We start from the raw sequence: 139277 nt of genomic DNA, 5'->3' as shown, positions 1-139277 counted from the left end.
TCCGTGTTCCCATTTGCCAGATGAGGAAATAGCCATCACTATTTCCAGATGAGGAAATACCCTTCCCTCCCAGGGGGGTCTAGGTGAGCTGCTGTACCACCCAAAAGTGGCAGAGTCCTTTGTTTCAGGAGTCAGTGACTCCTGAAGTCACCTTGACCTGCCATCTCCTGCTCCTCCCTACAAGATGAGGGGCTGTGGGGGACTTAGGGGTGCTGACCCCCATGCCCCAGGCTGCCCATCCCTCCAGCCTCATTTGGACGTGGGATTTCCACTCCAGAGAAACTGGAAGCCCCGCTCCCCATGCCCTCTGCCTTAGACCGGGGGTGGGGGGGCGTCTCTCTGAAGGAGTCAAACTTAGAATCTCCCTCCCATCCTACCCCAGCCCTGACTCTTTCACAAGAGCCCCATCAGGTTGAGTCATACTTGACTTGTGGTCAACTGTGACCACAACATCTTCATTGCACCCACCCCCCACCCCCAAGGAAGAGACTTAGAAACTCAATTTCAACTTGATCTATGGGGACTTGGGAGCCAGAGAGAGGTGGGTACTCATGACACAGAGCCGGAGGCAGCCTCATCCCGACTGTACTTCGTTCATTCCTTCGCTCTCTCAACAAGCTTCTATCCACCAGCTCCTACATCCTCCGTCACAGGCTGTTCACTTCCACTAAATGCTCTTGGGGTCACCAGCTGCCTTTTCCTGGGGCATCCAGCACACCCCTCCTCTGCACTGGCTCTCAGAACCGAGGGAGGGGAATTATTATGGAATCCATTTTACAGATGGGAAAACGGAGGCTTGGAGAAGTCAAGTGGCCTCCCCGGGGTCACACAGTCAGTTAACTATCAAGCAAGGCCTCACACCCAACCGGTCCCAAGCCAAAACTCTTGACTGTCTTTTCACGCACTGTACTCACTTGAGCAAAACCTCTCCCTCTACTGCAAACAACCCATGGTTTTTGGCCTCACAGGGGGCTAGGAGTGGATCTGGAGGTTCCAATGCCCAGGGGCAGGACATGGAGAGAGAGAATGGCTCAGGCTGCAAGAGACAGAAGGCCACTCAGCTGGCTGGGGAGAAGGAACAGACAAGGAAGAGGAACCAAGTCCTTGGGGCCAAGAGACCAGCCAGACACAGCCAGCATCAGGGCCTCTGACCTCACAGAAAGGAAGTGGCCTTGAGCCTCGGCCGAGCTTGAGGGGCCCAGGAGCGTAGAGTCCAAGTCGACCCACTGGGAAAACTCTGGACAGATCCAGTCTTGTCCCTGCCCCATCTTCCTCTGCTCTGAACCCAAGCCCAGCCACCTCTGACCCGGACCAGGCAGAGGGCGACAGTCTCTACCGTCCTGTCTCCCAGATCCTCCTTTCGTGCTGTGTGACCTTGGGGAAGACAGCTAACTTCTCTGTGCTATAGTTTTCTCTTCCACAAAGTGGACCTAGTCATAGTACTGGTCTCAGTATGTTTGGTAAGGTCATTCTCGGAAGAAGCCTAGACCGCAGCGTGGCACGGGTAAGTGCCAGTGGGGTGCTAACTATTGTTATGATTGCAGTTGGTTACCATAGTTAACACCTGAGGCCCCACCCCTCAGAGGTCTTCAGAGGGAGGATCCACTTCCTGTCACCCCCATAAGCCTCCCTGTCCCCCCACCCACCCACTTCCCCACTGACCTTTGGCTCAGAGCAAGAGCAGAGCCTCCCCCTGCCCCGCCACCACCTACAACACCAGTCCATGAATGATACCCCTTTGCTCCCAGATTTCATCCTCTCTTCTCCCCAACACACTCTGGTCTCCCCATCCTGAACACAGGAAGCCTGCTCCCTGACCCCTCGTCTCCCCACAGCATCTTTCCCTCTTCCCCTTCTCAGCCAGGTGGTCTGAAAGCCATCCTCACTCCCCATCTGTCTACACCTCCTGATCTCCCAATCTGACTTCTGAATGAGGTCGCCAGTGCCTTCCATGGGGGCCCCTCTGAGCCTCCGGCAAGCTGGACACACTTCGGTAGCTCGGGGGACCGACCCACAGCTCCTTGCTTCTGCCAACCCGGCCTTGTCATCTCCGGGTTTCACTGTCCCACCTGCCTCCAACCTCCCAGCTGACTCCCTGCTCAGCCTCTACCACAGGCGTCCTCTCCAACCTCTGCACGATGTGGCTCCCGCAGCTTTGTCCTCCCAACCATCCTCCCCCACCCGCATCCCAGGGGTTCTTCGCACCCAGCACCCCCTTCCTATAACAGACCCCTTGGCCGGCCCCTTGAATCCCCAAATTGCAATTCACAGACAGTGAAACAACGCATAGCCTCCCAAAATAATTTCAAAATTCAAAAATAATTCATGTGGCCTCCTGTGATACGGAAGAGAAAGCCACTTGGAATAAAATATGCACAGAAAGATGAAAGTGCTCCGGCCAGTGGCCCACGAACTCCCCCTGGAGCCCCCAGGTGCTCACACCGGGACAGGTGTACCTCTCGCTGACAGCGTGAGCAGCGTGGGCTTCTGAAATGCTGATCAAATCTTGGGGAAATCTGAATAAAACCAGCATCTCCCTTGATACAGGGTAGCCTGGAACATGTGGTGGGAGTCGGCCATGCAAAGCAAACATCGATTTTTCTGTGTGGACAAAAAACAGAAGTTGATTCTAGGTTCCAGTGATTACAAACACTTTTGTCACTTAAACGAGCATCTGCTGGGATGGAGGGGGCGCTGCGGTCGGGATGACGATTTGGCATCCGCAGCCCGCTTAAAATGCCAGCCTCCTCCAAAATGCTCCCACAATTCTTTTTTTTCTTTAAGATTTTATTTATTTATTCATGAGAGACACACACACAGAGAGAGAGACAGAGAGAGAGAGGCTGAGACACAGGCAGAGGGAGAAGCAGGCTCCATGCAGGGAGCCTGACGCAGGACTCGATCCCAGGTCCCCAGGATCATGCCCTGGGCCGAAGGCAGCGCTAAACCGCTGAGCCACCCGGGCTGCCCTGCTCCCACAATTCTTAAAGTGTCCCCAGGAGCAGTACGGGCCCGGCTGAGAACTCTCCAAGCTGCTGACAATCGAGCCTGAGTTCCCTTGCTCGGCATTCAAGGCCCTTCGGGACCTGGCCCCTGGTTGACCTCCCCTCCATTCTTTTGCCCGCTCTCCCACTCTCCCACTGGTTCATTCAAACGAGCCCTGAGACCACGTGCCACCTGGCATCGCCCAAGCCCCCCATCCCTGGGGCTTGCACAGCAGAAGGCGCAGCCCGCGTGCACGATGTCCAGGATGTGTGCAGGGCCGCAGTGAGGAGGCCCCGGGGGCTGCAGGGATCCAGCTGGCCTGGGGCAGGGAAGGCTTCTCACAGGAGGTGACACCTGAGCCGAATGCGAAGGCCGGACTGGCACGGCCCAGGCAGGAAGGGTGTTCTGAGCGGAGGTCTGAGCATCAGCAAAGCTCGGAGGTGCCCAGGGTAGGGACTGAGAGGTTTTCCCTGCGGTGGCGGACGGGGGGTGCCGGGGGTCCCACCACATGGTAGGTGCCTCAGAATATTTTATGGATGGGAGAGTGACGGGACCCCACAGACGGCTTCTCAGCCCCAGAGCGAGGAGACCCTACGAGAAACTCTGACTTGCTCAGGCCGGAAGCAGCTGGGGTCCGAGCCCTCGCCCCCCGGCATACGCTCCCTCCTCTGCTCTCGGCTCCTGCTTCGGCACCTTTGCTGGGCAAGGTCCACACTGCCTGGGGCACCTTTCCTCGCAGCTCCTGGCCAAAGTCCAGCCCAAACACACCCGTGGGGCCCGGGCCGCTTGTGGGTGTACACGCAAGAGCCCGGCCTTTGCTGTCAGACAGATCCAGACTCGAATCCCACACCCTTGGAAACAATTTAGCTGTGTCCGTAGTCAAGTGTCAAATACCTCTCAAGCCTCAGTTTCCATCCCTAGACCCCACCCCCACCCCAAGCTGCTGTGAGGACTTCACCCCTGGCCTCCCCGCATCAAGCACGACCTAAGGGCTGGGTGCCCTGGGCCCATCCTCACAACTCCCTGGGCCGGAGAGGAGCGCCTGCCCCTCACCCTGGTTTGGATTTTGCACCCCCAGAGCAGTTACTCCATCGCGTGAACCCTGGGAAGTGAGGCTGCTTCTCCCATTTTACAGACGAGGCCACTGAGGCTCAGAGCAGCGTCGGATCACCTGGATTAGAACCCAGATCTACCCCCACACCAAAACCTGTGGGCAATCCTCAGTGGCCCTGCCCCGGCTGTCAGGGTGTCCAGAATCTGAACGTGCACCTCCCCTGCTCAGGAATCCCCCAGGGTCCCCACGAGAGACTGGCCTCTCCCCCACCTCTGCCCTACACTGCCCCTCCTGCTTCACCCCTGCCTGTATCCTCTCTGCCCGGCCCACCATCTCCCTTCCCTGGAATCGGCGTGACAAACACTGGTCATCCTTGAAGACTCGACTTTGATTCCCAGCATCCTTCACTCTAAGGGTTTTCCTCTGAAGCTGGGGCTGCTTTCTTTGCCCTAACTCCTCGTTCATCCTTCAGGTCATCCCTTCTAGAGCTGAGAAAGCACTGAGAGCCAGGCCCCGCCCTCCAAGAGCTCCCGGGTTGAGAATGAGGGGCTTCCCCGAGGGGCGACATCCTGTCCAGGCATGAGCACGCCTGCGAGGGCAGCTCCAGGCCGCTGACACCCACCTGTCTGCCGGACTCCTCCACGGCAGGGGTGTGAGGATCAGAGTGCATCTGAGCCAGGATGCGTCAGGTGTCCAAGGCACTGGATGAGCTCGGCAGGCTGAAGAGGGAAAACATTCCAGGCAGGCTTCCTGGAGGAGGGGTCTTGGGGGGAGCTGGTGTCTGAGTCTCCTCCCTGGGGCTTAAGGAAAGTCTCCCCTGATTTAAAACAAAACAAAACAAGAACAAGAACAACGACAAAAAAAAAGGGAGGAAATGAGAAGGCAAAGCTGTGGGGGCACAGAGGACAGAGGTCACAGACAGATCTGCTAGGATGTGTGACCACGAGAGAGGAGAGGAGGAAGGAGGCCATCTAGAGGTGGAAGGCTGGGCGGCAGGTCAAACGCCACAGAGAAGTCGGGGGCTCAGCCCGGGCCTAGGGCAGGGAGAGCCAGCTGAGGAAGTGGGCGGAGGGAGTCTGAAGGAGAAGTGAGAAGGAGGGTGAGTCAATCCCCCCAACAAGTCACCCGCCAACTCCGTCCCCCTCCCACAGCCCCCCCAAGCACACCCTGCCACCCTCCCCCAAGGGCCTGGCATCACCGTCTCCTCCATGACAGTGGGACGCAGAGTGGAGGGATGGGAGGACAGAGCCCCCCTCTTTGAGGTGGGGAGCCTGGACTCAACCTCGCCCACCTCCCCTGGTGTCCCCAGATTGGGGCAGGAGGCCGGCAGGTGGCCCAGGGGAGGCAGAACCAGAAGGAGGTGAGGCATCAGCGCCACCACCACCACCACCACCACCACCACCACCACCCCGCCGCCCTGCCCCCTGCGGGGGCTCACTCCCATCTGGCCACCCCCCTCCCCACGCAGGGCAGCAAGGAGCGCTTCCACTGGCAGAGCCACAACGTGAAGCAGAGCGGTGTGGACGACATGGTGCTGCTGCCCCAGATCACCGAGGACGCCATCGTGGGCAACCTCCGCAAGCGCTTCATGGACGACTATATCTTTGTACCCCGGGCCGTGGGCAGGGACAGGCAGATGATGGGGACAGGGACAGGAGGGTGACTGACCAGTGGGTGGAGGGACGGCAGGTGGATGACCGCAGGGAAGTGTGGCAGCGGGACTGCAGCACAGAAGGGACACACAGAGGCCTGAGCAAATGAACAGAGGGAGGGATGAGCAGTGAGAGCACGGGGGCGGGGGGGGGGGGGGAGATGCAGTGACAGCAGGGCTTTGCTTGGGGACGGCTGTCGTCCTCACTACTCCCTCAGGCCTGGGCTGCTCAGCCACAGTGCCTTTCATCTCTCCTTCTGAGACCCAGCCCTGTTTCTTCCCTAAGTGACCCAGAGCACATCCGAGCATCTCCACCTGAGCAACGGGGCCCCAGAGGCCCCCGGGGCATTAGGATTAGGAGACAGGGGCCCATAAGGAACAAAAGCCAGAACACCGCAAAGCCCTTAACCGCACCCCAGACCTACATCGGCTCTGTGCTCATCTCCGTAAACCCCTTCAAGCAGATGCCTTACTTCACTGACCGGGAGATCGACCTCTACCAGGGCGCGGTGAGCCTGGGGCCAAGTGGGAGGCATAGCCCCAGGACCCCCAGGACCCCCAGCCCCTGGCCCTGGGCTGAGACCTGATCTTCTCCCCAGGCCCAGTACGAGAATCCCCCACACATCTACGCCCTCACAGACAACATGTACCGGAACATGCTCATCGACTGTGAGAACCAGTGTGTCATCATCAGGTACAGAGTGGGGGGGCCCCACACGCTCCTGCCCAGGCCCCCAGGACAGCCTCACCGCCCTAGGGAGGCTCGCTCAGAACTCCTGAGCTGCACAGAACCTTACTGTCCCTCTCTGCCCTTGGCCCTGCTTTACTTTCCTTGTCACCACATGGCCCATGATACGTTTATTTATTCATTCTGTAACTGTCCATCTGTCCATTCTAAATACCAGCTCTGAGACGGCAGGGATTTTTGTCTTGTTCGCTACTGTCTCCCCAGAGGCTGGTATGGTGCCTGGCACACACTAGAGAATAAATGAATGAATGAATGAATGAATGAATGAATGATCAGGCACTAGAAAAGGTATTTACCCCTCCCAACACCCCCCTCCCTACTGGCTGCTGATCATTCTCTCCTTCACCCACCCCCAGTGGAGAGAGTGGAGCTGGGAAGACAGTGGCAGCCAAATACATCATGGGCTACATCTCCAAGGTGTCTGGTGGAGGCGAGAAAGTCCAGGTGAGGGGAGAACAGAAGGACAGGTTGGGTCCCCCCCCCCAGCTGCACAGTAGTTAACCCCCACGATCACCTACCTCGTCCTGACCTCTTGCCACCTCCACCTGCCTCTGCCCCCAGCACGTGAAGGATATCATCCTGCAATCAAACCCACTGCTAGGAGGCCTTCGGCAATGCCAAGACCGTGCGCAACAACAATTCCAGCCGCTTTGTGAGTCTGCAGCCCCCCCTTTGGAGTAACTACTCCCTCCATACTGACAGGCATGCACACCTGTGTTCCCACTAACAGAGAAACTAGCTGCTCCTCGATGGGAGACTCACTTCCTGCTTATGGGAGACTCACTTCCTGCTTATGGTCCGTCTTAAAAAGACTCCCCGACTAGCCGAACGGTATAGAAGCCTTGACTGGCCTGTTGTTAACATTCTTAAATATTTCCCTGGCTGCAATCATGCTACATCCTTTCCTATTCACAGCTCAGTTCCCAATTTATTCTCTCATTCATTCTTTCTTTCAACAAATTGTTCTCGGGCTCCTTCTTTGTGTCGGGTGTTAGTGCTGAACCAAATGGAAGACAGACTAGATCCACAGGTCTGGATTTATGGTCTGATTCTGACACTATTTAGATTTGCGGCTTGGCCAAAAAAAAAAAAATGTTTCAGCAGCTTAAGCCTCCTAAAGCTCTCAATGTGGGATTCGATCCCGGGTCTCCAGGATCGCGCCCTGGGCCAAAGGCAGGCGCCAAACCGCTGCGCCACCCAGGGATCCCAAGCTCCTGTTCTCTCATCCATAAAATGGGGATGATGTTAATATCCATCTCACAGACCTCAGTAACTCCAGTACAACACCTACACGTGAAAATGATTTAACAAATTCCATACAGTAGTAAGGTCTTTATTCCCCTAAATATTATTAATGATATTTTTATTTTCTAACGTATTTATCATGTAATTATATTTTAAGTACTTTCCTCAATGTTTTATTATTAAAAATTTTAATGGGGTACCTGGGTGGCTCAGTCAGTTGAGCATCCAACTCTTGCTTTCAGGGTCCTGAGTTTGGTACTGCATTGGGCTCCACACTGTAGGCGTGGTGCTTACTTTTTTAAAAAATTAACACAGAGATCTCTGGGTGGCTTAGCGGTTTGGCACCTGCCTTCGGCCCAGGGTGTGATCCTGGAGTCCCGGGTCGAGTCCCACATCGAGCTCCCTGCATGGGGCCTGCTTCTCCCTCTGCCTGTGTGTGTCTGCCTCTCTCTCTCTCTCTCTCTCTCTGTCTCTCGTGAATCAATAAATAAAATATTTTTTAAATAAGATAAATAAAAATAAAAAAATTAACACAGAAAAATTGGGAGATTAGCATAATGAACACCTGCTGCCCACCTCCTAGATTCTATCATTAACATCTTGCTATACTTGCTTTATCAAATCTCCATCTGTTCATTTTTTTTCTAAGTAAGCTCCACACCCAGTGTGTGGCCTGAACTCACAACTCTGACATTAAGAGTCACATGCTCCACCAACTGAGCCAGCCAGGTGCCCCTTTCCATCTTTTTATTTTGGGGGGTACACTAGAGAGTAGACGGCAGACACCATACTTTGTGCTCCACCAACACTTCAGTATGCAGATCATTAATTATAATCCAATATAAATTTCTTTTTATTTCTTTCATTTCCTTTAAAGTAAAATTTGCATATAGAAAACACATCAATCTAAAGTGGACTGTTCACCGAGTTTGGAAAAATGCATGCATCTGTGCAACCAAAACCCTATCAACATGCAAAGTATCACCATCACTCCAGAAAGTTCCCCCTGCCTTTCACCTTTACGGTCAATCTCTATTCCCACCTCACCCCAGAAGCAACCTTCCTCTGGGTTTATTTTTTCCCACCTTAGATTAGTTTCAGCTGTTCTAGAACCTTATATAAATGGAATCATGCAGTATATGTTTTCAAGCTACTGATACACACAAAAACGTGGACGAACTACCAAAACATAATTATATTTTTTTATTATTTTATTGTACAGAATAGGTATATGTCCTGTATTACAGATGTCTGTGTAATGGGATGATGTCATGTGTATCGTCATTGCCTGGAAGGGAAAAGTAAGGGGGCTTCTCTGCCCTCCAACCTCTGGCCAAAGTAGAACCAGACATTGTCAGAGACCAAGGAAGGGGCATGTGGGGCCCTCACTCTGGGCTCAGGGACACCCAGGATCCCTGACACCCGCAACAGCCTGCAGAGACATGGAGGCCTCTGTGTTGTGGTGGGAGGACTGGGAAACTGGTCAATAAAATGGGGTACTTCTATGTGCCAGGCACAGGCCTGGATGCCCTGATGAGGGCTGGAGTCCTTAGAGGAGCAGCTTAAATGCTGGAGGGAAAGAGCTGATGCAGAGAGTGAACGTCCCTAAGTGGGAGGTGGAGAGAGAAAAGTTAGGTCACACGGGCAAGAGAGGGACAGTCCCCCACCTGCACCCCCCCAGGGAGGGGGTACCCTGGGCATCTAACATGGCTCTCTCGGCTTCAGGGCAAGTACTTTGAGATCCAGTTCAGCCGCGGCGGGGAGCCAGATGGGGGCAAGATCTCCAACTTCCTGCTGGAGAAATCCCGAGTGGTCATGCAGAATGAAAACGAGAGGAACTTCCACATCTACTATCAGGTGCAAGGAAAGGGGCCGTGAGGCTGGGGCAGAGGGAGGGCCTGAGGGGAGACAGCAGGAGGGTCAGGGTCCAGGAGCCCATGGCAGTGAGGACTGCGGGGGTCACAGGGCTGCACCAGTCCATGTCAGATGCATGAGCATCGCTCGTCCTCCAGCTGCTGGAAGGAGCCTCCCAGGAGCAGCGGCAGAACCTGGGGCTCATGACCCCCGACTACTATTACTACCTCCAATCGGACACCTACAAGGTGGATGGCACGGATGACCAGAGCGACTTCAGCGAGACTTTGGTGAGTGGTGACCACCAGTCTAGAAAACCGAGGCCCAGAGAGGGGCAAGGACTTGCCTAAGGTCACACAGCAAGTGGAGGAAATGGGCAGGACAGGGATCCAGGTGCCCTGACCCCTGTGTCCGTGCCCTGGCCCCAGAAGCCTAACCCAGGAGGGCGGGGTGGAGGTGGTGATTGGCGGTACAGGTTCTGTCCCGTTGTGCCTGCAGAACGCCATGCAGGTCATCGGGATCCCCCCCAACGTCCAGCAGCTGGTCCTGCAGCTTGTGGCGGGAATCCTGCACTTGGGAAACATCAGCTTCTGCGAAGATGGGAATTACGCCCGGGTGGAGAGTGTGGACCGTGAGTGTGGGTGCTGGGGAGGGCCAGGGGGCACGTCTGTGTGTGAGAACCACTTCCTCCTGGTTCACCCCCAGGGGGTAAGGACCCACGAGGACAGTATCTGTGTCACTGGGCAAAATGGGGAGAGACGGGGACCCCAGAGGAGGCCCAAGAGCCAAAGTGGCTGCCCCGTGTCCCCCACCCTGGCAGTGCTGGCCTTCCCCGCCTACCTGCTGGGCATCGACAGCACACGGCTGCAGGAGAAGCTCACCAGCCGCAAGATGGACAGTCGCTGGGGCGGACGCAGTGAGTCCATCGATGTGACCCTCAACGTGGAACAGGCGGCCTACACCCGCGATGCCCTGGCCAAGGGGCTCTACGCCCGTCTCTTTGACTTTCTCGTGGAGGTGAGGGGGGCCAGGGCGTGGGAGAGGCCCTGCCCCCAGACCGCCTTGGGCTCAGACTGCCAAGTGGGGAAGGCAGGCTTGACTGTCACCTCACCAATTCCTGGCAATGGGGAGCACCGCGCAGGGGCAGGAGGTGATCAGATGGAAGATGTAGGGAGAGGCTCCATCTGGCTGTGGCATGGAGCGCAGGAGGGAGGCGGCTGCTGGAACCATCCAGGCCTGGACCTGGGGGCTGTGCGGGTGGAGACATGTGGGTGCATTTGAGAGCCACGAGGGGGGCTGTCAGGAGGACAGTGGACAGGAGCAGAAGGGAACGGGACGTGTCATGCCAAGGATGATGACGATCCCGTCATAGTCAACCTTACGTAACACCTAGTCTACACCAGCGACTGTCCTAAGTGCTGTTACATGTGTCGATTTAACTCCTTAATGAGGCGCTACAGAGTAGCTGCCATTATTACCCCCATTTTGAAGTTGAGAAACTAGAGGCTCAGAATGGTTAACAGGGAAGTGAGCTTCCAAGGTAGGAACCCGGATGTTTTAACTGGGGGCGGGGGCCTAGAGCTGGAGAAGGCTGGAGAGAAAGTGCCGTGAGAGGACGTAGCCTGTGACTGGGGCTAAATCACCCCAAGAGAGTGGCAAGCTGGCCCTGACCCGCTGTCCCCACCCACCCACGTTGCAGGCCATCAACCGCGCCATGCAGAAGCCCCAGGAGGAGTACAGTATTGGTGTGCTTGACATTTATGGCTTCGAGATCTTCCAGGTACAACCACTGCTCCCCAGCCCGCCCCGGTCTCTCCCTCAGCCTCCTGGGGTGGCCTAGTGGCCCCAGGAGCTTCCGGCATCACCCCACTGATGGTGGCACCCTTTGCCTCCCTTGGCAGAAAAACGGTTTTGAGCAGTTCTGTATCAACTTTGTCAACGAGAAGCTGCAGCAGATCTTCATCGAGCTCACCCTGAAAGCTGAGCAGGTGGGCAGGGGCAACCAGGTGGCCAGGAGCCAGAGGACGCTGGGGGTGGGGGGCAGGACCATGATGGTTGCTAAGCAACCAGGAGACACCCCCACACGCACAACCAGCCACCCATTCCAAACCTCTCTTTGCTGACCTGTCCAGGCCCCACCATGAAATCTCCTATGGAAGGGGTCTCCTTCCTCTAAAGCTTTACAAGGGCTGGGGCATAGCCTCCTTGTTCATTCCTCCAATGAGCACCTGCTGTGTGCCAGGCACTGTTTGCAGTGCTGGGGACACTGCTGTGCAAGAGATGAACAAAAAATTCCGGCTGTTTTCATCCTACCCATCCCTCAGAAGCAGAGCCTGAGACAAGGATTCAGGACAAATATCAGAAGAGTGAGGAAGGGGGGAGACAATTTTTTTTAAAGAGGGGTGGGGGGCGCCTGGGTGGCTCAGTCAGTTAAGCGTCCAACTCTTGATTTTTTTAAAGATTTTATTTATTTATTTGACAAAGTGAGAGAGCGTGCAAAAACAAGGGGGAGGGACAGAGGGAGAGGGAGAAGCAGGCTCCCCACTGAGCAGGGAGCCCAATGTGGGACTCGATCCCAGGACCCTGGGATCATGACCTAAGCTGAAGGCAGACACTTAACCAACTGAGCCACCCAGGCACCCATGTCCAACTCTTGATTTTGGCTCAGGTCATGATCTCAGGGTCCTAGGATCAAGCCCCACATCAGGCTCCCTGGTCAGTGAGAAGTCTGCTTGCGATTCTCTCTCCTTCTCCCCTTCCCATTTGAACTCTCTCTCTCTCTTCTAAAACAAATACTTTTTAAAAAAATCCAGAATAGGGTGTATTAATGAGTAGGTTACATGGCAAGCAATTGGGACCAATTTCTGCTAAGCCCTGGGGACACTTCATAGCACGGAACTCAGAGGTGACCCACCCCAGAATCGATGGAGCCAGGATATTTATCCACCAGCTCCTGTCTGTCTGTGTCAAGGGATGTCAGGGGCGACAGTTCCGGGATGCCCCACACAGGGCAACAGGCTTTGTTACTGGAGACAGTCCTAAGTGATGAAATGGGGAGATATGGGAAGACACCTTCCACACCTCCTTCACCACTCTTGAGAAGCATGCATTCTAGAAACATACAGAGACCCACCCCATTCCTGTCCTCTTTGCTGCCCCCAGGAGGAGTATGTACAGGAGGGCATCCGCTGGACCCCCATCCAGTACTTCAACAACAAAATCGTCTGTGACCTCATTGAAAACAAGCTGGTGAGGACTGAGCCAGCTCTGTGGGTCTCGCTGGGCCCAGAGCAGGGCCTGGGAGAGGAGGAGAGGGTTAGGGCCCTTTCTCTGTTCCTGCCCCCTCCTGGGGTGCAGAAGGAGCACACTGTAATATCCCATCAGCCACCTCAACCACTCACTCTGCCCGCCGCTTGTATCGTTCACTCAACAAACCTTCCCCAGGGCAGCCCACTCAGGGGCAGAGGGGCTAACCCTGATAGGACCCCCACCAGGACATCCCAACCTGGGAAAGGTAAGAGGCATGGATCCTTATGGGGTTCCTCACCCTGCCCCCCAGGAGCTTCCACAGCAGTCCCCGCACCACCACCACCCCACTTTTATTCTTGTATTTGGAAACCCCACCATCTCCTCCACTCCCTCCCTGTTCCAGGGAACAGGATGGGGGACACTGATCTGGCACCCGCTTCCCCCACCCGCAGAGCCCCCCAGGTATCATGAGCGTCCTGGATGATGTGTGTGCCACCATGCATGCCACGGGTGGCGGCGCTGACCAGACCCTGCTGCAGAAGCTGCAGGCGGCAGTGGGCACCCATGAGCACTTCAACAGCTGGAGCTCCGGCTTTGTCATCCACCACTACGCTGGCAAGGTGACCCCCTCCCAACTGACCCCCAGGAACTAGTCTGGCTCCCACCATGTTCCCTCAGCTAGAGCTGCAGAAACCCTCACTGGCCCTGGACCAAGGTCTCAGCTCTTCTCACTAACAGGACAGCTCTGCCTAACAGGAGAAAAACTCCCTACCATTGAGCCACATTGGGCATCAGACTCTCACACCCCAATATGAGCTGCAAACCCCACTAACCCCCTGATCCAGGACATAGCCTTCTGACCCAAACTCAAAAACCCCAGGCCCAAGATGTAAGCCATCACGCTCCAAAATGAGCCAGAGCACCCCTACCCAAGACTATAGAAATCTGCTGGCCTCTGACCCTGGCCACAATCCTCCTCCCCAGCTGACAGGACTACAGACCCCTCCCATTGACCTTAAGTGGGTGACCTTAAGACACCCCCCAGGGATCTTCTGGTCATCCTGCAGCCCACTGATCCCCAAACTGAGCTAGAGCTCCTGTGTTCTCTCAACCAGGACAATGGAGAACCCCCCACCTTGGATGGCAGACCTAGCCCACAAGCCTGACTGAACCCCCCTCCCCTGCCATAGATCCCCAGCCAGTGCTGGAACCCTCCTGAGATGAACCCCAAGCCCTCAATTGACCACACACTGATACTCAATCTGACCTCTCCACTTCAGATCAAACAGCAGACCCCCAGGAACCCTCTACCCGGGCAGTAGCACCTCATCCCCAATCCGGGCTAGAACTGGCACCTCCTCCTGCCTCTGACCCAGGCTGCAGCCCCAACCTTCCAATCTCAACTTGAACATGAGACCCCCTGGAAACCCAAACCCATGCTGCAGCCCCCTGCCCCTTATCGTGAATCATAAGTACCCCCCCATCCTGTCAGCATAGGGTGGGTTCCTATGGGACCCCTGACCCCCTGGGCTGTAAGCATCCCCCAAAACTCAACAGCCTCTCACTCCCCCCAACACTGTCTCCCTCCAGGTCTCCTACGACGTTAACGGATTCTGTGAGAGGAACCGGGACGTTCTCTTCTCTGATCTCATAGAGCTGATGCAGACCAGTGAGCAGTGAGTGGCCTCCGGGCCCCAATCCACTTCAGGATGGGGGGGCTCCATCTTCCTGAGAGCTCCCATCATGCCACAGACTCTGTGGGGGTGGCTGTCTGCAGAGACAGTGTTTCCAGTGACTGGCTCTGATTAAACAGCAGCCTGGGATCCCACAGGAAGAAGTAAGGACAGCGCTAGGGGCCGTGCCTTATGGCCCATGCAATGCGTGTAAGCCCAGTCCATGCAGGGTGTGGACGGTGTCCCCTGACACACTGTGAAAACACATCACACCCTGCATTTTTCCGTATTGACACGTATGGATCCATCTCCCTGGCCACAACTGCATACCAGGTTTCCTTTTTTGCCTTTTTAACCTCCAAAATTTATCCAAGCTCCACTGTGTTCCAAGTACCATGTATTTGAACCTGTGGGGGATGGAGCCCGATCAGGTCAGGGAACACGGCTGCTCTCATTGAGAGGAGAGCCAAGTGGGGAGAGAGGTATTGAACTAGAAAAAAAAAAGGCAAATAGAACACAGCATTGCATGAAAGTCATAAGACTCACCCATAAAATATAAATTTATTAAAAGAAAATAAAGTCATAAGACAGTGGTCCATAAGAGGCTGAAATTATGGCTCCCAGACCAGCAACACGAGCATCCCCGGAGCTGGGTACAAATGCGGAATTTCTCTCACGCTCCACCCTAGACCTACTAAATCAGAATATGCATTGTAACAAGTTGCCCCTGATGCCTCCTCGAGAACCACGTGCACATTTGAGTTTGAAATTCCGTGATCTAGAGCAGCGCTGTTACATCCCGGTCCATGTAGAATCCAAGCTTTAAAGTCACATCATAAACACACACACACACACACACACACACAAATAATAATAAAAATAAATAAATAAAGTCACATCATGACTTTAAAACAACCTTCTTGGGGCCCTTGGGTGGCTCAATCGGTCAAGCATCTGCCTTCAGCTTCAGGTCATGATCTCAGGGTCCTGGGATCGAGTCCTGCCTCGAGCTCGCTGCTCGGCGGGGAGTCAGATTCTCCCTCTCCCTCTGCCCCTCATCCAGCTAGCGCTCTCAAATAAATAAAATCTTTAAAAATAAATAAATAAAATAAAACTATTGTACCTTCTTCAGGTACAATATGCATGCCATGAAATGTGCCCAACTTCAGAACTGATTTTTAGGAAATGTATCGAGCTGAGCAACCATGACCACTACCTAGTTGGGAACATTTGCATTACACCCGAGAGATCCCCTCATGCCAAATTGCAGTAGACCCCTATTCCCATTACATGCATAATTTTAAATTTCCTAATAAGCACAGTTAAAAAGTAAGAAGGTGAGAGGCACGTGGCTGGCTTGGTCAGAAGGGCATGCAACTCTTCATCTCCGGGTCGTGAGTTCGAGCCCCACCTTAGAGAAGGGCAGAGATTACTTAAATAGATAAACAAACTTAAAAAAAAAAAAGTAAAAAGGTGAATAGGTGACATTATACCCAATAGACCCAAAATACCACTTTGACATGCCAGGCATATAAAAATGACTAATGAATGACTATGAATGAATTATGAATGAATGAACTGCATTCTCGTCCCCCACACTGTGGTACTCCTTGAAACCTGGTACGCATTTTAACGCTCACAGCCCATCATGATTTGGCCAGGCCAAGTCTCAAGGGCCCCAATAACCACCTGTGACCAGGGGCTGCTGATACTGGAAAGCACAAAGGCTTGGTTCTCAAAGTAGGGTTCCTGGACCAGCGGCAGCGCTATCACCCAGGAACTCGTTAGAAATGACTGGGTCCCAGCCCGGATGTGTGAATGAGAAACTCCAGAGGGGCCAGGTGGGCACCCAGTCAGCCGTCCGTGCTTCCACAAGCTCTCCTGGCGATACTGGTGTCCACTGGGGCAAGCCCTGGACAGGAAAACGAAGTTGATAAAGGGCTAGAGAGGGTGGTGGGCATCACTCATTTTTTTACTTTCTTTTAATTGTGTTGAGATACGGAAAACATAAAGTCTACCTTTTCACCATGTTGGATGGTACAGTTCTGTGGCATTAAGCACCGTCACAATGCTGTGCAGCCACCCCTGCTCTCTCCTTCCAGAACTTTCTCATCCTCCGGGGTATGTAGGGATTGAGCAGCGCACTCATTCTGTGTCACGGTGGTCAGGGAAGATCTCACTGAGGAGATAAGAGAGGGAATCGGGAGCGGACCAAATGCTTGTGTCTGAGCAACTCCCTGTTGGTGGCCAATTAGACGGGGACTATCTATGGCTGTCACCAGCCAGGGCTACCACAGAAAGCACCCTTGTCTGTATCTCCTTGCACGCGCACACACAAACACACACACACACACACACACACACACGAGCCTGAGCATGTGGGATCGTTCCTCCAAGGGGACCCTGCCCCTGTCACCCGAGATGCTGCACCACTCAAGAAATGCTCCTGCGGAGCTGAACTTGGTTCTATTTTTCTTGCAACCCAAGTCATGCTTGGAGACGGAGGCAGAAGCAACAGAGTCAATCGATCAAGGATCCAAAAGGACAAAACCAACTCCCCGCTTCTCACCATTAGCCCCCCAATCAGGGAGAGCCCTACTTTGCAGTGTGCCCTCTAGGTCTCACCCCACCCCCACCCCGGGCAGCCCCACCCCTGGGCAAGGGCACCCAAGGTTCGGCTGCACGTCTGACTCCTCCTGTCCTGTCTAGGGCCTTCCTCCGGATGCTCTTCCCTGAGAAGCTGGATGTAGACAAGAAGGGCCGCCCCAGCACTGCTGGCTCCAAGATCAAAGTAGGCCCGGGGCAGGGGAGGAGCGCTGGGCATGGGCAGGGCTGTGTGTGTCTCTCCTCGCCCCTCCATCCATCTCTCGCACGTCCTGGGGCCTCCGCCCCCTTCTCTGGCACCCTCTGTGCTGCACAGGGGTCTTCTCTAAGCTCTGGGACTTGGCAGGTTGGACCAGTTTCCTTGAACTCCCCCCTAACTCTCTAAACGCAAAAATGAACCATCATCTTAATAATTTTTTGGTCTTTTGGTTGCCACCATTTAAATTGTGGTAAAATATACATAAAACGTACCATCCTAACCACTGTTGAACGCACAGCTCTGGGACAGGAAGCACATTCCCATCGTGCACCCACCCCCACCATCCATCTCCAGAACCTTCCATCTCCCCACAGAGAGACCCTGTCCCCCACCCTCTGCCCCACCCCTGGCTCCCACCATCTCCTCTCTCTGTGGACAGGCCTCCTCTGGGGAACCCCTGGGAGTGGAATCACAAAGGATGCGTCTTTTTGTGACTGGCTTACCTCACTCCACATAATGTCATCAAAGTTTGTCCAGGTGGTGGCAGGTGTCAGGATGTCCTTCCTTCTTAAGGCTGAATAATCTTCCAGTGTGTGGACGGACCACATTTTTCTATCCATTCCTCCGTGGGTGGACACCTGGGTTGTTTTCATCTCTTACCTATAGTGAATAGCGCTGCTATCAGCTGGGTGTCCCATCCTAAGAATGTTTTGATAACCAGGCATTGAGCACTGGTCAGTGCTGGCGGCAAACGTGGGACACTTTACATATATGGGACCTAGTTCCACCTGGGGGATGGGGAGACCAAGGCTCAGAGAAGCATAGTCACTGCCCCAGATTACACAGCAGAGCCACAGTCCACATCAAGGTCTCTCATGCCACTGTCTCCAGTATCCCCTCCACCTGGAACAATTTCCTTTCTAGTCTCTTCCAAGAGGCTAAAATGTACCATCAAAGATATACACACACACATATGATTCTTTACTTCCAAAGCAGTGGTTCCCTGAAGACAGGCAGGAACGTCCTGTGCAACAGGTACTTCTGCGTGCTCAGGTACTCCATCAGCAAACGTTTGCTGAGCACTTACTATGCGTCCGATTAAGTGGTGAGTGCCGCAGATGTGAGAGCTCCTAGTCTGAGGTTCCAGGATCAGGGTGACATACAATACCAAGTCCCCGTGCTGTGTGCTAATGGAAGTATGCAGAGACCAGGGACACCTGACCCCATGGCTCACCAGGAGCCAGCCCCCCACCCCACTCAACGGGTCTCTGTCTCTTGGGCCTGTATCCAGGGTGGGAGGAGAGAGGGTCCAAGGGTCTCCTCATGTGCACCACCCCCTGCCTTCTCCTCCACCTCAGAAACAAGCCAATGACCTGGTGGCCACGCTGAAGAGATGTACACCCCACTATATCCGCTGCATCAAACCCAATGAGACCAAGAAGCCCCGTGACTGGGAAGAGAGCAGGTAACTGCCCCCTGGACCAATCCACACAGCCTCTCCCCTAGACTGACCCGCCTCCCAGAACCCACCCGGAGTCATGTGTGACCCATCCCAAGACTGATGGAGGCTGACCCCCAGGACCAGCGCAGAACTCCCAGGGTCCTAGCGCTGACCAAGACCCTCCGGACTGTAGGGATGACCTGAGTGCAGGTTGGCCTGAGTGCAGGGATGACCTGAGGGCGGGATGACCTGAGTGCAGGATGACCCAAGGGCAGGGATGATGTGAGTGCAGGATGACCTGAGGGCAGGATGATCTGAATGCAGGAATGAGCTGAGGGCGGGATGTCCCGAGTTCAGGATGACCCAAGGGCAGGGATGATCTGAGTACAGGGATGACCTAAGTGCAGGGATGAGCTGAGTATGGGATGACCTGAGGGTGAGATGACCTGAGGGCGGGATGACCTGAGTGTGGGATGACCAGAGTGCAGGATGACCCGAGTGCAGGGATGATCCGAGTGCGGGGATGACCCGAGTGCGGGATGACCAGAGTGCAGGATGACCCGAGTGCAGGGATGACCCGAGTGCGGGATGACCCGAGTGCAGGGATGACCTGAGTGCAGGGATGACCTGAGTGCAGGACAATGCAGGAACGAGCACAGTGCCCTTGTCCCAGACCTGAGGACACATCCCCTAGAATTAACCCTGGAACTGACCACAGAACTAACAGAGCCCTCCCCCCACACACAGAACTGACTGCCAGGCTGACCCCTGGCACCGGCACTAAAGTCACCCCCCAAACTGCCCCCAGCATGAATCCAGACCCAGCAAGCCTCCCATCTGCCCTTTCAGCCCTGCCCAGCAGCACCCACCCACTCCCGGGACTAGGGAATACCCCCCCAGGGGACTCACTGCCTTTCCCCCTTAGGGTCAAGCACCAGGTAGAGTATCTGGGCCTCAAGGAAAACATCAGGGTGCGCCGCGCTGGCTTCGCCTACCGCCGCCAGTTCTCCAAGTTCCTGCAGAGGTGAGGCACCCCCGCCCCGGCCCTGGGCCCTCACTGGCAGGGACCTGTCCCCCCAACCCTCCCATGTCCTCCGCCTCCAGGTACGCCATCCTGACCCCTGAGACGTGGCCACAGTGGCGAGGGGACGAGCGCCAGGGGGTCCAGCACCTGCTTCGGGCAGTCAACATGGATCCAGACCAGTACCAGATGGGGAGCACCAAGGTCTTTGTCAAGAACCCCGAGTCAGTAAGTGTGAGAGAGGGGCAGACACCTGCCTCGCCGCCAGGGCTCCGGTCCTGCTCGTCGGCGCCACTTTAGGCCTCAGGCATGTTTCCTTCCCACCCCGCGAGTCTCAGTTTCTCCATCTGGAAAGTGGGGAGAGTAGTGGGCACCCTGCCGGACTGGGGTCAGGATCAGACAAAACGGGAAGCACCCTGTGCAGTGGGTGGACGTGGCAAGTGCTCAGAAGAACCCCAATCCGCTGGGTAGTCCATGGTGGCCAGCAGTCAGGTGGAGACACACATGGCCACCTGCGGGGACAAGCCACCTGCGAGGGATAAGAACCCACAGCTTATCCAGAACGGCTTTTGTCCCTCGTTTCCTTCTTTCCATCCTTCTCTTTCCTCCTGCTTCCTTTTTCACCACCTTCTTTCCATACTTTCTCCTCCTTTCTCTTACCTCCTCCTGTTCCTTCATTCCTGAACACATTAGGTCCCCAGGCCTGAGACTCAGGTCCGTCCAAGTGATGGTTTGCTTATCCCCAAACCTGCCCCAGGCCCTCATCCATCAAAGACAAGCCTCCTTCCGCATCCTCCAAGGCACAAGTAATATCTCCGGCACGTTATGGTCAGCTCTCAGCCTTCTACCAAAGGCTGGGGGCACCACCACACTATGCTGCCTCTGCCTCCAGGTGGAAAAAAAGTCTAAGTAACAAGGACAAGTCTGTTCTGGGGACGCAACCCACAGCTCGGTGACCAGAGTTAACAATGCTCGGAACCTGCTGAGAGTAGATCGTCCCTGTTCTCCCCCCGACACACACACACAAGAAACGGTAGCTACGTTCAGGGTGGGGTGCTAGCTAGCCCATGGGGGTCATCATCCTGCAATACGCACATGGATCAAACCAACTCATGCCACACCTTAAACTTGCACAAGGTCATACCTCAATTATATCTCAATAAACCTGGGTTTGTTGAGAAAAGCAACAGTCACAAAGACAGCAAAGAGCAGGGCCAAGGGAGACGCTGGGCTGGCTGTCGGCAGAACATGCAACTCTTTTTTTTTTTTAAATTTTGTAATTTAAATTCAATTTGCCAACGTATAGTGTAACACCCAGCGCTCAGTCCATAAGTAGGGCGTGCAACTCTTGACCTCGGGGTTGGAAGCTTGAGCCCGTTGGGTCTAGTAGAGATTACTTAAACGTTAAATCTTTCCAAAATAAATAAATAAAAAGGCAGGGAAGGGCCTGCCTGGCCACCTGCTGCCACGCGAGGATTGGGCAGTACATGGGGAGCGGGCCCGTCGGCGTGAGCTGGGCTGGTTCACCACACTCCCGGGCCAATCTTCCGCTCCCCAGCCTGGGCCAAGCCGGAGCACCGAGGAAAGGTCTGCCGCCTGCCCAGGGCCCGGTTAGGTGCCTCGTCACCTGCGTGATATGGCACCTGCCCTACTGGCACCTCAGGGACTCGAAGACAACTAGGAGCTTGTCAAGATGGTTCCCTTGATGTTACTATAACCTACCAGGAACTGACTTCTCACCAAACCAAACACATGACACAGTGGGGTGGAGACTCTGGAGATGTCATAGGTACAAAAACAGTCTGTCAAGGCAGGGGGCGGGGGGCGGGGGTAGGGGGGCTCCAGGCTGGCTCAGTCAGTTAAGCATCCAACTCTTGATTTCGACTCAGGTCATGATCTCAGGGTCATGTGATCGAGCCCTGCATGGGGGGCTCCACGCTCAGCGGGGAGTCTGCTTGGGACTCTCTCTCCCTCTCCCTCTGCACCCTCCTCCCCAGATCATGTGGGTGCTCGCTCACTCTCACTCTAAAAAAAAAAAAAAAAGAAAAAGAAAAAGAAAAGAAACCCAAAAAACCCCAGTCTGGAATTGCATTCAAAGCAAATAGCTCGGGGATCCCTGGGTGGCTCAGTGGTTTAGCGCCTGCCTTTGGCCCAGGGCGCGATCCTGGAGTCCCGGGATCGAGTCCCATGTCGGGCTCCCTGCATGGAGCCTGCTTCTCCCTCCTCCTGTGTCTCTGCCTCTCTTTCTCTCTCTCTATGTCTATCATAAATAAATAAATAAATAAATATTAAAAAAAAAAAGCAGATAGCATCACAAACCAAAACTGCCTATCACTAAAACTGCACCTGGAATGATTCGGTTTGTAACAGTTGAGAAAGAAAGGAGGGAGGCAGGGTTAGAAAAAGAGGATGGGAGGGACAGAGAATCCACCTTGCCAAATCCGACTCGGAAAGAAACATGTAAAAATTGACCCTGAAGGGGCACCTGGGTGGCACAGTCCATTGAGCATCCGAATCTTGGTTTTTGGCTCAGGCCGTGCTCTTGGGGTTGTGAGATCAAGTCCCGCAGTCTGCTGAAGACTCTCTCTTCCTCTCCCCTCTGCCTCTCCTCGCCCCCGCTCTCTCCCTCTCTCTAATAAATAAATCATTTTAAAAAAATTTTTAAAGTAAAAAAAAAATTTTTTTTTAAGTGACACTGGAGGGATCCCTGGGTGGCGCAGTGGTTTAGCGCCTGCCTTTGGCCCAGGGCGTGATCCTGGAGACCCGGGATCAAGTCCCACGTCGGGCTCCCGGTGCATGGAGCCTGCTTCTCCCTCTGCCTGTGTCTCTGCCTGTCTCTCTCACTGTGTGCCTATCATAAAAAAAAAAAATTAAAAAAAATTTTTTTAAAGTGACACTGGAAAAAAAACAAATAGACAAAGCTAGCACTGGCTAAGACTATATAAGGTAAAATCAAATTCTGACAAAGAAATGCAGTCTGCACATTTTGAGGTGAAGATAAACTGGCTGAAAATAATGAAATTCACAAAGAAAAATTTGGTGGAAAAGAATTTGTAAGAAAAAAAAACTGAAAATTTGCACTAGACAAAACTGATTTTGATGATAATCATTTTAAATTTTTTACCTTTTTTTTTTAAGACTTCATTCATTTACTTGAGAGAGAGAGAGAGCATGAGCAGGGAGGAGAGAGAGAGAGAGAAGCAGGCTCCTTGCCGAGCAGGGAGCCTGAAACGGGGCTTGATCCCAGGACCCCGGGATCATGACCCAAACTGAAGGCAGGTGCTCAACCAACTGAGCCACCTGGGTGCCCGAGAATCATTTTAGCAAAATGAAAACAGAAGAAACTAACAAACATGGGAACGGTTTTATGACTGTTTACAACTGTGCCATATCAAAGATCCAAGAATTAAAACAAAAAAACAAAAAAACAAAAAAAACAAAGATCCAGGAATTAAGTTACCCTAATGGAGTTGGCGACTTTCTCAACCAAAAATGCACTTAACATTGGGATGATTCGGACTTGGATTCTTTTTCTTGTAAACATGGACTCAAAATATCCTTGATGTTTTACACACCTGCTGGCTGTCACTGCCCATCATGCTTGGTGTGTTCACTTCCTGTGGCTGCTGTAACAGAATACTACGAACTGAATGACTTGACCCAACAAATTCATTTTCTCATGTTTCTAAAGGCTAAAAATCCAAAATCAAGGTGTTAGCAGGGCCCTGCTCCCTCTAAAGGCTCCAGCGAAGATCCTTCCTCTCTAACTTCTGGTGGCTGCCAGCCATCCTTGCCCTTCCTGATCGCTCCAACCTCTGCCTCTGTCATCACATGGCCTTCATGTGTTTGGTTCCAAATGTCCCTCTTCCTAGAAGGACACTAGTCATATTGGATTGAGGGCCCACCCTACTCTAGCATGACCTCAAAGACCCTCTTTCCAGGAAAGGTCACAGTCACAGGTTCTGGGTGGACATTGCGGGGGAGCGTTATTCAAACCAGTACAGTAGGATAAGCTGAGATTTGGGGCCTATCTCACCCACTCAGGCACACACAGCCCTGCCCTCTGCACATGAAGGAGATGAATTTTATTTTATTTTTAAAAAGATTTTACTTGTTTGAGAGAGAGAGAGAGAGAGAGCATGAGGGGGAGAGGGGTCAAAGGATAGGGAGAAGCAGACTCCCCACCGAGCAGGGGAGCCCAATGTGGGGCTCGATCCCAAGACCCGGGGATCATGACCTGAGCCAAAGGCAGATGCTTATCTGACTGAGCCACCCAGGTCCCTTGAAGGAGATGAATTTTTTTTTAATATTTTATTTGTTTAAGAGAGAGAGGGTGCCACCTAGGCACCCCCAAGGAGACAGATTTTAAACTGTGTAGACAGGAAGATTCCTTTCCCAAATTGAAAACGAATCCCCTTCCCTTAGCAGAAATAATGAGGTTGCAGGACACTTGTCCCATCTGCCCTAAACAGCTAAGGGAAGAGAGAACTCCCGGTTGACTGGCTCGCCCCCAGTCCTGCAAGTGCTCTATTCATACCTGACATCCTCTCAGCAAACTCCAGAATGCACTCACGTGCCCTCCAGACACCCCATACAGGGAGGTGTTACTTGGATATGCTTTGCACACAGACCCACTGACCCCATAGGATATTGGCCTGAGAAACAGAGGAATATGGAAACTCCACTCTATTCCCTACAGGTCGTGAAACTGTAGTCTTGGTCGGGGGTTTTCCTTCCTGGTGAGAGGATCCCCACCTTTCGTGAACACTTATAAATATCTACAGCTTTATAAGTTCTCCAAGGGGATCCCTGGGTTTAGTGCCTGCCTTCAGCCCAGGGCCTGATCCTGGAGACCTGGGATCAAGTCCCACATCGGGCTTCCTGCATGGAGCCTGCTTCTCCCTCTGCCTGTGTCTCTGCCTCTCTCTCTGTATCTATCTCTCATGAATAAATAAGTAAAGTCTTTAAAAAATAAAAATAAAATAAGTAAAAGTTCGGGATCCCTGGGTGGCGCAGCGGTTTGGCGCCTGCCTTTGGCCCAGGGCAAGATCCTGGAGACCCGGGATCGAATCCCACGTCAGGCTCCCGGTGCATGGAGCCTGCCTCTCCCTCTGCCTGTGTCTCTGCCTCTCTCCCTTTCTCTCTCTGTGACTGTCACAAATAAATAAAAAAATAAAAAATAAAAAAATAAAAAAAAAATAAGTAAAAGTTCTCCAAGATATATAGATATATATTTTCTTTAAGATTTATCTATTTTAGAGAGAGGGCATGAGCAGGGGGAGGGGCAGAAGGAAAGGCAGGGAGAGAGAGACAGAGAGACTCCCCACTGAGCAGGGAGCCCCAGGAGGGGCTCGAACTCACAACCCTGAGATCATGACCGGAGCCGAAATCAAAAGCTGGACGCTCCACCAACTGAGCCACCCAGGCGCCCCTCCAGGATATATTTTCCCAAGTGCACTTGAACCAAGGATCTACAGAACTACTTCAGTAGTTTCTGGGAACCCTGGGGTTTCTGGGAATCATCAACCACCTTGGTCAGCAAAGCAGGCAGCCGGGCTTTTAGCAGTGATGTGACATTTGCATACTTGACAAATCTCTCTGGGTGAAGTGCTACTTATTTTTCTTAATACAGCCTCATTTTATTTTCAGTATTTCCCATTTTGGTATTTCCCCGATCGACACTGTCCCTTCTATCGCTAAATCTGAGTACAACATTCCCCAGCCATCTATCTTATTCCAATAGGTTGTTCTATTCTTTGCTCAGCACCCTGTTGTTCTTATTACTGTAGGTTTAGAACTTTTCACATCCAGTGGCCTCCCCTCCTTGATACGTTCACTGCTATTATTCTAAGTGAAGAGACATCCTTCGTGGCATTTCTACTCTGACTTGCTCCAATACAGTTTATTCCCCCAAGTGCCCTCTGGACTGAGACTCTTGAAACTCAAAAGTCTGCCCTCTGCAGGCGCTTCTTTTCCAAGGCTGGCACGTATGGCTGTGCAGGTTGTACACTCTACAACCTGCACAGTCTCCAAGTACATCACAATCCTATGCAGCAGATTGTCATATTTATGGTATTCTGGTGGTGCTCTAAGATGCACATTGGTCCACCTTTTTTAACATCTCTGAAATTGGGGTGTACCTCCCATGGGTGACATATGAGTGCATAACTTGACAGTGTGAGAAACTGTGATATTATACCATTTCTGGCAAGGCTACAGAGTCCGTAAGAGGCAGAGCTGGGATTCGAACCCCACAACACCAGCCTAGAGTTTAATTTAATGCAGGGGCTTATGCCCCATAGTGGGAGGGAACCCTGGGTTCAGTCATTTGGAGGAAGGAAAAGATTTTTTTGACCATAGTGTATGAGCACGTGTGCAGGTGCCCGTAAGCAAGAGCAAGTGGACGGGGTGGGATCGAGGAAAGACCCACTGCCACTCCCTCTGTCCCAGCTCTTCCTTCTGGAGGAGATGCGAGAGCGCAAGTTCGATGGCTTTGCCCGCACCATCCAGAAGGCCTGGAGGCGCCACGTGGCTGTCCGGAAGTATGAGGAGATGCGGGAGGAAGGTGAGAGGCTGCAGAGGGACGCTCAGGGTGGGGACAGATGGACTTGGAGGAGTCGAGCCACAACCGCTGCCTCCCTGCCCCCTGTCCCCACAGCTTCCAACATCCTGCTGAACAAGAAGGAGCGGAGACGCAACAGCATCAATCGGAACTTCGTCGGGGACTACCTGGGGCTGGAGGAGCGGCCAGAGCTGCGTCAGTTCCTGGGCAAGAGGGAACGCGTGGACTTCGCTGACTCGGTCACCAAGTACGACCGCCGCTTCAAGGTGAGGCACTAGTAGGTGGGCGCGTCTGGGACCCTGACCCCAGCCTGGCACCCCCACCACAGGTACACCCTCACACTGGCCCAGATACACCTGTCCACAGGTATATATTCACCTAGCCTGATACACCTGCCCCATCACAGGTATGCCCTCACTTGGCCCAGACACATCTGTCCACAGATATGCATTCAATTAGTGTAGATACATCTAGTTATTAAATATGTCTTCACAATAAATAAAATAAAATAAAATAAAATAAAATAAAATAAAATAAAATAAAATAAAATAAAATAAAATAAAAATAAATATGTCTTCACGTAGCCCAGACCAACCTGTCCATCACATACATCTGCACCTGGCCAGACACAGCTCTCCACAATTACACACTTGCTTCACCCAGAAGCCCTGACCACAGGGCCACCCACACTTGTCCTGGATACACCTATCCATTAGATATGCCCTCAGCCAGTCTACGTAGATTTGTCAATTAGACATATCCTCACCTGGCCCAGATACACCTGCACACAGGTACACTCTCATCTGACCTGGGCACCCATGTCCAGCAGGCATACCTCCACCTATTGTGTACCTGTTCACTGGCCCAGAAACTCCTCTCTAGCCAGTATACCCTTACTTAACCTCCTATTCTTTATGTAATGTAAGTCCTCATATACCTTCACATGGAGGAAAACCCTCAGCTGACCTGTCCCTCACCTGCCAGCACCACTCCCCTGCCTGGGGGTGATGCCCTGGAGCCAGGTTGCCCAGCTCTGGGCTCCAGCCACCAGCTCTGCTCCTGCATCCTCACAGCCCATCAAGAGGGACTTGATCCTGACGCCCAAGTGTGTGTATATGATCGGCCGGGAGAAGGTGAAGAAGGGACCAGAGAAGGGCCAGGTGCGTGAGATCCTGAAGAAGAAGCTGGAGATCCAGACCCTTCGGGGAGTTTCCCTCAGGTGAGGCCAGGCCCTGGCCTGCCCGCTTCTCACCCCATCTGTCACTCTGACCACCTAACCTACCGCTATACCTGGAAGCCTCTTGGCTCTACCTGTCACCTTCACCTGCCCCCACACTCCTGATCCCTATGAGCCAGCAGCACCTTGCCCCCTCACCCCACGCTTCTCTGTGACCGTCTTCCCCAGCTCCTTGCCACCGCTCCCCTTTGGCCCACCGGCGTCACCTCCCGCTTGCCTTCCCCCGACGCTCCCCGACGCATCTCACAGTCAGTCCTGCCACCCTCACTACCACCCTCACCTGCCTGCCTGCCTTCCCACCCCTCCCCCAGCACGCGGCAGGACGACTTCTTCATCCTCCAAGAAGACGCCGCCGACAGCTTCCTGGAGAGCATCTTCAAGACCGAGTTCATCAGCCTCCTGAGCAAGCGCTTCGAGGAGGTGGCGCGGAGGGCCCTGCCCCTCACCTTCAGCGACACGTACGCCCCCCGCCACCGTCCTCGGGCTGCGCGGGGCACAGAGCCCCCTCTCCCGCCCCGCGGCCCCGGCCCGCCTGGGAGTGGGCGTCCCCGCAGCTTCCTCCTCTCCCCACAGACTACAGTTCCGGGTGAAGAAGGAGGGCTGGGGCGGAGGCGGCACCCGCAGCGTCACTTTCTCCCGCGGCTCCGGCGACTTGGCGGTGCTCAAGGCGAGCGGCCGGGCGCTCACAGTCAGCGTGGGCGACGGGCTGCCCAAGAGCTCCAGTGAGTCTGCGCAGAACGCGGGGGGCGGAGCCAAAGAGGCGGGTCCTGTGAGGGCGGGGCCAGCACAGGGACCAATCAGGGCTGTGGGGGCGGAGCCAGTGGGGGCGGGCCGGGAGCCGGTGAGGGCCGTGGAGGGGTGGGCCTAGAGACACGCAGCCACGGAGAGGGCAGGATCAGCGACGTAGCCAATGAGTGGGAGGGAAATGTGGAGGGGGTGTGGCCAGAGAAATGACCGCCCCCCGGAAGTGGGCGGGCCCAGAGAGACCCAATGAGGTGGGTCGTTGGGGGAGGGGCCAATTGGGCAGAGCCGGTGTTCCAGCAACTATGGGGCGGTGCCTATGGACAGCCAATGAGAGCAGGGGGTGAGCCTGCTGTGGTCTGGTCCCCACTCAAATTCCCATCTCTTTTCCCCTTTCAGAGCCTACAAGGAAGGGAATGGCCCAGGGAAAACCTCGAAGATCAGCCCAGGTCCCTGCCCGGGCAGCCCCTGGACCTCCCAGAGGTGAGGAGCCGCGTCTGCCCGTGCCTCCTGTGTGCCCCATGACCAAAGCCATCTGTTGCCCGCTGCCAACAGATGGGGCTGACCACTCTGTTCTCTGCCCAGAACTCGCCGCGGCTCCCCGTCTTCCACAGAATACAGACGAAGCTTAGTTGGATATTCAAAGCCCTTCAGAAGCCAACCCTAGCCAACCACTGACTTCTTCTCTCCTCCCTTCTTATACTCTCCTGTCGCGCAAGCTACATCTTATTTTGCCAATTTAACAAATTCGTCCTTAACTTCCAAGGCTTTGCTTAGGCTCCTTGCTCCTCTGGTCTCCCAAATTCCCACTAAGCTTGAGCTCCTCTTCATCCTCCAAGAGCCACCCACAAAAGTCCTCCTACAGAAGAGGATGGAGGAAACTTTACCCCTACAGAGCCCCCTGGGCCAATCCTTAGCATGCTGGTTTGAGCATACGACTGGCTGCCTCCTCCCTCAGACTGGGAACTTGGAGCTAAGTGCTCCCCAAATCCTCCTACCATCACTCTGATAAATGCTCCCACCCTTGCTCCTGCCACAGGCCTGAACCACAATGGGGTGCCCCCTTCTGGCAGAAGGGGGCCCCTGCCCCTGGAGATCACATCTGGAGGGGGCTCCCAGCAGCCTCTCCGAGGCCCTCCATCCGGGGCCCTGAGGGCCAGCAGACGGCCCCGGGCACGGCCCCCCTCAGAGCACAACACAGAATTCCTCAACGTGCCTGACCAGGGTGTGGCCGGGTAAGTGGGGAGAGAGGGCAGCCCAGGAGGTGGGGGGTGGGAGTGGGTGGACACGGGAGCATCTGGCCTGTGACAAGCGCTTCCTGTGCCCACAGCATGCAGAGGAAGCGCAGCGTGGGGCAGCGACCGGTGCCAGGAGTGGGCCGACCCAAGCCCCAGCCCCGGACGCACGGCCCGCGGTGCCGGGCGCTGTACCAGTATGTGGGCCAAGATGTGGACGAGCTGAGCTTCAATGTGAACGAGGTCATCGAGATCATCTTGGAAGGTATGCGGGCCAGGGCAGAGGTGGGAGGAGTCAGAGCCCTGACACAGCCAGGCAACCGCCCCCCACCACCATTCCTGCACACCCTTCGGAGGAGAACAGAAGCCACCAGCCCCCACCAGAGATACCCTCTTCCAGGCCAGTGGCTGCAAAGGCTAGGAGGCCTTGGGTCCAGAGGGTTCCTCCTCAGCCACTCTGGGGGCCTCACAGCAGCATGCCCAATCCCCCCCTCCCCGGCCTCATTTTTCTCTCCTGTCAAGCACGGGGCTAATACCAGAACCTACTTCAAAGAGACCCCTTGTGAGTAAAAACTGTGTCATGTCTGGCTGGCCCAGGGCCACCTTCCTACCTCAGTCCCCTGGGCTGCCCTCCCCATCAGCAACACCCTCTGTGGGTAAACGGGGACCCCCAAAGGAATCATTCACTGGTCCATCATGGGGAGGAAGGGCAGGCACCTGTAGAAAGAGAGGATGAGGGATGAGCACGAGAGAATGGTCTAGAACATGGCAGAGTGTGAGGCAGCAGCAGGAGAAACCACGCATCCAGCCGCCCCTCCCTCCCTTCCATCTGTTGACGATTCTCTTTTCGGAGTCTGCCTTCTGCCATGCCAGTGGCGATGAATAAAACAGGCGCGGAGCCAGCACGAAGGCTTTCTCCTGCGTGGGCTGGATGCCGCCTCACGCTCCCTTCTCGCCCACAGATGCCTCGGGCTGGTGGAAAGGCCGGCTGCATGGCCAGGAGGGCCTCTTCCCAGGAAACTACGTGGAGAAGATCTGAGAGGGGGCCCGGGTTCGCCTCCTGCCTGCCTGCCTGTCAGGGAGCCAGGCCCTGCCAGCGGGGGCCTCATTCTCCTTGGCCGCATTAGCCAGAAGGTCCAGTCCTGTGGCCTCCAGCCCAGGCCCTGGGTCTGGGGGTCACCACCGCAGCCATCCCAGGGCCCTGGCCTCCCCCATGTCACATGCATTGCCTCCTGTGCCAAACAGGACTAACAGCAGGATCTACCTCCCAAGCTGCCTCATGAGTATAATTGAGTTGTGTCCTGTCCGCAAAGTGCCAAGCACAGTTGGGGGCACCTTAACAAGTGAGACCTCCCTCCTTCTGTCATCACTGAGGCAGTAAACCTTTGCCAGGCGAAAGCGTAAATTGATTTACTGAGCGCTAAGCAGGGAACTACCTTCTCACAACGCTCTGAGGGAGGAGCAGCAAATACCCCAACGCAGGTGAAAAACCGGGGGCTGCAGTTTTGTCACTTGCCCAAGATCCCACAGAGCCAAGCCTTGAACTCGTGTATACCCCCACCCCACCTGTCCCAAAGCTGGAGTTTGTCTCACCTGCCGGCTCACCCACTCTTGACCACTTGCGTCCCAGCCTTCCTTCCTGCAGAAAATAGTCTGGTGGGTCCTGTCAGCTTTGAATCTGCCATCCCCAGACCCATCTGGGACCTGGCTGGACCCTGAGGAAAGAGGCAGGTCCCACATGGGCCTTCACAATCCAGCCTGGGCCACCCCTGGCCCTTGTCCCCCACCCCACATCTGGGTCTTCTGGGCCCTCCCTCATCTGGGCTCAGGATCGGTTCTGATATTCAAGGGTCCTGGATTTCTGTACCTGTTTCATGGGTTTAGGGGGTCAGTCTGATGACTGGTCTCCCCAGATATTTCCAAGCCAGCGATGGAGTCTGAAGCTTTCATATACCCCTGCAAATGCAGCCAGAACTGCCAGGGGTTCTTGCCATGGTCTGAGCCTAAATATCCCGACTTTCCAAATGGATGCCCACTCTGTGCTCAGACCCTCAAAGAGCAGCAGGTCTGGGAGAGAGAGGGAGCCAGACCAGGGGTGGGCCAGAGAAGGACAAGGGGCTGGGGCAGGGGATGCAGAGAGAGAGTGGGCATTGCTAGAGGACACAAGAAGGAAGGAAAGGGGTGGGGTCAGCAGATCTCGAGGGCAAACAGCACATACAGCGAGCTAGGCCGTGACAGGAGGACTCCAGGCAGGGCAGCCCAGGTGGCGCAGCGGTTTGGCGCCACCTGCAGCCTGGGTGTGATCCTGGAGACCTGAGATCAAGTCCCTCATCGGGCTCCCTGCATGGAGCCTGCTTCTCCCTCTGCCTGTGTCTCTGCCTCTCTTTCTCTGTGTCTATGAATAAATAAATAAAATATTAAAAAAAAAAAAAGAACTCCAGGCAGAGGACACCTACCCAACTGGAGAATGGGAGAGGAGGTATAAGAGAGAGACTGGCCAGCAGAACTTTCTGCAGGATCTGAACCTTCTTCTGTACCTACCTTGGGAAGCGGAGCACGAGCACGGCCAGAAGGTAAAAAAAAAAATCCCAAGGTTGCATATGGGTCTCAACAGCTCTTTTATTAGCCAATCATTGTACAAAAGCATCTAACCAGTCCCTTGGATGTTCCTGGCTTCCTCCATCTCTGATTTTCACCCCTTGGTTGCCCAACCACCACTGTGTGTGTGTGTGTGTGTGTGTGTGTGTGTGTGTGTGTGTGTCCACAACACTTAGATGTTAGGACAGGCTGGGGAGGAAATGCGGGAACTACCAACCTCATCAGCTGGGCACTTCCCGGTCCTGAAGAGGAATCAGGGTTTCCACCTCCCTTCTCTGTCCCTGAACTCACCATGCAGGCTCCCTGCCCCCCCTGACATTTTGGGGTACAGCCCTGGGGCCCCACTGCTGTGGCGGTCACCCCATTTACAGGAAGTAGGGCCTTCTGGGCCTCACATCTAGGTTACAGCATCTTCAGACTGCAAACCTCAGAATCACCTTGGCCCTGCCCACTCCACCCCCCCCCCCCACATCCTGTTGACTTAGAGAATTTCTTAAGCAAGGCCCCTCCTCTCCCTTCCTTGGGTCCTGTCCTTCTGAAGCCTCCCCCTACACTTCCCCAGATTGCACCAACCTCCAGTCCTCACACAAACACACCTCTACCCTGAGTCAAATGACCTGGGCTTTTTTTTACATTAATGAGTTTTTAACTGTGTTGATGATAATCCAAAAAACTCCACATTTTTTAATACTCTAACAGCACAAAATACGAAAAGCCATCTCTCCCTCACTTGAAAATCTGTTCCCTTCCCCAGGTGTTTTTTTTTTTTTCTTTTTAAAAGATTTTGGGGAGCCAGAGTGGCCCACCGGTTTAGTGCCTGCCTTCGGCCCAGGGTGTGATCCTGGAGCCTCGGGATTGAGTCCCGCGTCAGGTGGGGCCTGCTTCTCCCTCTGCCTGTGTCTCTGCCTCTCTCTCCTCTCTGTGTATTCTCATGAATGAATAAATAAAATCTTTAAAAATAAAAAAAATAAAAGGTTTTATTTATTTGACAGAGAGAGCACAAGCAGGGGGAGCAGCAGGCAGAGGGAGAGGGAGAAGCAGGCTCTCTGGTGAGCAGGGAGCCTGATGCTGGGCTCAATCCCAGGACTCTGGGATCACAATCTGAGCTGAAGGCAGATCCTTAACCCACTGAGCCACCCAGATGCCCCCTCTTCCCGATTTTTTAACATTTCCTTCTAATGGGATTCTCTGCACATAAAGGCACATAAGTACATCTTCTGCACACAGATGGAAATACACTGCACATAAAGTCTATATTTGCCCAGAACTCAACAGATACCTCTTGAATGTTAAATAATGTATAGAGACCTGAGATCAAAGATTCCCTTTACCATCCCCCAACTGCCCATCCTCCAAACAACAGCCAGGAATCAGATGGTGGACCTCCCCCAGATAAAAATACATCAATGGTGGGGATCCCTGGGTGGTGCAGTGGTTTGGCGCCTGCCTTTGGCCCAGGGCTCCAACCTGGAGACCCGGGATCGAGTCCCACGTCGGGCTCCCAGTGCATGGAGCCTGCTTCTCCCTCTGCCTGTGTCTCTGCCTCTCTCTCTCTCTCTCTCTCTGACTATCGTAAATAAATAAAAATTAAAAAAAAATACATCAATGGTGAGAATAGAAACCACACTCCTTTCCATGGTTCACAAGGCCCTGTGTGACCTTCTCTGCATCAAGTTCTCTGATCCAACAGTGAGCTGATCCCCTCACTGGTCCCTAAGACAAGCTTGTCCCTCTTTACCTCAGGACATTTGCACAGCTATCCACTTCCCAGAGTCCCCTGACCTTTGATCTGCTCACTCCTTCCTGACCATCCGGTTACAGCTCAAAAGTCAACTCACAGAGACGCTTCTCTCCCTTCTCTGTTTTTTTTTTTTTTTCCTTTGTGGCACTTAATGTAACTAAGGCGGTTTTCTGCATTTGTTGATTCGTTGTCTATTTTCCCATTTTAAAATGTGAGCAGGCCCCTGAGGTCAAGGATGTCTGTCCTGTTCATCTCTGGGTCCCCAACGCCTAGTACACAGGTGACTCGTTCCACGCAGGTCCACCCAGGGGTCTTCATCCTTAGGCTACCCCTGTCCGGGGGACAGACAGCTTGCTTCCTGCCCCTGGCTATCACAAGGAGCCCATTCCAACTTCAGAACTAAGTGCATTGACAATTTTGACGGTCACTGCCGATTTCCCTCCGAAGATGCTGCCCAACCAACACGACCTCTTCAAAAAGAAGAGCGGCTGAGAGCTGGTGACCGGACGGGAGGGGACAAAGGTAACCATTTTGCAGACAGGATTCTAGGCCAGGATCTCCGAGCTCAGGGTTTTTCCAAGGCGCCCTCCGACAAGCCCGGCTCGCAGACCCAGCGCCGCCTGCGCAGCTCCCCACGAGCGCCCAGATCTCAGGCCCCGCCCCCCCGAGGGGCGCCGTGCGCAGGCCCCGCCCCCGCTCTCGCGAGAGCCGGGAGGCGGAAAATGGCGTCGACGTGAACGCGAGCCCGCGGCCGCCCAGGGAGTCGCCGCAGCCTCAGCGGGAGCCGCCGGAGCCGCAGGAAGAAGAGGAGGAGCCAGGGTCGAGGATGGTGAGCGCGGCGCCGGGGGTGCGGGCGCGGCGAACCAGCGGGAACTGGCGGGGCGGCCCTGTGGCACGCGCAGCCTCGGGCCGACCCCGCCCCCACATCCGGGCCCTCGCCCGTCGCTGGCTGTCACTTGGGGGACGCCCCACCCCCTGCTTCCTGGCGCGGCTGCGACTGGGCCACGCCCACCGGGCTGGGCTCCGCCCCTGGTCCTTCTGCATCCGGGGCCCTGGCACCTCCCGGTTTGACTGCGCAGCTCCGGGCGGGCGGGTGGGTAGACTTCGGCCCTCGGGTAGTGCGCTTGATCCCTTCTGGCCCCTCCAGCATGTTCTAGCGGTGCCCTGCTCAGGGCCCCATCTTCGTAGCCTTCGCCTCGCCCTCACCCTGTAGGCCACGCCCCTGCTGTGTCGGGGTGGGGGGCGGGCATCCCCCTGTCCCAAGTTAGGGACTAGGGACTGCTTCTTCCATAGGAGTAATTCCAGACAGTTACCCCTTATGCAACTGGGACCCCTCCCAGTGCCCTACCAGAGGATGGGAACACAGGAGGCTCAATCCACCCTTACCTCCGTCCTCCCCGATGGTGACTCCTTAGAATGGGGTCTGACCTGGTGATGTCTTGAGGGCATTCGCTGCTTCAGGAACGTTCAAAGGTCTGGGGGGGGGGGGGGTTCCCCTGGCTGGTCCAGGCCGACCTGGGCCCAGAGGGGTTCTCTCTGCCTTTTCCTTTCATTAGGAGGAGGAACCCTCGGGGCCCAGCCCGGACATGCCGGCCGCTGCAGAGCCCAGCTTCACTGAGACTGACAAGGAGGTGCTGTCTCCAGCTGTGGCCGCCGCGGCCACCTCGTCTTCCATGGGGGAGGAGACAGGCCCTGAACGGGCAGCCACACCCCCAGTGTGGGACCGCGGAGGGCCTGGGGGGACCCAGCAGGGTGGCCCCTCACCCCCAGACAGTGGTCAGCCTGGTCCTGGATCCAGCCTTGGCCCGGCCAGCACAGTCTCTGGGACCAGCGAGGACCTGAGGCCTCCCAGACGTCGCCAACAACCAGGTGATCTGTGATGGAGCCTTCTGGAGGGTCACAGGCCTTGGAACAATAGAGAGGAGTACAGAGTATCTCCAAACTTGGGCCCCATCTAGAGGGAGTCACCATTTCCTGAGCGAGCACCAAGTGTATGCCAGGCTGTGGCTAAAGTGATGAGCTAGGCCATCCCAGCCTCTGCCCTCCAGGAGCCCAGTCTGGTGGGGGAAGCAGATGGTAAAGGTGCTGGTAAGAAACCAGTAGGGTAGTTCCAGCCTCATCTGTGCCTCTCCGGGGCATAACTCTGGACAGCGTGGACGAGAGAACAGTGGGTGACACCTCCCCTTCTGTGCTTCCTGCAGGGAAGCAGATACCCTGCTCCAGCCCTGGCTGCTGCCTCAGTTTCCCCAGTGTTCGAGACCTGGCACAGCATCTGCGTACCCACTGCCCACCCACACAGTCCCTGGAAGGTAGGGCCAGAGTAGGCGGTGGGGAGGCAGTTTGGGGTAGGAGGCAGGCAGTGCCTCCAGGCCAGCCTCGGCCACCCGTCTCCACTCCTCTGTCCTTTATCCCTGTCCTGCCAGGCAAGCTCTTCCGCTGTTCTGCCCTGAGCTGCACCGAGACCTTCCCCAGCATGCAGGAACTCGTGGCACACGGCAAGCTGCACTACAAACCCAATCGCTACTTCAAGTGAGACCCCCCCCTATGCCGACTTCCACCGGTCCAGGCAGCTCCTCCCACCCCTGGTTTGATTGCCACTACCTGGGGTCCAGGCCTTTCTCTCCCTTCCTAGTCAACAGGGAGGTGGGTTGAGTCTGGTAGTGGGCGTGCCCTCGGGCAAGACCTGCCCTTACCGGCCCTGAAAGAGACCCTGGTTACGGGACCCTAGAGACCCGGGGGAGGAGCGAGGAGCTTGGGAAGGGCGGGGCATACGTGGTGTGTTTGCATTCAGTCTCTCCTGACCCCGCTAGAAGAAAAGTGGCCACCTAAGTCAAAATTGAGACTTCCTTCCTCGTTTTCCCAGGGCAAGGACCCAGAGGGGTCCGGAAAGGTCGCAGCCACACTGGGGGGCGCTTAGAGCAAGCTTCTCCCCCCGCAAATGGGGGATCTGTGATTTGGGCCTTAGGCTCCCTTACCTACGCCCGTCGCGCGGCAGCTCCCCAGGTAGCGTCGGATAGGCCCTACCCTCGTCCCGCAGGAGGCCCAGCCCAGCCCTGTGCCTGCCCCCAGGTGTGAGAACTGCCTCCTGCGCTTCCGCACGCACCGCTCGCTCTTCAAGCATCTGCATGTTTGCGCCGAGCATGCGCAGAGCCCAGCCCCGCCGCCACCCCCCGCCCTCGACAAGGAGCCGCCGGCGCCCGAGCGTCCCCCGGAGTCCGACGCCGCGTCGGCGCCGGGCCTGCCGTTCCCGCTGCTCGAGCCGTTCACGACCCCCGCCCCTGCCCCCACCGGGCCCTTCCTGCCCTACTTGAACCCCGCGCCCTTTGGCCTGAGTCCCCCACGCCTGCGCCCCTTCCTGGCCGCGGCGCCCGGGCCGCCCGCCTCCAGCGCCGCAGTCTGGAAGAAGAGCCAAGGTGAGTTGGGAACTGGGCCGCCTGAAGGGCGAGCCGGGGCGCCCCCGGGACTCCTGACCTTGACCCGCCCGTTTATCTCAGGTGCCGGCGGCAGCCCGCGAAGACCCCAGGGCGGCTCCGACACGCCCTCAGGTGCGTGCAGGTGACCACCGGGGGAGGGGAGGAGGGGATTGTTGTCTGCGCCCTGCGGGGCCCAGGGGACGCCGGGAGGCAGTGTTGCCCGCCCCTTCTCAGGGGGCTAGAACTGCCACCCCCGAAATACAAGAGCTTTGCCTTAAAAATACTGGCCCCGGAGCCTTCATCTGCGCCGGCGTTTCCGTGTAAAACCCGCTCCCGGTTCACCAGGCCTTCCCCTGCGGTGGTTCCAGGGATAGGAGTGGGGGATTCGGAGAAGCCCAGTTTAGTGCCCCCGATTACAGGAGGGAGCACGCCCGGGAGCACTTGGACCAGCCAGGCCAGACCAGCCAGGTGCCCGGGAGCCGCCGGGGAGGCGGGGAGAGGTCCGACCCGCGCTCGCCCGCGTCCGCCAGCCTTGGGGTGGACGGGTCCTCGGGCCGGGACTGACGGGGTCCCGCCTGCCCGCAGGGCACGCGGCCCCGAGCCGCATCGTGTGGGAGCACACGCGCGGCCGCTACTCGTGCATGCAGTGCGCCTTCTCCACGGCCTCGCGGCCCGCCATGACACTGCACCTGGAGGACCACCGCGCCGTCGCCCCCGCGGCCCCGGGGCCCGGGCAGCCGCGCCCCGACGCGCCCGCGGGTAAGGCGGAGGAGCGCGCGGGTGGGGAGGGCGGGGCCCCGGAGGCGAGGGGCGGGGCCGAGGCTCAGGCGCCCCCTCCTCTGCCCCACCCAGACCCGGCCCCGCTCGCACCCAAGGTGTCTCCGCTGCTGTCAGAGGGGGACTGTCCGGTGTTCTCGCCGTTCTGAACCCCGCCGCGCGGGGGGGGGGGGGGGGGGGGGGGGAGGGGGGCGCGGCTGGACTGTAGGGTGTGGGGAGTTTTGTGATTTTAACGGGGTTTAAGATGGAGAGGGTGGGGGGACAATAATAAAGGAGGCGCGATGAGCCAGCCTGTGCTGTGTCTGGGTCTCTTGCCCCTCTGATGCACAGCAGGCCAGTCCAGCCCAGCCCAGCAGTCCTGGGGTGCTCGTGTCTGGGGAGGGGACAGGCCTCCCCTCAGACTCACTCCTCCCGTCACCTTAACGCTGGGCCCCGGGTCTCCTGCTCAGTTTTACTCCATCCAGCTGTAGTTGGGACTGCCAGCTCCCGTGTCTTGCCCCACCATTTCCAGAAACCAGGTGGGAGAGAACATCACTTTTGAGAAGTCTCAAGGGTCAGTCAGTAGGACAGGCTGGGAGGCTGGTCCTGCTGGAGGCCACACCCACCTCCCCCATCCTGAGGCCAGTGTGGACTCCCAGGTGACAGGGTTGAGGTGGTGGTGCCAGGGCCTCTGGCTGCAGGCTTTGTCAAGGACAGGCTTTGTCACTGCCCTCCAGACCCTCAGGAGGAGAGCCGGTCAAAGCCTGACCCAGGGAGCCTGAGCTCCCTCCCCCTACCCCGTCCCCTGTCTCAGTCTTCCAGCCACTGCTATCTCCTCTTCCCTTCCTTTATGAGAAATCCGTCCTAGGTCAGGGGTTAGAACCTGGGGCCACACTGCTGTCCCAATGCTGTTGTCACCCCAACCCAATGGGCCAAGCCTACCAAATTGGAAGTCTTAGGAGCCTTGTTGGCAGCCGCCCTTCAGAGGCTCCTCCTGCGTCTTGCTCCCTTCCACCCCCCTGGTCCCCCAGCCTAGGTCCCTGACCCCCTTCCCCCTCCTCAGGCACCTGAAGCAAGCCTCCTGCCCTCTTCCCCAGTCTGAACACCACTGAAAACATGTGTCTCTTCTCCCTGCCTTCAGTGGCTCCCCACGGCTCTCTGGATGAAGACCTTGTTCTAATAGCCCACAAGGCTCCATCGTGAACCTCTCCCACGCCCCCATCCTCAGCCTCCTTGAGGTTGAAGAGCTCCAAGCTCCAGAGGCCGTTCTGCTTCTTCTGAAGGGGAGGTTGATCTGAGTGCCCTTAGGATGGGCACACCTGCATCTGGGGGCCTGACTGCCTGCACAGCCGCCAGAGCTCTCACAAGGGGCTTCAGGGCTGCCCTGTCACTGGTGGGGTTGTAGCCGAGACTCCGCTGGCTCAGGCCAGGGGTCTGCTCTGCCACCAACTCTGGGCCCACTGAGGTAGTATCACTCAGCACCTGCTGTGGGGCTAGCTGGGATATCAGGGGGCTTTGGGGCTCCAGGCCCCTGAGCTGCCCTCTTCTGAGCCAGAAGCCGTGGAACCAGGACTTTCTGACCCTGGAGAAGACTCAACCTCCCTGCATCTCACTTTGCTAGTCCTTAAATGGGTGTTACTCTGGAGTCCTTGTGAAGGTTCAAAGAGGGCCTGAGGAGAGAGGGTGGGGGCTTGGGAAATATTTGTGAGTGATTCACGTCACTCTAGCCACCAAGCCCATCCCCCCAGCAAAGAACACAGGAAAGAGGTGGGATGGGATCAAGGGGCCTATTTTACAGCCAGAGAAGGTGAGGCTAGGAGGGTAAGATCAATGAGCCGGTGTGGCTCCAGTTCAATCCCTGATTCCGTACCACCCTAGAAGCTGGGGATGGTTCCCAGCTATAGGAAAACCCAGGCAGTGAAGCCCAAAGGGCACCCTCCCCTTTTCCCACATCTCCAGTGCTGTCTATCCCCCGACACTGCAACCTGTCTCTGAGGTACCAGAGTCCCTTTCCCCATCAGGCCCCTCATTCAGCCACCCTCAGATCTAGGCAGTGCCACTTCCCAGTCTCTCCGGAGCTTCCCAGAGAGTCCCAGAGCCATCCTGGTCCAGGTACCCCACCCCACTCTACCCATGTAAATGCAACAGCCCCTCCCCCTAGCAACCTGAAACTGCCCAGAGGCCCAGGGACCTAGATCATGACCTGGCCTGGGAACCCTGCTCACTCCAAAAGCAACTGCCTACTGTCACCCCTTACCAACTCATGTCCAGCTTTCTCAGCTCCACTGGGAAGTCTGCTCCCAGCTTCCCTCCTGGGCTTCCGCAGCCCCTGCCCACCCTCAGGTCAAACTGGTCCCGTGGAGGGCTCCCCTCCCCCAACTATAAGATGCCTGATCCCTGAGTCTTCGGGCCCTGGCTCCGCCCAGCAGAGGGCGCCCAGGAGTGTCAGTCTTGAAGGGAGATGGAAGGACAGGCCAGCCTATCGGTGCCGTCGTCCACTTGGCGGGGCTGCCCCAGCGGGAGGCAGGCTGATGAGAGACCGGGTTTATGATGACCAGGCTGACCCTCTCCAGGTGGCTTACAGTCAGCTGAGTCCGGCCAGGTGCCCGCCCACCATCCTGCAGTTGTCCAGCACCAGCCTCATCACCGGACTGGGAGAGGGGAGATCAGGCTCCTGGGCACACATCCCAGAATGCTGCCTCTGACCTGGGCACACGTCCCATCCTGGCCTCCTGACTCCTCCGTGCACCCCTCGACCCCAGGATTGGCCGCTGCTACCGTATCTGTGCCCTGACCAAGACCAGGGCAGCCAGGTGCACGCCCCAGGCTCTTGTGCAAGGATCAAATGCGCCAGCTCTGGTTCCCCACTGCCAATGCCCTGTGAGCTCGGAACCCCAGGATCCCTCCATAGCCCTCCCTCCACATGCTCGCCCCAGTGAACACCTCCCCTGCCTACACCCCAGGGCAGACCCTGGCCTGCCCTACTTTGGGCTTCTGGTTCCTCAGCTCCATTTGTGGAGCCTCCTGTCCAAGTTCATGGCGGCACTTTGCAGACCAGCCCCCAGGAAAGCTCCAGACACAAAGGGGAGTGGGGAGAGGTGGTGGAAACACCTCCTGGGGGCTGTGGGGGAACAGGGCTTGCGAGGGTGGGACCCGCCAAACTGCGAGTTCCAGGCTGTAGTGTTTTCACATAGGGTGGCTAGCCCTGGAGCCTGGGAAGTCTAACTAGCTTGTCGCCAGCATCCAGTCCTTTAGCTGACCTTCATTGGGCACCCACTGTATGACTTTGGCCAATAATCACTTTCATTAGTTCATTTCCCTCATTCACCAAACACTGGGAGGGTCAGTCAGCCTGTGACCTGCCTATGCTGGCTGGTCCCAGAGACCCAGAGAGGACCCACTCCCACCATCCCTGGTCTCCCAGGACTCCTGTTGCAAGGGGGGGACCCTCATCTGAGAATGTGACCCAAGATCACTGCACCCTGCCAGTGCAGGGATGGGGTTGGGCAGGCACAAAGGCACTAGAATCCTCAAGCTGTACATCTTAGACACAAAAAGGCAGAGTCATTCCCAACTGTGTGGCCTGCGGCCTCCATGGGCAGGGAAGTAATGAACGGCTCCAGCTGGGAATGCAGGGTCCTCAGGACAGACCGGACCCTTCTGCACCCTCGCTACTGCTGGGCATCGCCTGGGACGTTTAGGAATCTGATGCTCCACCATGGATCTGAGGCAGATCCTTCACTTTAATTGGGGTCCCAGGGTGACTCATGGGCACATTATAATCACCTTGAGTGTTAAGAAGTCCCTAGCCTTAGGGCACCTAGCTGGCTCAGTCGGAGTGTGAGTCTTGATCTTGGGGTTGTGACTTCAAGCCCCAAGTTGGGTGTAGGGGTCACTTAAATAAACTTAAAAGAAATCTCCAGGCTCAGGCCAGGTCAGGATCTGGCCAGGATCTCCAGGAGCTTCTTTCCATCTTTTTGCAAACTCCTAAAGCTATTTACACATATACCTAAACTGGAGACTCAGGGCTCTGCACTCTCCTGAAGTCACTGACCTCCCACAGACCAAGCCCTGCACTTAGGGCTTGCCTCACATCCCCCGCAGCACAAGTCTTGCCTGCTCCCTTCACCCCCTCTCCACTGCTCTGCCCGCTGTCCCCATTTCCCTCCTGGCCCTCAGGCACCCTCCCCTGCCCCGCAGAGAGTGAGGCCTTAGCTACTGCCCCCCACCCCACCACCACATCTGCCATCCCAGCTGGGCCCTCTGCCTACCGTGGCTGTCCTCAACCCATGTGACATCTGCCCCTGTATGTAATAGGGAAGTCTTGCTCAGAGCTGAGAATCCAACAGTGGGGAAGTGTGGAAATGAGGCAGGCAGGTGAGGCAACAAGGGCCAGCAGAAGGGCCTCACCCATCATGCTCCCCCAACTCCCAAGCCTCCTGGCCCAGAGCTGACCATGCCCCTAACTCATAGAGCACTCCCCCTCCCAAGAAGGCCCTCAGGGCCTGGCACCAGGTCCTCTCTGGAGACCAGAAGTCAGCCAGCCCCCAGAACCACACAGAGTCAAGAAACTGGTCACCGTGTTGGGCATGTGCTGACAGCCGATGCACAAAGCACAGAAACCATGGAGACGGTAGCAGGCAGGACAGGAACTCGAGTGCCAGACAGGATCTAGGGACAGGCAAGGTCTGTCTCCGCCTCCTTTCCTTCCTCCTCTGCCCTCCCCACCCAGCCAGCATCCCCTACCCCCGTGGGGCCCGTGGAGCACAAGCCACAGTCACTTCCTGAAGGCAGCGGCCCAGCTTGGGTCCCACTTGCTCTGTGCCCCATCACCCGCCTGCAGCCATGGTGAGTGAACCCTCAACTGTAGGTGAGCCCCCCACCCCACCGGGGAACAGCAAGGACATCACAAAGGCCCAGAGGTGGGAAGCAGCCAGGATGCACCACTGGGTCAGCTGGGGCCCAGGCCGGGGCTTCGACTTGAAAAAGGGGGAACAGGCAGACAGTCCAGACGACTCTCCTCCCAGGTCAGCATGAACAGTACCCTGGTCACAGGAGGCCAGGGTGAGCATGGGGGCAGCTTCCTGTGGGTCACAAAGTGGGCCATGTACTCGCCGCCCACCCCCCACCCCAGCAGTCACCCAAGGCATGACCTGCTGACCTGGATTTCTCTGGTCCTCTGGGTTACCTGGGAATCCTTACCCCAACCCATCTGTTGGTGGACTTTCATAGGGGCATTTCCAGCCGTGGCTGGAATTGCTACCTTTACTCATTCTCTGGGTGGGGAAAGGAGGCACAGACAGGAGCAGTCTCCATAGTTCTGTCCTCCAACCCCGTCTCCTAGGCCCCAGCTGAAGCCAGGCTTGGGGGCCAGCAGCAGGGCCACCTGTGGTCCAAGCAGGTCCGGCCTACTTGTGCACCCGCCTGTATCCGTGACAGAGCACGGGGGCCGGCAGATGGTACCTGGGACGGACGAGGTGTGCCACAGGAGGCGCATGTGCCTGACCATGCCGCTGCCCAGGCCGGCCTGCCACTGCTCAGGGGACTGTGAGCACCCTGACCATCCACAAAGGGTGTCTGGGACTGGGAGACAGACCCTGAGCCCACAGCTGCCTCCAGGTCTGTGTCTCTTTATGTCTTTCTGTGTGAGTCTGTGATAACCGGACTGGACATGGCTGACTGTACACCCGTGTCCTGTGTATTTATGTCAGTAAATAACTGCACTTGTAGGACAGCAATGAGTGAGCCACGTCCTGACCTTCACAGGAGCTGGGGGTTGGCACAGAGAGAACAAAAACTAAAAAGTCAAGGCACATTTGTGAAATAATATGAAATAAACCGTCTGATACACAGGGAGTGGAGAGTACTGGGAAGAGAAAATCAATTTTTTTAATAGGGGTGGTCTGGGAGGGAGGCCTCCCTAAAAAGAAAATACCAGCAGAGAACTGGAGGCGCAAGAGGCAAGAAGCAGGCCATAGGGAGAACTGCCTGGGACTAGGGGCAGGAGAAAGAAGAGCTGGGGTGGGAGAGAGTGGGGGAGAGGAGACCAGCCCAAGGTGACTGGGTACAGGAGGCGGTTCGGTGATCTAGGGCCTTCATGAGGTCTTTAGCTTTTACCATGGGGAAATGAAGGAACGTTGCCAGATTTTGAGCAGAGGGGCTTCCTCTGGCTGCTGTGTGGGAGGGGCCTGGACAGAGATGGGGATGGGGGGTGGGGGGGACGACAACATGGGGGAGGAGCCTGAGTTCCTCCAGCCAGCATGACAGTGGTACAGGCAGTGAGAAGTGGTTGGATTCCAGATGTATTTTGAAATCAGAAGAGAAGGCACTAGGGATACGGAGCATGAAAGCACACGGTTATCTCAAGGACACTGAGAGGGAGGCTGTGGGAGCAGCAGCCTATGGGGGAGCAGCAGGAGCCCGGGTCCTAATGGGGGTGAGGCTGGGGCATATGCAGTGCCTAAGTGGTGAGGTCAGGACTCCAGGGAGCCTGGAAACAAATGTGAGGGTCCTCAGCCAAGGGCAAAGGCTGGCAACGAGGAGCTAGGAGAACCCTGCCTGACTGGCTCTATGTCCCTTAGGGGAGCCATCAGGACTTCCGGAGCCTTCAAGCAAAGTTCCAGGCCTCTCAGCTCGAGACCAGCGAACTCCCCAAAAAACCCCCAAAGCCTGAGTTCAACAAACTCCTAAAGAAGTTTCCACCACCCGAGCTAAGCGAGCACCCCAAGAAGCCCCCACAGCCAGAGTTCCACACAGTACCCAAGAAGCCCCCACAGCCCCCTTGCACCGATCTCCCCAGAAAGCCCTCCAAACCTGAGTTGAGTGAGCCCTCCAAAAAGTTCCCACAGTTCGAGACCCCTCAGAAACCCCCACGGCCTGAGCCTAGCAGGCCCCCACTGGAGCCCAAGCCCAGTGCCTTCCCTAAGAAGCTCCAGCAGCTGGAGCCCAATGGGACCACCCCAGAGCCTTCACAGCCCGACTTTAATACCCTTCCCAAGAAGCCCCCTCAGCCCGACCTCAGCGTGAACCCTAGAAAGGCCCTGCAGTCTGAGGTCAGTGGCCTCCCTAAGAAATCCCTGCCACAGCCTGAATTCAATGAGGTCCCTCAGACGCCCCCCTGGAAGTTAGAGTCCAATGAGCACCCGCCCCACTGCTCAGAGCCCGACTTCAGTACGTTTCCCAGAAAGATCCCAGCCCCTCAGCTGAGTGATCTCCCCAAGAAGCTCCTGCACCCTGATTTTGGTGACCTCACCAGGAGGTCCTCAGAGCCTGAAGTCAGTGTGTTTCCCAAGCGGCCACGGCAGTCTGAATTCAAAGCACCCTCCAAGAAGCTCCTGCAGCCTGAGCTGGGGGCCCTCACCAGGGTGTCCTCAGAGCCCGAGTTTGGCCTCCTCCCCAGGAAGTTCCTGCAGCCTGAATGCCAGCAGCCCCCTCGAAAGTTCTCACAGCCCGAGCCCAGTGCTCTGCCCAAGAAGCACCTGCACACGGAGTTCTTTGGTGATCTCCCTAAAAAGCCCCCACTCCCTGGCTCCGTCTCAGAGAGCTCACTCCCCGCTGCTGTGGCGGGCTCCCGCCCCAGGCTCCCATTCAGCCCTGGCTTTGGAGCCAGGGAGCAGAGATCAGGAGCTCGCTCTCACAGTGGAGGCTCGAGGCTGGGCCTCCAGCCTGGCCACCCACCCCGGCGGAGGCCTCTGCCCCCAGTAAACAGCCTAGGCCCCCCCCCAGCCAAGCCCCCACTGCCCCCTGGCCCCAGGGATGTCCAGAGCTTCCGAAGAGCCGCAGCCGCAGCCACAGGTAGGTCACAGCAGCCTCCGCAAAAAGCTGGGAAGGTAAAGGCAGGGCCTGCCTCCCTCCCGCTCTCCTCCTTCCACAGCTCTGAGGAGGACCCGTTCTTCTGCTGGGATCCACCTCCAAGCCCGACAGACTCAAGACATCCTGCAGTGAGTGTGGGGAGTTAGTGGGTCCTGGCGCAGGTTTAAGGCTGAAAGAGGCCCTCATCTCAGGTTCCTACAGGGACCCGGACGAGGCCTATGAGCTGTATGACGACGTGGAGCCCACGGACAACTCCAGCCCCAGTCCCATGGGCAGAGGTTTGTTGGTGGTGGGGCTGAGCCCTCAGCCAGAGCATCCTGCCCAGGCACCCGGGGACCATTCATTGCAAGGGCACATTCTTCCATGCTGTTGCGGCAAATCTGAGGGACAGTCCGTCTCCCTGGCAGTGCCAGGGGAGAAAGTGGAGGGCAGGAAGGGCCTTTTAGAAAGGCCATGCCAGCTCCTGACACAACAGTAGAGGTAGGGCAGCCCAGAGGCCAACACCAGTGAACGTACTGTGGCCACGGCAGGGGTGTGGCCCAGGGTGGTGGCAGGCGGCATTACAGAGCAGTGGAAGAATCAGAAAGAGGATTTGGTGGCATGTGATGCAGGGGCGAGAGGGAGCAAGTGAGCCCATGACACGGATGAGGCCCAAGTCAAGCTTGACACTTGGGTGCAGAGAGGAGGTATCCCTGAGTCGGGGACAAGGTGTCAGGTTCCATAGTAGACTTGTTGCACTGGAGGCGCTTGCTGGATGTCCAGGCAGGACTTGGGCCTCAACTGAGGCATGGGCTGTAGACGGAGACCCTGAGCCTGCAGTCCTAGACACTCTGTGCTCAGGTTCCTGAGGACCTTTCTTTCTCCCTTCTTCCAAGTCTCTGCTCCCAGAGAGCAGGATAATGGCAAAGCAGACCCGTCTCCAGCCCTGCTATAGGTTAATGCTTTCACCATTTTTTTTTGGGGGGGGGGGGGGGGGGAGTGACTTTCATGCAAGCCCTGTATGTGAACATCACTGAACATGTACAGCCACCCCCCACCCCCAAGGCAACAGCATGCCCTTTTACAGAGGTGGAAGCCTGAGAACCCCAGAAGCAACTTGCCCCAGTTCACACAGCCGGCAGACAGGAGCCCAGGCCCTGTGCTCTCAAGACTTCCCTGCCCTATCTTTGGAAGGGCTTCCTACAGGGCAACCTTTTATTAAGGGTGGTGCCTTTGGGATGCTCCGCGCCTCCCCCCACCCCCCCCACCCCACCCCCGCCCCGCTCAGCCCCAACACCAAGTCTGCTGCCTGTACTACTCTTTCCCAAGCCCCTTCTGCTTCTCCTGGGCTTTCCTCAGGGGCTGCTTACAAAACTGTCTTAGTAGAGCTTCCTGACAAGGCTCCTCCTGCTTCCGCTCTACTGAGGCTCTTGTGGCTGGGGTCTGGGGGGCCAGTCTTGGAGAGGGACGTGGGGAAAGAGGCAGTTAGCTTCCAGCAGCCTTGAAGGTATGCCCCCCCCCACTCTTCCCCAATCCCCAAACAGACCAAGAACATCCCGACTTCTGCTCACTGTCCCTGCCAGTGGAAAATCATCTCCCCATTCCATGCCAGTCATTCTGCAAGACTCCAACAAAATACACTTCTCAAATCTCTCCCTTCTTGAAATACTATGTGGGTCCTCACTGGTAATACGCTGTCCCAAAGGCTACTTTGTACTCTTCTAGTCCAACCTCCCACTCTGCCCTACTTGGGAATGGTAGCAGCCCGACCCCAGAGGTTCCTTCCACAGCTGGGAGCTCTCCTGGAAGGGGCTGGGGCCAGCACACGTAGCTCTTTCTCAGATCTCAATAGGTCACCCTTAGAACCTCCCTTACCTATGTGCCTGATTAGGGTCACACTGCCAGAAATTTGGGCTGCAGGTGTGCCAGGTCTGTCCTGTGCCACAGTGCACAGGGGCATGCTCTACCCCGTGGTGGGTTATAGGGGTCCTGGGGTGCCTCTGGGAGAAGCAGGAGCAGTTGGAGGGAATATCCTGGATGAAACTGGAGATGGCATCATCATCTGAGCACCAGGATGTGGCTGGAGTCTGGAGCAAAAAGCCAGAGGCTTCAGGCTTCAGGTTCTAGATCCTTCACTCAACTGGTATTCATGAGGCTCTCGTAAGCCAAACCCCAGGGCCAGCAGGCTCCTACGTGGAATGCTGGCAGGTTGCCAGAAGTCCGCACTCACGGGGGGAGACCCCTCACAATAGTCCCAGCAGCAGCCAGGCCAGTCCATGAACCCCACCCCATCAGCCCCTTCTCAGACACCCACTTCATTTGCTCTAGGAAATGCCTTTGCCTTATTTTTTACCTAAATCCTAGGACAATCCCCAGAAGCCAAGCTATTCTAAAAGACAGACATGAAATGGCCTCAAAAGCCTGCAAATAAATCCTGCCTTTATCATTTCCAGCCAGATGACCTTGGAGCAGGACTGCTTTACTACTCAGAGCCTTTATTTCCCTCATCAGGGAGCTGGGAATGACAGTATTACCTATTATCCTAAGTAATAAGGTCGCTATGAGGGTTAAGTGAGTTCCTGCAGTAAGCAGTTTCTGCTACACCTACCATGCAGCAGTTCAGAAAACAAAGGCAATGCACTAGAACTCACAACCCCCAAGAAAGGCCTCCGGGGAAGACGGACAGTTGGCAGGGTGGGGGTTGGGAGGGAATGGATGTCCTAAAAACTGACATAGGAAAGGCTCATTCAAGATCAAGTCACCAGTGTCAAGAGGGAGGCTGAGCCAACAGTCCCTGCCCTAACTCAGCGCTCTGACTGCTCCCAGATGAAGTGCCATTTACCCAGCAACCCCCCAGGCCACCACAAGATCCAGAACTCAGGTAGGGGGGGCGGTCATCAGCCCGCCAAGGGCATGGAAGAGGGAGGGACTGAGCTCTGGGCAGACAGGAAGGGGGCCCCTGGGAAGCACACCTTGTTCAGGAGTATCCCAATTCCTCAGGAAGGAGAAGGCTCCCCAGCCACAGCAGTTGCCACCCACAGACCTGAAGTCCCTGAAGCAGATCCGGAAGGCAGAGAAAGCGGAGAGGGAGTTCCGGAAAAAGTTCAAGGTGTGAACACCAGAATCCTCTAAACAAGAGCCCTGGGAGATCTGGGCACAGCCCCAATTGACCAAGACCCCACATATTCCATCCTCAGAAAGAAGCTGGGGTTCCTGGGGGGACAGCACAAAACAAAAGCTCTAACATATCCCTCCCCAGTTTGAGGGGGAGATAGTGATTCAAACAAGGATGATGATCGATCCCAACGCCAAGACACGTCGTGGGGGTGGCAAGCACCTGGGGATCCGGCGTGGGGAGATCCTGGAGGTGATCGAGTTCACAAACAAGGACGAGATGCTGTGCCGGGACACCAAGGGCAAATGTAAGTCAGCCAGACCAGGAAATCTTAGGGCAATGGGCTACCACCAGGGGGGCTACGGGCTCACCTATCCTGTTCTCTTTCACAGATGGCTACGTGCCCAGAACAGCTCTACTGCCCCTGTGAGTGTGGGCCCTGACTGGGGGTGGAGGGGAAGGTGGGGTGGTCAGGGGGACAAGGTGACCTTTACTGACCAAACTGTGCTCTCTGCTAGGGAAACGGAGGTGTATGATGATGTTGGCTTCTGCGGTATGTAGATGCTCAGGGTGGGCTGGAAGGGACCACAGTGCCTGGAAAGAGGTAACCCCCTACTCCACCATCCCATTTCCCTGGGGGCTGCTCATTAGCTGTGTATGGGGAGAGGAGTCACTCCAAGTCACCCTTCCTCAGCAGAACCTCTGGAGAGCCAACCATTCCCCCAGGGAAGATAAGGCCCACAGGTGTGGGTCCCCAGGACAACCTGTCAGCCCAGCCACCCACTAAAGCAGGAGTTTTGGAGACCAGACTGGCAATCACAGAACCACCCAGGCTCATGCCTGACTACATACATGAACCACATAAAGCTCCTATTTAAAGCGATTTTTGCTTCTTGTCTTTTCTTTCCCTGATTGACACAGTGGAGTCATGATCAGACACCTGGGGGTCTATAAGGTTGACCACATCCCTCCACTGTCTCAGCCCTCAGGGATAAACACCAGTAGCAGTGTGACAGGGAGAAGGTGGCAGAGGTAGGACACCACATCCAAACATGACAAGCAGTGGTTGCAGCTCCACACAGGCTTTATGAGACCACATATTGGGGAACAGGAGAGTTCTAACCCAGTTCTAATAGAACCCAGGAATCACAGTCAGCCTAAACCACTACAGGACTAAATATGCTCAGAAACTCGCACCGTGCTTGGTCTGCTGTAGCAAAGAAAAGCTGCCATGGACTGTGTTTTGATCTTGGACTTCCCAGCCTCCAGAACTGAGGAATAAATGTCTGAGTTTATAAGCCCACCCAGCTTATGGTATTTTTGTTATAGCAGCCGAAATAAGACTGTAACAAAAGCCAAACAGGAAATAAGCCTGACGCAATTTCTGTACCCCAAAGAGCAACTGTACAGGAGGGAGAGAGAATGGCTCTCAGGACCAGTAATATCCAAGTGCTTTGTTACCAGCACTGGAGAATTCAAGTCCACTCAGGACTCAGTTTCCATGAGAGTTCTCCTCGAGTGGCCAGGGTCCATGTCCTTCATGCTCAGGAGGAATGGGAATGAGACCCCCCAGTGGTCACAGTTCTAAGGGTAGAAAGAAGACTGGCTTTAGCTCCTCAAACCTCAGGGGGTGCCCCACAACACACACGCAAAAAAGCAAGCATCTTTTCAGGAACTGGTATTTATTATCAAAGTCATATTCGATGTCAACAAGATGCCACAACTACAAAAAAAATTGCGCACATTGCAATCTCAATGCAAACAGTCAAATGGAACCCCGGTCATTAAAAAAGTAATTCAAATTACCCCAAAAAGCAACTGAATTTTTTAAACATCTTTATACATCCAGCCAACAAATTAAAATGGTTAACAAGAAAAAATACAAATTCAGAGGTCTGGTATCGATGTTTAAAAAAGGCAACTGCTTAAGCATTTCTATCGATTCGAACATCAATCTCTCGGCCACTCAGCTTCATCCCATTCATCATCCGGCAGGCTCTCTCAGCCACCTCTGGCGACTCAAACTTAACCACACCGCACCCCTTGGACTTCCCGTTCTCCATCTTGATGTCGGCATACAGCACGTGGCCTGGGCACAGGGAGGGAAGAAGAGACCACAACTCATCAGGCAAACCCAGAGCTCAGCCTCAGTCTGGGCTCCACTCAGTCCAGATCACCTGTTGGATTTCGGTGGACAGAGTCAAAAGGGAGAGCGGCCCTGGCACACAAATGCTCAGAACACAATAGCTGGAATCCAGCGACTATGGCCCTTGGCCATGTTGCCATTCTTCTGCCAACAGAACCACCATCTGACCCATGATAAGCCTTCATGGCAGCTTCAAATGCATACTCATACACTTGAGAAAGTTATAAAGGTGGCTGTGTGAAGCCAACCTTATAGGTGCTTCATCTTCAAGACTTCAGAGTATTTACAAGGCCATCATGAAATAATGGGACATTCTGTATTGTCCACACATAGACTGCATCCTAATTTGAAAGTGGGGTTCACATATTCATTCAAGCACTGATTAAGAATCCAGGTATGTGTCAAGCACCATGAAACAAGTCTATAAGGGAAAGAGTTAAGGACATGACCACGTAGCCCTATGTTAGATGGCCCTCGTTTCTAGAGCCATTAACTCAGCCCAAGGGAAGGTCAACATCTAGAGGGATTCTCAGGACAGTTCTAAAATACTTAAGCTCACCAGAAGGTAAGCTCTCACTACAACAGCTTAAAATAAAGCACTTTTGGAGAATGGCACTTGCAACTCCGGGTTCAGAGACAGGAGAGAGATGAAAAAGGACGGACTAAGTTACAAAGGGACTAGAGTGAGCTTCTCATTAGCAGATGGGCACCTCCAGGCATCTGAGGCAGGAGAGCAGCCTGATCCAACATGACTTTTCAGAATACCTACTACAAACTAAAGAATGGAGAGAGAGCAAGAAGGCACGTATGGCTCAACAGCTGCCCTAAGAGAAGAACCAGGAGAAGCAGCAAAGTGGTGCAATCTGAGCTATCAGTGAAACAGGAAATGAAAAAACACTGAGGAGGCCTTGACCCAGCAAGCCACCTGGACTTGTGGCTTAGGCCTGGGGCTCCCACTTAACATGGTTTAAAGAACAGAGGTGGTGGGAGTCAGGAGCAGGGATTCACCCAGGGACAACTTCACTTCCTTTCAGCCACAAAGTGAGCCTTTCAGAATGGTGGCCTGGTGTGGCCAGAAAACCAAAACCAGAGCCCCTCACCTCATTCACAGACAAGCTCACCCCTGGGAACTTCTGGGTGAGTGCTCTTTGAGGCATGAACCAACAGTACAGTGGTAGAAAGCAACCTCATCTCAGATGTTTTTATTTTACTCAGCTTTGTCACGGAGAAACCATGTGACCTTGGGAACATGACTTTTCCTGACTCATCTGCAAAATGGGGACATCGTCTCCTTTCAAAAACCATAAAAGGAGAAAGATAAGGTTGAAATGAGAACACACATAGGAAGTGTCTGACACATAAGAGGAAACTCAACAACCGGCTTGAATATTTGCACAGGCAGAAAAATGGCAAGTCCCACTGGTCCTTGAGTCACGGCAAGTGGCTGTGAAGACCAGGATGGGAGCTTCGCTGCACCCCACAAATGCATCACTAACAAGCTAAGACTTCTGAAGCCACAACACATGGAAGCACCTAGAAAGCCTTCCTCAAACACTTACCACATTCGTTGAATTTGTCTTTTAGCATCTTCCATGTAAAATCAAATGGGAGCTAAAGGGAAAAGGAAAAACTGATGAGTGATACAACCAAAATCCTAATATCCTAATGCATAAACACCAGGGTCTCTCAGAGAAACTTTCAGGAAATAGGTGATCAGCAGAGAACAAAATACGCCTGTCTGGAATGAGGCTCGAAACCAGCACACCGAGCGTACTCCCTTGTGGCATTATCTCTCTTCAAGAGGACAGTCGCCTGTGGTTAGAGGCCCCAAAACCACTCAACAGTAGCTGAAGGTGGTTAACTTGGTATAAAGATGATACAGATACAGCCCTTTGTCCGTCATGCCCAGGTGTAGTGGCTCTTGCCAAGGGAGTCCAGAAGCTCGGGTTGTTCCTGAGCTCACTCACTGTTGGTTCCACCTAGCAGTCCGATAACCCAGGGCTCCTGATGCACAGTTCATACACTCTCACAGTCCTTCCTTATCCTACTAGCACCAAATTTGGGGGGACAGTAGCAAGGTGGCCTTTTGTATTGCTACCCTTCCTACTGAAGGCACCGACTCTGACTTCAACCTGTCCCCTCACCCTTCCTCCCTTTGTGCCTACCACCACCATCAAGTTGCTGAAGAGCCACTTACATTTCTCACAAATATCTGGCAGGCCTTCCTGGCCACCCCAGGAGCATGGCCTCCAGCTCCGCCAAAGGAACCTGCGAAGCTTCCTCCAAAGTTGCCACGCTCCATCTCGATGGCGCGGTCAAAGCTGGCACCGCCACCGCCACCCATGGCCAGGCCCATACGCTCAATGCCAGCACCTAGGGCTGGACCCATGGCAGGACCCATGCGCTCCAGGCTGTTGGCGCCCATGCGCTCCAGGCCCATGCGCTCGAGACTGTTGGCGCCCATTCGCTCCAGGCCCATTCGCTCCAGGTTGTTGGCGCCCATGCGCTCCAGGCCGGTGGCCATGCGATCCATCACAGGGCCCATGCGCTCCAGGCCAGCCCCCATGCCTGCGGGCACCATGCGCTCCATGCTCAGGCCCATGCGCTCGATGGCAGGGCCCATACGCTCTACACCAGAGCCCATGCGCTCAATGGTCTGGCCCACGCGGTCGATGGGCGCGGCCATGCGCTCAAGGCCAAAGCCCATGCCGGCACCCATGCGCTCCACGCCAGAGCCGATGCGCTCCATGGTCTGGCCCATGCGCTCGATGCTGGAGGCCATGTGGTCGAGGCCCAGTGGGCCCATGCGCTCGATGCCAGAGCCCATGCGCTCAACTGAGCCCATGCGGTCCATGACCAGGCCCATGCGCTCAATCTCGGAGCCCACACGATCCATGCCATGGCCCAGGCCTGCGCCCATGCGCTCCATGCCGGCACCCCCAATGCGGTCAATGCCAGGGCCCATCCTCTCGATCCCAGGGACACTGCCTCCACCTCCACCTGGAACAGGGACACAAAACAGAGGCAGGTATCAGGGACTTGCACACTTGTGTGCACACCATGCCAGGAGGGTGACCTGGGTGCAGAGGCTTACACTTCACAAGCTCAAACACAGTTCAGGAATTAAGTCCCACAACAATTTACCATTAGACATCCCTCAAATGTCAAGGCTTAACTGTTGTTAAGGCAGGGTAGTGAGGACATTGTTCTTCCTATTTCTATGCCACAGCTTACATTTCCATAGTAAAATTTTAAAAAGGGAGAAATTCTACCCTGGAGGACTGTGTCAACAACGTTCTCCACCATTACTTCGGAAGCCCTAGTACTTCTAACTAGCTTTGTGAGCCATGGTTGTCAATTCCCAAGAACTGTGAGGTCTCCCCACCAAATGACACTGAGAAATGCTCTCAAAGCTCAGAAACCCCACCCTGAGTTGGTCAGTCTGTAAAATGGATTACATGGATTGTATGTGACAATTCAAATCACTCACAACCTTTACCCTCTCCCAGCTTGTCCCTCTCAGATGCCCTGCTGATGGCCAGTCTGGCTGCATTTCCTTAGCACCTCCAGGCATAAAGAAGCTAGTATACAGCCATGTAAATAAGAGTAGATAAAGAAAACAAACACCAATATAGACCCTCTATGTCTAGATAGACAGGCACTTCCAGGGAGCCTTACTCTGTGAGGAAAACCACCAAATAACTTGTGTATAACTCTGCTGGCTTTAGAGGAAAAGAAGTCAATGGCATTGCAGAGTAGATTCTAGAAGAGGTCTAAGATCAATTCTCGATGCCATGGTTTAGCTGGACACATGCTTTCGTGTCAGCAATGCAGTGACCCTGTTTTGCTGGTAACTCTGTAGAAGGTGGGGCTGGCTCCACCTCCAAGGCCACTGCCCACCACTTTTCCACATTCAGAGCCTCTAAGGGTCCCTTCTCACTCAAGCTTCGCCATCACCACTGCCACCTGCCTCTAAAAAAGGTCAGCTGAGTCCACAGCCAGCCCATTAGTGACCCAAGCAGCCCAGTCCAAGATGTAATTGAAGAAAAGGAAACTCAGAAGTTTCTGTGAGTCTCTGGCTGACATCACATGTCATTCCACTTCTCCATTTCCTCAGCTGAGTAACAGCACACCAAGTGGCAAAATATAAAAATTTAAGATTAGTCTTTTTTTGGGACACCTGGGTGGCTCAGCAGTTGAGTGTCTGTCTGCCTTTGGATCAGAGTGTGATCCCGGGTTCAGGGATCGAGTCCACATCAGGTTCCCTGTGAGGAGCCTGCTTTTCTCTCTACCTATGTCTCTGCCTCTCTCTCAGGAATAAATAAATAAATCTTTTTTAAAGGGGGGGGGGGGGAATATTAGTCTTTCAGAGCAAAAATTTCTAAAAGTATTTAAAAAAGCAAGATACTAGAAAGGGCAGTAGCATGCTCAAGAATATCATTAATCAGGCTGACCCCCTGGATGCCAACAGCAACAGAGAACAAGGGGAAAACGGTGCCCACATGGAGTTCTAGTATCACACACCACAGAAATAACCAGCAAGTGGAGCTACCAAGGAAATGCCAAGACACTCAGAGCCATGGGGAAGTGAGGCATTCAAGCTGGAAAAGTTCATTTAGTTTTAAATACCCATTTTTTTTAAAAAGTGTATTAATGAAAAGATATTCCCAAAATGTTTACAACACTCATCACTGGGTAGTGAAATTGCAGGTATTTACTTACTTTATAATTTTCTTTTTTTTTTTTTTTACTTTATAATTTTCCAAATATTTATGAGTACATGTGTATAGCTTAGTAAGCACTTGTTAGATTTGGAGGTAGTATACCTTTTAATCAGGTATTTACTTTTATGAATTTACAATTTTACAGTATTTAAAACAAAGGCCCCAAATTACATGGAATTATAATAACAATGGCTAATGCTTACATATAGCACTTATACAAATATTTTTTTCTATGCATTAACTCATTTACAACAACCCTATGAAGTAGGTACCATTATAACCCCATATTACAATATGGAAAACAGAGAGGTTCAGTAACTTGCCAAATGTCACACGCTAGGAAGAGACAGAGCTGGTTCCCACCCAGGCAGTCTATTTTAGAGCCCATGCTTTTCACCACTACACTCTTACTATCCCCAGTAATAACAACCTATTCTAAAAATCAAAACATCAAAACTAAGCGTTTCCTACCTCCTCCCTGCTTTGCAATGATCTCTCCTCTCTTCAGTGCATTACTTAGGATTTCTAAGGAAATCAGGAAGAAAAAAAAATTAGCCAAATTTCTCTACGATAACAGAAATTTGTTTAATACAGATTCCAGAATAAGAATATTACTAATTTAAAAATAAAACAAGGAAAGGGGGGAGGGATTAAGAAATACACATATAGACAGGATAATTTTACTGGAAAACCGTAAGAGTCCTTGATGATGGGTCATGATTCTAGGTTCCCATGTAGCTCCAGAGTCTGAGGCCCAGTTGGCAAGACCATCTGGGAATGCGCCCAGCAGAGCTAAGTAAAGAGTCAGTATGCACCAATGAATTGAACTGCGAACATCAGAGCAAGAATGGGGGTGGGGGGTAGCATAGTTTTCTAAAGCTGATCCAGACCCTCAGTACTCAAACTGAAGCCTGCACACACCCACCAGATTCGATCAACAACTCACGGTTATCTCTTAGCAAACTCAAGCTATGGCTGTACTGTCAAAGTCCTGAAAACCAGCAACAATTGCATGCAGTGCTGAAGTATGACCTTACGAACAAGTCATGCACGGAAAGACTCCAGCATGTGGAGCCCACCAGCCCCACCTGGAAGGAGCTGGGTGTGACAGTGACAGACAAAGCTTTAGGAAAACAAAAACCCTACCACACTCAACACTTTGTCTCAAATAGAAAACACTGTTGCTTATTTGCCAACAATTAATCCAAACCTCTTTCAAGTTTGTTTAAAGCTATATGGTTAGCGTTAGCTTTTAAGTTTCTTCTCAGCCTTCCACTGTGTAAAGACATTTGTACCCACTCCCCTCTACAGTCCCAAAGTGTGCTCAGCAATATGGACAAACAGCCACAGAGTACATCTCATTTTATGACTAAGACCACAGAGATTAACCCCACCCCCACAGCTGTTTCTGGCACTACAACTACCTGCGCTAAAGGACAGATGTGGGAAAGCATACCTAGAAACAACAGCCCTCCTCCAGCCTGCAAGCAGTACAGGGCTTGCTTATTCTCCCATGACACCTGAGATCCAGCTCAGCATACCCAAGCCCAGCTTCACTTTCCTAAATCAGCACTTAGATCAAAATATTCCTCACAAAAGCTTCACGATCGGCGCACCACTGATTTGAAAAGAAAAGAAAAATCCTTTCTTGGGTATTCACAGACCTCTCTGCTCTGACTCTGAACTTGAATCTGTTCTTCCTGCCCCAGGTAGACCCTCATGTCCAGGCCTCTGCACCTGATGCTGTTTGGCCCTCTCTATCTGCCAGTATATTCTCTAAGTTATGCTGAACCCTCTTGGACACCCAGCCCCATCCAGCTTAAACTGTACCTCCTGCCCAGTCTTCTTGCATTCCTGCTTGGATCCAGTGCTCTCTGAGCAGAACACTTCTATCAGCCATGTAGAGCACTGCTTTTTCCAAATCTTAACAGAGAGAAAATAGATCACCTTTGTGTATTGCTCACATGGCTCCCAAAGGCCTAGGAACCAACATTTCCACCGGCACTCTCACTAGGCCTCTGGTGCTGCCCTGTGCCACTGAGCATCATCTATCTCCTCAGCTGCACCACCTCCTTCAAGATCTATATCCCTGCACCACCAAGCACAGTGGTTGCCAGAAACAAGGGCAAAGATCTACTGCCTTGATAGTAGAGAAGGGACACTGAATGGGGAGACACTAGAGAAAGAGGAACCAAAACGATTCAACTTTCAAGTGAAAAACAGAGAGAAAAATCAAGAACTGAATAAACAAATCAAAAAACCCATCTAGGCCACACACACACACACACACACACACACACACACACACACACACACAAAAAGACCATCCAGGCCAACTGGTCTGAAACACCACCTTAAACTTAGACACCTTTTTACTAAACTGTGTCTATCACAAGTAGCAGCAGGGAAGTCCAGAACAAAGCCCTGTTCTCTTGCCCATGTCACTTTGGGAGGTCACAGGACAAAGAAATACGATACTCTCAGAGGAAGTGGCAAAGTAGGAGACAGCAAGCCCTACAGATGATATTTCTATTCAGGTTGGGACTAGAGGAGTTACCTGTTGCCATGAGAAATACTGACCTCACCAGATCTACCTCTTGTGCCACTCCACGAACCAGGACAAGGCCTCCAGCCTCATCACAGAGGTTGAGAGGCACCAAAGACCAGTGAAAAATTAAAGGCCTAAGGCAGGAAGAAATCCCTATGGAAGCAAAGCATATGGCCATCTTGTTCTTCTCACCCTCAGTATCCACAAATTGCTATTCGCAACCAAATGACAAGTTTTTAAATATTTTTAAAAATATCCTCCCATTCCAGGACACAAAAACAAAGTCAGTCATAAACAAGAAACTTTTAGCTGATCCAGTCACATACAAATTTATGAACTCATCCCTAGAATTCTAAAGCTTTGGAATACTCTAGAATAAAGCTAGTCAGTCATATCTAACAAGTAAAAGAAAAAAAAAATGTAAATCTTCACTACCAGCATAGTAAGACACAAAAAGGTCCTTCCAGGTACCTAACTGCCAGTAGGGAAAAAGAAAAACAAGTCTCCAGTTCCTGATTTTCATGGAGGACACAACATGAAGATGGGAATCCTACAGATAGTCTACAGAAGCATCTGTCTCACTGACAAGCCAGATGATGAATCTTTCCAGGACGTTTGTAAATTCTAAGAATATATCTAATACAAACTACACAAGAGTGCTTAAAACCCTCCCAATTAATGGGTCCCCCAAAGTCAGAGGCTGAGCACTCTGAGGCGGTCCCATGGAAGCTTCACATCTGTACAGAATGAGAAGCAGGTAAGGATGGGGCAGAGTATGGATCCACACTCCAAATCGCCTTTGAGATAAACTGAAGAGCCCAAAACTGGACAACCTCTTTGCACCATGCTAATGAAGAATTAAGCTGGCAGATTCTCAGAAACGTCTAAATTCAAAAAGAGGGGGGAGAGAGACATTCCTTGAGAAGAAATCACTTTGCAATCTAACCAAAATTGTAAACAAGAGATCCTCTGCACTTAGGCCCAATCCTCCAGGCCTTCCAGCATCAGAAAATCCCCCCCAGTTTCCTGAGGCCTCTTCTAAAGGCACCAGCAAACACACCATGCCATCTGTTAGATTATCACAGTGCCCTGGACAAGGGGACTCACACCCCATTCAGCAGGGCCTCAGAAACCTCCACCACTCGAGAGAGCCGGTGCAGTGTAAATGCAGCAGTTTGAATTCCCACAGCAAACACCTTATACCAAGGCAACCAAAGAAGCCACTTAAAAAGAACTAAAGAAAAATGGTGCCATTGATACCAATAAAAAATTCAAGGTCCAGAGTTTTTACCTAGGTCTATTTTTTAAAAGACTTTAGAAAAACAGCTGACTTTGCCTAAGAGAGAACCCCTGACCTGAGGGTGAGCCCCACCCACAAGGGGCTTTCTTACCCATTCCTCTGCCAAGGGGCTCGCCAAAGCTTCGAGACATTCCCATCTTGTTTCTGGCAAAGTCTCTCTCAAATCCTCCACCCATGCCACGCTCCATCTCTGTGGAGAAAAATATTACCCTAGGCCTTTCCAGGAATACCACTGTGTTTTAGACATGATAAATAACTACAGGCACGCAACAGCCACCACCAAATCAGCACTCTTTCTACAAGGAACCATCATTCGTCCTTTATTCCTTAAAAAAGTCACTTCGAGTCAATCCCTAAAAACTATCTACCTTTAGTCCATTAAGGACTGACCAACGTTCACTATAAGCCTCACTTGTATGGTATACCAGTACCTACTCCTACAGCAAATGGCATGGGCACATGCTGAGTCAAGGGCAGGCTGCAGCAGCAGCTACCACTTCCCCGCCCCTCCTGGGGCTTTCCATGCGCTTACAGTTCATAGAATCCTCCCAACAGCCTGCATACCTGTATTCTCCCTCCAAGATCACTGCCCCCATACAAAGAAAGGGAGGCTCAAAGGACTTAGTAACTTGACCAAGGTCACATGCCTGGCAAGGGGTGAGGCAAAGATTAGAACCTAAACCCAATGCAAGAATCCATACTCTACTAACACAAGCATATCCGCACAGAATATAGAAACATGCCTGCATATAATAGGTCTTCCCTACTAACAGAAGTAGTTTCCTCTACACAAGGATGTTGTTAACTTTGTTAATTTTTCCTATGCTGAGAGCAGGACTTAAATTTTATAACGTCTTTTAAAAGCTAAGGTCTTAGTTTCTATGGGGAAAGCCTTTGATGATCTCATCACCAGCTACTTCTTTCCTCTAAAGCAAGACTTAAGATGTGTAGCACACTGTGTCTCCCTCCTGAACTGAGAGGGCCTTGAAAAATCTAATGTTGCTCCTTAGAAATCAAGGTAAACAGGTGCTATATAATGATCACCTTTACTTGTACAACTACCAAAAATGGTTATCTACAGATCAAGTACCTATACTTTCAATGAAGTGAACAAGTCTACCAAATGCAGGCTAGAATTATGAATTAATTAGAAAATGCCAGCAGAAGGGTGCTTGGGTGGCTCAGTCTGTTAAGCATTTGCCTTCAGCTCAGGTCACAATCTCAGGGTGCTGGGATCGAGCCCAGCAGCAGGCTCCCTGCTCAGTAGGGAGTCTGCTTCTCCCTCTCCCCCCCACCTCATGCTCACTCTCTCTAATAAATAAAAATGAATGAATGAAGGGAGAGGGAGAGGGGGAAAGAAAGGGGAAGGAAGGAAGGAAGGAAGGAAGGAAGGAAGGAAGGAAGGAAGGAAGGAAGGAAGGAAGGAAGGGAGGGAAAAGAGAAAGGAAAAGAAAGAAAAGAAAGAAAAGAAAGAAAGAAAGAAATTTTAGCAATTGGTGAACTTGCTTTTCAGTTTGAATTGACCTAACTGAATCTCAGGTTGGCAGTGTGCCATCTGCTGAAAATGTAACCAACTTGCACAAGCCTGCATGGGGTAGGCAGAAGAAAAATCTAAAATCTCAGAGTGGTACTATAATGGACAATGCTCTGCTGTGCTCCTTTAATCCCTATCATAAGGGCATAAAAGGCGGCAGCACTTTGCCCCCCTTGAGATAAGGAAGTCCTATATAGGCAGCAAAGGCCTCAGAACTCATCTTCCCAAACAAAAACAAAACAAAAAACAAACAAAACTCATTTTCCCAACTGTCAACAGGCTCTACAGTTCAGGGAGCCCTCTGTGAATTCCAATGTACTACCCAAGAATTCCAACGTACTATGAGAGAGAGAGAGAGAGAGAGAGAGAGAGAGAATTTCCTTGTCAAATATTACACATCATTCTTTGGTATTTGATGAGTTTTTAATTTATAATTTTTAATATCCATTCTATAGGACTTGACCTCTACTGCTGACTGACTGACCCTGAGATTCTGATTTCTAATCAGTCTGGTATCAGCACCTCCAACCATAGTAGATGCATTATGGTCACCAATTAAACACTAAATTAAATCAAAACATCTTTATCAACTTTCCCCCTGATAAAGTTGATTGCACTCAGAACACAGTTCAAGTGGAAGAAGTCCCTATTCTCTACTACAGAGGATGATGAGGGAAGACTTGGGAGTACCTGTATCTGAGAACATCTAAGAATACTGCATCAGAACACATCCTCCCACTGTAGCTCTCCACGAGAATCAACACTTTGAACCTTTGGTCAACAGGCCCATAACTGTGACTGCTGCATTCCACCTGCCAGATTATCGAGGACTTTGCCCATGCTACTCAGCACAGCCCCACCCCCTCTTCATCCATTTCTAAATCACATCACTCCACTCCTCAGCAACTCCAATTCCTAATGACTCATCAATTTTGAGCAAACACTCTACCAAGCCAGATTCCTCCAACTCTTTTTATTAGAATTCCTATACACATTACAAGCTACAGGCCAGCCAGAAAGCACACTGGAAACGCAGACCTTTGTCCCTTCATTCCTGACTAATGGTGAGGACTTCCCTACAGCTCTTTATCATCTAAAACAAGGCAACCCTCCCCCATTAAGAAGGGCAGTTTATTCATCAGAATTTTCCTTCTTTCCAGTTGACAATTAAGGTCTATCCTAGTAGGATTCTCACTTGCTCTACTCTCTCTTCACACTAAAGGATACTGCAGGTTAGCAAAGAAACATTTAAATCAAATCTTTAATGACCTTCCATCCCAGAGAAGCTTATGTGTATAAGGAAAGCTATATCCCCACAGGTGAGGTGTCAAGGAGTCAACCAACCCCAGAGGATTTCAGAAAGACTGAAGGGTTCCCAAGGCCCTAATCAGGAGGGGCTGAAGCCCATGCTGGAGGCAGTTCTAAAAGGCAGAATTACAGTGTAATTAAAAGCCAGGCTCTGGAGCCAGATAGCCAGGATCCATATCCCAGTATTACTAGCCATGTGACCTTAGGCAAGTCACTCTCTGGGCCTCAGTTTCTGACGAAATGATAAAAGTACCTACAAATCACGTGGTTCTTGCAAGGACTAAATGAACACACTATTATATTCCTATTAAAGGGTTGAGAAGGCTAGAAGATCTGTATGATAGCACACCAAAACTCCCACTATATAAATGCTAAATTAAATCAATGTCTCTGCTCACAACTCAAGAGTTTTATGAGAGCAGATGATCAAGAACTGATGCAGTCCAGCATTCCAGGGGATATATGAATTTGATCAAAAACTCCAAAGAAACTAATAAAACTAATCCCTTACACTTAAAGACAATTTTAAAGTGAGAAAGATACCTTTAAAGTGAGCAAAATACAACCACACTTATCTACAGGATGCTTGCTAGTGCTAGAGACAATGAAAAAGTTTTATTATTTTATTGGGTAATTATGGGGGAATTCAGAACACAGGACATACATTTAGTGACTAACAGGATTAACACTTACCTACTAGGAAGTCTAGCTGCTGAAATACAAATGTGATTTTAATAACATCTAAGGCAATTCAAAGACATCTAATTAAATAGAAAAATGGAAGGGGCAAATCATTCATTAAAAAAGGGTTTGTTGCCTCAAGGTCACCCAAGAGTCAACAGCCAGTAGGGGGCAGGTTTAAGCAGAAAGAAAACACAAGGCTCACCATTTATTCTGCCCATGTTCATCCCAGATCCAAATCGACCCATGTTTTCCATACCGCCACCAAAAGGTCCCTCCATGCCTGCAAGAGATATTCACATTTGAGCACCATTTCAATGAGACTGTTTACACTCATCGGAAAAATAAAGAGATTTTCAGGAGTTTCATCTTGGGCATTTTCTGCCAGGAACTTCCTTACCAAGTGTAAGGACTTTAGGAATAAAAATGCTACTGCCCTTGCTAAAATCACCGTCTTCAAAAAGCTAATCTGATCCAACCCCCTCAACAGACAAGCAAAGAGAGGCCCAGAGAGATGGAGTGATTTGCCCAAGGTCACAGAGCTAGTTAGTGAGAAAGCCAGAACCAAAAGCCAAGATACCCACTGGATAGACTGACAGGTAAAATTAATTTCTAGACTCCAACTTTTTGGAAATCAAAGCAAGAATTCATGCAAGGCTTAAGGGAAAAGAAAGAGGAAAAGTGAGAGAAAACCATACCTAAAAGTGATTATATTTTTACTTCATTTTAAATCTCTTACCTCCCATTTTATTTATTCCAAATCCTATGCCTTCCATTCCCATTCCTTAAAAAGAAAAAGTTAATGCAAACTAAAATTATGTCAAAGCAGTAACGTTTGAACTTAAAAAGCACAAGAAATTCCAAACCAGCAAATGAACAAAAAATATTCCTGATTATGAACATATTTTAATTGTAAAAGAAAAGGAGGATGGAGAGGGCTCTCCCATATCACCTTTCAAACTATCGCATCCCAAGAAACTATGTCTTTAACAAAATAATCACCATGTGACTCAAAATTCTGTAGGGCCCACATACAATTTTAACAAAAAATCAAGTCAGGGCATTTAAACATGATATATAATTACTGGATACAAACTGAGGAATACTCTTTTTTTAGAAGTTCATTTTAGGGAATATAAGTCTTAAAATCTCCTTTGAAGATAAAATTCTCTAAAAAGCAGTTCTTAAAAACACTTGAGGCTTCCCTCCCCGCCACCCCAAACTTTCTTCTTTGGTTTTGGAGGGGGGGGGCATTAAACTGATAGGGCCATATTCCAAGAAGGCCCAGGGCATAGAGGTCAGCCCAGAGTTTAATGTGGGGGGAGATAAGGGACAGGCAGAACTAACGGTAGCAGGGTGAAGGGACATCCATCCTGCAATTCAAAGGATTTTAAGAGAGCTCTAACTCTATAGTCATAAAAATGAAATAGTTCCTAATAGTATATAAATGTCTCCTGCACAGAATGAAAATGCTAAACAGCAAAGTTTAAAGCATATTCTCCACAAAGCTCTCATTCATTAGCTACTTCTTATCTTTTTGAACAAAGACAACACTGAACACCAGGTCTTTGTGGCCTGTGACAGCTACGTTGTCATGCAATGAGGGCCTCTGTGCCTTTTTATATCCATCAATGCCCTTACCCTAGTCTAGGAGCCGTTAACACCAGGCAATGGCCCAAAGGGTGTCTGGGTAACAGACTGTGGCAGTGCTATGGTCTGATGGTCAGGAGACCTACAGTCTCTGTCACTAACTGATAGTGTGACCTTGAGCAAGACCAACTCTCTGGTCTGCCTCCTTTTATCAAATAGCTTAACTAAGCTCGGAAGGTCATCCAAGGATAAAATGCAAACGTATTGTAACTTTAGAAAAAAGGATTCAAGTCAGTAAAAATACAAAATATTGCTTTTATCAAAATGAATCAAATGAATGAGGGAATTCTGCCCCAAATAAATCTTTATTCCATTTGAAGTACTTAATGTCTAATTATTCTAATAGTTCACTTGAGTCACTAACTTCCCCAGAAATCTCCAAAGTACACTGTAGTTCTCACCTGCGGGTCCTATGTTTCCCATGCCAATGCCTTTATTCAGGTGATTGGCATCAATAGGCTGTCCTCCTGGGCCTAACCCCATGCCAATACCACCAAGTCCATCTGAAAAGAAAAGAGAAAGTTGGAACTGTAGATTAGACTTAGAAAAGCATATCCTTCCAAGGCAAAAAGTCTTTGTTTACTGTGTTGTAAACGTCACACTCCATTCCCATCCATCCACTTCCACGAGCAAACCTAGGGCCTAATTCGAAATTCAACACTGGTACATTTGGGAGCTATCCCTTTCAAGACGTAACTTGTCTCTCTCTCTCTCTCTCTCTTTTTAAAGATTTTATTTATTTATTTGACAGAGAAGGGGGCAAGCACAAGCCAGGGGAGCAGCAGGTTCCCTGAGGAGCAGGGAATAGGATGCAAGGCTCAAAGCTCATCCCAGGACCATGACCTGACTTGAGGTGAAGACAGAGCTTAATTAACTGAGCCACTGAGCCACCAAGGCACCCATCAAGGCATAACTTCATATGCAATTAGATTTGAGTTTGTGATATATATAAAACAAAGACAAGTTAAAAAAAAAAAAAAAAAAAAACAGGCCTCTTGAAAATTACAGAAAAGGGGATCCCTGGGTGGCGCAGCGGTTTGGCGCCTGCCTTTGCCCAGGGCGCGATCCTGGAGACCCGGGATCGAATCCCACATCGGGCTCCCGGTGCATGGAGCCTGCTTCTCCCTCTGCCTGTGTCTCTGTCTCTCTCTCTCTCTGTATGACTGTCATAAATAAATTTTAAAAAATTAAAAAAAAAAAAAAAAAAAAAGAAAATTACAGAAAAGAATTACGAACAACTCACATGTAAAAATCATGGACATTTATTTACTTCCTGTATCTCGAACTGAGAAACACCTGATTATAAAAGACAATTAACATCAGGTGGCCAGCAGCGCAAATATACCTAATCTCCACCTCCCAACCTGGTACCCCAAAAGACTTTTCCCAAGAAAAAGCCAATTAACACTGGGCATACACTGTTCTCTGACTCCACTGTGGGCTGTTTTCAAAACAGTGAAGCTCGTGTATCTTCTGCCCAGAAAGCTTCCTAATCTGTGGGGATCGATATACACAGTTCACTCTCAACTCCATGCTCCACAAGGCAGGGATGTAAGAATATAGACTGGTCTCAAAATAGCCAACAAGACCTGATAGTGTAAGACATTTCTGATGCTCTGAGTGACCGCAGTCTGAGGCTTAAACCAAGATCAGGTAAAATATTTTTAAATGAGAACCAAATACTTGTAAATGGGAACCAAAACAAAATAACAACAAACCCTGATACCAAGGGGGCCTGGGTGGCAAGGTCATGATCCCAGGATCCTAGGATTCTGCTCCCTGGAACCTACTTCTTTCTCCCTCTGCTCCTCTCCCTTCCCCTGCTCTCTCTCACACACAGGCTTTCTCTCTCTCAAATACATAAATAAAAAATCTGGGCAGCCCGGGTGGCTCAGTGGTTTAGCTCCACCTTTGGCCCAGGGCCTGATCCTGGAGACCCGGGATCGATTCCCATGTCAGGCTCCCTGCATGGAGCCTGCTTCTCCCTCTGCCTGTGTCTCTGCCTCTTTTTCTCTTTCTGTGCATCTCTCATGAATAAATAAATAAAATCTTTTTTAAAAAATCTAAAAAAAAATAAAATAAAATAAAAATAAAAAAATCTTAAAAATACATACAAAGAAACCCTGATACCAGTTCCCAGATATTTAATCTGTTTAATGGCCCTGTGTTTTTAAATTGCATAGAAACAGCAAGAGATCACCAAGGTTACTTACTCCCCAAGGCAGCCTCTGAAATGTGCTGGGAGACCAAAAGCCATGGATAATGGACTCCCTAGGGTCCAGTGTGTGCCAGCCAAGGCTCCCAAATAGCCCTCATCCCACCTCCTCCAGGCACAAAAGTCAACAAGAGCCATCACCTTGATCCTGGGTTATCAATGCCAAGTGGTCACATTCATTAGGACAAAGAAATATGATCTTTCTCTAAAAAAATGTTAATTTTCAACAGATAAGCCACGTTCTACTCTTAAAGCCACTGACCTCCCCTCAAAGTCCGCCTCCATTATGCTTCCATAATGTTAAACCAAAGAGGCGTTCATTTTAGTGTTCTAGTCTAGGCTCCCATTCAATTCAATCTAATGCCGGGCCTTAGGCTTGACCTCTTCCGCAACCCAGACATTCCCTGGCCCTCAGAACAGACCCACTCCACCTGCATCACCTAGTATAAGTTCTCCCAAACACAGTACAAGCAAGGCCCCCTTCTCCTGTCACCTAACTCCCAGGCTTCCATGTGACTCCCTGGCCCTCCCACTGCTGCCTATGCTCAGGCTTGACTCAGTCCTGTGGGCTTGCCAGAAAACATGCCTAGAGCTTCACTCATACGCACCATTTCCATCTGTGAGGTGATCAGTCACCTAGCCTTCCCTGTCACAGGACAGACTCCCCCTATATAAAAATCTGGATAGGGCAGACCGGGTGGCTCAGTGGTTTAGCACCGCCTTCGGCCTAGGGTGTGATCCTGGAGACCTAGGATCGAGTCCCATGTCAGGTTCCCTGCATGGAGCCTGCTTTCTCCCTCTGCCTGTGTCTGTGCGCCTCTCTCTCTCTCTCTCTCTCTCTGTGTGTGTGTGTCTCTCATGAATAAATAAAATCTTTAGAAAATCTGGATGGCTGCACTTCACATTCCGTAAGATACACCCATTCAAAGTATATGGTTCAGTGAGCTTTAGTTTAGTTGGGGTTGCATACAACTATTACCACCATCTAATTCCAAAACACTGTCATCACACCAAAAACAACTCTCCACTTACCCCTCTCCCCAGGCAACCACTAATCTACTTTCTGTTGATGAATTCACCTGTTTTGGACATTTTCTACATATGGAACCAAGAGTCATCCATGCTGTGGCAGCTATCAGCACTTGATTCCCTTTTATTACTAACACCCCACTGTATAAATTTACCACATTTATCCACTTATCAATTGAAATTATGTTGCTAGGAACATCCACATATAAATTTCTCTGTGGACACAGTTTTTGGTTCTTTGGAGTACACCTAAGAGTGGCATTGTTGGGCCATACAATACTAACCAATCTGTTCTGAACCCAAGCGCAACTTGGTTTTAATTCACTGTGCAGTTTTTGGTTCTTCCTCACACAAGACACTTCCAAAATACCCAATTACGTTCTCTAGGATGTAGTCTACCTCACCACAAAAGTAATCCTAACAACCTTTCCTAAGCTATGAATTTCTGTTCATTTTTTTCCTTAAGATTTTTATGCATGAGAGACAGAGAGAGAGGGGCAAAGACACAGGCAGAGGGAGAAGCAGGCTCCATGCAGGGAGCCCAATGTGGGACTTGATCCCAGGACTCCAGGATCGCGCCCTGAGCCAAAGGCAGATGCTCAACCGCTGAGCCACCCAGGGATCCCCCTCTGTTCATTTTTCACCCTGAAAAATAGATACTAAAAAAAAACAAAAACAAAAACCTTTTTGGAACTTTCCTTCAAGAACGATCAAGATAACTGCAGAATAGCACGGCACAAACTCAAGGGTAGTTTTCTGGTTAGCCTTAACCAAATTCAAAATCTAAGCCATATTGACACTACTTACGGGGAAGTTGCTGTGGACGCTCAGGAGGGAAAAAATCTCCTTTTGGTAAGGCCCTTTCATCCTGAAAAAGTAAGTAAATAAATCTTAGTATTTCTTGAAGCACAGCTTGCAACAGCAAAAGATGGAAACAACTCCCAACAATAGAGGACTGGATAGGAAATTATAATCCACCCGTGCCATGGAATAACACACAAATCTAAAAAAATATATGGAAAAATACCTTTTGTATAAAGGAGGGAAGGAATAAAATATACATCCATGTTGCTATGGGGAATGAACAGGACCTGGGCAAGACTCTCACACTGTATCTTTTTCAGGCTTTTTGACTTTTGAGTCATGTAAAGCAATTATCTACTCAAAACACCAAATTGAATGTTTGAAATAACTACAATACCCCTTACAATTCATTTTATATTCTTCCTGAATTTGAGCCCTACTTAGATTGCCCCCAGCATATTCTAGTCGTGCTTGTATTAATCCATGACCCATAGCAAAGCCACAGCAGGGCTAAGGTTTATACTGCTGAAGTGCTTCAACAGAAGTTTAAAGGCTATATGAACCAAAGACTTAATATGTTCACAACAGATATGATACTGGCTAAACTTTCTTTCTTTTTTTTTTTTTTCTGGCTAAACTTTCTAATGCAATACAATGAAAAGCAGAAACCCATGTACATAACCATTCTTTGATCACTTTCTTAAGCAGGATACTCAACTGACCCCCATGCCGAAAACAAGCAACTGTGCAAAGGAAAAAATACCTGAAGAGCTGCATGAGCAGGCAAAAAGTTGTTTCTGTCATAAATTTGCTCAACATACTGCAGACTACTTTAACATAGACCGATCCATAAATGGATCAGTAGAGTCCCTATGCATACTCTTAATAATCCCATGTTTTTGCTGGAGTTATTTGAAAGTATTATGCAGAAAGAGAGCCTATTAACTTACCATTTTCACGTGCATTGGTCTATCAAATAGCAGTTGACCATTAAACATAGCTGATATTACAATTAAGGTTATTTCTTACAATTCTAAAAACATGCACAGGAGAGAAATACATGAGAAAAATACTTCAACTGCTACCAGTCCCTCTCAGTAGTGAACTTATGAGCAATTCTAATTTTTCATTATATTTTTAAAATGTTTCTATAATAAGCATAAAAGCAACAATAAATAAAACTCAAGGGTGGGAGGGGGAGTAAATGTCAGCTTACTTCTTAGGTGTGGAGTTTCATTTGTATAACCCTACACTTCTCACCAGATCATCCTCTTAAGTACTGGCATGAGTATTCTGTAGGTGTCCAATGGGTACCCCACCATTTTTTGAAGCACCATATTTTCTGGGTAAGATACACAGTAATAGACTTAATCTGAGTTTAGTGACTGTGTCCATGTATGGCATTTTCCACTGTGATTACAAAAAGATAACTCTAGGGTCAGAGACAAGTGCTTCTTCTAGAATGAGTCAATCCAGCAGAGAAATAGGGCCAAGAACTTATATATGAAATAACAATATAGAATTTCTCTTCTTTATAGACTTCTCCCCTCAAACCATACTCCTCTAAAAAGAGAACGATGGAAAAGACCACTCATGGGCATGTGCCTTTTTTCTCCCTACGCAGTACCAAATCCATTCTATCAGAGAGAACTTTTAAACTCCACAGTAATGCATTCCCTCTAGTCACTCAGGAAATATTAACATACAAAGTTACCACTTCCAAAAAAAAAAACCCTATTATTAAAGACAACATTTAGGCCAAATTGTTCACCAAGAGTTAAATTCTGATAAAAGGATACATATGGCTTGCACAGCTTCAATGGACTGTTCAAAAGTAACAGTGCCTATTCCACGACTTTTTCCATCTTTATCCTCAAGAATGTCTGCTCGGACCACCACACCAGCCATACTAAAAACTTCCTTCAGCTTCTTCCAGCCAACTTTATAATCCAGCTAACCAAGACAAAGGAGAAAAAAATTCTCAATGCAGACATCTTTTAGAAAAACCATTTTCATTATATGAGTGCAATATGCTTTGGATCGAAATAAACATTTAAAAATAACGTGACATTATTTTTATTATACTGGGTGCCTGGCAGGCTCAGTCGGTAGAGCATGTGGCTCCTGATCTTGGAGTCATGCATTAAGCCCCAAATGGGTGTGTGTACTTAATAAAAAAGATTTTAATAAACATAAATAAAAATTTTAAATGTCACAAAAATTTATCACCTGCAGTGGAATTTTTCAAGTAGGATTATGAAGCCTGGCCTTAACTGCTATTCACTGTCTCTTTCCTCTGAAAGAACAGGATAAGTCAACTCATACCTTTCAAATTAATGCTTATTTTGTGAATATTTAAAAAATTTTTTCTTCCCCAGCTTAAGTTCACCATCATCCTCCCCAACCCACTTTCCTTTAAAAATATTTCCCTTTGCAAATGGCAAGAGAATCATCTTTCATCCCAGACACAAGAAGAAGGGAAACATCAGCGCTGTGGATATACTTTTCCGACCTGAACCTAAATAAACCCACAGGAAATGCAGACTCCACTACCACTTCTGTAACCAGAAAAAGTCAGTAAACATGGTCCCAATAGACCATTGTCAGGCCTGTGACGTATCACTACAGTAATCACTATGGGAGAAAACCCAACTTCAAAGCACAGATCAAGAAGAGAGCACACCCTCCCCCCCCCTTTTTTTTTTAAAAAGATTTTACTTATTTGAGAGAGGAAGAGCACAGAAGGATAGGGAGAAGTAGACTTCCCACCAAACAGAGAGCCTGACACAGGGCTCCATCCCAGGACCCTGAGATCAGACCTGAGACGAAGGCAAATGCTTAACTGACTGAGCCACCCAGGCACAGAAGCATAACCCTCTTTAAATTTTTTCTTCTCAAACATCAGAACTACTTTTATAACATATTAACAAGATTATTTCATAAAGTTCTGATTTTCTACTTTAGACAATGTTTCTGTTTACTTACATTTGCTACAAATACCGTGCTTCCAAGTCTTCCAGCCTGTAATGCATGGATAATCTCATTTGGGATGTTAGGATTATTTAGGATACTGGGTGGGATATTAATCATTCCTGGGCCACCTGGTCCCATACCCATCCCACCGGTCGTAGCCATCACCTTTTGCATTGCTCTCCTGGCATGTTCACCATCAGGATCCTAAAACAAGCACAGAAGTGTTAGGTTTAACTGACTCAGTGATAACTAAGATCATGATCTCACAAAAAGTGATATTCCCAAAACTCCAGAGATTGAGAGGTTGTTTGAAAAGCATTTCTTGAGATCTATAACAAGAAATTCAAATGAACTCAACCAACAGGCTAGAAGAATTCCAGCCAAAGGTATGAGGAAGAAAGAAACGGTGTAAAATTTAACTCTCAACTTAACTGAAAGGGAGGTGGGGTAGGGTGGATGACATGATTAGTTGATATAATATAGAACACTTCCAGACGGAAATAAGATCTTCACAGGCTTGGTATAGTTGAGTCTCACTAATTTTCAATGGGGCTTTGTAATTTCTGATAATCCAATCAGTGATTTTTTTTCCCCCAAAGTTTGAAAACGCAGTTCTAGATCACCGAGGTACTCCAGTCCTTCATGTTATTCAGGCGTTGGACTCGTGTAAGGTCTGCATAGGTTTGTGAAACTCTGGCATTGACACTAGTCTTGAACTCTTTGCCCTTTCATCAGGTGTCTCTTCAACACACAGAAACCTTAAACCCTACCACATTCTCCTGAGTTCTGAATATACTGATTTTCCTCTAAGAAAAACTCAAAATAAGTCAGGGAGAGATGTAATTGACAAAAACTTCCCTCTCCCTCAAAAGAGAAAAGATCTCTGGTTTGGATTAGATATGAAAGTAGATTAATGATAAATTCGCTTTAAAAAAAAGAAAAAAAGGTTGACTAAGTAAGAATAGGGTTCAGGCTGGGTAAAACCGTAGACGAAGATTCCCTTAACGTGTACGTGCGCGCACACACACACACACACCATGTGGGCTTGGTCTGAGTACCCCTGATAAAACAAGGCAGGCTGCTAAGCCAAATCACAGATGTTAGGAAGGCAGCAGTTGCTCAGGATGTGCTCGGCCACTATTCCAAAGTTCTTATAGGAGTGACTACTGAAGCCTGTGACTGACCCTCTTCATTAAAAACAGGTTGATCTCCTCCGTAAAATGTAGTCAAGCACTATGTGTGTCTTTTCCTAATTCCAAACAGGGACAACTCGACAATTATAAATGGTATCCACATTGTTTCAAGAGCTTACTTCTTTGACTTTCAGTGGTCTTCCACTCAGACTATGCTTGTTTAGAACTTCGGCAGCTTTTTTCATGCTTTCTTCCATCTTGAATTCAACAACGCTATGAAGAGTCAAAAGGAGATGAGTGAAACCAGTCCTGCAATTTAGAAGGCTCAATTGCCAATAAGTAACTAGACAATACTTACGCACATCCCTTTGGAGGAAGCCACAGACCAGTCAGAAGAGCAAGGAAAGGGGGGAAAAAAAAGAAAAGAAAAGCATAGTAAATATCAATGACAATTATATAAATTACAAGTATGATTTATGTAACAAAGTTAGTTTTTAAATTAAGCCCTTCTAATGGGAAGCTCACAGGAATGTCTTGCCTACCCTTCCTTATTAAAAGCTGGGCTCCTTATTCTCTCCTCTGCCTGCACATTACCAGCATTGCACTATACTTGCTGAGGTTATAAGCAGACCTAAATTCAGGTTCTCCAAGAAATCACACAAACTTTAGATCTGCTTCTCTTTGTACTCAAATCAATTCCTTATCATACTCCTCCTAAATCCATCCCTTCCATAAATTAAAGCTCATCCTTTGATTATTCTAAGCCATTCTATTGCACGACAAAATAATTTATTTTCTCTTTAAACTAGGCCAATTTTAAACGTTCAGGTTTTAAAATTTGTTTTACAATTTACTGGCACAAAGGCGACTTTTCGGAAATCTTTGGTTCACACAACTTTCAAATTCAGCAAACGACCAAGAATAACATTTTCTAGACAAGAACACACGTTTTACATTAATATACCACCGCTAAAATTCCATGCATAATTCACACACAGCCAATTCCTCTGTTAACAAAGAGACAATGCTGCTATTGGTCCCCAGTTATCCAAATTGGGCATCCAAACAGAATACCAAAAAGCTCTTTGGCCAGCCATTTGGAAAAGCGGGACTCCCGTTTGCAAATCCCCTCCCACCCCACTCAAATGTTTGGCAAAATCAAACATAGCTACTATAACATGAGCACTCACTGCCTTCCTGATTTCATTCGATTCCACGCCACCATACAGTTACATTTTTCAAGTAGTAAATCCACAGAAGAAATTCTCTCAGACACTTACCCTTGACTTTCCTTCAGCGTCCATTAAGAGCTCCACGTATGTTACCTCACCAACTACAAATCAGTTTCCAGACGACACATAAACCAAGGGAGAAAAGCCAAGAAAACAATGGGAATTTAGAACAATCATCAGCAACCTTGTATGGAGCCTCTGCCTTATAAGAAAGCCCAGAAACACTCCATATTCTCTAAACCACCAAACTAGGCATTACAGGTGTGCAGTAAAAGTAGGTGAGACTCATTAACAATTATGTCCTTGATTTTCCTCCCACCACAAACAAGCTATTTCCACAGATTTCCATATCAATTTCCCTGTCTCGAATACTCAATCATGACTAGAGGCAATCCAAATCTATCGGAAAGAAGTCTGCATGATTCACTCTTTTGGGGAAAGGAGGAAAACAGTTTTACACAATATAATCTCATGGGTGAAAGCAGGCAAACAGCACACAAGCTGCAATGCCACCGAACCGAGCTTCAAATGCTAAATATTAAGAATGTGCAAGTATAATACGCTCAAAGGCAAACACACAGTATGGCCGGCTACGTGGGTGCAACCATGCACTGGAGGGCCACGTGCTTAGCTTAATGCTCTGTTATCTTGAAATCCTTAATTTTTTAACAAGAGGCCTTGCATTTTCATTTTGCATGGGGCCCCACAAAATCTGGAGCTGGTCCTGCACATGGCATCAGGCTCCAGAACTGTCAAAAATAAGATATTTGAGTATCCGATCATAAATCCAGAGCAGCATCTGGATTCTCTTCAGTGAATTAAACCAGGCTTTATCTTTCCTGCTTTCTCAACCTTCCCATTGAAAAACACAAATGCAAATTTAGAGTTCAGTTTGCAACTAAACAAGAAGACTCACGAGATTGAGATTCAGATTGAGATTCGGAACTACACAAAGGGAGGTGGGGAAACAAAGTATTTCAAAAGATTCAGCAGATTTTCCTCAAGGTTTGGATTGCCAATTCATGACCACCAAGACCAGATTTTAGAACCCATCAAGAAGACAACCACCAAAATGGCTGCTGAACTTGAAGATGGCACAAAGAGAACAGTAATTAAAAGTGTTAACTTGGAGAAAACAATCTCTTAAGCAGGTTCTCCAAAGTCAAGAAAGTGCTTTTGTCTTCAGGAATATTCTTTTTTTTTAAAGGATTATTTTTATGATAGTAAAGTCTTCTCCAATTCTGTGTTCAACTTTGGTTTAACAGTACAAGGTCTAATGGCCTCAACAAGTCCTGCCTATTCTAAATCCTTTGCTTAAAGGATATTCAAATTACGAGGATTTTTAAATTAATAATAGCAAGGAAAGATTTAAACGTAAGATAAAATTACTTTTAAACTAAAATTAACAATTTGAAGGGCATGTCTATTAGTAACATATTTGCATGGGAGTTGACAACAAGGCCAAGTATTCAAAGTCACCTCCCCCCTTGTCCTTTCATGGAATGTTACAGAACCAAACCAGCACTTTGCACAAAACAAGAGAATCAGTGCAAAGAAATGAAGTAAAGTATAGGGACTGGTATAAATTTTGGAGTTACATACTCCAGTGGGACAAACTGAAAATGATCACAGCCAAGGGACAGTCAGGCAAATTATCCTTATTTTACCCAGACAAAAGTAAAGCAATTCCAAAAAAGGTGGCCATTCCTGAGGCCATGTTTTTAAAAAGCCATTCATTTCAACAGCAGCAGCCATTTGAGGACCAACAGCCTTATCTCCACTTTAATAAAAATGCCAAATAGTGTCAAGACAGTAAGAGACCTCAAATTTATTTTCTACAAGCTGTGACTACCATCTAGTAACCTTAAAAATAAATCATCACAATATCTAACTCAAGACAACTGTAACTATGTTGTCAAATATCAAATACTGTTGCATATAAGTTTCTAGTCTGTGTCCATAAAGACACTTTATCAAAAAACTGTCACTGCAATCTAGAAACCAACCAAGTCCAAACCAAATTTTTTTCCTAAAAAGCTAGGTTTAGAAATTAGGACTTTTCCACTTAACATTCTAGTGATGGCACACATCCAACTTCAATCCTTAGCACCAAAACTGCTGAAAATGTCCCTTTTTGTTTTTCCCCAAATGGTATAGTTTAGTAAAAACAAAAAAAATTACATTAAAAAACCCCTCGTCCTATCAGTTTAGCCACAGGTTAGGCACTCATTGTGGCTCCAGCATCAGTAGTGTTGTTCCCAAGGGAGCATCAATAATAACCATGATCCCTCATACATTCCCAACTTCTACCCTGAGAGACCGCATCAATTCAGAGATGTAAGCAAATTAGGGTTACAGGATCTGCAAGATGTGCTAGTACACACTTTAATGAAGACCACCCCTCTTTTAGTTCTACAGTATTAAAGACCCGTTTAGTGTGGTCAGTACAACTAGCAACAAAACATTGAAAATAAAATTTGCCACCTATGCATAGTCTGGTCACATCCAAAAAAATGAAGTTTAAAAGAACAAATCAACCAGAGCAGATGCTTTACTACTGAGAGACAGAGGTAACAAACTGGCCATAGCAACAGTCTCGCCCAGATGGAACTCACGGGCATTGATGGATAACACTGTTGCTCCTCCCCCTTCCTGCACACGGACAGGATCCATGGAATCCAAAAGGAGCTGTTAGTAAATTCTACTGCAGCTTTAAATATCAAAACATCCAAACGAAAAAACTAAAACTGAAAAATACCAGATGTTTTCACCTACCTTTTTTAAAAAATGCTCCAACAAATTACCTTTAGCCAACATTTACAATTTAAAACATTGCCTCAGGCATAAAACACATCAAAAGGATCAGAATGAACAAGCAACCCAAGTCAGGTAGTCACAAGGAGCTGCTATGATTTAACACACCTGCATAAATTTTTTTAAAATCACAAACAGTACCTATAATCTGTGTTCTCATTTAGTCTGAAATGGACTCAAAAAACAGAGGGAGTACAGAGGCCAAAACTTCACTGAAGAGAATTCATATATGAAAAGGCCTATAATTTAAAGGCGAGGGTAGAGAGTAAAGGCTCAAAAAAAGCAGGGCACGTTATTGAACACACTCATCCCTCACGTGGCCACTCTGATAGAGGGGCACAGAGTACCAATGCGTACTCTAATTTGGGAAGCTCGTGTCTTTAATATACAGACAACTTGAAACCTGGCAAAATAACTACAGAAGGACCACTTGATTTATGGATGAGCTAGAAAAATTATTGAGCCCATTCTTGCTTCTACTTCCACAGCAACAGGAGAAGAGCACTACTTCTCTAACTGAACCAAAAATTAGTACTTATTAAGTGAAGGCAGGCTACACTGTCAGGGTTCAACCAAAGTTGCCCAGAGACACAAATGTGTTAGCATAACAGGTCTTCACAAAGTGCCAGCTGAATTTCCAGAAAAGGAAAATATGAAAGAACAAATAGACTGGATGTGGATTTTTACTTCAACTGAAAATAAAACTCGGCTCCCTAGAACTCACAATGCAGGTTGTCTTCAAGAGCCAACTACACTTGGACTACGCTTGCCCTCTGGGCCTCAGTTTTCTGTCAGCTGGAATTTGAAATTTACTTAAAGCAATCCATCAGGGGTGCCAGGGTGGTTCAGCAGGTTAAGCTTCAGACTCTAGATTTTGGCTCAGGTCATGATCTCAGGGTCGTGGAATCAGGAAACACAGGGCTTCCACACTCAGCATGTGGAATCTGCTGGAGATCCTCTGCCTTTGCCCTTGTGGGTGCTCTCGAGTACACATGCTCCCTCTCTTGCTTGCTCTCTCTCAAAATAAATAAATCTTAGGGGAAAAAAAGTGATCCATTAAATGAAGACAGAGGATTAAGTGCTTAAAGAAATCTTTGCTTACACAAGTTAAACTGACTGCTGGTAAACTTGGGATTTATAGAGAGTAAACTCCATTACTGACTTTCCTTTATTCCTCAAACTGCTCCATGTTTACTCACTGCAGGTCCAACTCAGGCCTGTCTCTTTACAAATGCCCTACCTCGATGGAGCCAACTCCCTGGTTAGGCCAGGAGAACAAGCAGCCTAATAATGAGCTTTCTTCATCGACACAGGACTTCACAGTAATGTGGCACAACACTATTTATGTTTAAAATCCCCAAGGTCACCTTTTTCACCCACTCCTTATGGCCAACACTTTTCATGTGATCTCAATCTTTTCATGTGATCTCAATCTGGCCGATGATGTAAATCAGGCAGGCTGTGAGACTGTGAAAGCATCTGCAAACCTGGTGTGACAATCTCCAATTCTAATCTATTACACTGGCTCTCAAATTTTTTTTTTTTTTTTCAATTCAGCAACTCTTTGGTGTTCACAGCAGCCATTTGTTCCATGTACTATCTGTTAAAAAATCAGCATGATCAAAAGGAAGAACAACAGAATCCTTTCCTTGTTCCATCAGGACACTTAGAGCAGGAAGGGGAAAGTTCATCATTCTATTCTATAGGCTGCAAAAACTGTTTAATCCACATCCTTAACTTGGGGGTAGAGGATCCGTAGCAAAAAGAGAAAAAAAGAAAAAAAAAAAACGCAGCCAGACTGAGAACGAGACAAAGCTCTCAATACATTTTCTCTTTAAATTTAGCAATGCTAATTTCATGACAGTGGTGCCACCAAACAAGCCTTATTACCCCATCCAGGGGAAAAAGCAAAGTGACCAATCCACATAATACATGTATCTTTAGTAGGATCTCCTGGAATGCTACTAAATGCTAAAATTTAAGACTGAGAATATACATTTGGTGGCCAAGAAGGGCGGAAAGATGAATTAGGGAGGGGTCCTGGAGGCAATCTCAAGGCATGATTAGCCTTAGAAAAGCTCCTGTATTGCCCCCTTCAAAGCTACTAGTTTACTTCTGAGAGACCGCAATTAGATAGTATGGCAGGGACAGGACATTTTCCAGACCTATAAGTTGAAGACAACAAATACTAACTTATTCAGATGGTTTCCTGAAACACCAGAACTCTTAAAATGCAAACCTATCAAGAGTGGTTGGGTTGTATGTAATAAGCCAAGTCTCCGTTGCTGGCCCACTCTGGAGATGACTTTGAGACCCACGCTTTTAGGGTGTTAAGTGCCCCTAACTGCAATAACAAGTCTTCAAAAAATGAAAACTTACTTGCAACAGGTTTCAAGTAAATACTTCAAATTTCAAATAACCACCTAAACATTATCAGTATACCAACACAAAAATAAAATTGCAATTTTAAACCTCATAATAAAAACAAACATTTTTAAGGAGACCTATATATGTGAACAGTAAAATTCTTCAGAAATCACATGATGAACAGAAGCATTACCATGAAATTACCTTTCTCTTCTGAATCCCTTTCGCCCACAATACAATACTACACACGTAATTTAAACAAAAATAATTAACCTATACAGGGGAGCTCTAAACAAGAACATTTTAAGATTTGTTTATAATAACTTATTTACTGCACACCTGTAATTCTAAATTACACCACCAAAAAGTACACTGAAAGGGCTGAGCCAGGGCATTCGTAGCAGTATGCCAGGAGAATATGAGAACCAGTTTGGAAGTATCCAAATAAACCACCAGGCTGGCCCCACACTTAATACAGTGCAATAGGAAATTGAGGTGAACTGCTTCTACATCCAGAAACGTCATGGCTGCTGCTACCAGCTTAAGGCTTCCAAAACTGAATTACTGAATGGTAAAGCAGTAAAAATGTCACCTACTTTATCCATCATGTCCCAAAACTGGTTCACACACTCCTAAAAATAAAAAAATAATTTGGCCTGCAATCTCTTACAAAATTCTACAATTGCATTTTCAAAGCCACATTCCTGGTTCTTGGAACTACTATACCTTATTATCAATGAAGTATCAATTCAGCGGTTCAACCAAATCACGAGAACACAAATTTTTGGGGGTTATTCCAAAAACAAATTCGAATGAGACCCAACTGTACTGTACAGAAATTCTAAACTTGTATTGAAGCAGCAGTCCCAAAAACCAAGAACACTGCATCTGGGATGCCACATGACACGCCCTTCAGACAAAAAGAAACTTCACTCTTGCCCTAGGAGCATTGGCAGGAATGATTTGGCTGATCAAGGCAGGAAAACAAATCTCACACCAAACGTTTTTCCATCCGTGTTATCTGGAGAACTACTACATGGGAGCAGCCTACATGAATGTACAGAGAAGTTCACAGTGCCTAGTGCTTCTGGCATGTCATGGTCAAATTAAGTGATGGGACAATGATGGCAGTGGGCCAGTCATAAGTTCAAAACCCAATGCTGGGAGCACCAGTACAAATACCAAAATGGCCTATTCCAAGTGGCATCTCTGCCACTGAAATGTTAAATCATTTGACAATTCAAGCTTGAATCTCTTTTCATTATGAATGCTCCAGAAAACCAATACCTTTCAGTCCTTCAAAAAGACTCCATTTAAGGGTAATTTGATTCTAGGTTTCCCTTGGGGGAGACCTCAAGGCATCAGACAAATTGTCTCTATCAATAGTTTTGTCTAAACCAGGGCTGAGCAATCTCTTTAAGCCCTGAGTGCCACCAGCAGGGCCAAGAATCAGGAAAGAAAGGAAGACAAAAGCAGCAGATCAAGAATGTGGAAAGAAAGAGGATACATATGGTGTGCACGGGGGTGAGGCAGAAGACCATGGAGACAACCAGCCTCCTAGGACCTCCTGGTGGCAGCAGAGCTTCAGTTGCTTCCCCTGCCTTGGGCCAGAATCTGGACACTGGGCCACTACTAAAGTGCACCTGAAAGCACAGCGTTAGGTAACAGATGCCTTATTTTGAACTCTCCAATTGCCAATCTAACCTGGGAATCCTCCCCCCGCCCCGGGGGGGGGGGGGGGGGGGAGCCTAACAGTTTAAATACAAGCTAATGTTTTAGAATTTAGAATCTGAGCAGCACAAGTTCCAACTACCAAATTTTGATCCCAGGAAGACATCCAAAGAATTTAAACAAACTACCTTCCCTCCAGAATTAAAAAGCTTAAAAAAATTTTTAAGGAAAAACCTCTCCCACCTATTATGAAGAAATCAAAAAATTTCCTCAACACAAAGAGGCTCCCCTCAAGCTTAATCGAAGCCCTATTAACCATATTAAGCCAGTAAATTCATTTGTAGGCCAAAGGACCATACAAACCACCCTGTTTGACACACAGGTGCATGACCACACAAAAAAAGTAGGGTGGGTAAAGCGGCTTAACTCTCAAGCCTGGACAGAACACATGCTCTACCCAGATCAACTTCCACTGACAAAAAAATAACCAAGGAATTAGCCACAGAAAAGATGACACATCAACCTTCTTACCCTACTCGACCACCAGTACCATTACCTTTTTCTTTAACCAGGTCTTTAAGTGACTGCCATTTCACATCAAAAGGTATGTTTGTAATGAAGGCTCTGTATCTTTTAGTTGGATTGGCATATGGCTCAAAGCGATTGCCTCCTCTTTTTATGTTTTTCTCCTTCCTCTTCTCATTCTGAGTAGGTCGCTCTCCTTCACTGAATTCGAAGGGAAAAAAAGGGTCCATATGTTAGCACAATATGAAAGACAGTATTTGATTTGCCAGGTTTACAATTCCACGCAGTTACATCTAACACAAGACTAATATTGACTTTCGTCTGACACATTCAAACTTAAGTACTCATAGAACAAAAAGGTACAGTAGCGCACTCCTTAAAACCCACCAATCAAGGAGCCCAAGAAACTGTGCTCTGCTAAGCCTTCATACATTCCTAGGGGCTTTAACAGAGATGGGAGCAAGAGGCTAACTCCCTGTGCAAGGTGCTTTAATTTCATGCCAGAAACCGGAAAACAGAAGGGAAGATTTGCAAGACTTCATAGAACAGAAATGAGCTGGTGCATATAGGCCCAATCAACTTTAATTTCACAAAACGATCTTTTTGGTGTGGGGGAAAAACATTTTTTTTTAAGTAGGAATATAAAATGGTGCAGCCACTATGGACAACTTTAGCAATCACTCAAAAAGTTAAAACACACAATTAACATATGACCCAACAATTCCACTCCTAGGTACAAATCCAAAAGATGTGAAAAGAAGGAACAGATACTTGTACACCAAATAGCATTATTCATAAGAGCCAAGAGGTGGAAACAACCCAAGGGTCCACCAACAGATGAATGGAATGAACAAAATGTGGTATAGCCATACAATAGAATATTATATTATTCAGCTGGCTGTAAAAGGCATGAAATGCTGATAGATGCTGCAACACAGATGAAGTCTGAAAACATTATGCTAAGCAAAATAAGCCAGGCAGAGAGACTGTCTCTAACAGAAGAAAGGTTACCAGAAGCTGGAGAGAGGTGGAAACGGGTAGTTACAGTTCAATAGATGAGAGTTTCTGTTTGTAATAAAGTTCTGAAAATGGACAGTGGTATAATATATAAGATAGAACTTAATGCCACTATACACTTAAATGGCAAATTATATATTATATATATATCCACCAAAAAAAAGATCCTTTTAAGGGAAAGAAGCCATTCCCTATACTGCCCTAGGAAAACCAGAAGTCTGAGCAACCCAGGTAGGTAAAAGACAACACACAGGAAGAGATTCCACCTTCAGCAAAGAGTGAATGAATACTTTTTTGGCATGGCTTTTCCTATAATACTCTTTTACCTTTGTGGGTCAGGAATCTTCACACTGTAACACTTCATATCTAAGCTCTACAGACACAAATTCGGCATTTAGATTAGGACAGATTAGGACATGACAGAAGTTTCACAAGAAAAGCAAACTTCAAAAGCACAGAACCAGACATCAGGCTGGGGGTCTAGGCCATAGCACAGAGAAACAGACCAGTGTGTACAGCCAGGGCACCATGCACTGGCCAAGTGACCCTCTTCCATGAGCCACCCACTCATGTTCAGCCCTCTGTGACCACAGGCAGACACCTGTGAAAGGTGACTAGGAACAAGGGAATCCAGCAGACACAGGAAGTTCCTCTCACTTCCCACACTATGTCCTGTACTTTCTGCTTACCAAGCCCTATGCTTTTCACCAGTGAAAATCCAGCAACTCCCAAACCAGAGAGTCTAGCAGACTTTGTGATCCATGACAAAAATGGAAAAAAACAAAAAGCCAAAATTATGGCATCAATGATTTATAAACCTACCTTTATTTATTTAAAGGGCTGCTATTTATTCTAGGATATACCTTCCTTGTGTGGGAGAAGTAGTGTTCAAATACCACATGACAGAGAACTTTTCTCTTTTTAACATATTAGAATTAAAAAATAATTTTAAGTACACTATACACCCAACGTGGAGCTTTATTGACTTCAACGACCCTGAGATCAAGAGTCACATGCTCTACCAATTGAGCCAACCAGCCATTCCACTTGGAAAATTTTAAGTTAGCAACTTTTTGTAGCCCCAAAGTTACTGTTTTTTCTGCTGGTCTCTCAGATCCAAACACAAGAGTGCCAAGTGCTGACCCAATGAAGGTATCCTCCTACGTAAAAGTAAGGAAAGACGTTTCCTCCATGATTTTAAATATACCAACTTGCAATAAATAGACCTCCTTCACTGAGGCTGGCAGACATGGAGGGGTATGGCTACTCGAATCCTCAAATACCTAGAATTCTACTCTGTCTACCCCCAAGTTAACAACAGGTCCTCCTCAGGCTGGCTGCACACCAAACAGATCTCAGAGGAAACCCTCAACCATCACAGAGGCCACCCGTCTACTTCATATGAAAGTCCCACACCAAAGTCTGCCAAACAGAGTGTATTTGCCTATATGTCTCTTACTCTTAGTAGTTAAGAAGTGCTAGCAAAAAAAATAAATTAATTAAATTAAATTAAAAAAAAGAAGTGCTAGTAAAAATTCCTCAAATGTAAATCAATCTCCATCCACACACCTCTAGAGGGTCTGTGGATAGAAATGTTTTTAATATAACTGATTTCTTTTGATATCCATACACTCTATAATTTAAACAACAAGGTCTCGGGGCAGCCCCGGTGACTCAGCGGTTTAATGCCGCCTTCAACCCAGACGTGATCCTGGAGACCCGGGATCACACCCCGGGCTGCAGGCAGCGCTAAATCACTGCACCACCGAGGCTGCCCTAAATAAAATTTTTTTTAAATCTTATTTAAAAAAAAAAAAACAAAACCAAGGCACAGTAGTAGCTCTACTCTGGTCTGTTTTTCAGACCTGCTCAGCTCACCTATTGGTTACAAAACGTATAACTAATCACAGACAAAGCAGGTAACAAAGTGTCCATCCATATTCTGCAGATGATATGGCTAAGAATAGGCTAGCTACCCAATCTAACCACAGAAGCTAGGTATTTGGTTTGGGGTTAATCCACATCACATGGCTCACCATCAAGAAAGCAGCTCAAATGGATTATGTCCAAGGCGTGAGCACAGCACTCTACCCAAATCCTTCTCTGGCTAATCATTTCCAGTCTCTGAGAAGTTTTATCCTAAGTAAATGAGGTTAGAACTATCTCGTCACTTCCAGCTTCTTAGAAAATTTACCTTTTTGTAAACCCAATCACCACTAGCAACCCTTCTTTTTTTAAGTAATCTTTACGCCCAACATGGGGCTCAAACTCAAAACCCTGAAATCAAGAATTGCATGCTCTCCAAACTGAGCCAATCAAGCACCCCCTTCTAAAAAAAATTTTTTTAAATAATCTCCACACTATCAACCCTTCTTGACAAAAGTGTAGACCACCGTCAAAGAATTCTCACTCAAGACATGTATTCAAGTATAGCTAATATGAGAGTTTTCAAGAGTGGTATCCTGAAAAGCTCATTTTTTAAAATGTGCAATCCCATTTTCTCACTTATCTTCGGGATAAAATTAGGGGAATATTCTTCTCTAGCCCTAAGATATTTATAACACTTAACTCTAAAAGCTTTTTAGAATCACGTTTTTATAAGTGGATTATATTAGAATCACGTTTTTATAAGTGGATTATATGTTTACATTGACAAAATTGCTTATTTCCAAATTCAGATTATAGACATTAAAAATATTAAACACACACCTACCATATGACCCAATCATCTGCACCTAGATACTTATCCAAGAGAAAACAAAGCATATTTCCATACAAAAACTTGTACCGAAGTGTTCACAGCAACATTATATGTAATGTCCCAAAACTGGGAATCTATCTACTAAACAGGTAAATGAAAAACCAAATTGTAGATCCATAAATTGAAATATTACTCAGCAACTAAAAGTAATAAACTATATACAACAAGAATGCATCTCAACACAATAATACTTGAAGAAACCAGGCAACAAAAGGGTTACAATACAGTATGATTCCATCATATAAAATTTTATATTTGATAAAATCTAATCTGGCAAACTAATTCGTAGCATGGTTTCTCAACCTCAGCATTATTGACATACTGGGCCAGAAGCTGTGCTATGTGGGGCTGCCATGGGCATCTCTGACTTCTCCCAAAGAGATAGCAGTAGTAACCCCATCCCTCAGTCTTGCAGATGAAAACCAAAAACGTCTGCAAGACACTTTCAAATGTCCCCCTGTCCAGGGAGGGAAGAGGAAGGGAAGAGGGAAGGGAAGAGGGAAGGGAAGAGGGAAGGGAAGAGGGAAGGGAAGAGGGAAGGGAAGAGGGAAGGGAAGGGAAGGGAAGGGAAGGGAAGGGAAGGGAAGGGAAGGGAAGGGAAGGGAAGGGAAGGGAAGGGAAGGGAAGGGAAGGGAAAAGAAAAGAAAAATCAACCCCCTTAAGAACCACTGATGCATACTGATTGATGGAAAGCTGATCTAGGGTTGCCTGGAGGTGGGGAAAGAAGGACTCAGAAGATTAGAGGTGAGAAATAACTGCTGGGGGTATGGATGTATTTATTACCTTGACTCAGCTAGGGATTCATAATACACTTATGCTGCATATTATCATGCTGCACATTTCCAATATGCGCAGCTTTAGATGTTTAAGTTTCTACTTATGTCTGTTAAATTTCAAATCTAACTCCAATAACTTGACTTGTAACTCCAACAGGAGTTGAATAGCAGAACATATTTGATACTTTATGTATCAAATGTAGATCTTTCAAAGAAACAGAAACCACAATAAGATCTAACTAGGCCAGCTAAATGTTTTACCAATATTCTCCTTGCTAACTAGCTCTCAATTCCCTACTGCCAATGAACACTACCCATTTTGGCATCCAATCATCCACCTTAAGTTCTAAATAGATGCATTATTAAAAAAAAGTTTTCTAACATTCTATCAACATATCTCACCATACATCAAAAAGCCACCCCAAGATATAAGTACCTTCCAAGTCACGAAGACGAAGTAGGTTTACTATGACTTGGGAGCTGTTTCACTGATAACGCTGCTCCACCATATTAGAATTATGTACTTAAACACAACTAAAAAAACAGTGCCTGCGCCACAAAAAAAAATCGCTCCATTTGCTGAATCCCTACACCCTCTCTTATGCTTCCATAACACTCAACACTCTCATTACTTTCAGTTTTTCAATGAAAGGTGTAGTCTGAAATGGCAACCCCAACACCCTGAAATTGTGATCACATCTCCTGAGAAAGAGACTCTTGCCCCACACCCCCAAGCCCCTTGAGAATCATCCCTTATGATAGGTCCTGAGTGCCTCTAATGTATTTAGTGCACAGAGCAACGACTCAGCCCTATTCGAGCTCCAGGTCCACCACTCAACTATCCCTGCAACTCAAGCTCTCCACCTCTCTGGTTCTTTACCAGCAAAACCAGCATAACCTGTATCCAGGGTAGCCCACAGAGATACTGTGAGAATCAACAAACCACCTAACAAAAAGCAGCTTGGTAAACATCCAGCACAATATCTAAAGGTACATCTAAAGGGGCAGCACTACAGGTGGCTAAGCACCACATCTAGGTCTGAACCCCAATGTCTTTGTTAGGCCTCGGCTTCTTCCTCTGTAAAAAGGACATTACTGTCCACACTTTACAGGTTCAAAGGAGATCTGGCACCCAGACAGTAACTGTGGCACTGATTTATTTCTGTACCAACAATTTTTTTTTTTTTTGTACTAGTAATTTTAAGGGGAACTAATTCACTCCTACCTAGCCTTTCACTTTACACACAGTGATTTTTAACAAGCCCACCACAGGGTGGTGGCTGAGGATACTCAGGCACTGTACTCATTACAGAGTATCTAACAAGCAATTCAGCTTTCAATTCTATGACTGTAAAACACAGTCACAGGAGGATCCATCTGAGAAGCCCAAAAAGAAAGAAACAACCTAATCTTTGCAGACTAGTTTCTCTTTGCTAGCTATGAATAAAATCAAAGAGCAAAGTTAAAGTGAAGAGCCGAGGTGGCAGCATGCATTCAAATAATCCAGAAGCCCCTCTAAAGTTGAACTCAGTCTAATGTGCCTCAAATATCCTTTTTTCAAGTAGACAGTTTTTAAAGTACAGCAAACACTCAAATCATTGCAAAGTGGAAAACATCGTTTAAATAAAACATTTCCAGGCAGCTCAGCGGTTTAGTGCCGCCTTCAGCCCAGGCTGGAGACCCCGGATGGAGTCCCACGTCGGGCTCCCTGCGTGGAGCCTGCTTCTCACTCTACACGTCTCTGCCTCTGTCTCTGCATCTCTCATGAATAAATAAAATCTTACATACATACATTTCCAATGACTGTGTTTAGACAGGTAGTACTGTGGAACCAAGTACAGCCTTGGGAGTCTAGATGGCCACCCCTAGACTCTGGGTCAATTTCCTTAACCCGAGGTTTCTCAATTGTCTAAAAAAAATTTTTTTTTCTCAGTTCTAATACAGAGTTAACACAATGTTACCTCCCTGGGAATCTATACTAAATATATTTTCTTAATTTTTAAATAACCTCCATCTCCCAATTTTCTGATTCAGCCACAAGATTAATCTAGAAAAGGCTAAGTCACTGATTTTAAATATATGGTGCAATCTTTACTTAAAAGCGGGTGGGGGGGTGGGGAATCCCTGGGTGGCTCAGTGGTTTAGCACCTGCCTTTGGCCCAGGGCGTGATCCTGGAGTCCTGGGATCGAGTCCAGCGTCGGGCTCCCTGCATGAAGCCTGCTTCCCCCTCTGCCTGTGTCTCTGCCTCTATCTCTCTCTGTGTGTCTCTCATGAATAAATAAAATCTTAAAAAAAAAAAAAAAAGGCGGGTGGGGGGGATGGATACATACCTAAACCTATTATAGTCCTCTAAAATGAATGCTTTTTCTCCCTTACTAAATATGCTTAATTCTGAATCAAATCAATCTTGATGGAAAATTTCTCATCAAAATAAAACAAATCCTCCTCCCACACCCAGAAAGGGAACTGAAAAATAAGCTTTCCTATCTGGGGTCCTCAATCAAGTTTGCTCATTGCCTTTTTCGTTTACAGTACACTCCACTCCTGGTACAGAGAGGTCAGAAGAACTAAATTTTACGCTCAAATCCCATCCCTCAAAGGCTTTCAAGGTAAAAATCAATATTCCTTCGCCTGGAATTCACTGCCCACCAGCTGGCACCCAGTGTTTTAGCATTAAATGCTACAGCAGCATCAGCTTTTTACAAATATGCAAAGCATATACTCAAATCCCTAGTCTTTGGACACTCCCCTCCGTCCCTCCCCCATTTAACTTCTTTCATCCTTCCCCAACTAAAGATACAACTCCCTGCCCCTAGCAGGTTAGGTTGGAGGGAGAGTGGCCCTGCCAGGTAACTCCTTTTATTTCAATCACAGTGTAATTACCCTACTACTGAAACGTAAATTGCTTCCTCCTCTGGGCAAGAGCTTTATTCTAACGAGCTCGGTTTCTAGAGCCTCCTCATACCAAAACAAGGGAAGAAAAATTTAAAAAGAAAGGAAAAAACAAAAAAAAAGTTTTCCACAGGCCCTACAAAATAGATCTAAATGTTACTACCTCCCCAAAATATCCACTATTAAGCAGTTCTAAACTCCGGGTTCTTTCCAACAAGGGTTATTTTATCTCTTAAGTCTTCAGGTTCTTCCTAATAGTCCACGTGTTAAATCAACCACTCACAAAATGACTACTTGAAAATGAACAGTGGAAAATGGGAAATCTGAAAAATGTACCCCAGGTGCTATAATCTATAACTAAGCCATTCATCAAACCTCACCTAACAAGGTAAGGTTCTAGCAGCACTTCATCCTGTGACAAATGGTTTGAAAGAAAAACAAACAAACAAACAAAAACACCAGAAATAAATGTATCTTAAAAGACCCCCAAATATGGCCCCCAAAAATCCTACTAGGCTCCCTAAAAGATGAAAAAAAGTCCAAATGAGCACATCTCTTTCCAGTGTTCAACAGTAAAGTGTTGGGAATATACTTCCAGGATGCCTTCCTGTTGATTTCCCAGGACCAGTAACCATGGTATTTTGCTCCTCCTCACCTAAGGAGAGAAAGTTTCACAAAGCTAGTATTTAGTGAATGCTCTTTCACAAAAAGCCAATTTAACTGCATTCACTTCCTATCTCCACAAACTCTAGTTATGCATATTAAAAATCTGTGGGAGGGCAAACTCAAACTAAGAGACAGAGACCCTACAACAGAGGTAACCAGAAGCTGGGAAAGGGAGAGAATAGGAAGTTCCTGTGTACGGGTTCCAGTTTGTAAGATGCTAAAAGTTCTGGACGTGGACAAGGGAGGACAGCTGCACAATACTGTGAATGCGCTTAATGTCATTGAATTGCACTCAAAAAAAAAGGTTAAAACTGTGAATCTAATGTATGTTACCATTAATTTATAAAAAAAAATCTGTAGGAAGCCCAATGTGTGCCCAGAATTCCCCTCTCCTCCCCGACAGCGTCGGTCGCAGCCACAACGTCTCTCCACGTCTTTCAGGTGCTGCCATCCGAAAGGGTGGGTTTCCCGGGGACACGAGATGACGCTTTAAGGCTTTAATTGAACTTGAGAATCCAAGGAGCCCGACAGAGCCCCAAGCTGGACTAGAAAAGGTGACGAAGTTCGCAAGTCGGTGAGCCCGCCTAATGAGGGGAAGGAAATCTTCCTCGGGAACAAGGAAGAGGAGGTTTCTCTCCACCCCACCCCACCCCACCCCCCGCCGGCCTTTGTTTGCTCGCTTCTAAGGGTGAACACTGAGCCGCAGATCCGAACTCTCCACAATTACCTACTGCGCACCTGGAAGGAGCGAGGGACGCCGCGAGGGACTCGAGCGGGGCCCAGAGCGCAGGGCTGGCGGCGGTTCCGACCGAGGCTTCCCCGCAGGGCGGGGAAAGGGGGAGAAGGAAGAGGAGGCGCCCCGAACCGGCCTCGCGATCGCTGCCGAAACCTACCCGCCGCGGCTGCTGCCGTTTACCGGGGCTCCCCGCGCGCCAAGTCCTGCGCGCGCACTCCCTCCCCTCCCCCCACTTTACGGATCGGGAAACTGAGACCCTAGGCGGTGGGGGCGGGGGGCGCTTGTGAAACCACTCAACCCAAGGTCACCCGACCGGCCAGCGGGCCGCCGACTCGGCGACTCCCCGGCTCCCGGGCCCGCGCCACCATCCCCGTGCGCAGGGGCCCGGCCTCAGGCCTCGGCGTCGGGCTCGGCCTGCGGGGGCCGGCGGGGGAGGTCCGCGGCCTGGAAGGAGGAGGCGATCCCGGAGGCGCTCACGAGGCCGCCCGGCTTCACTCCTCGCGGCCTCGGCCGCCCGCACCCGCGGCAGGCCCGGCGGGGAAGGCCCGGGCCTCGGCCGCGCCGGTGGGAGGCCGCCAACAGAACTAACGGAGCCGCCGCCGGCCGCCGCGAAGGTGCCCGGCCCGGGACGGGGAGCCTTGGAGTACTCACCCCTTCGGGCCCGGAGCCCCGTTGCCGCTTGGCACGCCGGGCGCGCCGCTCTCCTCCTCCATTTTGGTCTCCGTCGTCGCCACCTCGGCCGCCGCTTCGACCCCTGCCGCCATTTTCTCCGCGTCTGGGCTTTGTGTGAGGGAGCGGGATGCGAGGCGCTGCGCCTGCGCGCTCACGTGACTCGGCGCGACCAGTAACGCCTGCGCGCGCCGCCGCCCGCTCCCGCCTCGTCCCCCTCCCGCCACGGGCCACGCCCCCGCCGCGCGCATGCGCACACCGGCAGCTGTTATTCATTCATTACCGATCGGATTTGCGTTAGGCACCGACTGGGTACTCCCCCCCCCCCCCCGCCCCCGCTCTCTAAGTCGGGGAGGGGAGGCACCTCCCCACCTCCCGACGCGGAGCTGCTCACTCCCAGCTTCCTGTAGTCAGAGCTGGCGCAGACAGGCAGCAGCAGTTTTGTTTACTAGAATATAAAGGAGGAGGGTAGGACTCAGGCCGGGCCAGGCAGGACTGCTGTGCAAAATGCTCTCTCCCTGAGCGAGTATCATCATGCACCAAGGACACCTGGGCTCTGTCTGGCCTGTATCCCCACGGGTTGGGAGCTCCTGGGTGCAGAGCTCACAGCCTAAGTCCCTCCCACTGAACCTGCTAACCAACAGCTGAAACATGTAGCTGGGGACTCACGGATGTTTCTTGAGTGAATGAACAAGCAAGAATTCCAACATGATAGAAGAAATGAGTCACAAGGCCAGGAGAGCCCATTAACCTTACCTGGGGTCCCCTGCTGCCTGCCCCTGGATACCCTTTGTCCTGAAAACTTGGCCCTGTCCAAAAACAGGTTTTCAAGGGCTGTTATAGTTTGTGTCTTGGGGCAACCACGTTGGCCTGGAAGGAGCCAAAGCTGAGGAAAGTGTTTAGAGGCTTCAAGCTCCCTTTCCCCACAGCACCACCACCACCACCCACCACCACCCCGCTTCAATATCTCCCAAACTTTGAAATGCTTCACTAGATCTTGCAGAAGTTCCCACCCAAACATCAAACTCTCTCTATGCTTATAAAGGGGAAGTTTTCTTTACCCCCCTCTCACGGAATGGCTATATATCATCAAGTTCTGGGGGTAATAGCTCATCTGCCACACCCTTCCCAGCTGCTTGATTTGGCCTGGTGATTCTGACCCTGGCTGAGAATTCCAGGCCCAGAGAGGAAATCCAGTAGCCCAGCCTGACACGGAGACTAGGCCCCATTCCCATGTATTCCTCAAACTTACCCATCTCCTAGAATTCCCTTCTATCAACCATCTTCAAGGCCTTCCTCCTACTACTCTCCACTTCTGCTCTACTAAAATCCCCTGTACACACCAGCTCTTCTCCTGGGGCTGCACTGGTATCTAAGCTTGCCTTCCTCTCCCTTAGACCTCTCCTAGACTGGAGGGATCTCTGGGGGCAGAAGGAGCCTCACTGACCTCTGAATTCCCTTGCTCAGGAAGGCTCAGAGATGATGGAAGAGGCCACGCCAGTCTTGGCATGAGGGAGATGAGTCCAAATGCAAAACAGCAGAGACAAGAAGCCACCTGTCTCTCCAAGACAGTCCCTTCAAGAGTGACTGTGACCGGAAATCAGGGACAAGGCAGGCCCTGGTTGAGGAGACAAAGTCTTCTAGGCTAGGTTCCTATGGGCTGATTGCCTTAACACTGCCCACATTCCTGGGTTTTGCCATCTCCCAAACCATGATTTTCACCACACTGTCCTTTAATTGACACACTTTTTTTTCCTTTAAAGAAATATGTTTTTATATTTTGCTTTACATCACAGTACATTTTAGAAACTTGCTATAGCTTACTGTAAAAAATAAGAGGATGATGTTATTAAAGTGGAAATCCAATTGTGTTGCAGTGCCAACAGCTCTGAGCCTAAGACTTGCTCTCTCTTGGGATCCCTGGGTGGCGCAGCGGTTTGGCGCCTGCCTTTGGCCCAGGGCGCGATCCTGGAGACCCGGGATTGAATCCCACATCAGGCTCCCGGTGCATGGAGCCTGCTTCTCCCTCTGCCTATGTCTCTGCCTCTCTCTCTCTCTCTCTTTCTGTGACTATCATAAATAAAAATTTAAAAAAAAAAAAAGACTCGCTCTCTCTTTTGCTAGGGTTAAGGGGCACTAAAGACTGCCTCACACCAACCTACAACTTTCTCCTCATTGTAATTAAAAGTGTTAGAAGAGGGCCTCGGTTAAGTGTCCAGCTCCAGGTTTCAGCTCAGGTCATGATCTCAGGGTCCTGGGATCGAGTCCCACATCAGGCTCCCCATAAGGAGCCTGCTTCTCCCTCTGCCTGTGTCTCTGCCTCTCTCTGTGTGTCTCTCGTGAATAAATAAAATCTTTTAAAAAGTAAAAAAACAAATGTTAAAAGAGATTTGCAGAGGAAAAACCTTTCTCTTTTCATGATGGCACATTCCGGGGCCTCTACAATGTCGCCAGGGATACATTCCAAAGTTGGCCCCAGAGAGGAAGGTGCCAGGTCTGTGTAGCATAAAAAGCCACAGAGGGTAGAAGGGCCCTGAACACCAGCCGAGCCGAGGCCCCTGGGTATGATCTTGTTCTGCAGACCACCAGAAGCCTACAGAGACCTGCTCATCTTCCCAGCTGCCTCTCTCCTGCCCCTCTGTCCCTTGGTCACGGGGCTCCAAGCATGGTTCATCTGCCATGCTGCTCCTCCCATAGGCCACATGGGTCCCAGACTCCAGGCCTTGGCTCTCAGCTGTCCCTCTACCCCCGTGGCCAGGCTGGCTTCCCCTTGTTCTTCATCCAGAAAGGCAGAAAGGCGTTTTCTCTCTTTCTAGGTGAGCCACATACCAGATGGGCATCCATGCAGAAGAGAACATACTAGACACTGTGCTAGGCCCATTGGAGATGGGCCTAGCATCCCCCACTGTTCTGAGCCTCTGTTTGCTCATCTGCAAACGGGATTAACAAGAGAACCCCAGAGCCCCTCTTTTGGATCTGCTCTGAGTAGTGACTGTGGCCCAGTGCAGGGGACCCTCACATGCACTAAGCTCAGAAGGAGCTCAAGAAATAGATGCTGTTGCTAGCATGACCATATTCTGCTTCTTTTCCTGAGGCCTCCTGGAAGGGGACAGAGCTCAGTACTGAGGCCATGTGGATTGGGGGGTCAACCCAAAACTCTGCTTCCTAGAGACAAAGGCTTCCCTGTTCTGAGCCTCAGTCTCCTCTGTAAAATGGAGCTAACAAGCCCTTCCTGTGACTGAGGATGGACAGAGGGAGGACACCTGTGAAGGCTCAGAACTAGGTAATCCTGAATAAGGAGGGACATTAGTGATTAGGAGGGCGGAGGGCCCAGCAGGCTAGCTGGCCCACTCCAGGTGCAAAGTAAATGGAAACCGTTCTTCTTTCGTGTGTTTACTTGAAATCGTTTATTATATTGCCCTGCTACCTGCTCTTTGCTCGAAAACTCGGGCTTTGCTTCTTCCTGTCTTGTGCCACAGGTCCCTCAAAACCAGCTGAGGGTTGGGGTGGTTGTTGTTTTGTTTTGTTTTTTTTAACTTGACTCCCGTCAGGTCTCAGGCGCCTCACTCTGAGGCCTCGGTTCAGAAATGTAACTAACAAGTCCGTTTGGTCCAGCAAGGGCTCCTTTTATTCATTCGGGGTGGGTTTTTGAAACGCAGTGCAACTTTATAAAGTCAAGGGTGCCAGGAAAGCGAGCCTGCCAGGTGCAGAGAAGCACAAGAAGCTTGCAGAACCTCCCAGCCCCATGGGCGCCCTGGTTCACCTATGGCCGTGGCTGCTGGCCCCCAGGGGCCGGGTGGACCTCAGAATGAGATCAGGGTGCCTGCTCTGTCCAAAGCTCAGGACCATATCCATCTGTCCTCGTGTACAACAGTGTGCAAAACAAGTGGAAAATATCTTCACATGGGAATCACAGAATCAGCTCCGCTTGGTGTCTCTTTGCCTAAAAAGCATCTGGCCGTGCAGGAAGGGTCGGGCAGTTTTGTCCTTCCAAATACCAGGGCGTCGCCAGGTGCCTCTGGCCTTGCTGGGCTGGCCTTCACACGGGGGTCTCCTCTGCCACCTTCTTCAGGAGTCCAGCTGCCAGGGAGGAGTGCTGGGTGCCCTCAGAGCCATCTGCATCCCGGATCTTCAGGCGTACTTTCTGGTTGGTCCTTCTCCACTCGGAGTACAGCTGGCAGTGGTAGCGGAAGGAGACCTGCAGGGCAGCATGGGGTGGGTGGGAAGACTAGCCGGCTGGTCTCTACCCCCTCAGGAGGGAACCTGAGCCCATGTGGCACCTGTTGTGGCCCAAACCCGGGCCAGGCTCATGCCTCCAGAAGCAGAGGGTGTTCAGACATTTCTCACACAAACCATGTACATACACCCATTCACTCTCCCAGGAAAGCTGCCCACCAGCACTCGGGACCCTGCAGAGTGAAGGAGTCTGCAGCAGGGAGCAAGGAGCTCCCTTTCTGTTTCTATCAGGATGGGACTGAAATGCTACAGCCTCTTGGAAGGGATTCACTGTCAGTAGGCTAGAGACTTGCCAAAACTCAGAAGCCACCACGAAGATGTCCTTCAGTAGGTGAGTGGACAGATAAACTGTGGGACATCCAGACAAGGGAATAGTACTTGTCACTAAAAAAGAAATGAGCTCTCCAGCCATGAAAAGACATGGAAGGACATCCAATGCGTGTTACTAAGTGAAAGGACCCAGGCTGAAAGGCTACAAACTGTAGGGTTCCAACTCCCTGACATGCTGTAAAGATGAAACTATGAAGACAAACAATACAAGGATCACTGGTGCCAGGGATTGGGGGGAGGCAGGGATGAACAGAGCACAGAGGATTCTTAGGGCAGTGGAACTACTCTGTGTGACACCATAATACGTTCATTATCTATCTGTCCAAACCCCCTAGAACGTACAGCACCAAGTGTGGACCCCAGTGTAAACCAGGGGCTTGGGATGATAATAATGTGTCAATGTAAAATGTCTATTGTAACAAAGGTGCCCCTCTTGTGCCACGTTGCTAAAGGAGGAGGCTGGGTATGGGGAGGATATCCTGAGAGCTCTCTTTATTTTCTGTTCAATTTTGCTCTGAGCCTGAAACTGCCCTAATAAACTCTATAAAAACAATTTTGTGGCGGGGTGGGGGGAACGCCTGGGGGGCTCAGCAGTTGAGCATCTGCTTTTGGCTCAGGGCATGACCCCGGAGTCCTGGGATCAAGTCCCACATCAGGCTCCCCACAGGGAGCCTGCTTCTCCTTTTGCCTATGTCTCTGCCTCTCTGTCATGAATAAATAATATCCTTAAAAAAAAATTTTTTTAACCAATGTCAATGGTTCATAGTCTGTGATCAAACACGTTCCAAGAAGCATTTGCACAGGTGGTACTCAAAGCACTGTTTGTAACAGGAAAAAAAAAAAAAAGGAAGAAAGGAAGGAAGGAAGGAGAAGAAAAGCCACATTGGAAAGAATCCCAGTGCCCATCAAAAGGGATTAGTTAAATAAATATGGTATATCCAGACCATGAATGACTGTTGGGTGGCTGCCTTTTTCTTTAAAGGACATTAGCAGAGTGAAAGCAAACAGACTACGAAGCAGTACCTATGGTTTTATGCTGTTTGCATTAAAGAAAAAAAACACTAGTGGATGCCAATACTTTTTGAGGAGAGAACATTCTCTTACCTAGACAACAAGGATTATACCTAAGAGGTGAGGCTGGGGGTGCTCCTCTCTGGGCGAGGGTTCCAATGGCTGCCAGAAGCCTGAACCACACCTGCCAGTTGGGCCCCAGTCAATCCCAGAGGCCTTCCCTCTCCATCTCTTCAGCTTCCTGTCTGCCTCTCTCATCCTCCTGCTCCTTCTCTCCCAGTCTTCTCGTCTCTTTCTCTTCCTCCCGCCCTCCCACCCTCCCTCTCCCTGACCCCAGCTGGTCTTGCTGGGCTTGTGGATGGCAGACAGACTCTACACTCAACTCCGCCAACAGGTACCCTCGTATCCTGGGAGCCAAGGCTCACACCTGACTGACAGTTTCCCTGGACCCTGGTTGGGCTCAGAATCCGGAGCTCCATGAGATGCCGAGAATTGCTTCCACCCGGGCAGAGGCAGAGGCAGGCAGGGAGGCCCCCAAGCCTTTGCCCAAACCCCTGGCCTGCCTGCTCTGAACCAGAGACCCCCAGATGCCTCCAGCTGGCAGCCACTCACCAGCGTCCAGAGGACGTAGATGGTGAACAGGGCAATGGTGAGTGCGATGAGCCCCACAGCCTCAAGCCGGCTGTGGAGCCGAAGGTGGTCCTGGGCCCCGCGCAGGCACAGCCAGCCCGAGATGGCAGCCAGTGGCGTGATGAACAGGAAGCATACCATGTCACAGCACAGCGTCCGCTTCTCTGTCCGAGGCCCCGGGTCCTTCAGCCACTGCAGGGTGGGGGAGGAACTGCTGAGGTGGGCTTCATACCTCCCTCCCATGAGCCCGGGGCCTGGGGATGGGGTGTAGAACCACCAGGCCTGGCGCCTCCATCCACAGATGCCCATCTTGATTGGCGGGCCCTGCAGGACCAGCCTCCTGCCAGCCACCCCCTCTGTCCTTTCCTTCCTTCATATACTTATTGAGCCTACAATGAGCTCACAGGCCCCACTAAGTGCCCCCATTGTACAGATGGGGGAAACCGAGGGCACAGACTGACTCATTTGTGCAAACTCACACAACTAGTCATCTGCAGAGTCAGAACTGGAACCCAGGGGGTCTTGCCGCAGGGCCTGTGGGTCCGTGGCTGCTGTGTTACGCTGCCCACCACAGACGAAGGGGCAAGAGAAATGGGCAGAAAGGAACAGACGGGTCCCTGCCCTCCCAGAGCTCCCATGCTAGGGCAAGAGGGATGAAATGGGGTGGATGGTCAGGGAGGGGATGGCCTCGCTGGGCAGGTGACAGTGACCTGAACCGAATGAGCAGAAGCAGCCACGTGAAGAACAGGGAAGGCTGCACCCCACGCTGCAGAACAGCATATGTGGGGCCCTGATATGGGTGCATGTGGTCGGACAAGGTACAGCAGCGGGGGAGGCCCACACAGCTGGAGGGTGAGGGGTGCAGGCAGGGGCTGCCTCTCCCACCTACTGTTCTCCTAAAAGCCCAGGCTCCAGGGCAGCCCTGGTGGCTCAGCGGTTTGGCGCCGCCTTCAGCCCAGGGCGTGATCCTGAGACCCAGGATCGATTCCCAAGTCAGGCTCCCTGTATGGAGCCTGCTTCTCCCTCTGCCTGTGTCTCTGCCCCTCTCTCTCTCCTCTCTGTGTATTCTCATGAATAAATAAATAAAATCTTAAAAAAAAAAAAAAAGCCCAGGCTCCAGGCAGGACAGGGGCCTTTCCAGAAGCTTGCCCACCTCTCCACTCAGCGACATCACTGGGGAGCACTTGGCTGGCCCCTTTGAAGCCAAGCCTGGGGGAGTCTGGAGGGCATCCATGCTGCCAGCAGTGCTCGGGGAGCAGTGTGGTAGCCACCACGCCTGGGAATGCTCATCTCAGTCCTGACCCATCATGCTCAGACTAAAGTCTAAGCTCCTGGGCACAGCCCACAAAGCCCAGAACAGCTGCCACCGCCTCCTCTGGGCCACCCTCTTCTCCTGTAACTCGCTCCACCCCAGCCACCCAGGCTTCATCAAGAACACCAAACTCTTCCTGGCCTCAGGGCCTTTGCACTTATTGTGCTCTTCCCCAGGTTGGGGCCCTTGGCATTGCCAGCTCCTCGTTTTTCAGGTCTCGGCTTCAGGGGTGACCAAACAGGGAGGGGGCACCAGGTCTGTCAGGTGTGGGTCCCCAGCCCCATCAGCAGAATCTTCCATGGGGGGAAGCAGGAGGTCTGCCCTAGAGAGTACAAACTCCGCCTCCAGCCCCAGCCTGCCTCCCCTCCGCCCACTCCAAGCCCAGGCTCCCAAGCATACCTCTGTGAGGGGCCGGGGCCGCTTCTCCACTGCAAACTCCGTGTGGCACAGCTCACAGTAGCTGGTGTTGGATGAGGAAAGCCACCTCTCCAGACAGCTCTGGTGCACGGCACCCAGTGTGCCCGTGCAGCCACATGGAGAAAGCAAGCTCTCCCCATTTGCTCCCTCATGGCAGATCCGACAGAAAGGACCGTCGCTAGACACAGAGATAGGGCACATGAACGACCATCCAGCCTCCTGCCTGTGCCCGCTTCATAAGCTCTGCGCTGCCCCTAGGCTGCCACTTGGCAGACCCCTACTCATCCTTCAATGCCCAGCTCCAAACATCCTTTCCTTTGTAAAGCTTTCCCAAATTCCCAAAAGTAGAGCAACATGCCTTCTCCCCAGGGTTCCTGTGGCACATCTTTGAGGCCCAGGCGAGCATCTCTTATACCCGCCACCCATCCAGCATCCACGCCTCCCTTTCCTGCAATACTCCCCTCATTGTCCTGAGCAACCAACCCACTCTCAACTCTTGGTCCCCGAGGCCTGGAGCAGCACTCTCAGCAGCCCTGATGACCTCAGGCCGGACCGAACACCACCCACCCCTGGTAACTGGGACTGATTCAGGGAAAGGCATGTGTGAAGCAATCAGAGTACCTGGGAATTAATTCCTGAAATTCTCTCTCTCTCTCTCTCTCTTTTTTTTTTTTTTTTTTTCCTGTTTGTTTGCTCCTAAACTCCAGAACAAGAACTATAGTCAGCAAGGCTGATGTAAGTCTGGAGCTGCTAGCAGCAGTCTGGTCCCCACATGGAGTCTGTGAATGGTGCCAAACAGAGGAAAGCAGGGCCAAGCAACAGGGAAAGACAAATTCTCAAGGACATATCAAAGGCTCTGGATCTAGCCACACCTGAAGGCCATGCTACCTGAGAAGCCTGTGCATCCAGGGAGAGTAGGTCCCCTGCTCCTGTGTTCTAGTTAGGCTCAGAAGACAGACACAACAAGCATCCACAGGAAGCCACTTCAGGGAAGTCTCAGCCCCAGCCTGATCTCTGGGGATACCAGGTCCTTCCTGGGGCAGCTCAGGGCTGTGAGAGGTGTGGCCTTGGTGGGTGCAGAGGCTGTCCAGCAGATGAGTCATTGTTTTCCAGACATTTCTGCCCAGAGAATAGACTGCAGGAACACACGAAGGAGGTGGAGCAGGAGGGCCGTTTCCCAGATAACACCAATTTCCCTTCTGAAACGGTTCTCTGTCCTCTCCTCGGTGTCCCCTGCTGTGGGGCAGAGCCTGGCTGCTTTGAAGCCAAAACCATGAGCGGATCCCTCATGGCTACTTTCTCCTCAATCCTGTGCCGGGGATGCTGCTGGCCCCTGGGATGTCAAAAGGCTGCACCCGGCTCCACCCTGATCCCACACTGCCCCTGCCCAGAGTTAACAGGAAAGGAATCCCTGCTCTGAAAGCCGATCCCAGGAAGTGCAAGGGATGAGAACCTTGAGGAAGACCCATGTCAGTCTGGGGCCTGTCCCAGGGAAACCTACTTGAGAGTAAACAAAACAAAAGCAAACCTGATTTCTTACTGAGCACTTACTGTGGACCATGCACTATTCTGAGTGCAGCACAGAATCTGTTATTCTCACACGGAACCTGTGAAGAAGGTGCTATTTTGCTCTCCTTTTACAGATGGAGAAACTGAGGCACCAAGGGGTGGGGGACCCCATTTGTGTGAACTCACATAGCTAGTAGCCTGTGAAGCTGGGATGTGAGCCCAGGACATCTTGCTCCAGGGCCCATGTCCCCTGAGTGGCTATGCTACACTGCCTGTTCCACATGGCAGGACAAGAGCAGTGGGCCTCGCTCATGAAATCCTGGCAGGAAAGTAACACAAATGACACAGAGGAGGAGGAAATGGGCTAGGGGGTGGGGGATCCTCAGGGCGGCTGCCCAGGGCACACTTCAAGGGCAGAGAGAAGGGAGAGTGTGAACCAGGAAGCAGAAAGAAGCCAGGTGAAAGAGGCAGCAGGGGAAGGCCACGAGGAAGGGCCGGGGGTGCAGCAATGCTCTGGGAAGCTTTGAGAAGGGCCTGGGCTCGTTCATCACCTGGTGGGCAGAACGCCAAAGGCTCAAGAGGATGAGAACCCTCTGGACAAACAGCAGCCTTCTCTCTGGGAGGGTGGCTCTGCCCTGGTCCTCAGCCTGGGCAGGTTTGGGACGAGCTATATCAAAAATCAGAGGGGAGGGATCCCTGGGTGGCGCAGCGGTTTAGCGCCTGCCTTTGGCCCAGGGCGCGATCCTGGAGACCCAGGATCGAATCCCACGTCGGGCTCCCGGTGCATGGAGCCTGCTTCTCCCTCTGCCTGTGTCTCTGCCTCTCTCTCTCTCTGTGACTATCATAAGTAAATAAATAAAAATTAAAAAAAAAAAAATCAGAGGGGAGGGGTACCTGGGTGGCTCATTCAGTGGAGCCTGTGACTCTTGATATCGGAGTCATGAGTTTGAGCCCACCTTGGGTAGAGGGTTGAGCCACGCCTGGGTGGCTCAGCAGTTGAGCGTCTGCCTTTGGCTCAGGGTGTAATCCTAGAGTCCCAAGATCGGTTCCCACATTGGGCTCCCTGCATGGAGTCTGCTTCTCTCTGCCTGTGTCTCTCCCTCTCTCTCTGTGTGTCTCTCATGAATAAATTTTTTTTTGATTTTTATTTATTTATGATAGTCACACAGAGAGAGAGAGAGAGGCAGAGACACAGGCAGAGGGAGAAGCAGGCTCCATGTACCGGGAGCCCGATGTGGGATTCAATCCCAGGTCTCCAGGATCGCACCCTGGGCCAAAGGCAGGCGCCAAACTGCTGCGCCACCCAGGGATCCCTCTCATGAATAAATAAATAAAAATCTTTAATTAAAAAAAAAAATCAGGGCAGCCCCAGTGGTGCAGCGGTTTAGCGCCGCCTACAGCCTGAGGCGTGGTCCTGGAGACCCTGGATTGAGTCCCACATCAGGCACCCTGCATGGTGCCTGCTTCTCCCTCTGCCTGTGTCTCTGTCTGTCTCTCTCTCTCTCCTTCTCCGTGTGTGTCTCTCATTAATAAATAAATAAAATTTAAAAAAAAAAAGAGGTGAATTTAAAAAAAAAAATCAGGGGATCCCTGGGTGGCCCAGTGGTTTGGCGCCTGCCTTTGGCCCAGGGCATGATCCTGGAGTCCCGGGATCGAGTCCCACGTCGGGCTCCCGGCGTGGAGCCTGCTTCTCCCTCCTCCTGTGTCTCTGCCTCTCTCTCTCCCTGTCTATCATAAATAAATAAATCTTTAAAAAAAAAAAATCAGAGGGGAGAAGCCATGAACAAAGAAGCCAAGGGGCAGATCAAGAGGGCTATGGTCTCATGGGCATGGCTGTCCTGACCACATCAAGGTCACAAAGGGACCCTCTGCTCCCTCTGGGGATGGCAAGACAGGCTGGTGGGACTAAATGAGCTTCTCCCCTTCTAACCCAAGCAGGAGCTCTGGTTTCAAGCATCAGCAATGTTCAGGGACCCTGGCAGGTGTCCGCCCCCCTCTGGGCCTTGGTTCCTCCACGTCAGGAGGGAGACTGAGGCAAAGTGCGGTCAGCTCTGGGACGCCTGGGTGGCTCAGCGGTTGAGCATCTGCCTTTGGCTCAAGGTGTGATCCCGGGGTCCAGGGATCGAGTCCCACATCGGGCTCCCTGCATGGAGCCTGTTTCTCCCTCTGTCTGTGTCTCTGCCTCTCTCTCTCTCTCTCTCTCTGTATCTCTCATGAATAAATAAAATCTTTACAAAAAAAAGTGGGGTCGGCTCCCACAGTGACCCTCAGGAACCCCATGTAGGGAGACCCCATCTTTGGTCAGCTGCTTCCCAGGCCCCCGACCCCACCAAATGTCCCCTCGCTCCCAACCTGGCCTTCCCAGCATGGACTCTGTCCTGCCTTCAAGGGGGCTGGTGGAGATGCGGGCATAGAAACCAACACCCTGGAGGAAGCCCAGGAGATTCTCCTATCATCTGGCCTTGAGCAAGGCTTCCTGCAGGAAGTGACACCCAGCAAAGATTTGGAGGGTGAATGGCAGTGAGCTCCCTCCAAAGCGCTGCAAGGCTTCCCATCTGCTTCTTTTGGTGTTTGTATGAAAAGCTTATGAATTCGTTCTGACATACGCTACAACATGGATGAATAGTGATAATGGTAAGCGACTGCACTTCTATGAGCTCCCCCAGGGAGGCCTGTCCACACGGACAGAGAGGCTGGGGGAGGGGGTGGGGTGTCCCTCTTTCTGGGGACAGATGTTCAGTTTGGAGAGAAGAGAAAGTTCTAGAGAAAGGGGGAGGTTTGCACACAGTGTGAGAGCACCACTGAACTAACTGTACACTTATAAAGTTTTACAGTGGCACATTTTATGTTTTATATATATATATATATATATAAATATATATATCTCTTGCCACAATAAAAAAAAAAAACTGGAAAAAACTTATAAATTAAATCTGAGTAAATAAACCGAATGACAATGTGGAAAACTTAAAAAACTAAAAAGAAAAGGGTATCACTTAAGAGTTTTGTTCCCTTAGCCAAGCTGGTGGCTGTTTTAAATCTAAATCAGTTAAAATGGAAAAAAAAAAAAAAAAAGAGTTAAAGTTAATGCAAATTTGCATGCGGTTTACTTAAAATTCCTTTCCTTGAGCGCCTGGGGGACTCAGTCAGTTAAGTGTCTGCCTTCGGTTTAGGTCATGATCCCAGAGTCCTGGGATTGAGCCCCGCATCAGGCTCCCTGCTCAGTGGGGAGCCTGCTTCTCCCTCTCCCTCTGTATGCTCTCTCTCTCTCTCTCAAACAAATAAAATTTTTAAAACAAAACTCTTTTCCTTGAAAACAATGACAAATAGGGCACCTTGGTGGTTCAGTGGTTAACATCTGCCTTTGGCTCAGGTCGTGATCACATCCGGGATCCCTGAAGGGCACCTGCTTATCTCTCTGCCTATGTCTCTGCCTCTCTCTCTGTGTCTCTCATGAATAAATAAATAAAATCTTGAATGAATGAAGAAAGAAAGAAAGAAAGAAGAAAGAAAGAAAGAAAGAAAGAAAGAAAGAAAGAAAGAAAGAAGAAAGAAAGAAAGAAAGAAAGAAAGAAAGAAAGAAAGAAAGAAAGAAAGAAAGAAAGAAAGAAAAAGAAAGAAAGAACTGATAAATTGGCAAACCAGGCAAGGGCAGCATCTGGATGGCTGACACCAGGTCTTAAATATTTTATCAAATGCACATAGGGTGAGGGACGCCTGGGTGGCTCAGCAGTTGAGCATCTGCCTTTGGCTCAGGGCGTGATCCTGGAGTCCCAGGATCAAGTCCCACATCAGGCTCCCTGCATGGAGCCTGCTTCTCCCTCTGCCTGTGTCTCTGACTCTCTGTGTCTCTCATGAATAAATAAATAAAATCTTAAAAAAAAAATGCACATAGGGTGGCAAACCCGAGGGCAGACCATATGTGGATTAAGGCAAGGTACTCTCAGAACAGTGTAATGAGGAAGGTGTCCCCATCTCTGAGAGACGAGGGTAAAGTAACTTGTCACAGGTCACAGAGGCAGGATTTGAGCCCAGGGGCTGTGAATCCACAGCCTGCACTACAAACCACTTCCTTATAATGCCTCTCCAAAATATGAGCTACTGCCCAACACCTAATCTTCAGATTTCACCTATCAATCTGGAATTTCCGCTTTCCTGAAGAACCAGACCTGACCAGCAGGGCCTCTGTTTCTGCCCGGCAGGTATGATCAGGGCTCCTTTCTCGGGTTTATTTGCCCACCTGGTCCCTCTAGATGATTGGATTGCTGACCAATCACTTGGCCCCGAGACTAAAGTGAGCGAAGGCAAAGACACCTGCTTGGTTGCCACTCACCTTGACGTGTCCAAGGCTCGGATGACAGTTGAGAGGAGCCGGCCATCCCTTGAAGTCACCTGTGCCACGTACTGGGGTGGCCCGAGGCCAGTGGCCTCCACAACCTTGGAGAAGGCGGGGCTGCCAGAGCAGTCACACAGGGAGCCAGGGAGGTGACAGCAGTCACCCGTCGTCATGGCCACAAGGAGCCCAGTGTCCTCAGGGCCTGAGGCCCATGGTCCCAGGAGCCTGGGGAGAGACCAGCAGGGATTAAAGGCAAGATTATCGAGCCAAACACCCACCGGGGTTTCAATCCAGCTGAGACTTGGTTGCCCAGTCTGTAAAATGGGGCTCTGTAGGGGACTGTGGGGGATTCAATGAGATGTCACCTGGAACTCAGCCCAGGGCTGTTGCATAGTAGGGGCTTGGTTATATTATCTCTAACGCTCCTGAGAGAGGTCAGTGAGGTCCAGCCCTCAAGGCTTGTAGGCCACCCCCAACATCACCTCTCTAGACACGGTAAGGGGCCCAAACAGTTACTGAGTGCCTGCTGTGTGGCAGGCCCTGTGCTTGGGGCTTCCCTGGGCTAGAACCATGCCCGCCAGCCACATAGACGCTTGTTCTCCGTGGGCTGGATTTCTGGGGCTGAACATGTGAACCTGCCTTTGATTCAGACAGAACTGAGCTAGAAACCTGGCCAAACAGACCAGGATGGGGCATCACCTGATACCTCCTTGTCACCTCAGGCCATCAGGAAAATGGCTGAGGCTGGGGAGGACTCCTCCTTGAGCAGCTGCTCCAAGCCAGGCCTGGGTCCTCAAGGAGAAGCAGTAGCAGACGGCTGAAGACTTAGGCAGCCATCTCAAGTCTGCTCCAGGTCGGGGGGCTTCAGCAGTATTTTTCCCCCATCCTAGGGTCCGCCTCGCCAAAGGAGTCTTTGGCAGCTTTCAGCCCCATCCCAGAAGGAGCCAGTGAGACTTTGTGTGTTTCCCCTGAGAATTTCCTGGAAGTAACAGGCAATACAGGAAACCTGGTGCTTAGGGCCCCTGGGCTGAACTCGTCTTATCCCCAGGCCTCTGTCGCTAGGAGCTGTGGTCCAGAGACACCACAAATACTCAGGCCAAGTCACACCCCCTAGTCAGCTTTTTGCCCAACCCCTGCCAGCCAAAGCTGAGCCCCAAGAGAGCCAGGGAAAAGCCAGCCTAAGTGATTGACTAACTCATTTGCACCAAAGCCACCTGCCAATAGATCAGCACCCCCGGAACAGCTGAGCCAGAAGCCCTCCTCCTGGCCCACTGTGCCCTTCTGAGCCTCCAGAGTTGGGCCTCGGCCAGCCAGATATGCAAATATCAACCCAGAGGCAGAAGGAGCAGAGAGGAAGACTGCATGGCCCAGATAACATCCTCAGGGCAGTGTCGGGGGTTGTATATGCTGCTGTCCCTCCCGAGTGCCTACAACCAGAACTTCCGGCTCAACAAGGAAGGTCAACAAGGAAGCCTCTGGACTCTCCAAGAGAATGCACAGAAGGGAATCCATTCTTCCCACCCCTCTAAGCATCAGCCTTAACATTCCTGCAAGTAATCGAGCACTGTAAAAATCATCACAGCTCCTGTGTATTGAGTTTTGCCATTTCTGTTACTAGGGGAGGGGTCGGGGACTCCTCAGATCTGATGATGCAAGGCCTGAAAATCACCAGGACTAAGACAGCAGCTACAGCTCATTAAGGACCCACCACACGCTGGGTACTGAGAAGTGCACTGAACTCTAAACAGTTGCTGTAAGTGTCCCCTTCAAAGATCACCTCCCTGGAGAGGTCTTCTCTGGTCACCCCGGCCAAAGTACCACTGGTGTCCACATTACTGCGCTCATGGTATGTGCCCCTCCCTGGAGAGCTGTTATTACTTCCCCTTCAGTGAGCTCTGGGAAGGAGGGACCGGGTGGGACATGTACTCCACTGTCCCTGGCACCTGCCCTGTGTTGGGCACAGAGTTGCCACATTAATCTCTCAGCTCCAACTCTGTGTAAGAGCAAGGGGTGGGGGGAAGAACCCTCCTGACTCCCATACCTTGGTCGGCCAGGGCCCGTGGTGGGAATCAGAGAGGTCTAGAGGCTAGAGGTTTGTGCAAACCACAGAGGCCTGGGCTTGGAAGGGGCCAAACTCAAGGCCAGACTCAGTTCTGGGGCTGCTGGGCTGGGAGGGTGAGCCAATGCCTCAAGCAAACTTGGCCCAGTGCCTGGGGGACTAGATATCACGGAGTCCTCACAACAAATCTATGACATACGTCCAATAATTACCCTCGTCTGACAGGTAGGGAGACTGGGGCTCCGAGAGGGGCAGCTACTCGCTCAAGATCACACAGCTAAGAAGGAACAGTAGTCCAGTGACTGGGTCTGGGACTCAAAAGACCTGGGTTCTTTTAAGTCTTGACTCTGTCACTGATTCTGTGTGTCCTGGGACAAGCCACTTTGCATCTCTGGGCCTCGTCCTTCTCTTTTGTCAAATAAGTTGATGGAGCTGATGGACTGTGTCTGCTGAAGGGCTTCTTGAGAAAGAACCTCCAGGCTCACTTCTTCCAGCAAAGCTTGTCCTTATCTAACCCCCCCCCCCCCCGCCCCCTTCCTGGGCCAATGCAACCTGCCCAGTCCCCTTTTCCTCAAGGCAAGAAACTAAACAAAGAGGAGTCAGAGGGCCCTAATGGTGTGGGATCTGGGCAAACTGCTTCACTCTCCGGGCCTCAGTTTTCTCGTCTGTAAAATGGAGGCCATAACAATACCCACCTCATTCACCTATAATTATTAGGAAGTCAGTGAAAACTAGCTCTTCTTAGGACTACGATCATCAACTTACAGAGCTGCTGGAGAGTTTGGTGCCCGGCACCCAGTAAGTGCTCAGTAAATGCCATTGTTTTTAGAAGAAATGCGGAGCCTGTGAAATGCATTCATTCCTCTCCACTCACCAGAGAGAGACACACACTCACCTGTGTGTCCTTCAGTCCTTGCATGGCCCTGCATTGGAGGGGGCCAGGTTAGAGCCCCGCTCTGCTCTCCTTGGCTGTATGGCCCCAAGGGAAGGGACTTCTCTGAGCCTCAATTTCTTCATCCGCACAACAGGGAACATTTCTAGTACCTCCACCTATTACGGTCCCTAGAGGATTAAATGAGCTAATCCTATAAATTCTGGAGCACCCGCTAACAGCCAGGCACTCGGCTGAGCAAGTCCTCTGCAGACGGTGCCTGGGGTCATTGTAATGGGTCCTATGTTCCGGGCAGAGCTGCACCGGGAAGGAGGATGACAGCCTACTGTGTGCGGGGGTCTTTCCCCGTCCGCCGCCTTCTGAATTGTCCCAACGAGCCCACCTACGCTGGCGCCGGGGTGACCCGGTTTCACAGACGGGGAAAGCGAGGCTCGGAGAGGCACCTACTGTGTGCGGGGCCTCGGGAGCCTCCCGCCGGCCTCAAGACGGGAAGTGCGATGCCCTCGCTCCGGGGCAGGCTGAGGCCGAGGGTCTGAGGCTGACCGTCCCGCCGGGGAGCCGGGCGCGGGCCTCGAACCCGGGGCCGGCCCGCGGACCCGCTCCCCCGCACCCCGCCCGCCCGCCTGTGCCTACCTGACCCGCGGCCGGGCCGGGCGGCCGCGCAGGCCCCTCCGCTAGCCCCGGCCCCGGTCCCGGCCCGGCCGGTCCCGTCAGCGCCGCTAGCTCCGCTCCGGCCGGCACCTGCGTCCGGACACCGCCCGCCGAGCCGACGGGGCCACGGCCCAATGGCAACCGCCTCTCGCCCACGCTAGCCAATCCCCGCGCACGTCCCGCCCTGGGAGGCGGGGCCAGAGGCGACGGGGACGTCCTGGGCCGCACAGGCCCCGCGGCGCCGCAGCTGCTGGCTCCGCCCCCGCCGCGTCCTGGCTCCGCCCCCAGCCCCGGCTCCACCCCCAGCCCTGACCCCGCCCCATCCCGGCGGGGGACACGAGCGGGGTTGGCGGCGCCACCTGCCGGCGACCAGCGCTAGCTCCTAAATAAAACCGTTACAGCTTTGAACGTGACACCCGCAAAAGGATTTACAAGTGTGCATCACCTCCCTTAGGCTTCTCCTTAATCCTGGGAGGGGGAGAGAGAGGAACCGCATGAGCACACTTTACAGAGGGAAAACAGCAGCCTAGAGAGGTTAGGGGGCCATGGAAGAGCCTAAAGCCAATGTCATTTATTCATCATTCACTTATTCATGTAACAGTTTCATTCACCAGGTGTAATAAACATCAATAAAAGGGCCTGCTATGAGCCAGGCACTGTCCCAGGCTCTGGAGACACCAGGTTGGGTGAGACAAATATTGTTGCCTTCGTGGATCTTTATTTAGGGAGTTAAGCAATTGTGTAATTATTAATTACAAAAGTAATAAATTGTAGCAAGTGAAAGGGGGGGCACATCGTGGTATAATTTGGAAAGTCCAAAAATACTTCCTCCAGGAAGAAGCAAATGAGTTGATAACTAAGAGCAGAAGTGAATGAAGAGAAAAGAGGGGAGAAGAATCCCAGGCAGAGAATTCAGGCACATGCAAAGATCCTGAGGTAGGATGGAGAGGTGCCTTAGTACTCCTCTCCCCTCCTGCCGTGCCTTTATGGAATATATAGAGCAGTTTGATTACCTCGGTTACATTCTGTTGTGTTGTACTAACTTTATTTTTCAAAAGTGAAAAGAGAAAGCATGGGCAGCCCGGGTGGCTCAGAGGTTTAGCACTGCCTTCGGCCGGGGGCGAGATCCTGAAGACCAGGGGTCGAGCCCAGCGACAGCCTTCCTGCGTGGAGCCTGCTTCTCCCTCTGCTTCTCTCTGTGCGTCTCTTGTGAATAAATAAATATTTTTTTTAAAAAAAGAAAAGAGAAATAAGATTGTTTAAAAGGTTAGAGGAAAGAAATAGGAAGAAGGGGAGAGAGATACAAGACAGACTTTTATTTTTTATTTTTTCAAAGATTTCTATTTATTTATTCATGACAGACACAGAGAAAAGCAGAGACATAAGCAGAGGAAGAAGCAGCTCCCTGCCAGGCCCCCGATGTGGGAATCGATTCCGGATCCTGGGATCATGCCCTGGGTCAAGGACAGACGCTCAACCACTGAGCCACCCAGGCATCTTTGAAGGTTTATTTATTCATAAGAGACACAGAGAGGCAGAGACACAGGCAGAGGGAGAAGCAGGTTCCCTGTGAGGAACCTGATGCGGAACTCGATCCCAGGACCCTGGGATCACGACCTGAGCCAAAGGCAGATGCTCAACCACTGGGCCATCCAGGTGCCCCCAAGTTAGCCTTTTTAAAACACACTTTGGGGGCAGCCCGGGTGGCTCAGCTGGCTAGCACCACCTTCAGCCCAGGGCATGATCCTGGGGACCAGGAGTTGAATCCCATGTCGGGCTTCCTGCGTGGAGCCTGTTTCTCCCTCTGACTGTGTCTCTGCTTCTCTCTGTGTGTGTCTCTCGTGAATAAATAAATAAAATCTTTTTAAAAAATAAAATAAAGGGCAGCCCCGGTGGCGCAGCGGTTTAGCGCTGCCTGCAGCTCAAGGCATGATCCTGGAGACCCTGGATCAAGTCCCATGTCAGGCTCTCTGCATGGAGCCTGCTTCTCCCTCTGTCTCTGCCTCTCATTCTCTCTCTGTGTCTCTATGAATAAATAAATAAATAAATAAATAAATAAATAAATAAATAAATAATCTTTAAAAAAATAAAATAATAAAACACACTTTGTGGGACGCCTGGGTGGCTCAGTGGTTGAGTGCCTGCCTTCGGCCCAGGGCATGATCCTGGAGCCCTGGGATCGAGTCCCACATCGGGCTCCCTGCAAGGAGCCTGCTTCTCTCTGCCTGCGTCTCTGCCTCTCTCTATGTGTCTCTCATGAATAAACAAATAAAATATTTGAAAAACACATTTTTTATATATTTGGCTTTACAACCATGTAAATATCATATATAATCATAAAACAAAAATTAAAATGTAAAGGTAGCTCTAAAAATGAAAATAAAACAAAGGAACTTCTGTATTCGGTTGGTAACAATAAAGAGATGAACACCTAGGGACCTTATTTATTTTTAAAGATTTTATTTATTCATGAGAGAACAGAAAGAGAGAGGCAGAGACAACAGGCAGAGGGAGAAGCAGGCTCCACGCAGGGAGCCCGATGTGGGACTCGATCCCAGGTCTCCAGGATCATGCCCTGGGCTGAAGGCGGCGCTAAACCACTGAGCCACCCGGGCTGCCCAGCCACCTAGGGACTTTAAAACACAACAATTTGACTCAATATACCACTATTATAGTGTTGATGGTGACGTTGCGTGGTGATTGTGAGCCTGTTGCATATTTCATATGGGATAAAGCAAAAGCAAGGAAGTACTTACATTGATGTCAAGGACAGGGATTTCCAGAGGGAGTGAAGGAGGTACAGATATAAGGTTGATTATGTTAATAAAAACCCCGTAGCCTTGAGTTTGAATGAGGAGCATCACAATATATTTTTATAAAAAGTAAAGATTTCCTAGCCCTGTCCACTGAAAAGATCTGAAACAAAGACTGATTTTGTTGCAATCAGCGCTCCTTAAGCCCAGATCATAGTCTCTAAATATCATTTCTGATTGAATGAACCAAGGAACATTGGGGAAATAGCTGATTCTGAGTCTGGGGCAGGAAATGTACAGGATGAACCTGGCACAGTCTGATGTACCAGGAAAGCACAGGCGTTATCAAAGACATTACCCAGTAAGGTAGTGTCAGTGGAAGTCAAGGAGAAGCTCTCACTGCCACAAGTGGGATAATTTGCCCTTCAGTAAGGACAAGGATTGCAGTAGATCAAAACACATCAAACATTTAAATCCATTTACGGGGGGCTGGGGACCCCTGGCTGGATCAGTCGGTAGAGCATGAGAATCTTGATCTCAGGGTTGTAAGTTCAAGACCTATATTGGATATAGAGATTATGTAAAAAAATAAAATCTTAAAAAAAATCCATTTACCAAGGTTTTAAAAATTCTTATCTTTGGGGCCCCTGGGTGGATCAGTCAGTTAAGCGTCTGCCTCTGGATCAGGTTGGGATCCGAGAGTCCTGGGATCAAGCCTTGCATGAGGCTCCCTGCTCAATAGGGAGCCTGATTCTCCCTCCCTTCCCTGCTTGCGTTCTCTGTCTCTATCCTGTCTCCCTCTCAAATAAATACATACATAAAATATTTTTTAAAATTCTTATCTTAAAATAATGTTGGGGCACTTGGCTGACTCAGTTGGTAGACCATGTCACTCTTGATCTCGGGGTCGTGAGTTCAAGCCCCACATTGGACAGGGTTTGCTTTTTTAAAAATGTCAAATTTACATAAAAGTTGCAGAAGTGACACACAGAGCTGTCATAGACCCTGTGCCCAGATTCCCCAGTTATTAACATTCCTAAACCCTTTATTTTTATTTTTATTTTAAAAATTTGGGGGGACCCCTGGGTGGCTCAGCAGTTTAGTGCCTCCCTTCGGTCCAGGGCTTGATCCTGGGATCCCGGTATTGAGTCCCACATCGGGCTCCCTACATAGAGCCTGCTTCTCCCTCTGCCTGTGTCTTTGCCCCCCACCCTGTATCTCTCATGAATAAATAAAATCTTTTAAAAAATAAAAATAAACTTTAATCTGGGATGCCTGGGTGGCTCAGCAGTTAAGCATCTGCCTTCAGCTCAGGGCATGATCCCAGGTTCAGGATCAAGTCCCACATCAGACTCCCTGCAGAGAGCCTGCTTCTCCCTCTGCCTGTGTCTCTGCCTCTCTCTGTGTCTCTTATGAATAAATAAAATCTTTGAAAAAATTTTTAATCTTTATTTTAAGTAGGGTCCACACCCAGTGTAGGGCTCGAGTTCACAACCCTAAGACCAAGAGTCGCAAACCCTATATGGACTGAGCCAGCCAGGTACCCTGAATCCTTTATTTATTTATTTTGTAAAGATTTATTTATTCATCAAAGACACACAGAGAGAGGCAGAGACACAGGCAGAGGGAGAAGCAGGCTCCCCATGGGGAGCCCGATGCAGGACTCGATCCCGGGTCTGGGGATCACACTCTGAGCCTAAGGCAGACGTTCAACAGCTGAGCCCCCAGGCGTCCCTATTTTTTTTTCTAATTTTCCTTTTTCTTGAGCTTATTTTTTTAGTATTCTCATACGCCCAATGTGGGGCTTGAACTCACACCTGCGAAATCAAGAGTTGCATGCTCTGCCAACTGAGCCAGCCAGGTGCCCCTTTAGTGTATACTTCTTTTTCTTTCTTTTTTTTTTCAGTGTTTATTTCTCAAATATAAGCATTCTCTTCCACATATTCACAGTACCACCTTCAAAATCCACAGGTAAATATTGATCCAATATTACCATGTAATTCCTAAATCTTAAAGTTTCCAATAAAGTCCTTTAAAGCTCCAGCATTCATTCCAGAACACACTTTGTGTGTGTGTGTGTATATATATATATATATATATACAAACTATATATATTTTTTATAGATTTGTAAAATATTTTATAAAAATTATTTATTTATATGTATTTATTTATATGTATTTTAAAGATTTTATTTATTCCTGAGAGACACAGAGAGAGAGAGGCAGAGACACAGGCAGAGGGAGAAGAAGGCTCCCTGCGGGGAGCCCAATGTGGGACTTGATCCCGGGACCCTGGGGTCATGACCTGACCCAAAGGCAGATGCTCTACCACTGAGCCTCACAGATGTTCCCTTTGTATATTTTTCTATTCCCAGTGTCATGTATGCTGCAATATTTATTTAATCTTTACTCGTCTTTCATGACCTTGATACTTTGGAAGAGCATGAGCTAGTTATTTTGTGGAAAGTTCCTCAATTTGTGTGTCTCTAATGTTTTGTCAGGATTTATGTGTTTGGAACGGGAACTGCAGAAGCAATAAAGTGTTCTCGGTGCCTATGTCGGGAAGCAGAGAATGCTGATTTCTTCCATCACTCCCTAGACCAGCCTGTTTAAAATGATGCGTGCCAGGTCTCCAGCCTGAGAGAGTATGTTACACTTGTCAATAGTGCTTTATGGGAAAATATTTTGAAATTAATTAAATATCTGGTTCCTCAATAAACCTTCAACCACTACATATATTATCCATTGATGACACTTGACTGGATCAATTTTTTTTAATTTTGTTGTTGTTATTTCAGACAAATAGGGTTTTGTTTTTACTTATGAGAATACTAGAGGAGGCTGGCTGCTGGCACTGGTTTGATCAAACAATGACTCTGAGAGTCTCTTGGCCTTTTCTCATGGTGGCGAGATGGCTGCTGCAGTTCCAGGTATCACATCCTCAATCGAGGCAGGGAGAAGGGAGTGGCATGGAGGGGTTAGCCAGGCCTGCCTTTTATCAGATAATGGTTGCCAAATAATGATTTTTCTGTATGTGCTAGCCCCACAAAATGTTCCAAGGTGGCTTTTTCTTGTATTTTTACCTGTCCCAGCTCTGGAAGCAACCATTTCTCCAAGGAGCCCCGGTTTTAATGGGGAACAATATTTAAAAACCAAGATCTGGGTGCCAGGTGTCCTGACAGCTACAGTGGTATCAATTCTTACTTTTCTCATTGTAATATGTATGTATGTATGTACCTATTTATAGATATTTATCTACCTGTGTGTCTATCATCTACCCGTCCATCCATCATCCATCCATCTTTAAAACCATGAGTGTACACCAATAGCCCTAATTCTTTTTTTTAATAGCCCTAATTCTAATCCAACACCAAAATTTACTCCAGACACTTCATGTGTTTCTAACCTTCCTTCTCTGACTCCCAGGATCCCAAATACATTTACTCATTTTTCTGCTTCCCCCACCCCTGCCATGTGAACCCTAACTCCTAGATACACTGATCAAGACTCAGCCCCAGACATATACATCCTACTCAATTCCATACCCATTGAGCACACTGATTGGAAGCTTGGCCCCCCAAAAGGAGTTAAATTCATGCATTTTAGTAAAAAAATAAGCAGTCACTTTTGAAGACTTCTTGGAAATCAACTCAAAATCCTGAAAATTAGGAAATTCGGACATTAACGAGAAAGGGAAAAAAATTAAGTATTTATGCTGACCTTTACAATCTGTACCTCAGGGTAAGCACATAGATGAAGGAAAATTTCTCTTTATTCCAGAAATAAATGGAGGAGGCCAGATTTTGAATACAACCATTTTGTAACCACTAATGGATTGTGAATCTAGGTGATGCTTTGCAGCAGCTACAAAGCATCACAAATAAGAGACACGGTGCCACCATCTGCCTCCCGGTATGTGCACACATCACCTACAAAGCACTCAGCCCTAAATATGACCAACCTCTAGATCTAACTATTCATTTACAGGAAATGCAGGGGACAAAGGCACATAGTGAATAACACCATAGGTCCATAAAGATAAAATGCAGATTGGTGGTTGCCAGGGACAGGGGAAGGGGAAATGGGCAAGAACTTTAATGGGTACGGGGGTTTCTTTTTGGAGTGGTGATAAAAATCCCTAATTATAGTGTGGTGTTTGCACAACCCTATGCATGTCCTAGAAACCACTAGATATACATTTTAAAATGACTAAAATGGCGAATTTTATGTTCTGTGAATTTTATCTCAAATTTTTAAAAAGCAAAAAGGGAGAGACCATAGGGATGCCATTGGCAAAATGCTGATGGAACTACCACACAGATGACCCCTCCCTCCCTCCCTCCCTCTCCCCCTTCCTTCTTTCATTTTTATCTATTTATTTTTTAAAAAGATTTTATTTATTCATGAGACACACACACACACACACACACACACACAGAGGCAGAGACACAGGCAGAGGGAGAAGTAGGGTCCATGCAGGGAGCCTGACGTGGGACTCAATCCTGGGATTCCAGGATCATGCCCTGGGCCAAAGAAAGGGGCTAAACCGCTGAGCCACCCAGGGGTCCCCCTTCTTTCATTTTTAGAGAGGGAGGAGGTAGAGGCAGAGAGAGAGAATCTCAAGCAGGCTCCATGCTGAGAGTAGAGCCCAACATGGGGCTGGATCTCATGACCCCAAGATCATGACCTGAGCCAAAACCAAGAGTCAGATGCTTAACTTACTGAGCCATCTAGGTGCCCCACAAATGATCCATTTCTTTAAACAGAAAGAGGGGGGCAAGAAAAATAAGAGATAAAAGAAGAATCTATAGGGACTGAGGAGACACATGAACCAACTGGAACGGGGTTTGGATACTCATTCAAACAAATCATTAGAAAATTTCAAGATAAAAAAAAAAAAGAAAATTTAAAGATAATCAGCGCTTAGGGTACCTGGGTGGCTCAGTGGTCTGAGCATCTGCCTTCAGCTCAGGTCATGATCCTGGGGTCCTGAGATCGAGTCCTGCATTGGGATCCCTGCAGGGAGCTCTGATAATCAGCGCTTAGGGTACCTGGGTGGCTCAGTGGTTGTGTCTGCCTTCAGCTCAGGTCATGATGCTAGGGTCCTGAGATCGAGTCCTGCATTGGGATCCCTGCAGGGAGCTCTGCTTCTCCTTCTGCCTATGTCTCTGCCTGTCTGTGTGTGTGTGTCTCTCATGAATAAAATATTTTTTAAAAAAGGATAATCAGTGCTTAGATATTTGATGATATTAAGAAATTACTACTCATCTCTTTAGGCATAATAGTATTGAGGTTGTGTCATCAAAATAAGTCTTTGTATTTTAGAGATATATACTGAAACATTTAGGGGGGGAAGATGTCTAGGATTTGCACACAGGAAGAGAATGGGGTGAAACCAGATTGGCTGAAGTCAGGTGGTGGGCATATGGGAATTCATTAGACTATGCTCTCCACTTTTTCTTTTTTTTAAGATTTTATTTATGCATGAGAGACACACAGAGAGAGGCAGAGACATAGGCAGAGGGAGAAGCAGGCTCCCTGTGGGGAGCCCATTGCAGGACAGGATCCCAGGACCCTGGGAACATGCTCTGAGCCTAAGGCAGATGCTCAACCACTGAGCCACCCAACCATTCCTCTCCACTGTTAAATAACATAATTGTTTTTTTTAATTTATGATAGTCACACACAGAGAGAGAGAGAGGCGCAGAGACATAGGCAGAGGGAGAAGCAGGCTCCATGCACCGGGAGCCTGATGTGGGACTCGATCCCGGGTCTCCAGGATCGCGCCCTGGGCCAAAGGCAGGCTCTAAACCGCTGAGCCACCCAGGGATCCCAATAACATAATTTATTTAGGTTAACACAGTGCCTCGAAAAATTAATCACAGAATTACCATATGACCCAGCAATTCCATTTCTGGCTATCTACCCAAAAGAATTGAAAGCTGGGACCTGCTCACATATCATACACCCGTGTTCACAGCAGTGTTATCCACAATGGCCAACGAGTGGAAGCAACCCAAGTGTCCATCGATGGATGAATGGATAAACAAGAAGTGGGATATCCATACAATGGACTATTATTCAGCCTTTTATTAGGAAATTCTAACACCTGCTACAACATGGATGAACCTTGGAAGACATTATACTAAGTAAAATAAGCCAGTCACAAAAGAACAAATACCGTATGATTCCATTTACAGGAAGTCCCTAGGAGGAGTCAAATTCACAGACAGGAAGCAGACGGTGGGAGCCAGGGGCTGGGGAGTCAGCGTTTCATGGGGACAGGGTCTCGGTTGTGCAAGATGAAGGGTTCTGGAGGCGGATGGTGGGGATGGCTGCTTAATGCTGAATGTACTTAATGCCCCTGAGCTGTGCACTGGAAAATAGTCAAGACGGCCAATCTGATGTGTATTTTACCATTAAAAAAAAAAAAAAGGCTTAAGAGCAGTGCCTGGCACTGAGTGAACATGCTGGGATTAATTCACTGAAATCAGAGTAACCGAAATAGCAACACTGGACTGTGACCCCCGAGGGGAGTGTTGTCAGTCTTGTTCCCTGGTATGAGCCTTGGACCTGACCAGTCCACAGAGGCTCAGATTTGATCCTTGGGCTACCCAAAACCCTCCAGGGTGCCTCATTACTTCACTCGGCCTGCCTGAGGATGCTGCCCACCCTCTGCCCTCCCCACGCCCACCAGCCCAAATCCAGATTCAGCAACCCCAGGGTCTGGGCAAATGGCTCCTGGAGTGTATGTGGCCCCACCAGATCCCCTGCTATCCTGTTGCTGGCCTTGGCTCGGGGTGCTCCCTGGCCTGGAGCACACACCCAGGCTCACTCCAACTCCCCTACAGGAACAGCCCCCTGTGCCTCAGGGCTCTTCTGGAAGGGCTGTCTGGGTTTGCCCAGCTCTCCAGGCAGGGCAGCCAAAGCCTGAAGTTGGGAGAAAGCAGACCCCTGTCTCTGGTGAGTCTTCTAGGGGTCAAGGGCGTAAGTGGCTTCAGTCAGAGGGTAGAGCATCTGGAACAGCTGCAGGCACTCAGGTGAGAGGGGACACAGTGGGTCACACGGTCAGTGCAGGGATGGGATTGTGGGGATAGCGACATTCCCTCCATAGTAGGAAATGGCTCTGCCCACATGGACCAGGGGAGAAGCTGGACCCTGGGGAGAGGCAGAGGAACTCCAGGCCACCTGCCTCCCCTCTGTCACCAGCATCCTTCCACTGGGCCCTTCCCAAAGGTCAGTCCAGGATGGGGAGAGCAGGGGTGGCGCTGGCACCACCACCATCCCCTGGATGAGCCCCTGGAGGCAGCTGTGGGCAGCAGATGGAAGTGAGGACAGTCCAACCCCAGGGCCAGGAATGGGGAGCAGTGGGCTGGGAAGAAGCTGAATACATCCCCCAGCCACAGGGGCAGCTTGGAGAGGATACCCCCCACCACCACCAGGCCAAGGGCCCTGTGGTCAGCTCGTGGGCCTCTGCACTGTCCTGGGTGGCACTTGGGCCTGGTCTTCCAGCTCCCTGTGGCAGCGGGACATGCACCGCGAGGAGCCCCGGCCCCAGGCGTGGCCTCCTGGCAGAGAAAAATGAAGACAAAGGCGCAGTGGCAGGTTTCTGTACAGGAAGTCGGATTATACATTTTAGTAACGGGCGGAAGAAATGAGGCATCGGGGCAACAGTGCAGGGGCCACAGGGAGAATAAGAGATCGAGAGCTGGGGTTTGGCGTCAATCTTACAAAGTGTATAAAGAATCTGTGTTTCTCTACAATAACAAAAAAACCAAAGGCTACAAGAGCGGTTGTATATACAAAACACGGAGATATTGCTTCACTTGCAAACAGGTTCCTGACCAGACAGGAGACAAGACAGAGGGGAGCACAGGGAGGGAGGGCCGGAGAGCGCGCTGCGTGCAAAAGGAAGGGGAGGGGGGAGAGGGGTCTTCTCCCAGCATAAATCTACAGGCAGGAGCTGGAGTCGCGCACACACGGGAGGTCGAAGGCGTGTACCGGTGCTGGCTGTGCGTGGGGGAACGGGGGTGCCGAGAGCCAAGAGTGTCCACTGGCCCTGGCCCCCTGGCGCCTTGCTCTTCGAGCTAATGCTCAGAACGGGGTTCTGGGTGGGGATCGGGGGCCAGTTGTCGGGCCAACTGGCCGCAGAGGGAGGGAGGTGATCGCTCCCTGGAGTCTGCCGTGGAAAATTGGAGAAGCCTGCTCGGTGTGCCCATCCTCCTTGCCTCTGGCTGGCCCTGTCCGTCCTGCCACCCTCCCCGACCCGCCGCGATGCACACTGGGACCCAAGAAGAGCAGGTGCAGCAACCCGGGCTTCTAGCTTTCCTTGAGCAGGACAGCGGGTACCACTTGACTCCTGTTCTTCCCGGGCCCTGGCCAGCCATGCGGAGCTCGATGGGAGGGCAGGAGCCAGTCACAGAGGGACAGAGAGGGTGGGGCAAGGGAGCACAGAGAGGTGAGGGGCGGGCGGAGGACGAGGACGTGCACGCACGCTCGGACGAGGCGCGGGGCGGTCACAGGTTCTGGCAGCACTGCAGCTTGTTGGGTTTCTGTCCGTCGGTGGTGGGCGGCACGCTGATGTCCACCACGTTGTTGCCAGGGGACTCGTCATGGGCTGCGCGGTCTGCAATCTGCTTCTGTGACACAATGCGGTAGATCTCTGCAGGTGGGGGGAACGTGGGGTGAGTGTGCTGCGTGCTCGCCCGCAATGACTGTCCCCCTGCCATCTGGACCGGCCGCCCTCCGGGGAGCAGCCCCAAGGCTGAACCCAAAACCCCTCTCAAAGGCCCTGACTGTGCCCCCCAACACGGCGGGGCAGGGGGAGACAGGCTCCCACCTGGTCACCCAATGCTGACTGTGTGCTCAGCAAGAACGGGACCCGTGTCTGGTCACAGATGTACCCCCGGCCTGGCCTCTTGTCCTATATGATCAGAGGCCCCCTCCTCCCAGAATAAGCACCCAGGGGCCTCGGGGCCCAGTGTCCCCCTGGCTGACCGAGCTGGCTGCTCTCTGGTGGAGCCACGGCAGAGGGGCCTTGCAGAAGCTGGGTCGAAGGGGTCTCTACGTCCTGAGTGCCAGCAGGGCCAGGATCTGGCCTGATCCCTAAAGCACGCCACATCTGTCCTGTGTCCAGACCGACTTGCAGGTTTAAAGACTAAAGCTTCTCCGGCTGTGCTCTGGAGCATGCAGTCAGAATGGCTGGTGCCCTTCCCAGGCCCCCCCCACGATGGGCATATTGGGGTTACTATGGCCCCAGCCAGGCCCTGTGACCACCTGTGAGGATGTTCTTGAAAGCTTCCTCTACGTTGGTGGAATCCAAGGCTGAGGTCTCAATGAAAGACAAGTTGTTCTTTTCTGGAACAAAAAGAATATGGCCCAGGTGAGCAGTGGTGGAGCAGGGGGGCGCTGCCCTGCATCCTCTCAGCGACCCTGCTTGCCTGCCCGCTTGCCTGGCCCATGAAATGAATGGTTGGGGCCAAAGGGATAGGATCGAGATGACCACACCTCAAGAAGGGGTAGCTGGTACCGAGGCCATGGCCAAGAGAGAGAAGATGCCAGGGGCCTGGGGGGCAGGGCAGCTGCCCGCCTTCCAGATGTTTCTCTGACGCCTCAGTCACCATCTCGCTTTGGGGAATGTGGCCCCGGGGAGGCCTGGGCAGGCCCCCTGGCCACACCTGCTCCAGCCCAGCTTGACTCACCGGCAAAGGCACGGGCCTCGTCAGTGGGCACGGCCCGTAGGTGGCGAAGGTCACTCTTGTTGCCCACCAGCATGATGACGATGTTGCTGTCGGCGTGGTCCCGCAGCTCCTTCAGCCAGCGCTCCACGTTCTCATAGGTCAGGTGCTTGGCGATGTCGTACACGAGCAGTGCGCCCACTGCACCGCGGTAGTACCTGTGGGGGCAGGGCGTGAGCCGGCTGCCAGGGCCCCCCACGACCCCCTAGCCTGGGCTCTGTGGGCAGCAGCCCCTAAGCCCCCACACACAGAGCAGGAGGCACAGGGCCTGCTCAAGGGGTGGCCACTGCGGCCTCGAGGGAGACAGGTGTGTCCTGAGGTTCTGGCTCTGCTCCCCAGGTTCAGCTCAGGAATACGGAGCCAGAGGAAGAAGTCTGGGACCTGGGGTCAGAAGACACTCATAAAAAGGAAGAAGGAGAGAGCCACTGCTGGGCACAACCTCTGATGCCCACCGTGGCTCGGCCAGCCTGACCACCAAGGAGACAGACGGCCACATGTCTACCCCGAAGGATTAGGGACATGAGAAGGTGACCAGGCTTTGTTGGAGGGAGTCCCAAGGACACAACTGGCTGAGGACTGCAGAGAGGTGACCCTCACCGTGTGGCCAGCATCCAGAGAAATCAGAGCCTCAGGGGACTCCAGGGGTCAGAGGGAGCAAAGGACATGGCTACCCTAGGGTCACAGTGTGGCCAACACTGGGTATTGGTTGCCCCAATGGTCCCACAGTTCCTGGAGGTCCTGTCCCACCACCCTGGGCTGCCCACTGTGCAGAGGTGTGCTCTCCCCTTCTCCCGCCCAACTCCTACCCATCCTTCAAGGCCCACCAGCCCACCGCCGTGGCTGCCTGCATCTCCCCAGCCCCGGCACTCACGCAGAGGTGATGGCACGGTAGCGCTCCTGCCCGGCGGTGTCCCAGATCTGCGCCTTGATGGTCTTGCCGTCCACCTGGATGCTGCGGGTGGCGAATTCCACGCCGATGGTGCTCTTGCTCTCCAGGTTGAACTCGTTGCGGGTGAAGCGTGATAGCAGGTTGCTCTTCCCCACGCCCGAGTCCCCAATGAGCACCACTTTGGGGGGGCAGGAGGGACATAGGTGAGACTCTGCAGGCCAGCTTCCCCGAGCCAAGGCCCAGACACCACCCATGTGCACCTGCAGGACTGTCGGGGCACCCTGGGTGCTGCACAAACTTGAAAGTCAATGTCAGAGCAGTCAGAGCCATCCTGGAGCCCAAGGCACCACGTTCCCTGGTGCAGAAGCAAACAGGGGCTCAGGACTTCTGCAAACACAGCCACTGTGGGTGGCGTAACACCCCAGCTGTCTCCAGTCCTTCGGAGCAGGGCTGCCCCCACTGCGAGGGCTGGACCCAGACATCTCAGCAGGTATGTCTTAACCTCTCTGGGCTGCCTTTTCTGCAAGAGGGGGACTCAAGGAGAAATGGCAGGATCAGAACTCCACAAGCACCTAGCATGCTAAGACAGGCCGGGGAGCGGTTATGACCAGTGTTCTTCCAGCTTCTTACCAGAAGGGTCGGTCTCCAGAGCTCTAACAGGAAATGAGGAGTCTCGCCCCCACGCCCACCCTCACGGGGAGCTGCTATAAGCAATCCCACATGCAGCTGTGGCACAGTCGGAGCTGGCTCATGCGGAACAGGAATGTGCCCTCTAGACGCAGCCATGAAGGCACAGAGCCTGCCACCCTGACGCCCCCAGAGCCAGCCCTTCCTGCAGAGACATCCGAGCACCAGTCCTGAGCACAGCAGAGCAGGCCCCTCCAGCCTCTCCTGGTATTCTTCTAACAAGGTTCCTGCCCCAGCCAGAGAAACATTGCCCCAAGGGGCCAAGGCTCCCCAGGCTCTGGGGCAGGGCCACGTGAGACGCTCCAGGAGAAGTGTGAGCCCAAGAGGCTGTCCTTGGACCCAAGACACACTGCGTCTCATGTGTGTGTACGCACGGTGTGTGGGCCGCGCTGGCACCCCCGGGTGATGTGCAACGCAGAAGAAACAACACTCGGCGGTCGGTCCAGACACGCCAGAGAGAAACCACATGGATCCCCCACATGTGGATCTTGGGCTCTGGCACCCAGGGTGGGTCTGTCCAATGGGAAGACGTGGGGGCCGAAGGCGTGGTCACCCACAGCACCAGTAAAAAGCTCTTCCTCGAATGGATATGTGCGTGCCCCAATTCCCACGGCCTCTGACCGCCTTCGCCGCCCCCACCCTGGTCCACACCAGCCGCGGGGCCGTGTCCTTGCGGTTACTCCCAGCCAACCAGCAGGCTGTTTTCCTGGAGGCCACCAGAGGGCGGCCCTGGGCACCCCAGCCGGTCCCACCGCTGCTCCGCCCACAGCCCTCCCAGAGGGCGAAGTGCAAATCCACCCGCAGGCCCCCGCCGGGCCCTCCCCACGCTCCCCCTCGCCCCCCCTCGTCCCCCCCCCCACTCTGCTGCGGCCACTGGGCCTCCTCGCCAGGCCTGGGAGATACCCAGGGCGCCTGCGCTTCGCTGGGCCCGTTCTCCCCGGGTACCCGCCCGGTGCCTGCCCTCCTCCCCGCCGTGGGCTCCCTAGCCCGGCCCCACGCCAGCCTTGACTTCTTTGTTTTCTGGCCATCCCGCCACGAGGGCGAGGGGCTCAGGCAATCGGATTCCCTGCGCCGGCCCCGGGGCCTGGTGCAGTTCCCCGCACACAGGAAGCATCCGATCAACGTCTGCTGGAAGAACAAATGCCAAAGTGGCTGGGGCAGCCTCCCAGGCCCACCTGCCTTCACACGGGGTAGCCGCCCGGTTACCCTCCTCAGGTGACCGGGGAGGAGGGGGCAGGCGAGGCGACCCCCAGGTCCCCGCACCCTCTCTGGGCTGGCTGCCTTACAGCCTAGAAGGCTGAGAACGAGAAGAACGTCTAAGGAGCCTGTCCCAAGAAAGCCCTCGATGGGCACCGTGCCACGTGAGTCGCAGGTGACCTTTATGGGTTAGAAAGCAGGCGAATCCCAAGCACAAGGCACTGTGGGCCGGTGCCTATTTACAGGCTCGCTCCGACCTCCTAGCCATGCTCACCAGACACTGGCTTGCCCAGGGCCACCTGGCTGGAAAGTTGTCCATCAGGATTTGAACCCATGCCTTCTGCGTCCAGGGCTGAACTCAGGGATCTGGGTGCAGCCTCCTCCTTTCCCACCATCTGGGGCACCCTGGCCCTGAGTAGCTGGCAAACTCCTGCTCATCCTTCAAAACCCCTCAAGTCAGGCCTCTCCGCTCTCCTCAAACCACCATGTGGCCCGGCCTCTGTGACCTGCGATAACAAGGCGTGTTCTCTGGTGACACCAGGTGAGCAATGGAAGACTGCGAGCTGACCTCAGAGAAAGGTGGAAAGAGGTGATGGACATGGGTCTGTGGCCCTCAACCATGCTGTGGGGCCCACCACCCACACCCTTAACGCCTCACCTCCTTCCCACGGGGCCAGGGGAACCTGGCCAGGGCTGGAGAGGTTTGCTCACAATTCTTACACCCTCAGGAACAGAGCAGGAAGTGAGCCAAGGGTCCCTTCTGGGCCCTGTCCTGTGGCCCCTCCAGCCCCTCCTGCCCTTCCCAGCCTCTAGCCTCGGGCAGCATCAACTCTGCCCTGGCCTAGCCAACAATCTCCTCAGCACCTCGGGCCAGGCCCAGCCCTGAAGGCTTTGTGGCTGCCTTCTCTGGGCCACCCCAGGAGCAAATGCTTGTACAGTTGGGGACACTCAGCCCAGAGTGCCCAAGTTGCTGACCCTGCGTAACCCAGTGAGAAAGTGGAGGCCAGAGCAAGATGAGAGCCACCAGCCACTGCCCAGATGAACGGCGGGAAGGCCAGGCTGCTTGGACCCTCCCGGCACACGGCGCCCGACGCAGAGAGGTGGCCAGTGGGGCAGCGGCCAGGCTGGCCCCCCGTGCGGGCTAGGAATGAGAACAGCATTGTCCAAGGCACAAGTGACCCGTTGTCTTGGGGAAATAAAGGGCCCTTGAGGACACAGCCCGTAGAATTTCCACAGAAGTTGGTGGCCTCACTGGCTGGGAAACGGCCCCAATGGACATGCCACTTGGCTGGCAGAGAAGGCGAATGCAGTTGGCAAAAACGAAGAGCTGGCACCTCTTGTAGCCCTGGGTCCTCTGACCTGCCCATGACAGTGTGGAACCCCTGGGCCCCGCACTCTGACACCCAAGTGGGCTGAGTGGCCATCTGGGTGGGGGGGCTGGCTTCCCTACCCCAGGCAGAGCAGGACCCTGTTTCTCCTCCAGGAAGCCAAGCCCTGACCACCCCAGGCCCCAGGGACCGGCACTTGAATGGAGCAGGGGACAGAGAGACGCCCAGTGCTGGGGCACAGGCAAGGCCACCATTTGCCAGTGGAGGAAGATGCTGTGCTCAGGTCCTTACCAGTGGGTCTGGTGGGGGCCCGGTGCAGGCTGGAGAGCCAGGAGGGTGAGCACTGGGGCTGGCCTGCTTCCTGGGGGCTGGCTGCTACTCTCGCCTCGCCCCCTTTCCCAAAAGGACAGTGGCACTGGGGAGGAAGGACAAAGCCCAGTGGACAAGGCCCTGGGTGACCACAGCAGCTCCCCGCTCCAACCCACATCCTCGTAGGCAGGATGAGTGGCTGGGGGAGCTCTCAGGAGTCCTTGGTGTCCCTTTGGACACAGCTGCTCCCACTGTGGATCCTGCAGCCTGGGCCACACCAGAGGTCAGGGGTGCCCCCAGGGGCTGATCTGTAGGCTGGGGAAATGGCCCATGGCTGACAGGATAAAATGTTCGCAGGAGGAACGTGAAGATCTATAATTAGGTACAAATAAACAACCTTTCTCCTGGGAGAGGCGGGGGAATGTGCAGGCAGGAACACAAACAGCATGTGGGGAAAGCACCCCGGGGAGATCTGTTGGCCTTGGTCTCAGAGGTCAGGGGAGCCAACGTGTGATGTGGCTGCCAAAATAACCAAGGCAGTGGCAGGAGAGCTAAAAGGAGGGCAGTCCGTGTCCCAAGGGAGAAGTGCCAAGGGAAGGCCACGGGGGTTCTCAGGAGGGTCTGGGGGACAGATCACGCCTCTATCTAACCCTGTCTACCAGTGGCAGGTGATGTGTCCCTAGTGGCTTGCCTACCTGCTGGCTTCTTTCCTTCTTTATGTGCCAGACCCACAGAGTTTCCTTTTCCTGTTTTAGTAAAAAACTGAGGGGATTTCAAGAGAAATATGCACAGATAGCACGGAGACCGCCAACAAGACATACGTGTAAACAGGAGGTCTCAGATGACGGCAGTCTGGGAAACACGGCCCTTGCGGGCTCGACTTTCACTCCTAACCCTGCCTGAGAAGGTCAGCAGGACACCTGCTGACTGAGAAAAGGAGGCTAGTGGGGGAGGGCAGCAGGGCAGGCAGCTCCTAACCCCCCCCCCCCCCCACTGTGCCAGTTGCTGCCACTGAAGCCAGATCTGTGCTTCCAGGAAGTGGACTCTGGAGATGAGTCCCAGGAAGCACACAGCCGCTCCATTGCCCCTGACCCAGTAACTGTACTTCTGGGAACATACTTCAAGGAAATAACACAAAGGGCAAAAAGATGACTAGTGTTGGGTTATTTATAACAGGAGGCGGCTGAAAATAACAAGGGGGAAATGGCCATAGAAAGCTGGAGGTGACTACTGGGGGAAATGCCTCTGGCCCTGGCAGTCCACATTCAGGGGGGTACCCAACCGGGACCTGGGGAACGGCCGCCTCTGGCCCCAGCTGCAGCAAGATGGAGTCCTGGCCACTTGTGGCCAGTCCCCAAAGCCCGGGCAGAGCTTCCCCTGGCTCTCATGTGATACCCCAGAGTGCTGTGGGCATCGGGGCCCTGGCCTGATACCTGCTGACCACACAGCTTCACCTGCCAGTGACATATGAGCCTGCATGCAGCTCCCCAGGCCCATGATGCTGCGTGACAACTCTGGGCCTCTGCGTAGACACTCCGCCAGCCCAGAAGCCTTTCACCACATGGACATCCCAGGTAGGGAGCGCGCCACCCCACTCTCCACATCCCCAAGGCCCCCAGGCTTCCAGCCCCAGCATGCGGGAGGACACTACAGACACGATGGTCACTGATGGACATGGACTGCGCTCCCAGGGACAGTCAGGTTTCCCCAGTGAAGGGACGGTGCCAACAGCTGGTGTGAGAGCAGACCCTCACACTGCAGGCAGCAGGGCAAAGGTGCCTCAAGCGGGCCTAGGGTTAGCTCTCATGGGCAACCACTGTCAGTCAGGGAGCCCAGAACAGACCGCCCGGGACCTGGCCAAAGCCCAGGTTGGCACAGGAGGCACTGTGAGGTCAGTGACTTTTTTTTTCTTTTTTCTTTTTTTTAGATTTTATTTTGAAGTAATCTCTACACGCAAACTGGGGCTTGAACTTGCAACCCAGAGATCAAGAATTGCATGCTCTGCAGACTGAACCGGCCGGGCGCCCCCAAAGCCTGTGACTCAAGTCAGGCCACAACCCCAGCGATGGGAGGAGTCTCCCCAGCTCCAGCCGCAGGGTGAGGGAGCTGGGCCAGCAGCAGTTGCCTGACCTGCCACAGCCGCACTGGAGGTTCCTAGAGCCCTCTGTCCCTTGGGCAGGGACTATCCTGCAGCAGGTTGGCCGAAGCCCGGCCCATGGGGACGCAGGTGCGGGGGGAGGTGGTCTGCCAGGCTAAAGCCCACAGCTGACCTGGGTTCAAATCCTGCTCCAACATTTTTCAAATGTGCCCTGTCTCTCTGGGTCTCAGTTTCCGGATCCACAGAGAAAAGAAGGTGGCTATTATCTCCTGAGCCCAGCACACACACTCCTCCCCCCACGCCAGGCGCCCCTCCGCACAGTTCTGGGTCAGCCCCCAATCCAGGGTCCCCCCCATCACACATCTCAGCCCCTCGCGTCCTCTCGCTCTCCGGGCCCCGCCCCCAGGCGAGCTGCCACCAATCAGGACAGGCTCCTCCCACTCTGCGAGAGCCCCACCCCCGCGCGCCCAGTCCCAGCCCACTTCTTGGACACGCCCTCCGCCCCTTAGCCACGCCTCCTGAGGCCCCGCCCCCAGCACGGAGGCCGCTTGTTACCCAGCCCGGCCCGCCAAATGCTGGGGAGGCCCCGCCCCCCAGAGGCTCCGCCCCTAACGGCCTCTCCCACCGCTTGGGGCCCCACCCCCTCCGGGCCCCGGCCCCGCCTCGGCGCATCCAGGGCCCCCAGGCCTCCCTAGGCCGCCCGCTCCGCACGGCCGCGCACTCCAGCCCAAAGCTGGCCGAGCCCAAACTGCCCCGGCCTTCCCGGCTGCCTAACCGCCGGGCCCCAAGACTCGGGCTCCGGCCTGGGCCCAGCGGCCTGGAGCGCAGCCTCAGCCCGCCCGCCCGCTGCCTCGCCGCCATCCCCTCGCCCGTCTGTGTCCCACCGACCGCACCTTTGAATAGGTAGTCGTACTCGTCGTCCCGGGTCCCCATTGTCCTGGCGCTTCCGGCGGGATCGGCGACTCCGCAGCCCCACCACAAACACCCGACGGGGGCGGAGCCGGCGCCGCACAGAGCGGCGGCTGAATCACCAATCAGAGGCGGGTGGCGTAGCGACGGGCACCCAGGGCAGCCAATCACAGGCGGAAGCAGAGCCTCAGGGGTGGGCGCCGCCTGGGACCCACCCTCCTCGCCTTCGGTCTCCTGGAGAAAGGCGGAAGGAATGCGGACCTTTCTGAAGTGACGGCCGCGTCAGCCTATCAGAGGTGGACTCTAGAAGGCGGGGCGGAAGACTGCAAGAATGAAACAGATTGATGGCACGGGGAACCAATGAGAGGCTTGATTCAGGCGGTCCGGGAGTACCAGAGGACCTGTCCGGGAAGGGAAATGGGGCTACGTCCAGGTGATGTTACGCTATTTAACGTCCCGATGACGTCATAGGTTAATGGGCGCTGCTCTGCTTTCCCCCTTCGCCGCCTCCTCCCCTCACCCACATTAAAAGACCGTTTACAGGCCTTTGGGGGGGTTGGGTTTTCATCACTATATTTGAGTCATTAAGATACCCCTCTACCTCAATTTCCCCCGCTGCAGGATAGGAGAAACTAAACTTGATGAAATTTTTGGAGGCAAACTGGATTATCTCCCTAAAGACAAACCAAATCAACTTTCTGCTCTCTGTCATTAAGTCTTTTTTTTTTTTTTTTTTTTTTAAGATTTTATTTATTCACGAGAGACACAGAGAGAGAGGCAGAGACACAGGGAGACGGAGAAGCAGGCTCCATGCAGGGAGCCCGACGCGGGACTCGATTCCGGGACTCCAGGATCACACCCTGGGCTGAAGGCAGGCACCAAACCACTGAGCCACCCAGGGATTCCCTGTCATTAAGTATTTAACAAATATTTATAAAGCCCTTTCTGCACGTTAGGCCTCTGCAGCACGATGCCCCCCTTCTCTATCCCCTTGCCCTGTTTTATCCCATCTCCCGCCCCGGAGGATTTATCACTACCTGACCGACTGTATGTTTGTGGGGGCACCTGCCTGGCTCACTTGGTGGAGCAAGCGACCCTTGACCTCCGGGCCATGAGTTCTGGCCCCACTTGGGCCCAGAGCGTATTTAAAAAAAAAAAAAAAAATGTGCTTCTTTCTTGACCCATTCATGTCTTTAGTGCCCTGCCAACAGAACACGAGACCCATGAAGGCAAGAAGGACACTGTCTGTCACTGCTGGTGCTGTGACCCCAGCGCTCAGCAACTATTTGATGGGTGATGAATAATGTAATCACTTTAACTATAATTGTAATTATTATAATTGCCTCGTGGACCTCACCCCTGTGTTTTCCAACAGGCATCCCAGACACTAATTTGGCCTCTTTTCCAGCATCCACTCCTCCTCCTGTGACTCCATGTCCCCCACACTACCCTCCACCTCTGTTCCCCCCACTGACCATCTCAGGGCCAGAGGTCATGGACTCCTCTCTCTTCAGCTTTTAGCCTCCTGCTTTTCCTGCCCTTCTTTCCTTCAGTTGTCTTGCTGTGTTCCTCCTCCATCCTACATTTCTGATCACTACTCACCCCCCATCCCCACCACCTCAGTCCTGGCCCCATCATCACTCCCTGGACCTGAGCTGTTGTCTATCCCCAGATCTCCCTGCCCTGCCCTCACCCCACACAGTATGCTCTTTCCATTGCGGTCAGTCTTTTTTTTTTTTTAATAAAGTAAGCTCTATGCCCAACGGGGACTCAAACTCACCACCCCAAGATCCAGAGTCACGCACTCTACAAACTGAGAGGGTCAAGGGCCTCAATCAGAGGAGTCTTTTGTTTATTTATTTATTTATTTAAAAGATTTTATTTTATTTTATTCATGAGAGACACAGAGAGAGGCAGAGACACAGGCAGAGGGAGAAGCAGGCTCCATGCAGGGAGCCTATGTGGGACTCCATCCCAGGACCCCGGGATCATGACCTGAGCCGAAGGCAGATGCTCAATCACTGAGCCACGCAGGTGCCCCCAGAGGAGCCTTTAAAACATACGTCAGACTATCTTGCTCCCCTGTTTTAAATTCTTTCAGTTCTGGGGCACCTGGATAGCTCAGTCATTTGAGCGTCTGCCTCTAGCTCAGGTCATGATCCCGGGGTCCTGGGTTGGAGTCCCCCAGTGGGCTCACTGCTCAGGGGGGGGAGTCTGTTTCTCCCTCTCCCTCTGCTGCTCCCCCTGCTTGTGTTCTCTGGCTCTCTCCATCTCTCTGTCAAATAAATAAATAAATAAATAAATAAATAAATAAATAAATAAATAAATAAATAAAATCTTAAAAAATAATACAAATCTTTCAGTTCTTCCTTTAGTAAATCTTTACTGAGCACCTGCTAAGTGCCAGGCAGTGTTCTAGGTGCTGGGGATCTAGCATTGAAGAAGACAAAGTCCCAGCCCTCATAGAGCTGGGAGTGTAATGGAGTGAGGCAGACAAGAAGCCAGTACACATTATGCACAAGATAGTTTCACAGTCGGAGGCGTGCGGTGAGGAAAGACTGGATCATGTGGTGGTGTTGCTCCTTAGCTAAGGACCCAGGGAAGGCATCCTGGGGGAGGTGGCATTTGCAGTGTTTGGGGGAAGAGGAGGAGGTGCTGGGAACAGCATTTCTAGGGGGACACAACAGCAAGCAGGAGAGACTCCGATGAAGTCTGTTCTGACAGCCAGGTGGCTGTGGTGGCTGGAGCTTGGGGTCCAGGTGTCAAGAGATGGGATGATGTGAAAAAGCGAGACTGGAAGCCAGACCAGAGTGGACCCTCCCAGGCCTTGTCAGCACACCCCTGGGTAGTTGGCTTGAAGCCCTTCCCATTCCTGCATACCTCCAGTTCCCTCTCCTGGCTTCCTGCCCAAATGCTGCAGCCAGGTGGGGCTATTAAATGGTTCCCTAGTGAACTTTACTTCCTGCCAAGGCTGCTAGACTTCTGCTTTCACTGTGCCCTCTTCCTGGAATGCCATCTCCCTCCCCCATCTTCTTTTTTTTCCCTCCCCCATCTTCTTTGTAGAAGTTTCATCCTTCTTTAAAAACTGAGTCAAAAGCTATGTCTCTCTACCCTGAAGGCTTTTCTCCTGTCTGGGCCATGTTCTTCTGGCCCACACCCTCCCAGGATAGCTTATAGTGATACTAGTAATGATGATATATATATATATATAGTGTGTGTGTGTGTGTGTGTGTGTGTGTGTGCTATGAGCCAGACACTGTTTGGAGTGCTTTTCATTTACTGCTATGTGAAATCCTTACAGCACCAGAGAACAGAAAGGGGTGGGGTACCAGAGTGATCCCCCCTCCATTTTCCAGATGCAGGAACTGAGGCCATAGAGCTTTAATAGACTATCTCTAGTCAACCAGGAGAATGATAGGGCTGAAGAGCTCTGACTCGAGGTGGACGGGTCTGGAATCACATCCTGGCTCTTATTTGGTTCCCAGTCATCGTGATTATTCTCTGCATTGAGATGGAAGAGGTGGTGATGACAGGAGAAGGGACAGGGTTGGGGAGATAAGCTCTCTTGGCAGAGCTGGAGAATCAGGAGGGCATAGGTGAGGGAACCCCCTACCACCCCAACCTCTACAGATGGGACTTCCCGCCAGTTCCAGCCACAGTGGGCTCAATGGAGATTCTGCAAGCCCTCCTGGTACAAGACACCTCCAAACATGGAGCCTGGAGAAGGTCTGGCCTCCAGCTGAGAAGTTCATCACCCATACTCAGCCAGGACCCCAGGGAAATGACTGTGTCCCCAGCGCCAACCAGGAAGAGTCATGGGACAAGAAGAACACAGACTTCCCCAAGAGCACTTAGAAGGCATATTGGGAAGATAGGTTCTCCTATTTATTTTTATTTTTTAAAGATTTTTAAAATTTATTTATTCATGAGACACACACACACACAGAGGCAGAGACACAGGCGGAGGGAGAAGCAGGCTGCATGCAAGGAGCCCAATGTGGGACTCGATCCCGGGACTCCAGGATCACTGCCTGAGCCAAAGGCAGACACTCAACCACTGATCCACCCAGGTGTCCATCTCCTATTTTCTTAAGATTTTATTTATTTATTCATAAGTAGCATAGAGAGACAGAGACATAGGCAGAAGGAGAAGCAGGCTTCTCACAGGGAGCCCGATGTGGGACTCGATCCCCAGAACCCGGGATCATGCCCTGAGCCGAAGGCAGATGCTCAACCACTGAGCCACCCAGGCGTCCCAGGTTCTCCTATTAAAACAGCAGCTGGATGGGGGCGCTTAGGCACAGGCAGATGTTGTTTTTCCTAAACATGTGTCCTTGAGACAAGGCATCCCATTGTTCTAGCCACATGATATGAGCGACAATTTTAGGCAGTGAATTAAAAAGCATTGAACCACATGCTGGGAAAGTCCAACCTTTTTCCTTTTTTTAAAAAAAAAGATTTATACATTTATTTACTTGAGAGAGAGAGAGAGAGAAAGCACGTGAGCACACAGAGGGAGCGGGAGAAGCAGACTTCCCACTGAGCAGGGACCCTGATGTGGGGCTTGATCCCAGGATCCCAGAATCCCAGGATCATGACCTGAGCTGAAGGCAGGTGCTTAAGCAACTGAGCCACCCAGGTGCCCTCTTTTTCCCATTTTTGAAGTATTATCTATCAAGGAGAGAGGTTTACTCTTTCTTGCTCATACCTCTTGAACATTTTCTATCCCTCATCTCCCTTTCTTAAAAAAAAAGATTATTTATTTATTTATTTGAGGGGGAGGGGCAGAGGGAGAGTCTTTTTATTATTTATTTTATTTTTTATATTTTTATTTATGCGAAACAGAGAGAGAGAGGTAAAGACACAGGCAGTGCAAGAAACAGGCTCCCTGTGGGGAGCCTGATGTGGGACTTGATCCCAGGACCCTGGGATCAGGCTCCAAGTCGAAGGCAGACGCCCAACCACTGAGCCACCCAGGCATCCCAGGGAGAGAGAGTCTTAAGCAGACTCCTCCACGCTGAGTGTAGAGGGCTCAATCTCACGACCCCAAGATTACCACCTGAGCTGAAACCAAGAGTCAGCTGCTTAACCAACTCCATCATCCAGGTGACCCCCCCATCTCCCTTTCTTTCATTTTTTTTTTAAATTTAGATTCCTTTATTTATTTTTTTATTTGTGATAGTCACACAGAGAGAGAGAGAGAGAGAGAGGCAGAGACACAGGCAGAGGGAGAAGCAGGCTCCATGCACCGGGAGCCCGATGTGGGATTCGATCCCGGGTCTCCAGGATCGCGCCCTGGGCCAAAGGCAGGCGCCAAACTGCTGCGCCACCCAGGGATCCCTCTTTCATTTTTTAAAAAAGATTTAATTTATATATTCATGAGAGACACAGAGACACAGGCAGAGGGAGAAGCAGGCTCCATGCAGGGAGCCTGATGCGGAACTCGATCCCAGGACCCTGGGATCACGCCCTGGGCTGAAGGCAGATGCTCAACCGCTGAGCCCCACCCAGGCATCCGACCCATTTCCCTTTCTATACCGAGCTCTGACCCAGGCTGAGAGCCTTCAGAAGGCAACAAGATCTGGCTAGTATTTTTCTTGCCCATGTTTTATTGTGAAAAATTTAAAAACATTTAGAAAAATGAAAAGAATTGTACAGAGAATATCTAGATTGCACTATTAACATTTTGCTATATCACATATCCATCTCTACTCCACCCACCCATCATCTTAATTTTGGTGCTTCTCAAAGAAAGTTGAAAATTTGGAGGGATCAAGGGATCCCTGGGTGGCGCAGCGGTTTGGCGCCTGCCTTTGGCCCAGGGCGGGATCCTGGAGACCCAGGATCGAATCCCACGTCGGGCCCCTGGTGCATGGAGCCTGCTTCTCCCTCTGCCTATGTCTCTGCCTCTCTCTCTCTCTCTCTCTCTCTCTCTCTCTCTCTCTCTGTGACTATCATAAATAAATAAAAATAAAAAAAGAAAAAAAGAAAAAAAAAAGAAAATTTGGAGGGATCAAATGTATAGCATGGTGATTATAGTTAGCACTTGAAAGTTGCTAAGAGAGTAGATATTAAATGTGCTCACCCCACAAAAGAAATAACTATGTAATGTGATGGAGGTGACAGCTAACCGGATGGAGGTAATCATTTTACAATATACACATGTATCGGGATCCCTGGGTGGCGCAACGGTTTGGCGCCTGCCTTTGGCCCAGGGCGCGATCCTGGAGACCCGGGATCGAATCCCACGTCGGGCTCCTGGTGCATGGAGCCTGCTTCTCCCTCTGCCTGTGTCTCTGCCTCTCTCTCTCTCTCTATGTGTGACTATCATAAATAAATAAAAATTAAAAAAAAAAAAAAAAAAAAAAACAATATACACATGTATCAAATCAACACATTGAACATCATAAACTTAGTGATATGTCAGTTGCATCTCAATATACCTGGAGAAAAAATAAAAATAAAAGAAAGTTGAAGACATCAACTTTCTCTCTAAACACTTCGGCATGCATATCATTAGTTAGAGTTCAGTATTTATTTATGGCTCTTTTCGGTTTTGTTTTGTTTTTTTTCTTCCAAGGTGAAATTACAAACAACGAAATCCAAATCTTAAGTGTACATTCACAGAGACAGAGGCATATGGAGGAGTAACCCACTTCTCTCAAGGTTGAGAACTTCACCATCACTGGAGAAAGCTGCCTCATGTGTCTTCTCAATCCTACCCATCTTTCCAGTATCAACCACTATTCATATTTTTCCCCCACTCAAAGTGATGGCCTCACTTTGGATCATCAATTAGAGGCCAACCTATCTGTAATGAGGAGGGGCTTTGAAGGTAAGTTTGGTAAGGGCAGGAATCTTTTTGTTCACTGGAGTATCTCAGGTACTTAGTACCAGAGTTTGACATGTAGTAGAAACACAATAAATATTAGCTGAATATATTTATATTTATATTTATATTTATATTTATATTTATATTTATATTTATATTTATATATTCGTATATTTATATATTTATGTATATGAAGCCAATTTCTAAAACAAAGGATAATTTATGCAGATGTGGTAAAAATGTGAAGAATTTACCCAAAATACTGCATTAATGTACACACTAGAGTTGTGCTGTCCATTATGGTGGTTATTACCCCTGTGGGGCTGTTGACTGGTTATATGGCCAGTCCCAACTGGGATGTGCCATAAGCATTAAAAAAACACTGGGGGGATCCCTGGGTGGCGCAGCGGTTTGGCGCCTGCCTTCGACCCAGGGCGTGATCCTGGAGACCCGGGATCGAATCCCATGTCGGGCTCCCAGTGCATGGAGCCTGCTTCTCCCTCTGCCTGTGTCTCTGCCTCTCTCTCTTTCTCTTTCTGTGACTATCATTAAAAACAAAACAAAACAAAACAAAACAAAACACTGGGTTCCAAAGACTTAATACAAGTGTGCCTGGGTGGCTCAGTTGGTTAGGAATCTGCCTTGGGCTCAAGTCATGATCTCAGAGTCCTGGGATCAAGCACCATGTCAGGCTCCCTGCTCAGAGAAAGTCGGCTTCTCCCTCTGCTTCTGCCTCTCCCCCAGCTTGTATGCACACTCTCTCTCAAATAAAATATTTTTTAAAAAATGGACTTAGGGGCAGCCTGGGTGGCTCAGCAGTTTAGTGCTGCCTTCAGCCCAGGGCGTGATCCTGGAGACCCAGGATCGAGTCCCACGTCGGGCTCCCTGCATGGAGCCTGCTTCTTCCTCTGCCTGTGTCTCTACCTCTCTTTCTCTCTGTCTCTCATGAATAAATAAATAAAATCTTTTAAAACATTAAAAAAGGATTTAGTACAAAAAAAAGCAATGTCAACTATATCATTAATCTCATTAATGACTTGTATATCACTCACATGGTGAAATGGTAATATTTTGGTTATATTGGACTTAATAAAAAATACTTTTTTTTTTTCTTTTTTAAAGAGAGAGAGAGCATGTGAGTAGGGGGAGCTGGAGTGGAAGTAGGGGCATAAGGAGAGGAAAAGAGAATCTCAAGCAGGCTCCAGGCTCGGCATGGAGCCAACATGGGGCTCAATCCCACAACCCAGAGATCATGGCCTGAGCCCAAGAGCCGGTTGCTCAACTGAGCCACTGAGGTGCCCCAATAAAAATATATTTCTAAAATTCATCTCATCTGTTTCTTTTTACTTTTTTTTTTTTTTTTTTGAGAGGGCTGGGTGGAGGGGCAGAGGGAGAGAAAGAAATCTTTTTTTTTTTTTTAAGATTTTATTTATTTATTTCAGAGAAAGAAAGCACACATACAGAGGGAGAGGGAGAAGCAGACTTCCCACTGAGCAGGAAGCCCGATGCGGGGTTGGATCCCATGACCCAGGGATCATGACCTGAGCCAAAGGCAGATGCTTAACTAATTGAGCCACCCACTGAGAGAAAGAGAGAGAAGAGAGAGAACCTTAAGCAAGCTCCATGCCCAGCTTTGCCCACGTTGGGGCTTGATCTCACGACCCTGAGATCATGACCTGAGCTGAAATTAAGAGTTGGATGCTTAACCAACTAAGCCACCCAGGCATTCCCCCTTTTTACTTTTTTTTAAACTTTGTGCGTGTGTGTGTTTTTCCCTTTTCATTTAATGTGACTATTAGAAAAAAAAAAATTAAACGTGTGACTCACATTATATTTCTATCAGATGGCGGGATGCTAAAAAGTTCACTGTGATTCATGTATGTCAGTAATTAAGAAGGGGCTTTTATTCTCTCCACGAGTTTCCAGAAGGATTAAGTATTTCAGTTTTTGAATATAAAACCTGACACACACATTGTGAAACAACAAACGAAGGGAGGAAATTAAAACCTGTTGTCGGGTGGTAGGACGAGCCAGTGTCGTCCTCAAAGGATCTGGGAGCCTTCACCCTCCACCCTGGGAACGTATTTCTGTGGACTTTGAAACTGCCCACTTTTTAAAACAAACTGAAGAATAAAACAGAACAAAATGTTCTGAGGTTGCTTTTATTACAAGAATTCTGCGAGCTCCACCCGGACACCGCTGGCGCCGGCTCATCCCACAGCACCCACACACAAGGACACTGTGAGGGCGCTGGGGGCCCGCGGGGGCCCGCGGGAGCCCTGGTCCCCCAGCCAGTCAATGTGACTGAATCCTCCATCGAGGGCTGGCCTGGCTGCCCCCAAATGGTCCCTCTACGTCCGACTCCTCGGGCAGGCAAGGAATAGGTCTCAAAGCCCCTCGGTCTCACGCTTCCAGGGCCTGCAACCCTGCAGCTCCGTCCTCAGAGGGTATCACCTGCAGCCCCCCACCCGGAAAGGGGGCAACTCCAGTCATGAGCTGCTTCTCTGTTCACGAGGCTCCAGAGGGCCCCTGTCTTGAGCCCCTGCCTGGGCAGGGAGTGGCCACATGCCGGGCCAGAGTCAGAGTCACTGTCCTCCAGGAGCCTGGCACCAGGCCCCAGTGAGGAAGCTAGGAGGCTGCCTCAGTTGCTGTGGGCTGGATCAGCATCGTGGTGGCCTGCAGTGGGTAGTAGCGGCCCCGCCAGGTCTTCCAGAAGATGCCCTTCTTACGCTGCTGCCGCTGGTGTGGAATGGAACGGAAGTACTGGCCGTTGAGGTTGGAATGGCCACAGGTGCCAAACCACCAGCCACCTGGGGTCCAAGAAAACAGAAGTTGGTCAGATGGGGGTCCTTGTGCATCTGCTGGGGCTGGGATGGAGATGAGGCCAGGTGTAGGACTTCATAAATTTTGGAGGGGAAGATATTTCTAATGATTGTCACACTGGGTCCTGAGGAACCCCAGGTGGTGACAAAGGAGTCTTGGGGGCATTGGGCCCCCCTTTCCAGTCCTGTGACTGTGGCAAGTTACTTCTCTGTACTTGGTACATGGTTAATGTTTTTTTTTTATTTTTATTTTTATTTTTTATTTTTTTTTTTTGGTTAATGTTTTTTAAAGACTTTCTGTGATCATCATCCAGTTTATACTAGACTGAATCTTACAAAATTACTAGCTTTCCATCATTTCTTGACCCACCAAAAGCAGTTTCATGCATTTCACTCTACAGGGCCTGGACTCTGTCTCCGATTTCATTTGAACAAGACAGGGTTTATCTTGGTGGCTTTGCCACAGGCCACAGCCACAATCCCACAAATGTCATCTCAAAATAGTGTTATAGAGTGGGAACTGTGGTTACACCCAGTTTTTTAAAAAGATTTTATTTATTTATTCATGAGAGACACAGAGAGAGAGTCAGCGACACAGGCAGAGGGAGAAGCAGGCTTCCTTAGGGGAGCCCAATGTGGGACTCGATCTCAGGACCCTGGGACCATGCCCTGAGCTGAAGGCAGATGCTCAACTGCTGAGTCACCCAGGTACCCCCTATACCCATTTTAAAGATGGGCAAACTGAAGGTGGGAGAGGGTAAGTCAGTTGCCTAAAGGCACCCAGCAAGTCAGCAGAGAATAGACGGGATTTGGTGTTGAAGGCAGGTCAGGGGCACAGAAAGGCGGGGAAGGGGAGGTCTTGCCCTTGGGGTGCAAGGCAGGACAGGAAGGGACAGAGCTTGCTCACCAGAGAGGCTCTTGGCACAGTTCTTGTCACCACGCAAGTCGTGGTCCTGATCCCAAGTGGAGAAGGGCAGGGAAAGGCCACTGGGCGCCACAGTGGTGGCCCCCAGTTCATTGGCCACAGGCGCCGTGAGCTGCAGGCTGTAGGCCGTGTCCTCACCACCCAGATGGACGGGGAACTGCAGGGACTCCGCATTGCCCTCCCAGTCCTGAAGCTGCACAGCCAGGCGGCTGCCGCGGTCTCCCAGGATGCGGTGCACCTTCTCCAGGCCCAGCCAGAACTCACCTACAGGGGAGAGGCCGGCAGTGAGACAGAGCTGTGGCCCTCACCCCCACCTCTGGGGC

At 50.8% G+C, this 139277-nt stretch overlaps 7 protein-coding genes and 2 long non-coding RNA genes across 32 annotated transcripts in view; 4 read left to right on the top strand and 5 right to left on the bottom strand.

Moving 5' to 3' along the window:
• LOC119864761 overlaps window positions 1-28239 on the bottom strand; it is a 29386-nt gene extending 1147 nt beyond the window's left edge. Inside the window, exons 1-5 of one of the 6 annotated variants that reach the window (XR_005375175.1) lie at window positions 27970-28239; window positions 17766-17922; window positions 16478-16638; window positions 4662-4856; window positions 2243-2601 (exon numbers count right to left, since the gene is read on the bottom strand). This is a non-coding gene — a long non-coding RNA (uncharacterized LOC119864761). Of the gene's footprint in view, window positions 1-2242; window positions 2602-4661; window positions 4857-8885; window positions 10787-15001; window positions 16639-17765; window positions 17923-27969 lie in introns of those variants that run through there. The other 5 variants (XR_005375174.1, XR_005375176.1, XR_005375173.1 and 2 more) reach the window with 5 other exon arrangements.
• Window positions 1-30898, top strand: part of MYO1F (myosin IF) — a 33965-nt gene extending 3067 nt beyond the window's left edge. Inside the window, 28 exon segments of the mRNA XM_038567501.1 lie at window positions 5508-5645; window positions 6110-6199; window positions 6290-6384; window positions 6795-6882; window positions 7000-7038; window positions 7040-7090; window positions 9409-9540; window positions 9696-9827; window positions 10036-10168; window positions 10358-10554; window positions 11237-11317; window positions 11439-11525; window positions 12700-12786; window positions 13239-13406; window positions 14377-14462; window positions 17169-17250; window positions 18621-18727; window positions 19629-19727; window positions 19808-19952; window positions 26175-26289; window positions 26383-26552; window positions 27360-27505; window positions 27835-27981; window positions 28097-28245; window positions 28664-28747; window positions 29304-29499; window positions 29595-29764; window positions 30462-30898. Of these exon segments, the coding sequence (XP_038423429.1) occupies window positions 5508-5645; window positions 6110-6199; window positions 6290-6384; window positions 6795-6882; window positions 7000-7038; window positions 7040-7090; window positions 9409-9540; window positions 9696-9827; window positions 10036-10168; window positions 10358-10554; window positions 11237-11317; window positions 11439-11525; window positions 12700-12786; window positions 13239-13406; window positions 14377-14462; window positions 17169-17250; window positions 18621-18727; window positions 19629-19727; window positions 19808-19952; window positions 26175-26289; window positions 26383-26552; window positions 27360-27505; window positions 27835-27981; window positions 28097-28245; window positions 28664-28747; window positions 29304-29499; window positions 29595-29764; window positions 30462-30538 (3291 nt within the window). The 3' untranslated portion in view covers window positions 30539-30898.
• Window positions 30899-34508: 3610 nt separating this feature from the next.
• Window positions 34509-39287, top strand: ZNF414 (zinc finger protein 414). Its single transcript, XM_038567523.1, has 8 exons — window positions 34509-34667; window positions 35395-35707; window positions 36040-36147; window positions 36262-36367; window positions 36908-37251; window positions 37333-37383; window positions 37837-38010; window positions 39149-39287. Exons 1-8 carry the CDS (start codon window positions 34665-34667, stop codon window positions 39208-39210), a joined length of 1161 nt encoding a protein of 386 aa, XP_038423451.1. The 5' UTR covers window positions 34509-34664; the 3' UTR covers window positions 39211-39287.
• Window positions 39288-42723: 3436 nt separating this feature from the next.
• PRAM1 (PML-RARA regulated adaptor molecule 1) lies at window positions 42724-49796 on the top strand. 4 transcript variants are annotated; one of them, XM_038567521.1, is made up of 10 exons: window positions 42724-42855; window positions 44589-45801; window positions 45881-45947; window positions 46021-46097; window positions 48625-48679; window positions 48799-48907; window positions 49058-49220; window positions 49306-49339; window positions 49432-49517; window positions 49611-49796. In XM_038567521.1, the coding sequence occupies exons 1-9, from the start codon at window positions 42853-42855 to the stop codon at window positions 49472-49474; spliced, it is 1764 nt and encodes a 587-aa protein (XP_038423449.1). In that variant the 5' UTR covers window positions 42724-42852; the 3' UTR covers window positions 49475-49517; window positions 49611-49796. The 4 variants fall into 4 exon arrangements, with proteins under 4 accessions (XP_038423449.1, XP_038423448.1, XP_038423450.1 ...); XM_038567520.1 differs by having other exon boundaries at window positions 49608-49796; XM_038567522.1 differs by having other exon boundaries at window positions 49594-49796.
• Window positions 49797-50576: 780 nt separating this feature from the next.
• On the bottom strand, window positions 50577-91227 carry HNRNPM (heterogeneous nuclear ribonucleoprotein M). 16 transcript variants are annotated; one of them, XM_038567506.1, is made up of 18 exons: window positions 91068-91227; window positions 81599-81768; window positions 74239-74291; window positions 73317-73324; window positions 73138-73231; window positions 71991-72029; window positions 71838-71873; window positions 70652-70805; window positions 69803-69852; window positions 68856-68916; window positions 65206-65307; window positions 63894-63938; window positions 63360-63437; window positions 59723-59821; window positions 56255-56308; window positions 53257-54059; window positions 52619-52670; window positions 50577-51002 (listed from the first exon to the last, which is right to left on the bottom strand). In XM_038567506.1, the coding sequence occupies exons 1-18, from the start codon at window positions 91178-91180 to the stop codon at window positions 50839-50841; spliced, it is 2175 nt and encodes a 724-aa protein (XP_038423434.1). In that variant the 5' UTR covers window positions 91181-91227; the 3' UTR covers window positions 50577-50838. The 16 variants fall into 16 exon arrangements, with proteins under 16 accessions (XP_038423434.1, XP_038423430.1, XP_038423439.1 ...); XM_038567502.1 differs by having other exon boundaries at window positions 71838-72029; XM_038567511.1 differs by lacking the exon at window positions 59723-59821.
• A 3241-nt stretch (window positions 91228-94468) lies between these two features.
• On the bottom strand, window positions 94469-108577 carry MARCHF2 (membrane associated ring-CH-type finger 2). Its single transcript, XM_038567500.1, has 5 exons — window positions 108451-108577; window positions 104864-105091; window positions 99004-99199; window positions 97275-97484; window positions 94469-95283 (listed from the first exon to the last, which is right to left on the bottom strand). The coding sequence occupies exons 2-5, from the start codon at window positions 105037-105039 to the stop codon at window positions 95125-95127; spliced, it is 741 nt and encodes a 246-aa protein (XP_038423428.1). The 5' UTR covers window positions 105040-105091; window positions 108451-108577; the 3' UTR covers window positions 94469-95124.
• An 8719-nt stretch (window positions 108578-117296) lies between these two features.
• On the bottom strand, window positions 117297-129018 carry RAB11B (RAB11B, member RAS oncogene family). The gene is made up of 5 exons (XM_038567499.1): window positions 128360-129018; window positions 121830-122025; window positions 120923-121116; window positions 120498-120578; window positions 117297-119883 (listed from the first exon to the last, which is right to left on the bottom strand). Exons 1-5 carry the CDS (start codon window positions 128397-128399, stop codon window positions 119738-119740), a joined length of 657 nt encoding a protein of 218 aa, XP_038423427.1. The 5' UTR covers window positions 128400-129018; the 3' UTR covers window positions 117297-119737.
• Window positions 126469-127675, top strand: LOC119864760. The gene is made up of 2 exons (XR_005375170.1): window positions 126469-126942; window positions 127296-127675. It is a non-coding gene; the product is annotated as an uncharacterized LOC119864760 (long non-coding RNA).
• An 8071-nt stretch (window positions 129019-137089) lies between the features above and the next one.
• The window catches only part of ANGPTL4 (angiopoietin like 4), a 5882-nt gene continuing 3694 nt past the window's right edge, over window positions 137090-139277 (bottom strand). The window contains exons 6-7 of the mRNA XM_038567498.1: window positions 138937-139218; window positions 137090-138017 (exon numbers count right to left, since the gene is read on the bottom strand). Coding sequence (XP_038423426.1) covers window positions 137836-138017; window positions 138937-139218 — 464 coding nt within the window. The 3' untranslated portion in view covers window positions 137090-137835. The remainder of the gene's footprint in view (window positions 138018-138936; window positions 139219-139277) is intronic.

This window comes from Canis lupus, chromosome 20 (assembly GCF_011100685.1).
Source record: "Canis lupus familiaris isolate Mischka breed German Shepherd chromosome 20, alternate assembly UU_Cfam_GSD_1.0, whole genome shotgun sequence".
Classification (NCBI taxonomy): domain Eukaryota; kingdom Metazoa; phylum Chordata; class Mammalia; order Carnivora; family Canidae; genus Canis; species Canis lupus.
The sequence above is the reverse complement of the archived record's forward strand: the minus strand, read 5'-3'. Positions and strand labels throughout refer to the sequence as shown.

What these genes read in the sequence shown, in the direction of transcription:
- ZNF414 (XM_038567523.1), top strand. An exon ending in ACCCACACAGTCCCTGGAAG is followed by an intron (nt 36,148 to 36,261) that starts GTAGGGCCAGAG and finishes CTGTCCTGCCAG; the next exon opens with GCAAGCTCTTCCGCTGTTCT. An exon ending in GCGCCCCGACGCGCCCGCGG is followed by an intron (nt 38,011 to 39,148) that starts GTAAGGCGGAGG and finishes CCCTGCCTTCAG; the next exon opens with TGGCTCCCCACGGCTCTCTG.
- PRAM1 (XM_038567521.1), top strand. An exon ending in AGCCGCAGCCGCAGCCACAG is followed by an intron (nt 45,802 to 45,880) that starts GTAGGTCACAGC and finishes CTCCTTCCACAG; the next exon opens with CTCTGAGGAGGACCCGTTCT. An exon ending in CCACAAGATCCAGAACTCAG is followed by an intron (nt 48,680 to 48,798) that starts GTAGGGGGGGCG and finishes CCAATTCCTCAG; the next exon opens with GAAGGAGAAGGCTCCCCAGC.
- HNRNPM (XM_038567502.1), bottom strand. Translation starts at nt 91,180, where the DNA reads ATGGCGGCAGGGGTCGAAGCGGCGGCCGAGGTGGCGACGACGGAGACC. An exon ending in GACCACTGAAAGTCAAAGAA is followed by an intron (nt 72,030 to 73,137) that starts GTAAGCTCTTGA and finishes TGCTTGTTTTAG; the next exon opens with GATCCTGATGGTGAACATGC. An exon ending in AGACAAATTCAACGAATGTG is followed by an intron (nt 51,003 to 52,618) that starts GTAAGTGTTTGA and finishes CCCTGTGCCCAG; the next exon opens with GCCACGTGCTGTATGCCGAC.
- MARCHF2 (XM_038567500.1), bottom strand. Translation starts at nt 105,039, where the DNA reads ATGACGACGGGTGACTGCTGTCACCTCCCTGGCTCCCTGTGTGACTGC. An exon ending in CGAGCCTTGGACACGTCAAG is followed by an intron (nt 99,200 to 104,863) that starts GTGAGTGGCAAC and finishes CTCTGTGTCTAG; the next exon opens with CGACGGTCCTTTCTGTCGGA. An exon ending in GGCCCCGGCCCCTCACAGAG is followed by an intron (nt 97,485 to 99,003) that starts GTATGCTTGGGA and finishes CCCACCCTGCAG; the next exon opens with TGGCTGAAGGACCCGGGGCC.
- RAB11B (XM_038567499.1), bottom strand. Translation starts at nt 128,399, where the DNA reads ATGGGGACCCGGGACGACGAGTACGACTACCTATTCAAAG. An exon ending in TACCGTGCCATCACCTCTGC is followed by an intron (nt 121,117 to 121,829) that starts GTGAGTGCCGGG and finishes CTGCCCCCACAG; the next exon opens with GTACTACCGCGGTGCAGTGG. An exon ending in CGAGGCCCGTGCCTTTGCCG is followed by an intron (nt 120,579 to 120,922) that starts GTGAGTCAAGCT and finishes TTTTTGTTCCAG; the next exon opens with AAAAGAACAACTTGTCTTTC.